The 120,534-nt window shown below is 43.6% G+C and overlaps 7 protein-coding genes across 13 annotated transcripts; 4 read left to right on the top strand and 3 right to left on the bottom strand.

The window, feature by feature from the left end:
* Positions 1–15,325: 15,325 nt before the first annotated feature.
* LOC139565658 (lumican-like) lies at positions 15,326–19,497 on the top strand. Of its 4 annotated transcripts, none has more exons than XM_071386138.1 (3): positions 15,326–15,800; positions 16,741–17,616; positions 17,900–19,497. In XM_071386138.1, the coding sequence occupies exons 2-3, from the start codon at positions 16,743–16,745 to the stop codon at positions 18,052–18,054; spliced, it is 1,029 nt and encodes a 342-aa protein (XP_071242239.1). In that variant the 5' UTR covers positions 15,326–15,800; positions 16,741–16,742; the 3' UTR covers positions 18,055–19,497. The 4 variants fall into 4 exon arrangements, with proteins under 4 accessions (XP_071242239.1, XP_071242238.1, XP_071242237.1 ...); XM_071386137.1 differs by having other exon boundaries at positions 16,736–17,616; XM_071386136.1 differs by having other exon boundaries at positions 15,329–15,856; positions 16,736–17,616.
* Positions 19,498–22,889: 3,392 nt separating this feature from the next.
* LOC139565659 (keratocan-like) lies at positions 22,890–30,026 on the top strand. Its single transcript, XM_071386141.1, has 3 exons — positions 22,890–23,137; positions 28,061–28,941; positions 29,109–30,026. The coding sequence occupies exons 2-3, from the start codon at positions 28,074–28,076 to the stop codon at positions 29,276–29,278; spliced, it is 1,038 nt and encodes a 345-aa protein (XP_071242242.1). The 5' UTR covers positions 22,890–23,137; positions 28,061–28,073; the 3' UTR covers positions 29,279–30,026.
* Positions 30,027–32,985: 2,959 nt separating this feature from the next.
* LOC139565669 (uncharacterized) lies at positions 32,986–59,290 on the top strand. Its single transcript, XM_071386161.1, has 10 exons — positions 32,986–33,232; positions 37,666–37,864; positions 52,473–52,638; positions 53,077–53,640; positions 54,080–54,232; positions 56,261–56,362; positions 57,115–57,273; positions 57,388–57,590; positions 57,731–57,826; positions 58,322–59,290. The coding sequence occupies exons 2-10, from the start codon at positions 37,673–37,675 to the stop codon at positions 58,490–58,492; spliced, it is 1,806 nt and encodes a 601-aa protein (XP_071242262.1). The 5' UTR covers positions 32,986–33,232; positions 37,666–37,672; the 3' UTR covers positions 58,493–59,290.
* Positions 58,823–62,417, bottom strand: LOC139565670 (myb/SANT-like DNA-binding domain-containing protein 4). Of its 2 annotated transcripts, XM_071386162.1 has the most exons (4): positions 62,075–62,417; positions 61,718–61,811; positions 61,492–61,579; positions 58,823–60,176 (listed from the first exon to the last, which is right to left on the bottom strand). In XM_071386162.1, the coding sequence occupies exons 1-4, from the start codon at positions 62,175–62,177 to the stop codon at positions 59,562–59,564; spliced, it is 900 nt and encodes a 299-aa protein (XP_071242263.1). In that variant the 5' UTR covers positions 62,178–62,417; the 3' UTR covers positions 58,823–59,561. The 2 variants fall into 2 exon arrangements, with proteins under 2 accessions (XP_071242263.1, XP_071242264.1); XM_071386163.1 differs by lacking the exon at positions 61,718–61,811 and having other exon boundaries at positions 62,075–62,245.
* A 3,935-nt stretch (positions 62,418–66,352) lies between these two features.
* LOC139565819 (protein mono-ADP-ribosyltransferase PARP12) lies at positions 66,353–86,098 on the top strand. Of its 2 annotated transcripts, none has more exons than XM_071386419.1 (9): positions 66,353–66,459; positions 77,300–77,409; positions 78,502–78,700; positions 79,697–79,841; positions 83,405–83,540; positions 83,816–83,936; positions 84,438–84,516; positions 84,664–84,869; positions 85,068–86,098. In XM_071386419.1, the coding sequence occupies exons 1-9, from the start codon at positions 66,438–66,440 to the stop codon at positions 85,121–85,123; spliced, it is 1,074 nt and encodes a 357-aa protein (XP_071242520.1). In that variant the 5' UTR covers positions 66,353–66,437; the 3' UTR covers positions 85,124–86,098. The 2 variants fall into 2 exon arrangements, with proteins under 2 accessions (XP_071242520.1, XP_071242519.1); XM_071386418.1 differs by having other exon boundaries at positions 78,502–78,712.
* Positions 86,099–92,961: 6,863 nt separating this feature from the next.
* LOC139566092 (SCY1-like protein 2) lies at positions 92,962–108,983 on the bottom strand. 2 transcript variants are annotated; one of them, XM_071387008.1, is made up of 19 exons: positions 108,832–108,983; positions 106,497–106,698; positions 106,124–106,281; positions 103,780–103,924; positions 102,882–103,031; positions 102,549–102,770; positions 102,113–102,229; positions 101,315–101,440; positions 100,893–101,069; positions 100,672–100,683; positions 100,372–100,494; positions 99,247–99,360; positions 98,888–99,020; positions 97,806–97,924; positions 97,523–97,623; positions 96,816–96,888; positions 96,567–96,656; positions 96,174–96,293; positions 92,962–95,964 (listed from the first exon to the last, which is right to left on the bottom strand). In XM_071387008.1, exons 2-19 carry the CDS (start codon positions 106,671–106,673, stop codon positions 95,350–95,352), a joined length of 2,772 nt encoding a protein of 923 aa, XP_071243109.1. In that variant the 5' UTR covers positions 106,674–106,698; positions 108,832–108,983; the 3' UTR covers positions 92,962–95,349. The 2 variants fall into 2 exon arrangements, with proteins under 2 accessions (XP_071243109.1, XP_071243110.1); XM_071387009.1 differs by lacking the exon at positions 100,672–100,683.
* A 176-nt stretch (positions 108,984–109,159) lies between these two features.
* Positions 109,160–115,186, bottom strand: LOC139566093 (DEP domain-containing protein 7-like). The gene is made up of 9 exons (XM_071387010.1): positions 115,043–115,186; positions 114,094–114,520; positions 113,833–113,981; positions 113,428–113,641; positions 112,477–112,715; positions 112,186–112,328; positions 111,868–111,993; positions 111,479–111,557; positions 109,160–111,179 (listed from the first exon to the last, which is right to left on the bottom strand). The coding sequence occupies exons 1-9, from the start codon at positions 115,173–115,175 to the stop codon at positions 110,980–110,982; spliced, it is 1,710 nt and encodes a 569-aa protein (XP_071243111.1). The 5' UTR covers positions 115,176–115,186; the 3' UTR covers positions 109,160–110,979.
* Positions 115,187–120,534: the final 5,348 nt, after the last annotated feature.

The following is a 120,534-nucleotide window of genomic DNA, read 5'->3' as shown; positions in this document are numbered from 1 at the left end:
TCATAACAAAGCACGACTTCCGACCACATCGATGTGCGTGCATCATTTTAGTGACATTGTCAGCCAACACGTCTATTTCTGAGCACCTCTAAGACAAATGATATGTACTAATGGTCTAGTTACTTCAGACAGAAAGTATGGAGGTTGGTCGGGGAGGAAGGGTGGACTTAAACCGCGACTGTCTAGCAAAAGGTTGCATGTTCAAGTCACATTGGGGACAACTGTAGCATTTTAGCAGGATTGGGTATGTTACTTTCTAAATGTAATCCGTTAGTTACTAATTACCGGTCCAAAATTGTGAACAGGAATGTAACTTTTGGTTTACCCAAACTCAGTCAAATAATTTGACTACTTTCAGTTTCTTTTGGATTACTTTCCCCTTAAGAAGCATTAGAAGAAGACAAAAAGGATCCATCAAATGCATTTGGTGTGTCATCCTAGTAGTCTCTGACTTTCAAAGTATCTGGAATCCTATTACTGATTAGAATATTTTTGCTGGTAACTTAACTGATTACAGTTTGTTTGTAATCAAATGGCATGTAACTGACTACATAATCAGTTACTCCCAAACGTTGCATTTTAGTTTAACCCTTCCCCTAACCCTTATTCTAACCTTAACCCAATTCATCTCACCTGGAATATATCAGATGAGGGAATGGTACAGTATTCTGGTGCACCTCTTGTCACAATGGGGCCTGTTATTTAGTGTGTAATATACAGTAATACTAAATGCTCTACAGAATGTTCTTCTTTAACAGAAGAAAAGGTAGGTGCCAAATAAGCCTATTCTACCAGAACACAAATTGCACTGTCCATCTAAAAACTGTCATTTCTAGAGAGATTTATGATTTTTATGACTTGCTGTATAATCAACCAAGGTCTTCAATTAAATAACTGTCCATAACATAAGGATTACCAGAGAGCTATTTGACTGGGCTGGAGCCCCAACCAGTAAGGTGATTGGTGGATGTTATAAGGAAGGTGAAGCATGTAGATCCATGACAGGAATGTATCAGTGTTGGAGCCTCTGGCAGTGGCACACACACATCTGTTAGTCACACCACAGCGTCATGGGTCTCCTGCCCCTCTCTGTCGCCCCCATGTGGTGGGTATTGGCTTCTCTCCATCGCTCTCTCTGTCGACCCCCTCTGCACACACACACATTGTGTGTGTGTGTGTGTGTGTGTGTGTGTGTGTGTGTGTGTGTGTGTGTGTGTGTGTGTGTGTGTGTGTGTGTGTGTGTGTGTGTGTGTGTGTGTGTGTGTGTGTGTGTGTGTGTGTGTGTGTGTGTGTGTGTGTGTGTGAGAGAGAGTGTGTGTGTGTGTGAGAGAGAAAGAGAGTGAGTGTGTGTGCATGTGTGTGTATACATAATGCACACACGGGTTGGCAGGTACATGCATGTGTGTGTTATGGCTCACATCATGTGCATATGTGTGTGTATGAGGGAGAGACAGGCAGGAGAAGGTGCATGCATGACAGTGTGAATGTCTCTATCCATGTGCCCATGTGTCAGAGTGAAACTACAGTATGTGTGAGTGAGACTACAGTATATGTGAGTGAAACTACAGTATGTGTGAGTGAGACTACACTAGGTGTGAGTGAGGCTACACTAGGTGTGAGTGAGACTACCGTATGTGTGAGTGAGACTACACTAGGTGTGAGTGAGACTACAGTATATGTGAGTGAGACTACCGTATGTGTGAGTGAGACTACACTAAGTGTGAGTGAGACTACAGTATATGTGAGTGAGACTACCGTATGTGTGAGTGAGACTACCGTATGTGTGAGTGAGACTACAGTATATGTGAGTGAGAATGTGCGTGTATGTGTGAATGTATGTGAGTGAGATATGCCTTTCTGCCCTTGAGCAAAGCAGTAACCAGCAACAATAACTCCCCCCCGGGAGGCAGCCCCCCTGCACCTCCCTGATTCAGAGGGGTTGGGTTAAATGACTCCTTCACCTCCCTGATTCAGAGGGGTTGGGTTAAATGACTCCTTCACCTCCCTGATTCAGAGGGGTTGGGTTAAATGACTCCTTCACCTCCCTGATTCAGAGGGGTTGGGTTAAATGACTCCTTCACCTCCCTGATTCAGAGGGGTTGGGTTAAATGACTCCTTCACCTCCCTGATTCAGAGGGGTTGGGTTAAATGCAGAAGACACATATTGGTTGAATGCGTTCAGTTGTATCCTTACTGACAATTTGAGCAACATTAACCTGATACCAGCACTCAATATTCATTAGCCTGTACAAACAGTATAGGTTTAAATGCATGTGTGCATGTACCGTAGCTCCTATTAGAGTAGGGATCAATCAAACCTTATCTTTGACTCTATGGTATAATATATATACTGTATATATATAGCATGGCTGTGTAAAATATATACAGTATATTCATGCTTAATACCCACCTGTACTGGGCCAATCAAACAAAAAAACATCACTGCAAATGGAGTGTAACATTATTGTCAAGCAAAAGAGCACAGATCTGTGCAAAAAATACCATAAAACAATCTCTGCATCATGATTATTTAAAGTAAGTCAACTGCATGTGATGCAATTGCGAGTGGCAGTATTTGGAACACACACTGAATAATGTGCCTTCCTGTCTATTTTAAATGTTATGTTATTTTGATCAGAACGGTGATCTTTTGCATGACAAACATGTTGCCTGGAATGAGCACAACATATATAGCCATCAAACAGGCAGTGTCCATACAGGGCTGAAATCGAATCATACTACACCGGCTCGGACGCTCGACAGATGTGGCAGGGCTTGCAAACTATCACGGATTACAAAAGGGAGACCCAGCTGTGAGATGCCCAGCGACGCGATCCTACCAGAAGAGCTAAATGTCTTCAATGCTCGCAAGCAACACTGAACCATGCATGAGAGCACCAGCTGTTCCGGAAGACTGTGTGATCTCGCTCTCCAGAGCCAATGTGAGTAAGACCTTTAAACAGGTTAACATTCACAAAGCCACAGGGCCAGACGGAATACCAGGATGCGTACTCAGAGCATGCTCTGACCAGCTTGCAAGTGTCTTCACTGACATTTTAATTTTTCAAGTACAGTGAAATGCTTTTCTTGCAAGCTCTAAACCCAACAATCCAGTAAAAAGAACAAAAAATAAGAAATCACCTATCCTTGACCCGGTCTGTAATACCAACTTGTTTCAAGCAGACTACCACAGACCACTATAGTCCCCGTACCCAAGAACGCCAAAGTAACCTGCCTAAATTGCTATCACCCCGTAGTACTCACATCTATAGCCATGAAATGCTTTGAAAGGCTGGTCATGGCTCACATCAACACCATCACCCCAGACACCCTGGACACACTCCAATTCGCACATAGCCCCAACAGATCCACAGATGACGGACTCTTTATTGCACTCCACACTGCCCTCACCCACCTGGACAAAAGGAATACCTATGTAAGAATTATGTTCATTGACTACAACTCAGCGTTCAACACCATAGTACCCTGCGAGCTCATCACCAAGCTCAGGACACTGGGGCTGAACACATTCCTCTACAACTGGATCCTGGACTTCAAATATGCCTACCGGTAGCCAGTGATATAGTGTTCCAAAAAATAGGTGGGTTAACTCTGATTGCCGGTAGTGGTGAAAAAAGTAACTCTCCCTATGCTTTCAATGTTTGTTTTTTAGGTGGGTAAACAGCATTTACTTGCGTTTCCCCTCCACTAGGCCTACACCCCTGCCGGTAGCCTACCCTCTCAGCCAAATCAATTTTAAACACATTAACACACGCAGAATAGGTAGTCTACATTCAAAATAATACATGAGTTCAATTAAAACATGTTTTACCCCCTAGTCCATATTTAACTAGTTAAATGCTTGGAGTTTTCACAGATCGTGTGACATAAAACACAACCTTTCTTTCTTTACATTAATGCCATTTATGACAGTGTTATTTGTCATTACTATCAGGAATCAAGGTAAAAACCCAAGTGCAGACTGTGTGAAGTAACAATGTTTATTGTAACCACCAGGGCAGGCAAACGACAGGTCAAGGCAGACAGAGGTCAACAATCCAGAGTAGAGGCAAAGGTACAGGACGGCAGGCAGGGTCAGGACAGACAAGGGTCAAAAACCAGGAGGACGAGAGAAAGAGAAGCTGGGAAAAGACAGGAGCTGACGACAGGAGCGGAGACAGGAGCGGACGACCAGTGGTAAGCTTGACAAATAAGACCAACTGGCAACAGACAAACAGAAAACACAGGTATAAGTACACAGGGGATAATGGGGAAGATGGGCGACACATGGAGGGAGGTGGAGACAACCACAAAGACAGGTGAAACAGATCAGGGCGTGACAATTACTAAGCATTTACCAATTGAATTAGAAAATGTAACTTAAACCCTGTATGAATCATGGATCTTGGAGATCTTGGAAAATGCACTGTAAGTCTAACTATGCCTACGTAACATTTAATGATGTTTCTCTGTGAAAACAGTTGTCATGGGCACACAAATCCACAATAATGTAGGACTATGCCATTGCAAAATGTAATGCTTCTAACCCAAAGAGTCAACTACAAGCCTACTGTCATTAACATATACTTGTTGGAGGGATTGGATGCGCATTGGTGTCTAGCTGTAGGATAGTTGTCTAGTGGTATTGTCAATCATCATCAGCTGATCCAGAAAAGAAAACAAATATTGATAGAAAGTAATAAAACTGTATAAATGGTCTGGTACTTCTGGCCCCGGACGGCACGGAGAAGACCAGTACCCACGCGCGCCTGAAAAACAAAACAATGAGCGCTCTAAACAACTGACTGACAAAAACAAACAATGATAAATCAACAGATAAAACTAATGCACTGGAATAAAGGCTATTTTTAATCAGGGACGCATGGCAGACAAATGGCAAAAATTAGGAAGTACAAAGGAAAATCTATGCATAAAGAGTACTGCCACATATAAATAAATGGTTTAAATGACAGAGAGGTAGGGTTGTTTGAGTTGAAGATTTTCATATTTACTGCTAAATTATTTAGAGAACCCCCCCAAAGTTCAAATGTTGTTGCATTTAGGGGAGCTAACATCTCATTCAGGGGAGCGGAGCCCCCCCTGGCCGCCCATAATTCACACGTTACTGGTACTCTCTGTATACAGCCATGTATTTTTACTGGTTGTTGTTATTCATTATTCACTGTATTTATTCCCTGTGTTACTATTTATATTTTATCTCATTTATCTTTATCTTTAACTCTGCATTTCATGTTAGTCGACACCTGAAGCTTGACAAATAAAATGTGATTTTGATTTGAAATCCAAGAAACCAAATGCTCTGTGCGTGTGTGTCTGTGTTTGTGCGGATACTCAAGTGTGTGTGTTGTATAAATGGGCTTAACCAGCTTAGTCCATCTTACATTAAGTGGATCTATTGGTTGCCCTTTTAATGCTTCGGTCAGCGCTGGTCAATGGTCCTGCTGCACATGTAGTACCTCATGCAGCGTGTGAGTGCCAGGATGAGGGGATGGGCTGATCTGGCCAGGGATGAGACAGTCTGTTAAAAGACAAATTAAACACAGAATGCGAACAAAAAGTGTGTGTGTGTGTGTGTGTGTGTGTGTGTGTGTGTGTGTGTGTGTGTGTGTGTGTGTGTGTGTGTGTGTGTGTGTGTGTGTGTGTGTGTGTGTGTGTGTGTGTGTGTGTGTGTGTGTGTGTGTGTGTGTGTGTGTGTGTGTGTATTTGTGTCATCCAATGATAGTATGGTTTAGCATGAGATCGTTATTATAATCATGACCTGGTTAACAAGCTGTTGGTTTCCCAGGAACGTACCAGTGTATTTCCTGTAGTGGACATATCATTTTGTGTGTGTGTCTGTGCGCGTGTGCGAGAGTGTGCGTGTGTGCTACATTCACATATGGAAGTGTTAAATATGGAACGTCTGGAGAATTTGAACATTCTAATAAACAGAACAGAATGGAAGTGTTACATATGGAACATCTGGAGAATTTGAGCATTCTAATAAACAGAACAGAATGGAAGTGTTACATATGGAACATCTGGAGAATTTGAACATTCTAATAAACAGAACAGAATGGAAGTGTTACATATGGAACGTCTGGAGAATTTGAACATTCTAATAAACAGAACAGAATGGAAGTGTTACATATGGAACATCTGGAGAATTTGAACATTCTAATAAACAGAACAGAATGGAAGTGTTACATATGGAACGTCTGGAGAATTTGAACATTCTAATAAACAGAACAGAATGGAAGTGTTACATATGGAACGTCTGGAGAATTTGAGCATTCTAATAAACAGAACAGAATGGAAGTGTTACATATGGAACATCTGGAGAATTTGAGCATTCTAATAAACAGAACAGAATGGAAGTGTTACATATGGAACATCTGGAGAATTTGAACATTCTAATAAACAGAACAGAATGGAAGTGTTACATATGGAACGTCTGGAGAATTTGAACATTCTAATAAACAGAACAGAATGGAAGTGTTACATATGGAACATCTGGAGAATTTGAACATTCTAATAAACAGAACAGAATGGAAGTGTTACATATGGAACGTCTGGAGAATTTGAACATTCTAATAAACAGAACAGAATGGAAGTGTTACATATGGAATGTCTGGAGAATTTGAGCATTCTAATAAACAGAACAGAATGGAAGTGTTACATATGGAATGTCTGGAGAATTTGAGCATTCTAATAAACAGAACAGAATGGAAGTGTTACATATGGAATGTCTGGAGAATTTGAGCATTCTAATAAACAGAACAGAATGGAAGTGTTACATATGGAATGTCTGGAGAATTTGAGCATTCTAATAAACAGAACAGAATGGAGTTTGTTATTTCTGGATTGGCTGTATAAAGTTGTGATGCATTTTTTAACTGAGCTGACATAATGTTCTGTATACATGTTTAAATGGTTAATTGAAACCATATGCTGTACCTAATGGCTAGACATCAATAAACCTACAGAAATAGAGGGATTTAGCTCAATAAGCTGGCTAAATAAGCTGGCTTAATACCAAATGGTATAAATACCTATTTCATTGTGTTGGAGCAGAGTCTTGCAGTTCATCTAAATGTATAGATGTAATTAAGAAGTTGCTGAGAAAGCAAAAAGATACTTCCAATTTTTCCATCAATGAAACAGCCATCGTTTGACTTGTTGACATATATTGTAATAGTTCATTGGGAAGAACTGTGGGTTACTGGTTTGGGAAGAAAATGGGAGTGAAACCGAGGTTGTATTCTGTACCGAAACAGCTTTTGATGACATAACGTTTCAGTGCCATCCGTTAGAGACTTAGAACTTGGCCAGTATTTACACCAGAAAAGGAAAGACAATGTTACTGAAATATAAATGGGGGGAAAAGTCCTTAGAGCCAAGACCCATCATTTTCAAACCATTGGCTCAGTTCTGAGACGTGGAGAGGATGTGAGAGCATCAGGGTTGACGTCATCAAAGCGAACAGAGGAAGCAAGGTGACTGGGAAGAATATCTGTTTTCCAAACTTATGAGGGTTTGAATAGGGGTGGGAGTCTTTCCAAAGGAACGTGCAGCAATAACAGGACTGAAACGTGAACACATCATCTTCAAGACATAAACACTCTGTACAGGGTGATGATGAGGTGGTAAACCAACCCACAAGGACAGGACAGGACAATGGAAAGCACTAAGAAACATCCCACTGGGCAAAAATGTTAATAAAATGTTGGTTCAACGTAATTTCATTGAAATGACCTGGAAACAACATTGATTCAACCAGTGGGACTGTTTTCTGGGGGATTCATAACAGTATATTTTCCACCTTTTGTCAATGTTTTGCCTTCGAGAGATGATTGAAACAATAAATTGTCTGTCACGATCGTTGTAGTGAGGAGACCAAAGCGTGATGTGAACACATACTTTTAATGAACGACGAATAAACACAAAGAACACTAAACAAACTAACAAAATGAACGTGACTGCTATAAACAAAGAGTGCATACATGCAACTTCACAAAGACAATAACCCACAAACCAAACTGGAAAATGGCAACCTAAATAGGATCCCCAATCAGAAACAACGATCAACAGCTGCCTCTGATTGGGAACCAATCTAGGCCACCATAGACCTACATACTGTATGTCTAGACTAGACACACACACCTAGATATACAAAAAACCCTAGACAAGACAAAAACACACATACCACCCTCGTCACACCCTGACCTAACCAAAATAATAAAGAAAACAAAGAATACTAAGGTCAGGACGTGACATTGTCTTGTACAATGCCAGAATGCCCCCTTTGAATGTTGTCAGCTAAGGGAACGTATTTGGATAAACGTAACACATTTAAACACTCAGCCCCAAAGTAGATCAGTATATCTAATGACAGTGTTTACTGATCGTTAACAGGTAATACATTCTTGACCCCTAATTAATCATGCTAATAGCGTAGTGAGAAAAAACAGCACCACCTCTTTAGGGGGTCTGTCTCCGGTTACTAAAATAGCAGTAGCAAGATGCAGAGAGGAGGTGGTAGAGGTGACTGTCTAATTAGGAGACCAGATCAACATGTAAAAGTCATGTGTAAAGGCCACCACTAGTGCAGGGTGGAGGACATGGATTCAGATGTCTGAACTGGTATTCATGTCTACTACAGAATGTGTCAGAGTTAGAATCAAAGCTGCCAAAATTGATGCTCATTCCAAAATAAACATTCTGCATCACTTAGACCTGCAACAGGCGTGCATTCAATGAGGAATTATCTCTTTCCATTGGTTTAATCCTAACCTTCCAGCTAACCGTGTAACTTTCCCTTGCTTCTAAGGTCAGCACACCACTAAATTCACTACAGTATCATCAAATCAAATGAAATTGCATTGATCACATACACATGGTTAGCAGATGTTAATGCGAGTGTAGCCTTAGTAATCTAACAAATTCACCACGACTACCTTATACAAACAAATGTAAAGGGATGATATGTACATATAAATATATGGATGAGCGATGGCCAAACGGCATAAGCAAGATGCAATAGATGGTATAAAATACAGTATATACAGTGGGGCAAAAAAGTATTTAGTCAGCCACCAATTGTGCAAGTTCTCCCACTTAAAAAGATGAGAGAGGCCTGTAATTTCCATCATAGGTACACTTCAACTATGACAGACAAAATGAGAAAAAAAAGTCCAGGAAATCACATTGTAGAATTTTTCATGAATTTATTTGCTAATTATGGTGGAAAATAAGTATTTGGTCACTTACAAACAAGCAAGATTTCTGGCTCTCACAGACTTGTAACTTCTTCTTTAAGAGGCTCCTCTGTCCTCCACTCGTTACCTGTATTAATGGCACCTGTTTGAACTTGTTATCAGTATAAAAGACACCTGTCCACAACCTCAAACAGTCACACTCCAAACTCCACTATGGCCAAGACCAAAGAGCTGTCAAAGGACACCAGAAACAAAATTGTAGACCTGCACCAGGCTGGGAAGACTGAATCTGCAATAGGTAAGCAGCTTGGTTTGAAGAAATCAAATGTGGGAGCAATTATTATGAAATGGAAGACATACAAGACCACTGATAATCTCCCTCGATCTGGGGCTCCACGCAAGATCTCACCCCGTGGGGTCAAAATTATCACAAGAACGGTGAGCAAAAATCCCAGAACCACACGGGGGGACCTAGTGAATGACCTGCAGAGAGCTGGGACCAAAGTAACAAAGCCTACCATCAGTAACACACTACGCCGCCAGGGACTCAAATCCTGCAGTGCCAGATGTGTCCCCCTGCTTAAGCCAGTACATGTCCAGGCCCGTCTGAAGTTTGCTAGAGAGCATTTGGATGATCCAGAAGAAGATTGGGAGAATGTCATATGGTCAGATGAAACCAAAATATAACTTTTTGGTAAAAACCCAACTCGTCGTGTTTAGAGGACAAAGAATGCTGAGATGCATCCAAAGAACACCATACCTACTGTGAAGCATGGGGGTGTAAACATCATGCTTTGGGGCTGTTTTTCTGCAAAGGGACCAGGACGACTGATACGTGTAAAGGAAAGAATGAATGGGGCCATGTATCGTGAGATTTTGAGTGAAAACCTCCTTCCATCAGCAAGGGCATTGAAGATGAAACGTGGATGGGTCTTTCACTATGACAATGATCCCAAACACACCGCCCGGGCAACAAAGGAGTGGCTTCATAAGAAGCATCTCAAGGTCCTGGAGTGGCCTAGCAAGTCTCCAGATCTCAACCCCATAGAAAATCTTTGGAGGGAGTTGAAAGTCCGTGTTGCCCAGCAACAGCCCCAAAACATCACTGCTCTAGAGGAGATCTGCATGGAGGAATGGGCCAAAATACCAGCAACAGTGTGTGAAAACCTTGTGAAGACTTACAGAAAATGTTTGACCTCTGTCATTGCCAACAAAGGGTAAATAACAAAGTATTGAGAAACTTTTGTTATTGACCAAATACTTATTTTCCACCATAATTAGCAAATAAATTCATGAAAAATCCTACAATGTGATTTCCTGGACTTTTTTTTCTCATTTTGTCTGTCATAGTTGAAGTGTACCTATGATGAAAATTACAGGCCTCTCTCATCTTTTTAAGTGGGAGAACTTGCACAATTGGTGGCTGACTAAATACTTTTTTGCCCCACTGTACATATGGGATGAGTAACGTAGGATATGTAAACATTATATAAAGTGGCATTATTTAAAGTGATTGTGATACTTTTATTAAATCCATTTATTGAAGTGGTCAGTGATTTGAGTCAGTATGTTGGCAGCAGCCTCTCTATGTTAGTGATGGCTGTTTAACAGTTTGATGGCCTTGAGATAGAAGATGATTTTCAATCTCTCGGTCCCAGCTTTGATGCACCTGTACTAACCTCGCCTTCTGGATGATAGCTGGGTGAACAGGCAGTGGCTTGGGTGGTTGTTGTCCTTCATGATATTTTTGGCCTTCCTGTGACATCGGGTGCTGTAGGTGTCCTGGAGGGCGGTGATGCGTTGTGCAGACCGCATTACCCTCTGGAGAGTCTTGCGGTTGAGGGCGGTGCAGTTGCCGTACCAGGCGGTGATACAGCCCGACAGGATGCTCTCGATTGGGCATCTGTAAAAGTTTGTGAGGAATTTAGATGACAAGCCAAATTTCTTCAGCCTCCTGAGGTTGAAGAAGAGCTATTGCGCCTTCTTCACCACGCTGTCTGTGTGGGTGGACCATTTCAGTTTGTCCGTGATGTGTACGCTGAGGAACTTAACTTTCCACCTTCTCCGCTACTGTCCCGTCGATGTGGATAGGGGGGTGCTCCCCCTGCTGTTTCCTGAAGTCCACGTTCATCTCCTTTGTTTTGTTGACGTTGAGTGAGAGGTTATTTTCCTGACACCACACTCCGAGCGCCCTCACCTTCTCCCTGTAGGCCGTCTCGTCATTGTTGGTAATCAAGCCTACTACTGTAGTGTCGTCCGCAAACTTGATGATTGAGTTTGAGGTGTGCATGACCACGCAGTCATGGGTGAATAGGGAGTACAGGAGAGGACTGAGAAAGCACCCTTGTAGGGCCCCAGTGTTGAGGATCAGCGGAGTGGAGATGTTGTTTCCTACCTTCACCAACTGGAGGAGGCCCGTCAAAGTCCAGGGCCCAGTTGCACAGGGCGGGGTCTAGACCCATGGTCTCAAGCTTAATGACGAGTTTGGAGGGTACTATGGTGTTGAATGCTGAGCTGTAGTCAATGAACAGCATTCTTACATAGGTATTCCTCTTGTCCAGATGGGATAGGGCAGTGTGCAGTGTGATGGCAATTGCATCATCTGTGGACCTATTGGGGCGGTAAGCAAATTGGAGTGGGTCTAGGGTGACAGGTAGGGTGGAGGTGATATGATCCTTGACTAGTCTCTCAAAGCACTTCATGATGACAGAAGTAAGTGCTACGGGGCGATAGTCATTTAGTTCAGTTACCTTAGCTTTCTTGGGAACAGAAACAATGGTGGCCATCTTGAAGCATGTGGGGACAGCAGACTGGGATAGGGATTGATTGAATATGTCTGTAAACACACCAGCCTGCTGGTCTGCGCATGCTTTGAGGACACGGCTAGGGATGCCGTCTGGGCCGGCAGCCTTGCGAGGGTTAACACGTTTAAATGTTTTACTCACGTCTGCCATGGAGAAGGAGAGCCCAGGGTCTATGGTAGTGGGCCGTGTCGGTGGCACTGTATTGTCCTCAAAGCGCGCCAAGAAGTTGTTTAATTTGTCTGGGAGCAAGACGTCAATGTCCGCAACGGGGCTGGTTTTCTTTTTGTGATCCGTGATTGTCTGTAGACCCTGCCACATACCTCTTGTGTTTGAATTGCGACTCCAATTTGCCTCTATACTGATGCTTTGCTTGTTTGATTGCCTTGCGGAGGGAATAACTACACTGTTTTGTATTCGGTCATGTTTCCACTTATAACCATGACCTAGGCCTTCAACTAGATGGATGGTGAGATGGAGGAGAAATCGAGGGACAGTTGCTTTAGTTTGGGACGACCATGTGGGACATGAAGAAGAAAATGATCTGAAGACAAGAAGGATGGAGGTGAACACAGAAGCAAGCAAGGACATGGCTTTTTAAAACGGTTGGATAGCAGTACATATGGTCAAAGCTCTCAAGGATGCTAGTCTTATCAGAAGTCTCTGGAAGCTACTGCAATTTGGCAAGTTGAGAATCTTGAGCAATTCGGTTAGGTGTGAGTAGGACGAATGTTCATTGTCAAATTAATCATAGGTTTTTGTAGCCACAAGCTTCCCAGTAGCCCACAGTTGTTTTGTTTCCAAGAAAACCAGGGTGTGAGTAAGAAGCATGTTCATTGTTAAATGAATCATGGGTTTTTGTAGCGATAGGCTACACAGCTGTAGTCCACAGTGGTTCCTTTGGAAACGGTCAAAGAAGAAGTACACACATGCTCCTCCTCAAATCATCTCTGCAGTCCAATGCTGGATGTCTTTTCAATCTAAGATGGCCGCCAGAAAGGCATGAGCTGTGTCAGAATACCTATACTAACCTCACTAACCGTACTATTTGTGACGTGAATTGAGTATATAGTATGCTTATTGGTCATAGTATGGATATAGTTAGTATGCCAAAAGTTCCCGGATATCGCCAAAATATGAAGTATACAGGCAGAGGACACTATTTCCGTACTTTACGGCCCATAATGCAAATATTCAGGAAATGGGCGCGGCTTCACATCGTTTTCAGATTTGAAGAAAATGACGGAAAATATGCAGCTGAAGTACAACGAGAGCGGATACAAATTCATTGCTTTAAACTAATTATGACAAATGTTAAGAAAAGTTTGAGCAATGAAATAAAGTAATGACTTTTCAAATAAGTTACCTTACACGTTATGTTGACTGACAATTTGTTAGCTACGCTATCCTTACGAACCACATAGCATATCATTACAGCAGTATGTACTGGTATGTCAAACTTGCCAGTATATTAACTATAGGCTATCTAACTACCCAGCGTTTGTTGACTTGATTATTCCAGTCAATCTTAGCTTAGCTAAATGGTATAGTCGTTGTGCGTTCTCAATGGACGTTCGGGTGCTTTCGTATATTCGGTCTGGCTATCTACTCCGATTTCAGAGCACTGTCGTCTGAGTGTACCAGAATGTAGAATAATGAATTTACGAGCACTCAACACCCCTTTGAAAATGGCCGGTGTCAGTAAGCGTTGGCAAAACACCCGTTGAAAATGACCGGTGTCAAGTCAACGTCGGCAAAAAAAGCGTAATTAAATTGTTGCCAGAGAGCGAAACGCTCTGAATTTACAAACGGACAATCTGACAACGCTCTGAATTTACAAGCGCACTCTGGCACTCGACATTGAATTTAAGAACACACCCGAAGTTGTAAAATGTCTAACTAGTCATTTGTTATGCTAACTAGCTAACAAGAGGTTTCATGGCAACAGCATCAACTTCCGGTAGACAGGCGAAGAGCTAGTACGCTCAACTGAAAGCATAGTGTTCGTTTATAGTATACTAAAATGAACTAATAGTATATAGTGTGTAGTATATACTCATGAAGTATGTAGTATACAGTATGTTAGTATGGGTATATCCGAACACAGCTATGGTTTCCACTAGTAACCACAGCCACAAAGTCAAAATTGGCTATATCGTAAAAATATTTGAAAACAAAAATTACTTATTTGGTCTTAATTTAAGGTTAGGGTTAGGCATAAGGTTATCAGTGTGGTTAAGGTTTGGTTTAAAATCACATTTTAAGAAGATGTTCTTTAGAAATGGGTGGGGTTTATGATTTTGTGGCTGTGGTAACTAGTGACGACTGAAAGACATGTGCATGGAGACAGACATGGGACTGTGACCAATTGAATCCAGACGACAGCCCTGCAGTGACACAAGAATTGAACATAAACAAAGAAAGGTGAAATTAGGAAACCATTACAATGTCAGTCTTCTTCAGCAATTTCAACAAAATCTTCTAGAAGAGCCATTGTCTTGAAACGTGTACTGTAGATGCAGTGCAGTCTGCAGATGGATAGTTTGATATGGAAGGAGATGAAGAGCACTTTGAAGTGTGTGAAGATAAATGGAGGGAGGAGGAGAAGGAGGGGTTCTGACAGCACTTGAGTGATTTACAGTGGGGATCAGAGGAGGTTGGCGGGAGGAGTTATAGGAGGACGGGCTCATTGTAATGGCTGGAATGGAATGAATTGAACAGAGTCAAACATGTGGTTTCTATATTTTTGATGTGTTTGATACGGGTTCAATGAGCCCGTCCTCCCATATCTCCTTCCACCAGCCTCCTCTGCTGGGGACATATGGAATTCATTGGACTCACGTCTGCCTCACCTTACTTTCCTCTATTATGGTAGCATGTGTTTACCATGAAGAGGCAAATTAGGTTAGGGATTAGGGGCTAGGCACTCTCCACGGGCTCGGAAGAAAGCGGATGTTTACGGTTTTCAGGAATACGGTATTTTCAACCTAACTTCCGTTTCCCCTGAAAAATGGATGTGGGGACTCAGGAGTCTTCTTACACCTGCTACGTTAGGTTAGGGGCTAGGGGTCAATTTGGGATAGGTTTTTTGTTGTTGTTGTTTTTTTCAGCATAGGCTGTTTTATAATCCTTTTCTGGTCCACTAAGACCTCGTCACTTTTTCCGAGACCCTATTTAAGGTTTCATGCTGCAGCATAATAATTGGCAGCTGGCTCTGGCTGCAGACAGATTTTTTCCACACACTTTCTTTACCATTCCAGGAACCTTTTGTTTTAACTTGTATCCACTTCGCTTTTTTGTTAGTAGGGGACAGGAAGAAAGGGAGGTGGTTGTTTGGTGGAGAGGGAGGAAAAATGACAGATATATATGATGCCATGTGTCCTTTGGGAGGCTTCGCATCCTCATTCACGCACGAGGCGGACCTCGTATCCCAGACTGCACTGGTGCACCTGTGACTGGTTAGGCAGAGCCCATAATTCTCAGATTCCATGCCTTAAAAACTCATGTTGATGCCATCGTCTTTGTATACTACAGTGTGACTTCAGTTTGGGCAGCTGCCTTCTGTCAATCTGGGACCACAGTCATCTGAAGAAGCAGAAGCTTTCCCACCCCTTTCCCTCGCTCTCTCTTTCTCTCACTCTCTTTATCTCCCCCTCCCTCTCCCTTTCTCCCTCGTTCTCCTCCCTCTCTCCAGAGACATCTGGCTTTTGAGCAACCACAGTCTTCTTACCTGCTGACCTTCCATCCCACACGCAGAGGGAGAGAGAGAGAGGAGAGAAAGGTAAGAGGAATGGACTCTTGTCATTTCCTGAAGGGTTCCTGCTCGGTTGTCCCTAGGTATTTGGTCTTTCCATGCTGGGATTAATAGCTATCCCAGACCCAGCTAAACTCTGGGGGAGGATTGTGTGTGGTACAGGGTTAACTAGTTGTCACTTGACAAGGGAAAGGAGTGGAGAGATTTTTGTCCTTCGAAGTTATCTGATGTTTTTCATGTTGCGTTGGACAATGTGTTGTTCTTATATTGCACCATGACATGAATGCATTTATAAAATGAATACACTGTATTGATGCACAGTATTGTTAGTCAACGTCTTGTTAGTCAAAGGCATTAATGTGTTTGCATTTGCAGTACGCTATTATCATGTGATTACTTTAAATCAACACATTGAGTTAAATCATCTTAAAAGTGTCAATATGTTATGATGATATTTATTGCCTTTATTTGTTGATATTATTTAGTGTGTGTTCACTGAAAAACCTGCATTGTTGATTCATAGATAGTTCTGAGTATTTACAGTAGGGATCTGCCTCTTTTTTTAAAGAGATTTGCAGTTCACTGGTATTACCAGATTGCTGCTTTAGGGTGATTCATGAATAGTTTTGGTCAATTGAGCTTTTTCAATAGATGTTTTTTCTCTCTCGGGGAACCCTAGTAGCCTGAGATGAATGTTTCTAACTTGGAATCTGTAACAAGTCCATTCTTAACCAGTTTATGTCGTCTATCATGCAATCGAAATGTCATGTATTTAACTGTTCAAATAGAGTTTGTTCTCTGTAGATTTTAAAATCAAAGTACCTCTCAGGATAATAGTAGGTAAGACTATGTATGAAATGTTCAAGATGTGGTAGACAAACTTTTGCTGACTTTCTCCCCGTTTCACTTTACGTTTTTTTCTTTGTCTCCCTTTCTCCCTCTGTCTGTTTTCCTCTCCCAAGTACAGTTATGTTTCCCCTCCGTGTCCCCATCTTTGCCGTGCTGGTCAGCCTGACCGTGGGTCAGTACGATGACTACGACTACCAGCCGGCTTCCCAGCACGGCCCGTCCAGCGCCAACTGTGCCCAGGAATGCGAGTGCCCCATCAACTTCCCCACTGCCATGTACTGTGACTCCCGCAACCTTAAGTTTGTGCCCATTGTGCCTTCAGGCATCAAGTACCTGTACCTGCAGAACAACCTGATCGAGGAGATCAAGGCTGGGGTCTTCGACAACGTCACGGCTGAACTCCGTTGGCTGGTCTTGGACCATAACCAGATCACCAATGACAAGGTCGCCAAGGGAACCATCGACAAGCTGACCGGACTTCATAAGATCTTGTTCAGCTTCAACAAACTGACGGAAGCTGTGATCCCTCCCTCCATGTCCTTGGACGAGCTGAAGATGATGAACAACCAGCTGTCCAAGTTCCCCGCAGGGAGTCTGGCCGGCATGCAGAACCTGACCTCGGTCCACCTCCAGAACAACGAGCTGACCTCTAAAGCTCTTAACGGGGTCTTCAAGGGCCTCAACAAGCTGGTGGCCATAGACTTGACCAACAACAAGCTGAAGAAGCTGCCCTCAGGCATGTCCAGTTCGCTGGAGGTCTTCTATGGCGATCACAATGACATCAGCAGCATCGCAGCCGGGGACCTCAAAGAGCTGCCCAAGCTGGCGTACCTGAGGTTGGCCTACAATCAGATGACGGATGCAGGGATTCCGGCGGGCGTGTTCAATGTGACGAGCCTGATCGAGCTGGATCTGTCCTACAACAAGCTGCAGTCCATCCCTGAGATCAACGAACAGCTGGAGCATCTCTATCTGCAGGTCAACGAAATCAACAGTGAGTGATTTTCTTTGTATTTCCTCTTTTCTCTCATTCTCTTTTCTCTGCTCTCTTTCTCTTCTCTCTATTTTCTCTATTCTCTTTTCTCTCTTTCAACATTCTATTTCCGTTCTCTTTCTCTATTTCGACATTGCAATTACAAATAAATCTAAATCAGTCATATCCATCCTCAAGTCTGCCTCCAGCAAGTGTCAGGCAATCGGTGTAGGATGTGTACATACAGTAGGAAATGTTGAATCATGTATGAGTCAGTTCACCAAACCCCTTCCCTCCCTTCCAGAGTTCAACCTGGAGAATATTTGCAAGTTCTCTGGCCCTCTGAACTACTCCAGACTGAAGCACCTGCGTCTGGATGGGAACAACATCACACATGCCGACCTACCCCATGACTCCTCCAACTGCCTGCGCCAGGCCTCCGACATCATCTTCGACTAAGGACCCTCCCCTCATCCGCAAGTCTCCCTCTGTGACCCTCCCCCGGCACCACGACCTACCCTAAACTAATCCTTCAAACCCCAATAGGCACAATGTGGTTATATTCCAATTTCTACAATAGCATACTACTCAGAGTATATGCCCAATATGTTTCTTTATTCTAAGTGGAATGCTAGTGTGGATAATGAACCCGAAGCGACAGTGTTTGCAACAACCCTAAATACGTATCCTTCCCCCTACCGGCGAAATCGAGGTCACCTCTGTCAACTCATCGGTAGTCCTTTCTGTAAACACAGACTATGAAATAACAAACCAACAAAGGTTAGAAACCCCGGAGAGACCTTTTATTTTGCAGTGCATCATGGTATTCTCATGACAACCATAGGGTATTTTGTCCGTAGCAAATGGCTGGCCCTGTACCAATAGTTTTACTCAAATTTGCGGCAAATCAAACAATCGGCCACAATATAATGTAATGGTGCCTCGTAAAAAGCACTTGCACTGTACTTGTCTGTACTTGTTTCAAACAACAGGTGCCTTTTATTGTGCAAAAGAGACAATATAGGAACATAGTGATTCCTGAATGAAGTGCTTTTAATGAAAAAGCAGCTCACACACTTCAAACATTCCAAAAGTAGTACTTGTTTTCAGACAAGTACATTGAGGAATATGGGAATAAATCTCACTTGCAAATAAATGCATTGCCCATTCCTCTATTGTATGTTTGTCATGATGTTTTTGAAAGGTTTCTTGTATTTAGTCAGTACACTCCCAGAATCATATTGCTGTGCAAAAGACCTGCAGGTAAGGAATAAAAGTATCTAAGAGAGCTGTGTTGTGTACTCTGGTGTAATGTCTACTGGGGAAATATTGAACAGTGGAACTCTTTTGGAACCAAATTAAAACTCATATGTCATGCCAAAAGCTGTGGCATATTACCCATCTTTCTGTATGAATGTTGGGGGGAAAGTTATTAATAATCCTTATCGACAAGATTAAAAGGCTTGACACTGAATAGCTCTGCTGAAGTAATTTACTGTTTTTTTAATGAGTTATTATGCAGTTAAATAAGAGTCAATCGCCCATTCATTGCAGATCACCGTTGTTATGCTGACATTTATAGAACATTTGCATTGCTTGCATGCATCTCATGGTAACTCTGTATGATAATAAAAGCTAGCATTTTAACTTTTTGTCCATTCATGGTTACCTTGTTTGCCATGTTTGATGCGTGCTTTTGCCTGCATAGCTTTATCAGAATAACAACAATTTGTTGTGACGCTAACTTTATCTTGCTCTGTTGTGGCAACGTTGGTGGAATGTCATGTGCTATTTGAGCAGAGTATATCCAGATTTATTTTCATTATGGCTTTTGACTCAGTAATCGCTGGTGAATTTACTGTGAGAACATAACATACATTTGAATAAACTACATTTCCAATACTCATGTGTGGTAAATGTTTGTTTTAAACCTATAATACTCAGTCGTAAATTCAGCAGAAGATTTTTTTTAATGACTACATTTCCTGAGGAAACAGACAGTAAATGTGTCTGCAGTATGACAACATACACAAAACACGTGACAAGAAGAAAGAGATCTATCTAGTCTCTTACCCCCCAGGCCCTACACGTGACACATGTATGTTGCTTCTTACTTTAAGCTTTCCTGAGTGGTTTGTGTTTTAGGGGTTAATGTGTTGTGTTTGGGCCTGCACCACAATGGTTGGCAACTCTCTTCCTGCAGGAAATGGGTTTTCTCCCAGTGTCATGCTGTGTCTCTGCACATGAATATCAAGTTGAACATTCTGATCTGTTCCATATTCTCCTTGGGTGGGTGGGTTTGGTGGATGGGTGGGAGGGAGGGAGGGAGGGAGGGTGGTTGGGTGTAGTGCCAGTGCAGGCATGTAGGTATGTAGATCCTATGGTCCTGGAGGGCTGCAGGGGTTGCAGGGTTTGACTGGAAACCAGAGCTGAAATGCTCAGTTGAGGTAGCTGTAACTATCCACACGGTTAGCTTTGATGTGATGATGTGTGGTAAACAGGTTTTTGGTGTTCCTTACATGGTGATTTGACAGAAGGATGCCTGCAACAGTAAGTAACGCCCAACAGGTCAAGCAGCCACTTGGGTGATGTTTGGCGGCCATTTTGTGCCAGAACACTCAGTGCTTTGAGAGTCATTTGTGCAGTGTGCACCACCTCCAACACAGGATCATAACTAAAGTATGGCCCAGTGGTGATTTTCCATCAGAATGACATAAACACATAAGCCAGTGCCTACGTGTTCCAACAGGTGTACACGTAGGCACTGGTTGTTTTTACAGATGGTTTTGCAGATGTTGACATCCTCTCTGAAGTGTCCAGGGTGGGTGGGACTGGGGGAGTCCATTTGGGATAGGGAGAGGGGATTTCAGGGAAGAGCTGATGAATGAGCAGAACCAGTGGACTAATGCGTTTCTCACATTGTACCAAGCTGTAATCCCATACACTCCTCATCTTTTTCAAAGACCAGACATGGCAAATTCCTGGCGCAGACAGTCCACAGAAAAAATATACCGTCCAGAGTGAGGAACGTTGGACTCATTTGGTGAACCAATTCTTCCAGTTCAAACGCTGAGGCTGAGAAATCACAAAAGTGCCGGTGTTGCGGGAGGGATACTTTTAAACATTTACTCCCTCACGTGGAAATATGCATCTGTTGGTTTTCTTGTGTGGTTTTATATGGAAGACATTTCTGTTTTAATGTGTAGTAGGAGTGAACTGCTAGCATGCTGCCTATGTAAAGTCGTATTTGGGATGGGATCTGTGCTGGGATCAGTGGTGTCGGCTAACTCGTGCATGCCTAATTAGAGCAGACACTTTCTACAGGCTCCAGGTCAGCTAATTAGCTTAACGTCTTTAGCGAGTATCACTGAACGGGTTGCCAGACGCTCCATTTTTCCAGCCTGTTACTCGTAATAAGATCCCGCTGTTATAGTCAATCACACCTTGCAATTCCTCCTCTTGCCCAAATAATATCATTGAGAGGGCTATATTATATTTGACACAGTGGTTTTCTTTCACTCTAGGCTGAGTGCTACTCTGCCGGTGCTTCTATATGTCTAGTCACTCTAGAATATTCCTGGATATTCTTTGACCTAAACAAGAGACCTACCTCAAATGACGTCCTACAGAAATTTGAACCAATTGAAGCATGGGCGGCAGGATTTATAAAACCCCTAAATTACCTAGATGACATGTATCATATTAGTCTTTACAATATTGCTCACGTCTTACTGTGTTCTTGCACAACCATTCTTACTGATCCCAAATCCAATATAATATTCTCCTCTTCCTCCTCACCATTCCTCCGTTGGAGAATAGCTTGGAGCTCTTGCTGCCGTGTCTAGACAATAAAGCCCTTCATAAAGTCATGGCCCGCACTTCCTCTTCCCTGCCTTTGGAAATGTTTCATGAAAGTTTAATCAGCTGCCTGGCCAGGACGTTCGGCTCAAAGGCCCATCCTAGGCACCTTCTCCAGCTGTTCTCACTCTGCTCTTTCTTTCCTCCTCTGGTAAATGTTTTTGTCTCCCCTCTCTCCCTCCCTCCTTTCTCTATTTTCTTTGTCTGAAAAGTCAATTCCTGGGATCATCAACTAGATTCAGCTATGGGACGATTTCTTTCTTGAGCGGATGGTCGAGGGGCTGGAATATAATTACAAATCATTTGTAGACTGCAAATTGATTGCAAGAAGCCCAAACAGATATAATATTTGACTAAAGCAAAATAATTTTAAATATTGCTTACATTTGTATACAATCTGTGTGTCTCTGTACTATGCATGAGAATACTTGGGAAGAGATTTCCTAAATTAAAATAACTGATTTCCTGGTGTTTTTATATTCTTATATCCAACAATGAAAATACATTTTGGTCAGAAAAGTTTTCTCCCTACTTCCTACTCTGTTTCCCATATCCCTCAATTCTCCATCTCCCCTTTTTGTTCTCCCTCTCTCTCTCCACAGAGAGCAGGATCCAGATGTTGGGTCCAGATGTCCCCGCTCTGCTCCTGTCCTCCCTGGGCCTGCCCTGTTTATCACAAACAGAGAGAGAGAGAGAGAGCGCGAGAGAGAGAGCGCGAGAGAGAGAGAGAGAGAGAGAGAGAGAGAGAGAGAGAGAGAGAGAGAGAGAGAGAGAGAGAGAGAGAGAGCGAGAGCGAGAGAGAGAGAGAGAGAGAACAGAATACATAAACAGAGGGCCTGAAGGGATGAAGAGGGAGAGTAGAGAGAGAGGTAGAGTGCTGCAGTGTTAACCCTGTCAATGTTCTTTGTGTGTGTGCATGCATGTTGCTCTGTTTGTGTCACTAAGTGCCTGTGAGTGTCAGCACTCAGTAGCATTACATTCTTGGTTATCAAGATGCCTGAACGATTCCTAAGCTCCACTCAGTCCTGGACTGACACTATGATAAACATAATCTATGAAGAGGTCATGTGCATTGCTATGGCGATGATGATGGGGTACAGGCCGACGTTCCAGCTAGGGCCGGGACAATACCAATATCACCATATTGTTTCCATGACAAAAATTAAAACTAAAACACAAAGCAAACTCTTTGGTCCTTTAAAAACCTGCTGTATGCTGGGCTGGTGAAAAGTAGCCAATGAACACTCCCGAAAAGACAATCCCCACAAACCCATACCTCCATCCTCACCCGTACACCCCACCCTCACACACACCCCCACCCTCACCCACCCACACACACACCCCCACCCTCACCCGTACCCCCCACCCACCCTCACACACACCCCCACCCTCAACCCTCAACCATACCCCCACTCTTACCCCACCAACCTCACACACACACCCTCTCTCTGCTCCACCAGTAGATGTCAAAGGTACAGCCTTGAGGAAATAATATTAAAAACAATACAGAATCTAATAGGGCTTTCTCTCTCTCTCCTCCTTGGTCGCAGGGAGCAACTGAGACTGTTAGAGCACTGTGGACCAGCACCAGAGAAGAGTACTGGAGGACCAGACGACCACTACTACCTCTGAGCCAAGCATCACCTGGCCATACACTACCAACAAACACCGTTTGGAGAAGCAGGTATTGTTTTTCCTGAAGAGAGGTGAAAGGCTAAAAGGGGTGTGGATGGGTCATCCTTTTCGGTTCTTTTCTTTTGGGGGGCATTATTTACATCTGGAGAGATTGATATGAGAAGTATTCTGGTCTTTACCTTTGATCTTGTGCTGCGTGCCAGTTTCTATTCCAAAAACGAACAATGCGTTCAAGAGATCTAGCTGTATTTTGTGCAGTTTGCTGCCGTCTTGCAGGGGGTGTGCCATTCAATTAGAATTAGAACAGGTTTTTGGCACAAGTGTACTCACAGATTGTTTCTTAGTTAAATGTCTCCCTTGAAAAGTATGTTTTGAAGTTTGTTAGTGGAAAGAAATAATGCAGTAACAGATTGATTATGATAGCAGTGGAAGAGTTTATAGAAACACATCCTTAAAAACGTAGGTGCTGGACTAAAGAATTCAACTTGAAAAGCACAGAGGCCTGCATAATGAATATGCTCCCAATTTACCACCTTTTACTGGCAACGGTTCAATCCAGCACTGAACTTTGTCAGGTCAAAAGCAGGTGGTAAATTGAGAGCATATTCTGTTCTTTTCAAGTGGAAGAGTTTATTCCATAATCAGTCTCTTGTAAATATCCATAGATACTATTGGAAAATCTGCAGAGATAAAAACTGCATCATGTTTGATATTCCAATGCCAGACATTGTTCTGCTTTCCAGAGCCGTGTAGTCTTATGTAGACACAGGGCTTGTTTAACACAGCTGTAACTGAGCTGAATGTCCTCTGATCAATGCTGGAGAGAAGTCCATTTCATTTCAGCGCAGTCATCAAGTAGAACTGAACCCAACTGAAGCCCGTTCAAACACAGTCCTTTAACTAATTAACATAGCTGGCTTTGACTGGAAACCTCTTCCAGGAAATTCACATTATCATACTCCTTCACATGTTTCCTTTCAGATTGTCAAACAGGAAAGTGGCCAACATTTGTTTTCAATCCTGTTTTGTTCCATTTTGCAACACAGTGAGAAGCCCTGAGTCACAAGTTAATACAGTGAGATTATGAAAACTTGGTTGTCGCTTTGCCATGAAATCAATAGTAATGTAGTTACACTAATGAAAATCCTAATTGGTGGATTCCCTTGTGGTGCTTATCTGCAGTCTAATCTTTCATTTGATTAGAGACATCTGATTTCCATCAAGACAAGGTAAAAACATGACTGAAGTATTGCCAAGTTACTGTAGTTGGTTTGCAGTGCAGAACACTTCATTAATTGTTATTGTGTGTCGATTTCATGCACATTTCTCATGACCAGTTGTATAATATAGTTACAACTGATGTGTAAGTGCCTATAAAGAGAAACAGATGATTTTTGTAATTAAATGTAACCCTTATTTAATAATGTAAGTTGACTGAGAACACATGCTCATGTACAGCAACGACCTGGGGAATTGTTACAGGGGAGAGGAGGGGGGATGAATGAGCCAATTGGAAGCTGGGGATGATGTGTAGGTGTGGAGCACTTGCTCTGGCAATGACCACACCTTTCTCCATCTTTATTGATATACCAGCTCTGCTAGACTGATACCACTATAGAGTGGTGGGCGCATGCCGAGGGTGTCTTTTCAACAGCAAGGTGTTTTGTGATGGAGATGGAGGTCAAACAAACTGTAGACCGTTATCTGAGAGCATGTCAGATGAGATGCTGTATATGCCGAACCAGAAACTCACATATTTTCGTTATAAGTGGACACGACGTAAACAATATGCATCACTGATTTGCAACTTCCAGGTTTTGAAAACAGCTAAGTCTTTTTAGGAGTTTTCTATTTTTGAGTGAGAGCAACATGGTGTCTGTTCCCATTGAGGTAAAAGAACCTGTGAGGCGATAGGCACCCTGATTGACGCACAGTCACTGTTCATTCGTTTACCTTGCGTTTTACGCTTTGACCTTTGAAGTGTAGTCAGTTTAAATGTGTTCGGGATTTAAGGTAGCTAAATTCTCTAATGGGTTAGAGTGTTTCCACCTCTCGCATTGTGTTGAGGAGTGACTGTATTGTGCGCTAGCAGCTTGCCAGACACGAGACGATCCCTATTGGTCTCTCGCGGCACATCTTGGATCAAGGCTAGCTCCAACCTGGACAAGCCAATCAGATGGGATTATCCCAAGGTATTAGGTGGGCCTATGGCAGCTTCAAAGGAAATGAGAATGAGCAAAACAAAATGACCTACCCACCCCAACTTAACTAGCTAGCCCAACCCCAATGCTAACTTGAGAACACTTTGCCAGCCCAGTCTACACCTTTTAAATCCCCTTATTTTCACTCTAACCCCACCCCATTAAGTCTCATGTCTGGACAGACCGATGTGTACTTAATTGTACTGGGTTTGATGTCTTTTAAGGTCAGAGTCTGATTGTGTCCGATTGTGCTAGAAGATTGTTGGGTGGGTCCGCATCAGAAAGGATTTAAACAAATCTGAATCATTAGCAAAAGCCAATTTGTTCCCACAGTGTATAATTTGTTTGCAGTTCTCTGAATTCCAATTCAGAGAACACCAAGAACACCAAAAGAACACCAAGGACTGAAAGACATTGTCAAAGCCATACGGTGTGAGTAGGATAATCCTATTGCCGTGAGTTGGCCCAAAAGAGGGCCATCAGCATATCCCTTATCATGCCAACACAAGGAGACACTGTGACCATATTTCTCCTGGGTTTTTATGGCCAAGTCACTATTATGAGGAACACATGGATTGCTATTGCACCATTCTGCACAGAAAAATAGATTAGACGTAGATTTGTTTGTTTCAAACAGAGTTGAGTTGTTCCATTCAGACATCGCTGCCTGATTAGCGCTAAGAACATTAGAGATCTCAGCAAGACATTTACCTGAAGGACATAAACAGAGAGATGGTGCCAACTGTGGGAGAACGGGGAGTGGACAGAAGGGTTAGGGTGGTGTCATAGTGAGTATAGGCCCGTATTAGCCTGATTTTGAAGTGGGCCAAGTCTCAAGGCCTCAGCTACCACACCGCCGCAGGCTTAACAGGGAAAAAGTCACCGCATGGATTATGACCTCTGATTACAGGCCTCTGATTGGCCGAGAGGAACTACAGTGTGACTGTCAATGAAGGGTTCCCACCAACTGAATGAAGACACCGATGGTACAAATACAGGGGAGGTGAGCGGTGTTTCTCTGAGTTTGGGACTGCAGTTGCTACCACATTTCTTGAGCAAGGCAGAAACAGGGCGCAAAGACAGACTTTGGAAAATCTCTTGAACTCAAAGGTATGTGTGGTTCTAGGGGACGATTAAATTGGGTTTCCAGTTTGAGGAAAAGTAGGTATAGATGGGACTTTGCTTGCAAACTAATGGTCACAAAGACAATGTGAGTTCAGTTTTGGGAGGTGACAGTTGAGGCACATTGAGTGGCTGGACCTTTATTTGGTGATTTTCTGCATTCATTTGTACTATCCTGTAGGCAATCTTGCACTGAAAAGCCAGAGCTTGTGAATGGCTTTGAGGCTTTGAACGAGTGAGGCTCTGGAGAGATTCCAGTTATGGTCTTTAAGGCAGTTTGTTTAACAGGAAAGTCACTTTTCCTGACCTTGGCCAAACTACATACAAGCAGCTATAATTATGGTCAGGTGGAAAGTTTAACCCAACAGTTGGTCTCTAAGGTTAGAGGCATGGACACATGGTGTTCCATAGATCTTTGGCCCCGTACAGTGAGATACGAGGTGCCAGGGGCCCCAGAACCAGGTGAGCGGGCCACGTCTTTGAAGTGGGCCCAGCCATGGCATAACCAGGCCTGTTGAAAATGAGTTCCAGACCAACGTGTGGAGCACACACCAAGAATTTAAACCAGCACCAGATGATAGTTGAGAGGAATCAAGCATTCTGGGACAGGATGGGTGGATGTCCTATTGCAGAGTTTAGAAGCCTCTGGTTTATTGTCTGCCTCTGTCAATCTCTTTGTCTCTGTCTCGCTATCATCCCCAGTTCCTCTTTTCTCCATGTTTGTTCTCTTCTATGTAGGTTAATTCCACTTTCTCTGTCATGATTGCGTGGAGAATGTAACTGCTTTAATACACATCTGTATACTGTATGTATAAATGCTGATATGGCATTACACGGCTAGGTGTGTTGGTGGGTATTTTAATTCATTACCAATGTCAGGTGTAACAGATTGTGCTTCATCCACAACAGAGTCAGATGGATTTGGTTTGCTCTGTGTTTTACTCCTAAAGGAGCACCCAACCTCAGGCCAACCTCAACTGCCTCCTGCATGTGCCGATTTTACAGATTAGCATCCAATCAGAAGTATTCGCGTAAGGCCATTAGTTGACCTGGCAGTGCATCCTGTCCTTAAGAAAGCTTATAATCTCCCATGGACCCAGTGGACAGCTGGCCTGACCACATGATGTGCCAACGCTCATTAACTTCATGTAAACTCGAATGCTAATGACCTTGCGTCAATGCAGGAGATTTGACGCAAGCTACGGCTAGTTTGGGCTAGTCATTGATGGAAGGCCTGGCAGTTTTTTCAATAAGGGACTAAATTAATGAGACACCTGGAATCATTGTTGTTTACATGTGAATGAACTTAAGGCAGCTTGATGAACACTTGCACACTTAATGCACCATGTCCAAATAAGCTTATCTGTACTTGAAAGCACTTCATCTAAAATAAGGTGAGAGGAAACGAGACTCGCCTATAAAAAAACAGGATAGGTCACAATGAAGTGCTAACACCTAGTTCTCAAGCCGGTCCATGTTGAGTTATCTTGGAACATACAGAGATCATCATCTGTGTATTTGGGTCGGTGTGTTTGTTCAACCATGTTCTTAATCTTGTCTTCAGGGTTTGTGTCTGTGCCTGTATCTGTGTCTGTGTTTTGCATAAGAGTCAGTCTCATCTCATGTGTTTTCTCTCTCCTCTACCCCAGGCTGAGTGTTAAGATGACGCTTCTCCTGGCCCTTTCCTCCGTCCTGCTTCTGGTCGGTCCCGCTCTGGCCCAGAGCCCGGACATGTCCTACGAAGACTATATGGCCCAGTTACAGGCCTGTCCCAAAGAGTGCCGCTGCCCGCCCAGCTTCCCCAACGCCGTCTACTGCGACAACAAGGCTCTGAAGCGCATCCCCACCATCCCCCCACACACCTGGTATCTGTACCTGCAGAACAACCTCATCGACGTACTGTCAACAGATGCTTTCCGCAACGCCACGCAGCTGCGCTGGATCAACCTCAACCGCAACCGCATCACCAGCGAGGGCATGGAGGAGGGTGCCCTGGCCGCCATACCCCGCCTGGTCCACCTCTACATGGATGACAACCTGTTGAGCTCCGTCCCAGCCAACCTGCCCTCCAGCCTGGAGCAGCTGCGCCTCTCCCGCAACCGCATCTCCAAGATCCCCGCCGGGGTGTTCTCAGGTCTGGATCGGCTGACACTGCTGGAACTGCAGGGGAACAAGCTCCAGGATGACGCAGTGACCGAGGTGAGCCTGAAGGGCCTGAGCAACCTGGTCCAGATCAACCTAGCCAAGAACCAGCTTACCACCATGCCCCTGGGCCTCCCCATCACCATCACCCAGCTCTTCCTGGACAACAACGCCATTGAGAAGATCCCAGCTGACTACTTCAAGGGTCTACCCAAGGTGGCCTTCCTCAGGCTCAACCGCAACAAGCTGGTAAACGGCGGGCTGCCCAAGAACGTGTTCAACATGTCCAGCATCCTGGACCTGCAGTTGTCCCATAACCAGCTAACTCAGGTTCCTATGATCCCCTCAGGCCTGGAACACCTCCACCTGGACCACAACCAGATTAAGAGTACGTTTCTGACACGGTTCTAGTTTCATTGATACATTGACTGACTGACTGGATGGTTAACTGATGATTGGTTTAAAATCCAGATAATTGTATTATTATAATCTGTGGAAAATGTCTTTGATGAGTTGTAGGACTGTTTTGCTAAGATGGTGTATTTGCAATTGCAGGTGTGAATGGATCTGATATCTGCCCTGTGTCGGCTGATGCTCTGGAGGGCTATGTCACTGAGACCGCTCCTAAACTCCGCTACCTCCGTCTCGATGGCAATGAGGTCAAGCCACCGATACCCAGAGACCTTATGGTGTGCTTCCGTCTCCTCAGGTCCATCGTCATATAAGAAATACACTTCCACCAGCCAATCGCATCTAGCTATAGTCTCCCGGATCCAAGGGCAGATGATTACTAACGAATGGAAGTGACTATGCTAATCTATATGGATTTTTGATCTGTGGACTACTCATTTGCATACTTATGTTGAGAACCACATATTAGACGCCAGGGTTGGGGTCAAACCAAACTCGGTCAATTTAAGAATTAATGCAATGAATTGGTCAATAGAAAATAATGGGCCATTTTCAGTTGTTGAATTGAGTCTCCTGAATTGGTAGAATGGGAATGGAATTGACCTCAACCTTGTTGGGTGAAGGTCACCTGACAATCTGTAGATAGTGTGATTGGACTGCACTACTGTCTTTTGACCACTAGTTGTGCCTTATGTTAGTCCTATAGTCACAAGTGCTTAATGCAACTGTCCGAGTGTGCTGTTTCAATACAGCACACATTGGCCTGAAAGTGGTAGAAAACCTTGAAATTGTGTTTTTCCAAAACTCTAAAAAATACAATAATTTACTATGACAATGTGATTGGGGCAAGATACGAGGAATATTGTTTATAAACAGTATGTATTTAAGGCATGTTGAATCTTCTGATGACTCATTGTCCCTATTCTATTTCTTTGAATGGAAGATCCTCTGTTGTGAATACCAAAATAATACTTTTTAAACACTTTATATTGCTCCTCTCTGACAGAATAACTTGAATTGATGATATCAGACTTGAAACCAAATTAAATGCAAATTATTTTATTTTCAAGTTCTCTGTGAATATGAATATGTTGAGCTAACTTTAGACACATACTATTCCACACAAACATGCAACTGTTTGCTCTTTCACATTTAGGTAATTTATTTAATTGTCTGTTTTTCACTGAATTCTTGATCACTGTCTCAAATGTGAAATTCCATTTTGTACTCAATGGGTCAATCTTTTTGCAGTCATCTTACATATTTCAGAAATGCCAAAGCAATTTTGGAATGCTTACATTTTGTTAAGAATATGTTAAGTTGTGAATTCCTTATACAGTCAATAATATAAATAAAATAAAAATCTGGAAAAACATTAAACGAAGGAAGAAATATGTTACATTAATCACCTTCACTTCTATAGACACACTCACAAACACACACACAGACAGACACACACAGACAGAGAGAGACTCAATCACACTAACAAACACACACAGACAGACAGACAGAGAGAGACTCAATCACACTAACAAACACACACACAGACAGATAGAGACTCAATCACACTAACAAACAGACACACAGACAGACAGAGAGAGACTCAATCACACTAACAAATACACACACAGACAGACAGAGAGAGACTCAATCACACTAACAAACACACAGACAGACAGAGAGAGACTCAATCACACTAACAAACACACACACAGACAGAGAGACTAAATCACACTAACAAACACACACACAGACAGAGAGACTAAATCACACTAACAAACACACACACAGACAGAGAGAGACTCAATCACACTCACACAGAGACCTAGAAACCACACATTCTTTGAGTGCATATTTGCGGTAGTCTCTATGACTTACTGCTTAATAGTTGGAGAGCTAAGATCTCCCAGAATGCACTCCCATATGCACCAAGGAAGCAGTGCCAGAGGAAGACCAGAGAAAACACAGAGTCTCAAGCCGCTGGCCTGGTAATGATATCATGAAGGTGTTGTCACTTTATGGTCTCTATCAGGACACATTTCCACCATTCTGCTATAGCCAATGTTTGGTGACCGATGGAATCGACAGTACAGTCATAATAATATTCCTGCAGGAATACCACAACAGTGGCGAACACAGTCAGTAATGCAACAACGTGCAAGAATTGACAGGGATTGTTATTGTGTGCCAGAAGCAAGCATTCCTCATGTCAGTTGTGATTAATCACTCTCGCTTCATATCGCCTTCTTCAGAACTTTCTCTCCCTCTCTAAATCTCTCTTTCCTTTTCATGGTTGATGTTTTTAATTGATTGTAGCTTTATATTTTAGCTGGTAACAGTCTCAGATTAAAATATGAATCAATTAACCACCATCATAAACCAATCCCTTCTCAGAATCATTCTGGGGTTAATAAAATCAGAACTCCACCTGACCATAGCTATACACTGAGTGTACAAAACATTACGAACAACTGCACTTCCCATGACATATACTGACCAGGTAAATCCAGGTGAAAGCTATGATCCCTTATTGATGTCACCTGTTAAATCCACTTCAATCAGTGTAGATGAAGGGGAGGAGACAGGCTAAAGAAGGATTTTTAAGCCTTGAGACAATTGAGACATGGATTCAGAGGGTAAATGGGCAAGACAAAATATTTAAGTGCCTTTAAACGGGGTATGGTAGTAGGTGCCAGGCACACCAGTTTGAGTATGTCAAGAACTGCAATACTGCTGGTCATTTTTATGCTCAACAGTTCCACATGTGTATCAAGAACGGTCCACAACCCCAAGGACATCCAGCCAACTTGACACAACTGTGGGAAACATTGAAGTCAACATGGACCAGAATCCCTGTGGAATACTTTCAACACCTTGTAGAGTCCATGCCCTGACAAATTGAGGCTGTTTTGAGGGCAACAGGGGGTGAACCTCAATATTAGGAAGGTGTTCCTAATGTTTTGTACACTTAGTGTATGTCACCATTCCTGGTAGCAGGTGTAGCACGATTCCCAACGATTCTAAACGATTCCAAACGATTCCCAGCATTCCAGCATAGTTCAATTTCTCTCACTCAGCAAAAGCTCCAGTTACTTGGGGAGAAAGAAAGAGATAGGTTTGGGAGTCGAGTGAAAATTGAGGCCAGAAAACCAGAAACGTACGATTAAACTGACACATGAAAGCTAGTAAGGTACTTCCAGTCTGTGTCTACTGCTCCGGCCTGGGTGGAAGTAGGAAAGCAGGTCCTAGGTCAGTTTGTATTTCCCTCCTATCGGTTTAACATTAGGAATTAGAATTGAGTGAGTTGACCCTGGATCTGAATTTAATCCCAACCTCTGCCTACATTGGGCCTTGACTGTGCTGTACAAAGACCTAACCACAGATACAGGATTTGATTTCCCAGTCCAAGTCTTGAACAATAGGAATTGAAGATAAAACTGACCTGTGGCTATGAGGAAATGTAGCTGAGCGATACCAGTGTATGGAGAGCTGAGGCCGTTCTCTTCCAGGCAGGGACTTCCTCTCAGCAGCGTGCTAACAGAGGCTCCTCACAGAGGCACCATTGTGTTCTGGGGCACCGTAGATTCCTCACCACACATGAAAGCCGCACATGCCAGAGTTTCACCTTATGAAAAGGAAGACAAACATTTCTGAGTCACACTGCAGGTCTGATTAAGCCACGCACCCCTCTAGAAAAATAAAGGCTACTCTTGTTAGGGATAAAGATATTTCGTCCATTTGGGTGCTTCTCTCTCTCTCTCTCTCTCGGTCCCTCTCTGTCTCTTTCTCTGTGTGTGTGTCTATCTGGTGTCTGTTGTTATAGCAGGTTCTCTAAATGTGTGTGTGTGTGTGTGTGTGTGTGTGTGTGTGTGTGTGTGTGTGTGTGTGTGTGTGTGTGTGTGTGTGTGTGTGTGTGTGTGTGTGTGTGTGTGTGTGTGTGTGTGAAAAGTGTTCATGGTACGGAGTGGGTGCACAGCCCAAGTCCGAGTGACCAAAAGCAGTCCGCTCCCCTCCGATCGTTCTCAGTGCCTACCTTCACACACACAAGGAAGGGCACACGGCTCTGGTCTGCCAGAGCACACACACCTACACACACCTACACATACACACCTATACACACCTACCACACACCCACACATACACACCTATACACACCCACCCTCTCTCTTCCCGGCACCCTGAGCAATCTCTCACCATTGGCCAGGTCCCCTAGCCCTCAGCATCTCCATCACGGCTGAAGGGACCATTCAAGAAAACAGGAGACAGAGGTAAGCCTTCTGGGTGCTATCTTCACTATGGGTTATGGGTTTTAGTATGCAGGATTTGCAAGGCACTCTAGCAAAATGAACCCCTCTAAAAAGTGCTGTTCACGGGGGTTTGTGCAGTGCATGGACACGTTGGCTTAATGCTGATAGAGGTTTTGATATTCGATTTTTTTATTGCTTTGTGATTTGTACATCTATTCTTGGTTTGGATGTCTAGTGTCTGATCATATCAAGTAATTCTATTTATTTATTGAGTGTTTCCCTATTTCTTGCTTAGTGCACAACTGGCTTGGTAATTGTGACCGTTCAGGTATGGGCGAGCAGGGGACTTCGAGGAGTAGAGAGGGCACTTTTGACACGTCCCCAATTGGGACCTTAACATTTGATCCGATGTCAAATTTCATACTGAACAGAGCAGTGGCTGACATACCTTTTAGGGATGAAGTTAAGCACGTTCTTGATTGGATCCTTTAATTGGATTGTTAGCGCGTTGTATCAAGTGTTTTGATCCCTTCTAATAACCATTGGGGTTAAAGGGAAATTGGCACCCTGGATTGGAATCAGCAGGTTGAAGAGATTGGAGATATTATATTTGGCAATTGGTCTATTCATATTTTGATCTAGTAACAGTGGGCCAATTTTGCCTGAATTTCAATTTACCGTGATTGATTGTACTTTTGGCTCTTCAGTTTTGCACAAATTAGTCTCACTGCTAATTTTGTGTATGTAAGTCTGTCAAAAATAAATCAGCTTTGCTTCCAGCTATTGGGAAGAATAAGAAAAACGGTCAAATCACTGAATATCAGGAATGCCCAATGCAGAGCCAAGCAAAACACAGAAGCAGTCTGTAGGCTACACACACTCACACACACACTGTGTGCTGTGATGGCGTGTATAAAAGCAAGACTCTGTCTTTAGTATAGTCCCTCTTTCACCGTTGCCATGCGTTGTCATGGTTTCATGACATTATGAAAACTGACAGATTCCAGACCTTTCTCTATGCACCAATAAAGAGTAGAAAGTGTGCTGATATAAATAGCAGAGGTATAAAACCACATTTAGATGGCTCTCTACCTCATATCAACAAATAATGGATTTATGACTAAAATAAGCTGTTTTCTTTTATTTTTATCAGCACTCATCCCAAAAATAGAGGCTCAATGTTCTTTCTGAAAGATAGGTGTGTTAGGTGTGTGTGTGTGTCTCTGTGAGGTTGGTCTTTGTGAGAGTCAGTGTTTAAGAGTGTGTGTGTGTCTGCAAGTGTGTGTGTGCGCATTGAATGAAGGTTTTCCTTGCAGTCGTAACTCACTGCCATCCTGTCCACAAACCTCGGTGGAATTTCGAGTGTGAGTGCTGAGACAGGCCGGGACGTGGACTCATAAAGAACCTCTGTGAAGGCCGAGGGGGCGAGTTAGCTCTTTCTCTCTCTCTCTCTCTCTCTCTCTCACAGTGATATTTTCCCTCACTCTCTCCAGCTAACCCTGAGGGCCAGTGTCTCATCCAGGTCTCTCGCACTCCTCTCTCTCTCTCCCCTCGCTCTCCGTTTCCCTGCCGGCCTAAAGGACTCTCTCTCTTCCCTCGCTCTCCGTTTCCCTGCCGGCCTAAAGGACTCTCTCTCTCCTCTCGTTTTCCAGGGCCTTTTTTGACCGGCCTGTTTCAGTTCAGCCCAAAGTCAGGCCCTGTGTTACTGTAGAGGCTGCACTCACAAGTTGCTGTCTGGTCCGTCTACACATTACAGAATGTAGCTGTCAATGATCTACTGAACATCATTTAGACTGGCCTTTTCTTTTTCTGGGCTCAGTATCAACTTCAGAGCCAACAGTCAGTCTGGAATTGACTATTTTATTTTAGTGTCCAGAGATAGACCTACAGATGGTCGTCTATAACCTACCGATGGTCGTGTCAGACATGATTACTGTTTGTTTGGAGTGTGTGGGGAATTAAGTATGAAGACTAGCATCAATGCTCTCTTCCAAGGAGGTGGTGTGTGAGAGAGAGAGAGAGAGAGAGAGAGAGAGAGAGAGAGAGAGAGAGAGAGAGAGAGAGAGAGAGAGAGAGAGAGAGAGAGAGAGAGAGAGAGAGAGAGAGAGAGAGAGAGAGAGAGAGAGAGAGAGAGAGAGAGAGAGAGAGAGACAGAGAGAGAGACAGAGAGAGAGACAGAGTGAGAGAGAGAGAGAGGTCTGACTCAGAGTTTTCTGCACAACAAGCGGAAAAGCACACATGATAAATGTTCACCAATTCAAGTGAACCATAACTTCTTATGATAACATAGTCAAAATGTTGTGACATTTTCTAGTAGAGAAAAAAACAGTGATTCAGCAGTAAGACAAAATGCCCCAAAAATGAACAGGGGGAAACAACCCATATTTCCCAGCACCTTGTAAACCAATGTGTTGGGAAGATTCAGCAAAAAAACATGTTCCCACGACACCACTGAATATAATTGCAGGTACAGCAGCATTAACCAGATCAACTCTGACCCTTCACCTTTGACACACCACAGGCAGCCAATGATTAAAACCAAGATGGCCACCACCTCTTACAACAGTGAGCTCCGGGCTTTAAGGAAGGAGGTTTCAGGGGAATTTGGGGAACTCATATTTGATCTATTTGGGCTGTCTGCACCTTGGTAATGAATATTGAGTTCCCTGACCTCAAAAGTGTGTTCTACCAACCAAACGTCCAAACCAGACCCACAGCACACCCCTCCGTTGGTAACGGAGTGATGCTGAGACTCTTTCAAATCTGTCATACAAAACCAATGACTGCAAAGTTAAACAAACCATATGCACAAGGACTGCTTTTAATGATTTCCACACAACAACAAAAAACCTTTACTCGAAGAACATTGCAGATGCAAAATTTGGTAACAATGACTGTTTGTGCTGTTGGTGCCGCCATTCTGTTACCAAAGTTCTTCAAGTAAATGTGTTTTCGTAAAAAATTCTCTGGAAATTGTTATAAGTCATCCAATGAGTTGTATGGTTTGTTTAACTTTACAATTACTGGTTTTTGTTTGACATACATTTTAGTCTCAGCATCACTCTGTTACCATGAAATTGCCCTGCAGGTACTGTAACATGGGCAAACTGATCTTTTTCCTTTGGATATGATTAGTTTCCATGGCTATTAGAGCTGTATCTAATGCAGAGATGTGACTTTCCAATGTGTGTGTTGGCGCTCTATGAAATTCAAAGGCTTGCATATACAGTATATGCATTGTAGGAATGCCATGACATGTAGTGAAGACATAGCAACGACATTTGTGACTTCCTTTGTTGTCTCTGAAGATTGAGGATGGATGATACAGCCTTTGCCATACATTCTACCGGTCAAAAGTTTTAGAACACCTACTCATTCAAAGGTTTTTCTTTATTTGAACTATTTTCTACATTGTAGAATAATAGCGAAGACACCAAAACTATGAAATAACACATATGGAATCATGTACTAACCAAAAAAGTGTTAAACAAATCCAAATATATTTTATTTTATCTTCAAATAGCCACCCTTTGCCTTGATGACAGCTTTGCACGCTCTTGGCATTCTCTCAACCAGCTTTACCTGGAATGCTTTTCCAGCAGTCTTGAAGGAGATCCCACATATGCTGAGCACTTGTTGGCTGCTTTTCCTTCACTCTGCGGTCCAACTCATCCCAAACCATCTCAATTGGGTTGAGGTTGGGGGATTGTGGAGGCCAGGTCATTTGATGCAGCACTCCATCACTCTCCTTCTTAGTCAAATAGCCCTTACACAGACTGGAGGTGTGTTTTGGATCATTGTCTTGTTGAAAAACAAATGATAGACCCACTAAGCCCAAACCAGATGGGATGGCGTATCGCTGCAGAAGGCTGTGGTAGCCATGCTGGTTAAGTGTGCCTTGAATTCTAAATAAATCACAGACAGTGTCACCAGCAAAGCACCTCCACAACATAACACCTCCTCCTCCATGCTTTACGGTGGGAAATACACATGCGGAGAGCATCCGTTCACCCACACCGCGTCTCACAAAGACACGGCGGTTGGAACCAAAAATCTCAAATTTGGACACCAGACCAAAGGACAAATTTCCACAGGTCTAATGTCCATTGCTCGTGTTTCTTGGCCCAAGCAAGAAAATAGTAAAAATGAAGATAAACCCTTAAATGAGTAGGTGTTCAAATTTTGGACTGGTAGTGTAAATGCTCACTACTTTCTTATGGTTGGTTCATAAGATTATGCTAATGTTTGAATCTAAGTCTCAGTAAAAAAAAAAAAATCCCTTTTCCTCAGTAAAATAAAATATACTGAAAGTTTAATCAATGTGTCTTCTTTGTGTACTATGAACGCTTCATCAAATGTTTCTTTATCAGTGTTCAGGTTTGGTTCAGGGTTCATGATCTCACTCTCTGTGTTCAGTGCTTGGTTGACATATCTCTCGCGTCCTGTGTTTCCAGGTGGACTATGAGGATGTTGGCGAGGCTCATATTGGGACTCTTCGTCCTCAAAGCAGTGGTGGCCAACCCCAGATTTGCCCGGCAGGTGGAATTAGACACGTACGACAGCGCCAACTATGATGTGGATCTAGACAACTTGAATTTGGAGAATCGGGATGTCTATGATTTTGAAGATGGAGTGACTATTGATGAACCTCAGGTAAGATACTGGGGGGAAATTGGAGGGATGAGTGACAGAGATGCTGAGATTTGACCTCTGACCCCGTTTGAACATTCTAAGAATGTATCCCTCTATCCACACGTCCTTGAAGCAATCACTAATCAGTGCGATAGGTAAAAGAAACTAGCAGATTACTTTTTGTCTTACATTGTACGTATCACATTAATGTTTTGCCTTGGTTGATATTGCCTGCACTTTGCGAGCTCCATTTCCCGACTCAGACGTCAATGTCAAAGTGCCATGTAAGTTGGTGGATAAAGCATTGACATTCTATCTTGTGGAAGATGGTGTGTTAATTCGTTGATGGGGACTTATTATGGCGCACACCCTACAGTATCCTGAGCCTCGATGATGGAATCTGCATTACTGAATCATTGGAAGAGTTCAATACCCAAGAACTTGGGACTATATGTTTCTATCTGCAAATTGTATCGTTTTGAGATCATTTCTATTTTCAAGTCCCAGATCTCAGAACTGTTTTGTGATGTCTTCCTCTTTCATGACTCAATAAGTATACAGTCACATACAATTATTTTTGATTGACAACCCAGCATTGTGTGATTGGATTGCATATAGAACTTTATAGCACCAAATGAACAGCTGTTTGAGCAGATAGAACTTTCAGAGTTTTGTATTATATTGTAAATTTACTTGTAAAAGACCACTTAAAGAGCAACTCTATGTGAATATAATTTTTTTGACCAAAATGTCAGATAGAACCTCACAAGTTTTCTTGCTTATTAGTTTGAATGCTCACGGCTGACTGTAGTTTTCAACGCTTGTCACTTTGGCCCAATTCCATGTATCCCTTTTCTCCCCCTTCTCTCGTTCACTCCCCCTCAAGGATTGATTGGCACTGATGGATTGTACTGTATGCATGGACTGAAACTAGGGAGTCTTGAACATTTTTGAGAGACACCTACTTAACTCTTCTATGAAGAGCAATGGTTGAAGGGAGAAGTTGAGTTTTGAGTTGGGTGAGATTAGAGGTTCCATGCTTCTCAACTCTGATATTTAGATTACATCTAGGGCTATTACAGCCGTGTAGCATTCAGAGTCAAATACTGCAGTTGCTGTGTCTGTAGACATGACTTGATGGGCTCAGTGAACATTTTTCCTCAGCTACAATGCCTTCAGACAGAGAATAATGCATACAATGACATTTTATTCATCTATGTCGAAAATCTTCTTTATCGTTAGTCAGAGTCAGGTACTCAATCTCCCTCTGAAAGCAGGTGTACCCCCCCCCCCCCCCCCCCCTTGGGATTAGATTGTACACTACAAACAATACTGTTGTCTTGCATTAGTGTGTTGGTTTATCAATGTGTATATGATATCATAACGTTTTTTTCTCTAATGAGAGTGATTCGAATTTGATGAGTTTTCCAGATTACGTGATCTCAGAGAATGTTCTAATGGCTCAGTTTGATGGAGGAAGGTGATGTTAATGCAGAGTGTGTGTGCATGTGGGCGTGTGTGCATGTGCATGTGGGCGTGTGTGCATTTATGCATGTGTGTTGCTTCGGATAATCACTTGTTAAATTACCAGATTTTTATTTCAAGCAATTACATCTAATTAAATCTAATTTACATTGGCCCAATTAAAACTCTTCTTCTCAATATAAACAGGACAGATGGAGTATAGTCCATAGGATCCAAAAGCCTTGCATACAATGCAATTGTCAGACTCAAGTACTCAATCTCACTCTGAAAGCAGGTGTATCTTTCCTCGCTTTGGGATTACTACTTGGTTGGTTCTGGGTTTATTACCAAGTTCATCATGATGCCCTTTTGCATGGTCAAACCCTTCATCCACAATAGGAGGCAGGCCCTATAGCCTGCCGTTACCACCTGGATATTTATGCCTATGTGTCTGTTAGATCAGTTATTTATCAATGTTACAAAACGATCTGATTTCCTGTCACTGCTGGTTTAAACTGGCCATTTTTCAGAATATTTCAAATTGCATGTGGGGAGAAGAAAAAAATGGATGAAAATATTGTGCTTGTGTGTTGGGGCTGGGGGGGGGTAGGGGGGGGGTTAGATTGAAATGTATGCATTGAGCAATACAGTTGTATCATATCTGGCAGTGATTGGGAGTGTCCCGACTTCCACCGAAGTTGTTTCCTCTCCTTGTTCGGGCGGTGTTTGGCGGTCGGCGTCAACGGTCTTCTAGCCGTCGTCGGTCCACTTTTCATTTTCCATTTGTTTTGTCTTGTTTTCTTACACACCTGGTTTCTATTTACATCATTAATTGTTGTGTATTTAACCCAATGTTCCCCCCATGTCCTTGTGTGGAATTGTTTGTTTGTGAGTGTTTGTACGCTATGTTACTGGTGCGCGTCGGGTTTTGTACCCATGTAGGTTCTTTTTGTATTGCCGTGGGTTTTGTAATTAAACTGCTCCGGCTATTACCTATCTCTGCTCTCCTGCGTCTGACTTCACTGCCACCAGTTCCGCAACCCTTAAAGAATTCCAAACCACCTATATGGAGTCAGCAGGAGCAGGTGCCCCTGGTATAGGGGTCGAGGAGCCCTCGTCTCATGCCTCTCGGGGAAAGCCCTGGAGTGTGCCAACGCCTTGTGGGTGGAAGGAGATGCTGTGCTGGACAACTTTGAGGAGTTCACCCGTCGTTTCCGGGCAGTCTTCGACCACCCGCCCGGGGGCAGAGCGGCGGGTGAACGTCTTTTCCACCTGCAGCAGGGGACGAGGAGCGCACAGGAGTTCGCTTTGGACTTTCGGACCCTGGCATCCGGAGCGGGATGGAACGATAGGGCCCTGATCGACCACTATCGCTGCAGTTTGCGCGAGGACGTCCGTCGAGAGTTGGCCTGCGGGGACACCACCCTTACCTTCGACCAGCTGGTGGATCTGTCCATTTGGCTGGATAACCTGCTGGCTACCCGCGGACGTCCAGATCGGGGTCTGTTGGTTCCGTCCCCCAGCACCACCGCTCCGATGCCCATGGAGCTGGGAGGTGCTACTCTCAGGGAGACCGGAGGAGGTTCCGTCTCGTGCACCATCTGTGGCCGCAGAGGTCACACTGCCGGTCGGTGCCGGGTTGGTTCCTCTGGGGGTCGAGGCAGCAGGCAAGGCACTCTGGCGTCACCTCAGGTGAGCTGGCACCATTCTCACCCAGAGCCCTCTGTTGCACACATGTTTTTGTTCGTCACTTTCCTGAGTTTTCCCCGCATTCCCAGCATAAGGCGCTTGTCGATTCAGGCGTGGCTGGGAATTTTATTGACAGATCATTTGTCCACAGTTTAGGGATCCCCATCGTTCCTGTGGCTACGCCCTTCCCAGTTCACGCCTTAGATAGTCAACCATTAGGGTCAGGGTTGATTAGCGAGGCCACCGCTCCTCTGGGCATGGTGACGCAGCGGGGTCACACGGAGAGAATCAGTCTCTTTCTCATTGACTATCCTGCGTTTCCCGTGGTGCTAGGCCTACCCTGGTTAGCTTGTCATGACCCCACTGTTTCATGGCTACAGAGGGCTCTCACGGGGTGGTCGCGAGAGTGCTCAGGGAGGTATTTAGGGGTTTCCGTAGGTGCTACAACGGTGGAAAGTCCAGACCAGGTCTCCACCGTGCACATTCCCCCCGAATATGCCGATTTGTCTCTCACCTTCTCCAAAAAGAAGGCGACTCAATTACCACCCCATCATCGGGGGGATTGTGCGATAAATCTCCTGGTAGACGCCGCACTTCCCAGGAGTCACGTGTATCCTCTGTCACAGGTGGAGACGGTGGCTATGGAAACATATGTCTCCGAATCCCTGCGTCAGGGGTACATTCGGTCCTCCACTTCCCCCGCCTCCTCGAGATTCTTTTTTGTGAAGAAGAAGGAGGGAGGTCTGCGCCCATGTATTGACTATCGAGGTCTTAATCAGATAACTGTGAGGTACAGTTACCCGCTACCTCTTATCGCCACGGCGATTGAGTCAATGCACGGGGCGCACTTCTTCACCAAACTTTATCTCAGGAGTGCTTACAACCTGGTGCGTATCTGGGAGGGAGACGAGTGGAAGACGGCATACAGTACGACCTCAGGGCATTATGAGTACCTCGTCATGCCGTACGGGTTGATGAATGCTCCATCAGTCTTCTAAGCCTTTGTAGACAAGATTTTCAGGGACCTGCACAGGCAGGGTGTAGTGGTGTATATTGATGACATTCTGATATACTCTGCTACACGTGCCGAGCATGTGTCCCTGGTGCGCAAGGTGCATGGTCGACTGTTGGAGCATGACCTGTACGCCAAGGCTGAGAAATGCCTGTTCTTTCAACAGTCCGTCTCCTTCCTAGGGTACCGCATTTCCACCTCAGGGGTGGAGATGGAGAGTGACCGCATCTCAGCAGTGCGTAATTGGCCGACTCCCACCACGTTAAAGGAGGTGCAGCGGTTTCTAGGGTTTGCCAATTACTACCGGAGGTTTATCCGGGGTTTTGGTCAGGTAGCGGCTCCCATTACCTCACTGCTGAAGGGGGGACCGGTACGTTTGCAGTGGTTGGCTGAGGCGGACTGGGCCTTTGGTCACCTGAGGGCTCTGTTTACCTCGGCTCCCATGCTGGCCCATCCGGATCCCTCTTTGGCATTCATAGTGGAGGTGGACGTGTCCGAGTCTGGGATAGGAGCCGTGCTCTCTCAGCGCTCAGGTACGCCACCGAAGCTCCACCCCTGTGCCTTCTTCTCGAGGAAGCTCAGCCCGGCGGAGCGAAACTATGACGTGGCGGACCGGGAGCTGTTGGCTGTCGTCAAGGCTTTGAAGGCGTGGAGACATTGGCTTGAGGGGGTTAAACAACCTTTTCTCATCTGGACTGACCACCGCAATCTGGAGTACATCCGGGGCGGCGAGGAGACTGAACCCTCGCCAGGCAAGGTGGGCCATGTTTTTCACCCGTTTTGTTTTCACCCTTTCTTACAGATCAGGTTCCCAGAACTGTAAGGCAGATGCACTGTCCCGGCTGTAGGACACAGAGGAGCGGCCCATGGATCCCACCCCCATACTCCCGGTCTCCTGCCTGGTGGCGCCGGTAGTGTGGGAGCTGGACGCGGACATTGAGCAGGCGTTGCGTGCAGAGCCCGCTCCCCTCCAGTGTCCCGCTGGGCGTCTGTATGTTCCGTCTGCTGTCCATGACCGGCTGATCTTTTGGGCCCACACCAAACACCCTCCTCTGGTCATCCAGGCATCGGTCAGACGGTGCGCTGTCTAAGTGGGAAGTACTGGTGGCCCACTTTGGCTAAGGACGTGAGGGTGTATGTTTCCTCCTGCTCGGTGTGCGCCCAGTATAAGCCTCCTAGGCACCTATAAGCCTCCTTACCTCCTAGGTAAATGAGAATTTGTTCTTAACTGACTTGCCTAGTAAAATAAATGTTAACTAAAAATAAAATAAATAAATACAGCTGCAGGGTTCAAGCCTTTCAACTCACATGCATACAATGTATTCATAAAGGGCTGGGGAAGGGATACAATTAGGATAGGAATGTAGCTAGATTAGACATGGAACTAGTATGGCAAGTATGGGTCAAAGTAAATGAGTGGCGTTGCTGTTTGTGAGAGGTCTTAGTACCTTCTACAGTAGCCTGTAGATACTGATGGCCTATGTGGCAAAGGATATTATAGCCCTTGTTGTTAAGTTCATTTCTAACCCATATTTGGCCCAGGTCTGACATCGGCATGCTAAAATGGGCCAAACTGCTCTGTGCTAGCCAGAACCAAAATGGTTTCAAGTGGGCCAGAGGGTTCTGTCGGACATTAAACAATCTGAACAATAAAAAGCACCCAAATAAGTCCAAAATGGAGGAAAGAGGAGAGTGAGCAGAGAGAGCGATGCCCATGCCAAAAGTAGCCTTCAACGGCCCAAGTTGGATGTGTTGCAACTAGCCTGCAATGCCGGTTTGGACAGAGAACACTAAAACAGCCCATTTCAGCAAATGTTCCAGTTTATTTTCTTTTGTAACAAAGACACGATGCCAAAACGATGTCAGGCTGGCATGAGGCTAAACAGCGGGATCAGATTTTCGACTAGTTCCCCTTGAGCCAAACATTTAAACTGAACCCGATGTGGTATGCCACCATCCAAGTCAGTCCCACAATCCAATGCACATTTGGCTATTATGACATGAGGGATCTGTGTACAAAACAATGTTGTAGTCTTTCATTAGTCTGCTGGTTTATCAATGTGCAATCTCAGAGATTGTTCTAATGGCTCAGTTTGATGGAGGAAGGTGATGTTAATGCATAGAGTGTGTGTGTGTGTGTGTGTGTGTGTGTGTGTGTGTGTGTGTGTGTGTGTGTGTGTGTGTGTGTGTGTGTGTGTGTGTGTGTGTGTGTGTGTGTGTGTGTGTGTGTGTGTGTGTGTGTGTGTGTGTGTGTGTGTGTGTGTGTGTGTGTGTGTGTGTGTGTGTGTGTTGTTTTGGATAATCACATCTGTTAAATTACCACATTTTATTTCAAGCAATTACAGCTAATTACATCTCATTTACATTGTCCCAATTCAAACTCTTCTTCTCAGTATAAACAGGACAGATGGAGTATAGTGCATGTAATCCAAAAGTCTTGGAATGATTCAGGGGAAAGAGAAACTGATACAGGAGAAAACAAACCCTTGACAATAGTGTAGATAGAAGACAGGAAAAACTCCAGCAGTTCCCTTCAGACCTTCTCTTCAGTGGTGTGAGCTGGGGAAAATATATTCTAGATCGCTCTCACATGATTAACATTTTCAGTGAGATTATAGAATATTTGTTAGTGTGTGGCAGCGCTTACCCTTGATACAGTAGGCTACTGAAGGGTGAGAGGGCAGATTTAGGAATAAGGATGTAGAGTGGGAAAGGGGATTATGCAGACTGGAAGGAGTCCTCCCTCACCAAGTCAGAGGAGACTCAATGATGATCTCTGCTTTGTCTTTCCAGCTCTCTATTGCCTTTCTTTATTCTGCAGCTCCTCTGACCCTAACCCTAAGAAGCGTCAAACTTTTCTCCTGTAAACTGTAATCCAAGGCCAGAGTTACTGATCTGGTGCATTTAAAGCTCTTTGCAGACACTCCTAGAACAGAAGCTGACTTGGTTTAGAGCACTGTAAAGTATGTGTCTGTTGTGAAAAGGTCACAGGTCACATTGCATCAGCAACATGCAAATAGAAGCTTGTAATGCTCTCTTTGGTCTATTTAAATGGTACCTCTAAGCAGCTTCAGAATAGCAGCTTTAGAGATGGTGCTAGGGGCCACTCCTGGAAAACAAGTGAAGTTATGTAGTAAAAATCCGTAGCTTTATTCTGTTTATACCTGATTGTCATTAGCCTCTAGTGGTGTCCTTAAAGATGTTAATACCAGACCTGGGTCAAATACAGCCAGGTATGGAAAAGACTTTCAAATACTTGAGCTGCACTTCATTTAGTTTTCCCGTTACAATAGAACCATTAGAATAATCCCAAAAGTTCAAATTTCAAGTTAAATCAAGCTCATCTCAAATTTTACTTTTTAAATATTTTAGCGAAGTCTGATCTATACTGCAATTCCATGTAAGATCCACAAAAGTTTTTTTTTTTTTAAATACAATCATTGCATATGCATTTTATTTATTATATCATAATACATGACAACTTTGCCATTGTTTCGGCTATTTCTCAAATTAAAGTCTGTGGTGTTGCTTTGAAAACAAACAGACGTGTACCTCTGATCGCTCAGGTGACATATGACCTTGTGATTGGCAGTTGCTGCATGTGGACAGGGATTAGTGTTTTTATCAACTTATAGGTCACGCATGCTGAACCCGGGTCATCTGGGTACCTGTTTATGGAATTAATAGGTTTAAATGAATGTCTAGAATATTCCACCCTGAAACCATATAATTGTATGAAATTGACTAGAATCATAAAGTTATAATTAATGATGTGTGTAGTTTTAGTCAGTAAAACAATATGTCTCTACAGTATCTTAAACACAGACTGTCTGTGCAAGATTCAGTGCCGACCTTGGCTAGGGGCCACTAAGAGATTTGGGAAAGGACAGGGAGTGATTCTCACGGTCCCTAATCTTTGTCGGCTGGGTAGCCAGACAGTATGTGCGTAGGATACCTACTGTTTGTGTGCAAAGGTATGTGCGTATGAATTCTGTTTGTGTGCAAATGTATGTGCGTATGAATTCTGTTTGTGTGCAAGAGTATGTGCGTAAGGAGCTAGTATAAAATGAATGGTTTTGTACAACTAACCAGGGCTCTCGTAAATAAACTTTCTGACTATCGTAGCTGGGCCTCCGTCTGTTTTCATTTCAACCAGTTTCTTATAAATTCTGGGTTACAGACTGAGTAGTTAATTGAAGTTCAGTTTATGAACATTGAGAACATAATTCTCGTAACCACCAGTCCCTATTAGCCCACTTAGCTAAAGCCTAAACGTGAGCCAAGTGTTTAAGTCCTTCGTCACATGTAACTAGGTCACCAAACTTTATAGCAGAAAGCCTTTCAATGGACAACATATTGTAAACAAGCGCTCTGAATTTTTTTTTGATCTTACATAGATATTGCATTTCTTACCATTAGAATGCATTAACTTGATGTCTTACCAAGGTAAATTATTTTAGTGCACTGGCAGGATTGAAACAAGTCTGAATTATCTTGTATTTCCTGGGGAAGCAAAATCAACAACAAAAAAGTAAATGCATTTTCTGGGTGAGTGAAAGAAACTCAAAACAAGTCATGTTTACTTCCTTATCTCAATACAACAGAAAAATCTACGTAAGATTGACATGTTTTGCAGTGTGGCTGCAATGTATCTTGTGTTATCATGAAGCCATCATTGAGAGAAGTTGGCTTTTGTAGAGAGGGGCAGTGGGCCCTGAGAAAGAGATGGAATGTATGCAACCAGATGTAAATGTGTGTACAGTCCCATATGCCTGCCATTGAACCCATACAGTGTGTTCGGAAAGTAATCAGACCCCTTGACTTTTTCCACATTTTGTTACGTTACGGCCTTATTCTAAAATGGATTAAATTGTTAACTTATTAATTTTGTAATTTTTTTAATCACATTTACATAAGTATTCAGACCCTTTACTCAATACTTTGTTGAAGCACCTTTGTCAGCGATTACAGCCTCGGGTCTTCGGTATGACGCTACAAGCTTGGCACACCTGTATTTGGGTAGTTTCTCCCATTCTTCTCTGAAGATCCTCTCAAGCTCTGTCAGGTTGGATGGGGAGCGACGCTGCACAGCTATTTTCAGGTCTCTCCAGAGATGTTCGATCGGGTTCAAGTCCGGGCTTTGGCTGGGCCACTCAAGGACATTCAGAGACTTGTTCCGAAGCCACTCCTGCATTGTCTTGGCTGTGTGCTTGGGGTTGTTGTCCTGTTGGAAGGTGAAACCATACGTCTGTCTGAGGTCCTGAGCGCTCTGGAGCAGGTTTTCATCAAGGATCTCTCTATACTTTGCTCCATTGATCTTACCCTCAATCCTGACTAGTCTTCCAGTCCCTGACGCTGAAAAACATCCCCACAGCATGATGCTGCCACCACCATGTTTCAACGTAGGGATGGTGCCAGGTTTCCTCCAGAAATTATGCTTGGCATTCAGGCCAAATAGTTCATTCTTGGTTTTATCAGACCAGAGAATCTTGTTTCTCATGGTCTGAGAGTCTTTAGGTGCCTTTTGACAAACTCCAAGTGGGCGGTCATATGCCTTTTACTGAGAAGTGGCTTCCGTCTGGCCACTCTACCATAAAGGCCTGATTGGTGGAGTGTTACAGAGATGCTTGTTCTCCCATCTCCACAGAGGAACTCTGGAGTTCTGTCAGAGTGACCATCGGATTCTTGGTCACCTACCTGACCAAGGCCCTTCTCCCCCGATTGCTCAGTGTGGCCAGCTCTAGGGAGAGTCTTGGTGGTTCCAAACTTCTCCCATTTAAGAATGATGAAGGCCACTGTGTTCTTGGGGACCTTCAATGCTGCAGACATTTTTTGGTACCCTTCCAAGATCTGTGCCTCAACACAATGCAGTCTCTGAGCTCTATGGACAATTCCTTCGACCTCATGGTTTGGTTTTTGCTATGACATGCACTGTCAACTGTGGGACCTTGTATAGACAGGTGTGTGCCTTTCCAAATCATGTCCAATCGATTGAATTGACCACAGGTGGACTCCAATCAAGTTGTAGAAACATCTCAAAGGATGATCAAAGGAAACAGGATGCACCTGATCTCAATTTCGAGTCTCATAGCAAAGGGTCTGAATAGTTATGTAAATAAGGTATTTTCTGTTTTATTTTTATTATACATTTGCTAAAAATTCCACACCAAAAAAAGCTTTTTCATTATGGGATATTGTGTATAGATTGATGAGAAACAAAATATTGAATACATTTTAGAATAAGGCTGTAACGTAACAAAATGTGAAACAACGGAAGGGGTACGAATACTTCCCGAATGCACCGTATTTGTTTAAATTTCTTGTTTATATGTCAAGAAGCACTTTCCAACATACCACTTGACCCCTATGTGCATGGAGTACCAATACACATATTCTAAAGTTATTCATTCCATTTGCCGGTTTTGGGTTCCATTGTATATCTTCTTGGTCCTAAACAAGCCTGATATTGTCTGACAACTAGAAGACTCCTAGACAAACCCATTTAGCCGCTTCCTGCACATTGTTTTAACTTACTGGTTTTATCTGTGAAAATAAACTACATTCAAATGGGTGATCATATGTGGTATACACTCTGACAATGACCTAACATATAAACCATTCTGTGAGGCTGGGACTTTGTGGTAAATGGGATTCCTTGGTTGGTTTCGTGACGTGTTTTAGGGTGTCACAGCTTGGTTTGGAAGAGTGATGGTATTATGCATAGATCTCTCTAAGGTTGTGAAGTTTCTAAAGAGATGCATTGGTGAGATAGACCAGAAAATAATGTTTGTGAGTGAGCAAGAGTGATCTGTATGCCTCAAATCAGCTCCTCTATTTCACATTATGGAACTTCAAAACTCTCTCTCTGCACATTTTGTATTCCCACGTTGTTTCCCAGAGTTGTTTTTTTTGGGGTAGCCAAGCTTTCGCCTCTCGTTTCCCCCGAGTTTTTATGTTTGCTTTTTGGGGGAGGAGGAGGGGCATCAGCAGCAAGCAAACTAACTCTGTGCAAGACTACTCAAAGGCCTACCTTGTTGTCTCATAAACTCTGCCACTGCCAAACTCTCAAGACGTGCATTTTCAATTTCATACTCGTTCTACGTGGCTACGTTTACAAACGTCCCCATTTTACTGTACATGCCTTTCCTTGCATCTAAATGTGTATCTACTTTTAAGAATTTCATTATACAACACTTTGTGGTGAGTTTCCTTTAGGTAAGTCTCAGGCTACCTCAGGTTAGGAATCTGCCTGACTTGGAGTGAAAGTCGATGGACAGCTTCTCTCAACATTGGTTGAGAGAAGTGGAGTGAAATATGCATTTTTGCAGCTACCATGTGTCTCTTGGTTCCACAAGGACCATTCCCTCTTTTGGAAGATAGAATCAGCCCATGGGTGTAAGAGTCAAATATTACCTTTTGCACATTGTGGGGTTTCAGCGCCCCTGTGTGGCTAATAATAGAACTGCATGGCATTACTCTAGTGGTTTGCTGAATAGCAAGGACAATGACGGCAGGTACCCTTTGAAGTGACTATCACATTCTTAACATTAGTTGAGAGTAGATATTTCTTTATTGTCTGATTTTCAGATATTTGCTTTACGTGCAAGAAAATGCACTGTGGTTGGGTGGCATAGGCCAGACATAACATCAAACAAACAAACAAGAATGACAGTTCTCGCCCCTCCCTTCCACATTACATAACATAGGAACATGTAGCTGTGTTGGAAGTTTTGCATTATGTTAATCTGTTTAGGAGGTGAGATGTATGGCTTAAAGCACAGTAGATAGATGCAGTTGCAGTTGATATCATAACTGGTATTAAAACAATGAGTGCGTCGTGCTTTGCTGTGAGGCACTATCAGAACATACTATGGGGGCCCTCTTACAGCCAAAGACCGCCTCTGGAAAGTGTGCCATTAGGATTTCAAAATGTCCTCTTGACATTGCATATTTCGGCCATCTGTTTGGTAGATTTGAATCAAAATGCTTCGACCTTCTGACACACACACGACCCTCATTGGGTTCTGAGGAGTGTGAGAACATGGAGAGGTGAAAGGTCAACAGGATAAGATGTGACTGAGTTTAGGAGATTTTCTTTAGATGTAGGCTTACATCTACTGTTTATTTGCTTTCTAAACAAACCAAACACCGGCTGTGGTCATCATTCCACATGAAACACACAAACTGCTCATAAATGGCATAATTCCTCTTTACAATTTGTCATAGTCAATTTCAACTGGGTCAGGTTTGACATGTTTCCAACATTTTCACACTGTAGCCATTCTAACTTCTCCATTTGCAACGGATTCTTTCATTTTTCGGTTTGTATGTACTGTCTGAATGTGACCCCTATGAGTATATTCTGTCACTTGAACCAGGAAGTGATTGTCACAGAGCATCCTACCAAGACATCACTGCCATAGGTAAGCCTACTGTGCAGGTTATACAGTCCCCAAGTTGAAGACCCACAACAGTCAGTTAAAGGGGAAGTTCGGAATTTTACAAGTTGTCGAATGGTTCGTCACACTGAAAAGGTCTTTTTTTTACAACCATGGATTACGGATTCCCCTGGTCCATAGACTAGTTTCAGGGTGAGGAGGTTTCTTACATTAAATTGTAAAATACTGAACTTACCTTTAATGAAAATTATGTTTCATTTTTAGAGGATGTTCCTATTGTATAGTGACGAAATGTTTGTTTGTGCCATAACTGTGATGTTTGAACTGATGCTCACTATCCTGTTAATTTTGACCAAACATTTTACAGTTATGTTTACAAACCAACAGACCATGGAGAATGTGGTAACAGTAAAAAATATGTAATAAAATATCTGTAAAACAGGGTGAGAATAGTCTTGTTTCCTTGGTTGGAAGGTGGAGTTTCCCCACTAAAACCCTTTCTGTTGTGCCTTTACCCAGATTGCACTTGTATTCTTCTCTCATCTCAGTTTGTGGTCCGAAATTGTACCCAGACATTTGTATCCACATTTTCCAATTCCTGGCTGGGATTTTTGGGGGGAGGGCAACCCTTGAGGGTCTTCCTAAAATCAATATTCATGTCCTCAATTTTTTTCAACATTCACCTGCAGATATGAAGCAAAACACCAAGTCTTCCACTACTTGGCCATTACCAGTGTTATGATCATTTAGGAGGTTTATCATGACTGAGTCATCTGCATACACAATGATGTGTCTCCGTTCCTGGTTGCTTCTCCAGTCATCTGTATATAAATGGTAGAGGTGAAACAGCATAGCCCTGAGGTGCCCCTGTTAAGCTACACCTGTGAATGACTGATACTATAACTGTCTCTGGATCTTCTATTCTCTCTGAATGGTAGAAGTCAGGATGTCTAGAAGTCCTCATATCCCTGGTCCTTTTCCTGGGCACTCTTTAGCTACTCGTGTTGTATCCAAATATTTCATTCTTGTTTGGTCGCTGTTAAGCTTTATTGCCTATTGAGCATGGTCATACATAACGTTGTCCTGTGACATAAATTGGGTACTGATGAGATGATTACTGGTATTGAACTCAAAATCAGTGCTTCACACTCTGCACGGCTGGACCCAAAAGACGTAGAGCTTCCGGTCCATGAGCGACAGTTGGCTTTTGAAGCCTCCGGTTACTCAGTAAGTGAGGCTACTGCTCTCTGGTGGTCTCTGGCGCTCTCTGGTGGTCTCTGGCGCTCTCTGGTGGTCTCTGGCGGTCTCTGGCTGTCTCTGGCGCTCTCTGGTGGTCTCTGGCGCTCTCTGGTGGTCTCTGGCGCTCTCTGGTGATCTCTGGCAGTCTCTGGTGGTCTCTGGCGCTCTCTGGTGGTCTCGGGCGCTTTCTGGTGGTCTCTGGTGGTCTCTGGTAATCTCTGGCGCTCTCTGGTGGTCTCTGGCGCTCTCTGGTGGTCTCTGGCGCTCTCTGGTAATCTCTGGTGGTCTCTGGCGCTTTCTGGCGCTCTCTAGTGGTCTCTGGTGGTCTCTGGCGCTCTCTGGTGGTCTCTGGCGCTCTCTGGTGGTCTCTGGTGGTCTCTGGCGCTCTCTGGTGGCGCACCTCCTACATTAGCATTGACTCCCTCTGTTGCTGTCTTTCCCACAGATAGAGATTGGCACACTGGCCCCTCTGGCGCTCTCTGGTGGTCTCTGGCGCTCTCTGGTGGTCTCTGGCGCTCTCTGGTGATCTCTGGCAGTTTCTGGTGGTCTCTGGCGCTCTCTGGTTGTCTCGGGCGCTTTCTGGTGGTCTCTGGTGGTCTCTGGTGGTCTCTGGTAATCTCTGGCGCTCTCTGGTGGTCTCTGGCGCTCTCTGGTAATCTCTGGTGGTCTCTGGCGCTTTCTGGCGCTCTCTAGTGGTCTCTGGTGGTCTCTGGCGCTCTCTGGTGGTCTCTGGCGCTCTCTGGTGGTCTCTGGTGGTCTCTGGCGCTCTCTGGTGGCGCACCTCCTACATTAGCATTGACTCCCTCTGTCGCTGTCTTTCCCACAGATAGAGATTGGCACACTGGCCCCACCAAATTATAACTACCCTGGCCCTGGGGGCCCTGCATCACTGGAGGAGGAAGAGGAGGAGGAGGAGTTGCCCCTAAGACCCCAGCTCATCCCCCAAGGCTCAGGGGGGTCTGGGGTACTCATGGGCCCCGACGCACAGGGAGGTCTGTATACACACATACACACACCCACAGCACATACACCGTGTCACCTCACACTATGAGCCCATACACACAGGGAGGTCTGTATACACACACCCACAGCACATACACCGTGTCACCTCACACTATGAGCCCATACACACAGGGAGTTGAAGGTATGTGTCCAGTACTGACAGTGATACATAACACACAACCTTTCCTCTTAACGCCTACCCATGCAAATCGACCCCTTTTTACAATCATCCTTCATCATTTCCAAATGCATGAGTTCCATTTAACTGTCTGACATTAGTTAAATGTGTGGTACTCAACCATAAATCTCATTAACTTTGTAATGTCACCTAATCATCATTGTAAACATGACTCACTAGCCCTAAACTGAATCATGGTCCACTGTACTCTAACCTGTCTCTTCTAACACCTAATCTTGTCTCTAACAAGAGGAGGAGCTGCGCCTGAGTCCCATTGACATTCTTCATATCTCCGGGGACTTTGGGGGTTCTACGGGTTCTGGAGGTTCCGGTGGCTCTGGGGTTTCCGGAAGTTCTGGGGGTTCCGGAGACCTTTTGGCTTCTGGTTCTGGGGACCTTTTGGCTTCTGGAGGCTCAGGGGGTTCCAGGGAAATTGGTTCAGCAGGTTCTGGGGATCTTGGTTCTGGGGGTTCCAGGGTCCTTGGTTCCGGAGACTCTGGGGGTTCCGGGGACCTTGGATCCGGAGGCTCTGTGGGTTCCGGAGACCTTGGATCCAGACACTCTGTGGGTTCCGGGGACCTTGGATCCGGAAGCTCTGTGGGGTCCGGGGACCTTGGTTCTAGAGGATCTGGGGGTTCTGGGGACCTTGGTTCTGGAGGCTCTGGGGGTTCCGGGGATCTTGGTTCCCTGGGCTCTGGAGGTTCTGTCACCCTCCTAGGCTCAGGGGGTTCCAGGGACATATTGGGTTCCAGTACTGGGGGTTCCGGAGGTTCTGGAGGTTCCGGGGACTCAGGAATAATAATTATATCTGGAGGTCAGTACCTATACTTATACAGACTACACTGTAGAAGTATACAGATAGTTGGTTGGGCCTATAGTGGGCTTGTGAACCTAGTACAGTTCCAAGCACTGATTGATACGTTAAGACTATATGGGATTTCATTGCATTTCTAAATTTGCCTTTTCATTTAACTGCTTTGTGCTGGTTAAATGTGGATTGATAATGCTTTCTTGTGATTTGCTACTTTTCGTCATTGTAAACCCTGTGTCATTGTAAACGTCACTCATTGTCCTACCATTGTCATTGCATTACTTACCATAAGTTTCTAATCATTGTCAACCTAACCCACTGTCAAACCATGTTTGAGAATGATTGATTGATTGTCTGATTGAATGATTGTTGATTGACAGTCCATCCCATCCCATGAGAAGCACTAACCTGTCTCCTAACCCCTCCCCTTGGCTCTAATAAGAGGAGGAGCTGCTCCTCATTCCTGACACTACCCCCCAGGAGGCATCGGGTGCTTCTGGGGAATCCGGGGCCTCTGGCACCTCAGGGGTCTCAGGGCCTGGGAGCTCCGACTCTGGTGGGTCAGAGGTCATATTAATCCCTGACCCTGAAGAAGGTCAGTACCACCAAATAAAGACAATAAGAAAGCAGATCTCTATGGTATCAACCCATTGTATCATATGTGTAAGGATAACAGGGGTAAAGGTCCCAAAAACTTTGAGCAGAAAGCATGCTCTGCTGCCATGTCCGTATTTGGACAGCTTTTCAAAGGATTTGTGGTTGACAAGTATGAATAATCTCACATTCCAGCTAAGAACACTGTTCCAATGGACCTACAGTTGAAGTCGGAAGTTTACATACACCTTAGCCAAATATATTTAAACTCAGTTTTTCACAACTCCTGACATTTAATCCTAGTAAAAATTCCCTGTCTTAGGTCAGTTAAGATCACCACTTTATTTTAAGATTGTGAAATTTCAGAATAATAGTAGAAATTTATTTATTTCAGCTTTTATTTCTTTCATCACATTCCCATTGGATCAGAAGTTTACATACACTCAATTAGTATTTGGTAGCATTGCCTTTAAATTGTTTAACTTTGGTCAAACATTTTGGGTAGCCTTCCACAAGCTTCTCACAATAAATTGGGTGAATTTTGGCCCATTCCTCCTGACAGACCTGGTGGAACTGAGTCAGGTTTGTAGGCCTCCTTGCTCGCACACGCTTATTCAGTTCGGCACACACATTTTCTATAGGATTGAGGTCAGGGCTTTGTGATGGCCACTCCAATACCTTGACTTTGTTGTCCTTAAGCCATTTTGCCACAACTTTGTAAGTATGCTTTGGGTCATTGTCCATTTGGAAGACCCATTTGCGACCAAGCTTTAACTTCCTGACTGATGTCTTGAGATGTTGCTTCAATATATCCACATAATTTTCCTTTCTCATGATGCCATCTATTTTGTGAAGTGCACCAGTCCCTCCTTCAGCAAAGCACCCTCACAACATTATGCTGCCACCCCCGTGCTTTACTGTTGGGATGATGTTCTTCGTCTTGCAAGCCTCCCTCTTTTTCCTCCAAACATAACGATGGTCATTATGGCCAAAGAGTTCTATTTTTGTTTCATCAGACCAGAGGACATTTCTCCAAAAAGTATGATCTTTGTCCCCATGTGCAGTTGCAAACTGTAGTCTGGCTTTTTTATGGCAGTTTTGGAGCAGTGGCTTCTTCCTTGCTGAGCGGCCTTTCAGGTTATGTCGATATAGGACTCGTTTTACTGTGGATATAGATACTTTTGTACCTGTTTCCTCCAGCATCCTCACAAGGTCCTTTGCTGTTGTTCTGGGATTGATTTGCACTTTTCGCACCAAAGTACGTTCATCTCTAGGAGACAGAAAGCGTCTCCTTCCTGAGCGGTATGACGGCTGCGTGGTCCCATGGTGTTTATACTTGCGTACTATTGTTTGTACAGATGAATGTGGTACCTTCAGGCATTTGGATATTGCTCCCAGATGAACCAGACTTGTGGAGGTCTACAATTTTTTTCTGAGGTCTTGGCAGATTTCTTTAGATTTCCCCATGATGTCAAGCAAAGAGGCACTGAGTTTGAAGGTAGGCCTTGAAATACATCCACAGGTACACATCCAATTGACTCAAATGATGTCAACTAGCCTATCAGAAGCTTCTAAAGCCATGACATAATTTTCTGGAATTTTCCAAGCCGTTTAAAGGCACAGTCAACTTAGTGAATGTAAACTTCTGACCCACTGGCATTGAGATACAGTGAAATAATCTGTCTGTAAACAATTGTTGGAAAAATGAATTGTGTCATGCACAAAGTAATGTCCTAACCGACTTGCCAAAACTATAGTTTGTTAACAAGACATTTGTGGAGTGGTTGAAAAACAAGTTTTTCAACATATATCAACATAACATCATTTGAATAACTCTCAAAATCCATTCCCAAGATTCCATTTAACTATTACCTAATTGAATCAGTTAAATGTGTCATAAACAACGACAACAACATAACTCCCTTGCTATTTGTGACTTCTCACCGTGGCAAACAGCACTTGTTGTCGTGTCACTGTCCATGCTGTTTCCAACCTGTCTCTTTAATAACTCATCTCTATCTCTAACAAGAGGAGGAACTGCTCCTGACTACTCCGGAAACCCCTCAGGAGTCTGGAGGTACAGTAGGCTCAGGGGGCTCTGGGTTGCCAGAGGTTGACTTGGACATTAAAGGTCAGTATCCAGCACAAACACTAACTATTCAATCAAAACCTGTAACCAGGCTTCTGGGGTTATAGGGTCTATTCTACTTCACTATACAGTATATGGGGTCTATCACATTCCCATATTGAAACCTATTTTCTCATATCTTTATACGAGTTGTCTCTTCCATTTCACCCCAGAAACCCTGGTTTTGATTGAATAGGGTTATTAAATCTTATATTTATGTGCATCCTGTTAAAACTGATCACAAACTGGGTTGAAGCCATATGTATCTGTAATGTCCGTTACACGACTTATGTCTTGTCCTTACCTGTCACAAACACTATCATGTGTCTGTCTGTATCATGTGTTTACTATCAAGTTGCTCTACGATATGAGTCTGTAACATATGTTATCGTCATCTTCTCCTAACGTCTGTGTTATAACCTGTCCCGAACACCGTTAACACAATATGTCTAACATTGGTAATGCACTACACCTCAACCATAGCACCTCAGCAACAACCCTCATAATGTGCACACCTTTGTCACATCAAAAGCTGCGTCCAATCCAGACTTGACAACATTTCTTGATGCAAGAGGTAAAACAAACAAATCATATCAACACTGAGTACACGTCTCCACCATTCTACAAACCCATTGTTACTGCATCGAAGGCTGGTGGCCTAAACTTCATCACACAACATCTCAGACCTAGCAACTGTTCTCTCAAATGTATTGCCTACCTCCATCTTACTTCCTTGTCCTGTCTGTCTGTCCCAGGTATGCCTACCTGCTTGCTGTGCACCTGTCTGGGTGGTTCTGTCTACTGTGATGATGTGAAGCTGACGAGCGTGCCGCCTCTCCCCAAAGAGACCACTCACTTCTACGCCCGCTACAACCACATCACCAAGATCAACAAGGGCGACTTTGCTCAGATGAGTAGGTGTCACATGTTAAAGGCACAGCCCGCTAGATTTCCTGCTGTTCAATGGCTGTTTCAATTAATGAAACCACGTGGAACAGTCTGAGTACTTTACCGTCTCTCTCTTGCAGACAAGCTGAAGAGGATCGACTTGACCGCCAACGAGATTGCATCCATCGCTGATGATGCGTTCTCCGGCCTGCCCGTGCTGGAGGAGCTGGTGCTCCGTGAGAACGGCGTGTCACAGCTGCCTGCCCTTCCGCCCGTGATGACCCTCATCGACGCCAGCCACAACAACATTGGCGCCACAGGCATCCACAAAGAGGCTTTCAAGGTATGTAGGTCTGACAAGGATTACAAACAATTGATTTCCTTTTGTGAGTGCTGGGATGAAACAAAAACAGGGATGTATTGAGAGACTGTCTGGCATAAATGACTCCACTCTAAATGTAAACAATGTTGTGTTTTGTTTAGGACATGACAGGTCTGCTGTACCTGTACCTAACAGACAACCACATCGACCACATCCCTGTGCCCCTACCGGACAGCCTGCGCTCTCTGCACCTACAGGTACCTGCACTTCTGCCTCTTTACTGTTCTCTTGTAGGTGATGTGGGAACTATAGGATTACCCCATACTGTACACTGGTGGTGACTTGAGGGATTTTTGCTCAACTGACCACCGTGTCCCCTCTTTCTGCAAGCGGTTTCAAAACATTCTGGACAATTCTCTGCCACCAATTCTCTGCCATTCAGTTATTAGGGCAAATTATTGTATATTTAAACTGTACTTTTCTCCAGCACTCTGGCAGACCTGTGCAGAATCTCAAGGCCCATGAATTAATTTTTATTTTACTAGGCAAGTCAGTCAATGACGGTCTAGGAACAGTGGGTTAACTGCTTTGTTCAGGGGCAGAACGACAGATTTTTACCTTGTCAGCTCAGGGATTCGATCTTTCATTTCGGTTACAAGTCCAACGCTCTATCCACTAGGTGGTGGTTAGAGCACCATAATGAATGTGTTGTTTCGCAGTGTTTTCTTAGACTTCAATGCCTTGTTTTCCAGCGCAACAACATTCAGATGATACACGAGGACACGTTCTGCAACCTGAAAGACTTCAACTACATCAGGAACGCACTGGAGGACATTCGCCTGGACGGCAACCCCATCAACCTCAGCAGGACCCCACAGGCCTATGTGTGTCTGCCCCGCGTCCCCATCGGAGCCCACATCTAACCACACACTGATCAATACACACACATCTTTACACAGCTCAACTCATTGTCAACGAGACATATGTACATACCATACACACTTACCTACTGGACAGATCCTAAAAGTTGTCCAGTCTCAGTTCAATTGCAATCTGCACATACAGTAAACACCGGAACACAGTATCTACCAATCTTGCCTAAAATTAAGTCTGATCAGTTGTTGATCGCATACATAACACACAGTGAGCGAGATGGTGTGTATCTCTCATTCCTACACACACACAAATACACACCAGATAATTTTGTCAAAAGCCAAACTGTTCAGCAACTTGAAGCAAACAAAAAGACAATGAAAATGTGACATTTTATTGATCCAACAAACATTGTTTAATGTCTGTTCACGACAACCAGTAATATTGTTTAAATATGTTTTTGTAAAGGGGAAAAAATTATATTACAGAAATCTAACACTATTTAAAAAAAACAATTATACTAACAAACGAATTGAAGCTTACTGGAACGCTAATTTGAATATCAATGCAATAAAAGCAATTAAACAAGCATTTGTAAAGTCTGTACTGTAATATAAAAATATATTCTGAAGTCACTTTTTTTTACATGAACTGCAATATTTGGCATATTACATTTCAAAGTTCTTGTTATGACCACAATAGCCTATATCAATAAAGATCAAGACTATTGTATGACTGGGGAGGGGTTTCTGTTGGGTGTGGATGGGGTTAACAAGAGGAAACAGCCTGCTATTGTGTGCTTTGTATGGAAATACCACAATTGAATAAAGTTGTTTTGATGACCTCAATGGCTTAACATTTTAATTGAAAATTGACCGGTAAGGTGTGTAACTGCAAACTGATTTTGAAATGAACTGATTGAGTACAACTGTTTAGGCAGTTAATGTTCAAATACTTCTAGCCCAGATAACAATAGGCATACAGGCATCTCTGAACAGTAATACAAAAAGGATTTGTAATTGAAAACTTTGTACATTCATAGAAAATAAAACCAATACAAATGATATCCAATTACTTTCCAATTGAATAGTCTAGTGTAAACAAAAATGTAATTGTTCTTCACATACGTTCAACCAACTTTTCAAACATCTTGAGGAATCTCTCGGTTCTTTCCAACGACCCAACGACCCTCTGTCCTCCTGTTTTACAGCTTTGTCCTTCCGCACCGTTCTCCTCCGCTGCTCTACCCTCCGCCAGTAGAACTCTGTCTCTGTCCACAGCCAGCCTATCCCTGGCCACCTGCGCTTTCTCCTTCTCTATCAGCCCCCTCTCCCTCTCCACCGCTGCCTTCTCCCTCTCCAGTTGGGCACGCTCCCGGTCCAGGTTGGCCATCTCTCGTTCCAGCCCTGCTTGCTCTCTCTCCAGTGCCATCCGCTCTCTCCCCATCACCTCTCGCTCGCCCTCCAATGCCGCCCGTTCGGTCTCCAGGGTCGCCCTCTCGGTGTCCATCTCATCCAGGTCGCAGTGCATCCCCATCACCCCTATTCCGCCTATCATGGATCTCTTCCTGGGCCGGGCGTCAGGGAGAAAATCACTGTCGCTAGTGCCCGGGGGGAGTGGGCCGATGATGGGGGCTGAGCCTGCCAGACGCCCCTCCATTGCGTCACTCATCAGATCGTACCAACGCCAACTGTGGGGGAACACCTGCACCCCTGGGGGAGGGTACTTCAGCTCCTGTCCCCAAAAGAAGGATAAACAGTATTAGTAGGTAGTCAGATATGAAGGATTTGTCTCTAGGGCAGGGTTATTTAGAACTTTACAAGGATGCCAATTAAAGGGTCAAATTCAGAGGTTTCCATCCTGAGGTACATACTCCTTCAAATTAGCAGATTCTGCCATTTCAGCCATACGTGTTGCTGACGTGTATAAAATCAAGCACACAGCCATGCAATCGCCATAGACAAACATTGGCAGTAGAATGGCCTTACTTAAGAGCTCAGTGATTTTCAACGTGGCACCGTCATAGGATGCCACCTTCCCAACAAGTCAGTTCGTCAACTTTCTGCCCTAGTCAAATGTAAGTGCTGCTACAGTGAAGTGGAAACATAGGAGCAACAACGGCTCAGCCGCGAAGTGGTAGGCCACACAAGCTCAGAACAGGACCGTCGAGTGCTGAAACACGTATGACGTAAAAATCGCCTATCCTCAGTTGTGACACTCACTACAGAGTTCCAAAATGCCTCTGGATGCAATGTCAGCACAAGAACTGTTTGTCGGGAGTTTCATGAAATGGGTTTCCATTGCAGAGCAGCCGCACACAAGCCTAAGGTCACCATGTGCAATGTCAAACGTCGGCTGTAGTTGTGTAAAGCTTGCAGCCATTGGACTCTGGAGCAGTGGAAATGCGTTCTCTGGAGAGATTAATCCCGCTTCACCATCTGGCAGGCAGACGGACAGAGAACGCATCCTGCCCCAATGCATAGTTCCAACTGTAAAGTTTGGTGGAGAAGGAATAATGGTCTGGGCTGTTTTTTATGGTTCGGGCTTGGCCTCTTAATTCCAGTGAAAGGAAATCTTAACACTACAGAATACAATAACATTCTAGATGATTCTGTGCTTCTAGGTTTGTGGCAACAGTTTAGGGAAGGCCCTTTCCTGTTTCAGCATGACAATGCCCCCATGCACAAAGCAAGGTCCATACAGAAATAGTTTGTTTAGATCGGTGTGGAAGAACTTGACTGGCCTGCACAGAGCCCTGACCTCAACCCCATCAAACACCTTTGGGATGAATTGGAATGCAGACTGCAAGCCAGGCCTAATCGGCCAACATCTGTGCCCACCATCACTAATGCTCGTGGCTGAATGGAAGCAAGTCCCCACAGAAATGTTCCAACATCTAGTGAAGAGCCTTCCCAGAAGAGTGGAGGCTGTTATAGCAGCAAAGGGGGACCAACTCCATATTAATGCCCATGATTTTGGAATGAGATGTTTGACAAGCAGGTGTCCACATACTTTTGGATATGTAGTGTATGTAGGATGCAATTGCTACCTTGTATCTCTTCTTCAGATTTTCCCATTTTTTCATTGCCTGACTGGCAGTCATCTTCCCCTGCAAGCCCATGTGTTTGAGGATGGCCCTGCAACAAAAAGGTACACAATGATAATTTCGATTTCAAAAACATACACATTGACTCGTCTCAATGACAGGTAAAATGAAAAAAACGTATCTAACAAAACGTGTACTGGGAGGATCTCGGGTAAGTATCTGAACTCACCTCCAGGCCAGTCGAGAGGCATTTCTCCTCCCCGTAAACATGTAGCGATTTGATACGCGCAATTTCACAAAGTCCATTGTTTCATATTCAGACACTGAAATAAATAAATATGTTTTAAATCACTACATATACAATGTAATTCAAATTAAATAACATTCACATTTTGACTAATAGGACAAATGTGGATCGCGCCGTCTGATGCCTACGCACGCATCTGTTCGAACAAGTATTCGAGACAAGGCGCCATGATGTCCCCTTTGTAGGTAGCGTTACCTAGCTTGCTTGCTAACTAGCTCGGAGTTCCTTACTTCATTTGTAGTCCGAAATAAACATATAAAGGATAAATTGACTACTTACATTTGTATGTGTATTCTGAATTCACTTTCTTTTTACTTTTCTTTTTTGCATTATTAGAGTATAGCGGTAGCGTGTGTTCGATGTTTTCCATTGTAGCATCCATGTTAGCTAGCACAGCGAAGGGACCACAACGGAGTGCACTTCGTCTCTTCCGCCCTTCGTCTCTTCTTCTTCGTGTTGGTTTCCGGCCGCAGACTAGTCGCTTATAGGCATGTTGCTTCCATCCACAGTTCAGACTGCGCACACGCACCACATACTACCATTCCTCACCTCACATTCGCAAGTGCCACTGCCTACAACAGAACGTTTTATTACTAAAGCTGTAAGATATCCAGCGGGTCACAGTCTAGCTAGCGGCTCAGGTACATATTTATGACGAATTTTGTGTTATACAAATATCAAATCAAACTGTATTTGTCACATGCGCCGAATACAACAAGTGTAGACCTTACCGTGAAATGCTTACTTACAAGCCCTTAACCAACAGTGCAGTTCAAGAAGAGTTAAGAAAATATTTACCAAATAAACTAAAGTAAAAAATAATAAAAAGTAACACAATAACATAACAATAACGAGTCTATATACAGGGGGTACCGAGTCAGTGTGCAGGGGTACAGGTTAGAGGTCATTTGTACATGGAGGTAGGGGTGAAGTGACTATGCATAGATAATAAACAGCTAGTAGCAGCAGTGTACAAAACAAATTGGGGGGGGGGGGGGGGGGGGTCAATGTAATAGTCCGGTGACCATTTGATTAATTGCTCAGCAGTCTTATGGCTTGGGGGTAGATGCTGTTAAAACTTTTCCACGGGACAGTTGAGCTAACGTAGGCTAATGCGATAAGCATGAGGTTGTAAGTAACAATAACATTTCCCAGGACATAGACATATCTGATATTGTCAGAAAGCTTAAATTCTTGTTAATCTAACTGCACTGCCCATTTTACAGTGGCTATTACTGTGAAAAAATACCGTGCACAATTTTGAACATAAAAAGTTATTAATAAACAAATTAGGCATATTTGGGCAGTCTTTATACAACATTTTGAACAGAAATGCAATGGTTCATTGGATCAGTCAAAGATTTTGCCCATACACTGCTGCCATCTAGTGGCCAAAATGTATATTCCACCTGGATATACATATTGCATTTCAGAGATGGTACAAAAACAAATTAAAATAACGTTTTTTTTCTTTGTATTATCTTTTACCAGATCTATTGTGTTATATTCTCCTACATTCCTTTCACATTTCCACAAACTTCAAAGTGTTTCCTTTCAAATGGTACCAAGAATATGCATATCCTTGCTTCAGGGCCTGAGCTACAGGCAGTTAGATTTGGGTATGTTATTTTAGGCTAAAATTTTGGGGAAAAGGGGCGGATCCTTTAAGCTTTCCTTAATAACTGAGCCTGCCGGAGCATGTGGCAGCATTATAATAGGATGACTTGGGAGAAGGATGATCTGCAACAGACAGCCCATCTCAGTATATTCCCATGTATCTCATCTGGTGGAGCATAACGCTTGCACCATAGTTGTGTGTTTGATTGACACGGGGTACCAGTACGAAAAAAATTATTAAAATGTATGCACTCACTCCTATAAATCGCTCTGGATAAGAGAGTCTGCTAAATAGTGAAAATGAGTATCAGAAGTAAAAATACAGTCAGTCTGGCCTGCTACTGTGCCTTTCTACACCTTATAAAACTGTCGAGAGTAGACTCAAAACTGATCTAGATGGAATGAAACATTCAAAATCACAGGGCTTTTGAGCCGTTATTCAAATGACATTTTCACTGCAGACTAGCGTATTTATTTATTTTTTTATTTAATTTCACCTTTATTTAACCAGGTAGGCTAGTTGAGAACAAGTTCTCATTTGCAACTGCGACCTGGCCAAGATAAAGCATAGCAGTGTGAACAGACAACACAGAGTTACACATGGAGTAAACAATAAACAAGTCAATAACATGGTAGAAAAAAAAAGAGAATCTATATACAATGTGTGCAAAAGGCATGAGGTAGGCAATAAATCGAATAATTACAATTTAGCAGATTAACACTGGAGTGATAAATCATCAGATGATCATGTGCAAGAAGAGATACTGGTGTGCAAAAGAGCAGAAAAGTAAATAAATAAAAGCAGTATGGGGGGTGAGGTAGGTAAATTGGGTGGGTAGTTTACAGATGGACTATGTACAGCTGCAGCGATCGGTTAGCTGCTCGGATAGCAGATTTTTAAAGTTGTTGAGGGAGATAAAAGTCTCCAACTTCAGAGATTTTTGCAATTCGTTCCAGTCGCAGGCAGCAGAGAACTGGAAGGAAAGGCGTCCAAATGAGGTTTTGGCTTTAGGGATGATCAGTGAGATACACCTGCTGGAGCGCGTGTTGCAGGTGGGTGTAGCCATCGTGACCAGTGAACTGAGATAAGGCGGCACTTTACCTAGCATAGCCTTGTAGATGACCTGGAGCCAGTGGGTCTGACGACGAACATGTAGCGAGGGCCAGCCGACTAGGGCATACAGGTCGCAGTGGTGGGTCGTATAAGGTGCTTTAGTAACAAAACGAATGGCACTGTGATAAACTGCATCCAGTTTGCTGAGTAGAGTATTGGAAGCTATTTTGTAGATGACATCGCCGAAGTCGAGGATCGGTAGGATAGTCAGTTTTACTAGGGTAAGTTTGGCGGCGTGAGTGAAGGAGGCTTTGTTGCGGAATAGAAAGCCGATTCTTGCTTTGATTTTGGATTGGAGATGTTTGATATGAGTCTGGAAGGAGAGTTTGCAGTCTAGCCAGACACCTAGGTACTTATAGAGTATAATGTTGTACTCGCTTGAAAACAATAATGCAATGATTCATTGCATTGAGGTGTTGTAGGCTGGTCTAGGTAGGATAATTGTATTGTCACTTAACAAGATCAATAGGGGAGCTTTTTAAGCCGTGCGTCTCAGGTCTTCACTGTTCTTTCATGCGCAATGATGCACCTGGCCTCTCAGCTCCGTATCAGCTACACCTATTTGTTCTCATGGATTTCCAATTGAAATTTAATGCAGCTTTTAATGCTTTTTATGTGTGGTATGATTGCTAGTTAGCCTATTGCAGATTTGGACAAACGATCCACCTACTACTATTGTCACTATGAATGGTGGATCGAGGGCATGATAGATAGACTGGTAGAATATATTGACCTGTGGTATAGTTAAGAAATAAGGCCTGAAGGGGTGTGGTAAATGGCCAATATACCAGGGCAAAGGGCTGTTCTTATGCACGACTGTTCTTGTGCACTATGCAATGCTGAGTGCCTCGAAACAGCCCTTAGTCGTGGTATATGGGCCATATACCACAAACCCCGGAGGTGCCTTATTGCTATTATAAACTGATTACCAACATAACTAGAAGAGTATAAAGTTATGTTTTGTCATACCTATGGTATATGGTCTGATATATAACTGATTTCAGCCAATCAGCATTCAGGGCTTGAACCACCCAGTTTATAATTAAGCAATAAGGCCCGAGGGGGTGTGGTACAGCCAATGGCTAAGGGCTGTTCTTATGCACAATCTAACACGGAGTGCCTGGATACAGCCCTTAGCCGTGGTATATTGGCCATATACCACAAACCCCCAAGGTGCCTTATTGCTATTATAAACTGTTTTTAACATCATTAGAAGAGTAAAAAGTAATGTTCTGTCATACTGTACCTGTGGTACATTGTCATATACCATAGCTTTCAGCCAATCAGCATTCAGCGCTCGAACCACCCACCCAGTTCATAATTAAGCAATAATGCATGAGGGGGTGTGGTATATGGCCAATATACCACGGCTAAGGGCTGTTCTAAGGCACGACGCAAGCGGAGTACCTGGACACAGCCCTTAGCCGTGGTATATTGGCCATATACCACAAACCCCCAAGGTGCCTTATTGCTATTATAAACTGGTTACCAACCTAATTAGTACAGGGAAAACAAATGTTTTGTCATACCCATGGTATACGGTCTGATATGTCAGCCAATCAGCAGTCAAACCACCCAGTTTATAATTAAACTTAGTGCAAGGAAAAGGCAGTGCATAAGGGAAGTACCAAACACCTTGATTATAGGGGAGGCGTATGCAAGCAGATGGGGACATTTGAATAGGATGGAAGAATTATATCGTAAAAAAATGCAAGAGAGTCAATGTAAACCTAGGAAAAAAAATACACTACAATTTTTTTAAAAACATACAACCCTCCCCAAACCAAAATAAAAAAGTTTGACAACCCCTGCTCCGTAAATTTCGATCTGTCCCTAATGTAAAATGATTGAGCAAGCTTCACTGGTTAGCGGGCTATTCAATGGAAAACGAAAGCTATTACTATTCTCCCCATGGCGTCCAGCAACGTAAATGGTAAGACGCATTACATATGAACTGATTAGATTATTTCCTTACAATGTTTTATTTTATTATATCCGCTTCCCTTGTAATATTTATGTTTCATATCAAGCGGTATAATGCGTGAATTGTTGTTGTTTCGTGTCGGACAGACGGCTTTGATTCAATAGGTCCTAGCCAACTTGACAACACGTTAAAGTTAACTTATGTGTTTTATATAAAATTCACATTTCTATGTTTACTTTGTTCTCAGGTATAGTCGTTATGGTAAAGTTACTATAATAGTAGGATTTTGTTTCTAGGAAATTATAACATGCTTTCACTTTCATTTCTTTAATTCATAACAATGTCCTATAATGCTCAGGATAGACAGACTGGTAGACTAAAAACAAGGAAGCCATGCCTATACGCAGCTTCACTACATTACCAAAAGTATGTGGACATCTGCTCGTTGTACATCTCATTCCAAATCATGGGCATTAATATGGAGTTGGTCCCCCCTTTGCTGCTATAACAGCCTCAACTCTTCTGGGAAGGCTTTCCACTAGATGTTGAAACATTGTTGCGGGGACTTGCTTCCATTCAGCCACAAGAGCATTAGTAAGGTCGGGCAACTGATGTTGGGCGATTAGGCCTGGCTCGCAGTCGGCGTTCCAATTCATCCCAAAGGTGTTTGATGGGATTGAGGTCAGGGCTTTGTGCAGGCCAGTTAAGTTCTTCCACACCGATCTCAACAAACCATTTGTGTGTGGACCTCACTTTGTGTATGGGGGCATTATCATGCTGAAACAGGAAAGGGTCTTCCCCGTTGCCACAAAATTGGATGCACAGAATTGTCAAGAATGTCATTGTATGCTGTAGTGTTAAGATTTTCCTTCACTGGAACTAAGGGGTCTAACCCAAACCATGAAAAACAGCCCCAGACCATTATTCCTCCTCCACCAAACTTTACAGTTGGCACTATGCATTGGGGTAGGTAGCGTTCTCCTGGGATCCGCCAAACCCAGTTGGACTGCCAGATGGTGAAGCGTGATTCATCACTCCAGAGAACGCATTTTCACTGCTCCAGAGTCCAATGGCGGCGAGCTTTACACCACTGTCGTTGCACATGGTGATCTTAGGCTTGTGTGCGGCTGCTCGGCCACGGTAACCCATTTAATGAAGCTCCTGATGAACAGTTCTTGTGCTGATGTTGCTTCCGGAGGCAGTTTGGAACTCGGTAGTGAGTGCTGCAACCGAGGACAGACAATATTTACATACTTATGCACTCGGCGGTCCCGTTCTGTTGTTGCTCCTAGATGTTTCCACTTCACAATAGCAGCACTTACAGTTGACCGGGGCAGCTCTAGCAGGGAAGAAATTTGACGAACTGACTTGTTGGAATGGTGGCATCCTATGACGGTGCCACGTTGAAAGTCACAGGTCTTCAGTAAGGCCATTCTACTACCAATGCTTGTCTATGGAGATTGCATGGCAGTGTGCTTGATGTCATACACCTGTCAGCAATGGATGTGGCTGAAATAGCCGAATCCACTCATTTGAAAGGGTGTCCACATACTTTTGTATGTATAGTGTAAATCAAAATCCTTCTTGCCAATTTAACCAGGTCCATATTGCTGTTATCAATTGTGGGAAACACATTTAACACTGCATTCAGTCTAAACCGCATAATTAGCAGGAGGACAGCATTACACACTGTAAAACCGGATAAGTTCTGGCTTCTCAAACATTGAGGGGGAAAAAATGAAGTTAAGAAACTTAAATAGCTGAAGTGAGCAGTACTATCTTCATATGAGTAAAACAAATGCAGTGTCTTTTGAGTAAGGTATACTTAAATGTAAGCCTCCAGTGTGCCTTGCCTTTGAATTGTAGAGTTACCTCCCATGACTGTATTTGTTAATGAGAGACATAGTTGTTGAATTTGTTCATTTTCAGTCCTGTGGCCTTCAACAAGTGAGTTCCTAGGCGAAGATCATTATAATTGAGCCATGACATACAGTATACCTTAACATAAGGCCTTAAACCGTGGCCTGAAACTCATGGTTTACAGGCCACTACAGGCCTGTAAGTAGGGTTGCAAAATGTATTGTTTAAAGTAATTATCAAAACCAGAGAAAGTTTCAAACAAAACTATGCTCATCCATATCAAATGCTTTTAAAAATATTTATAAGGACGCTATAGTCTATGACATCTAAGACCAAACAAATATTACAAATGTGTCTCCCTCATGAATCCCATGTCCAGTCATACTTTGGGTCTCAGTGTTTGTCCCTAAACATCATTTAGTCTCAGCTGCAGCATTCAAATTGTGGTCATCATGTGTCTGTGAATCACAACATTAAAAACGGAGTGATCACAGCATTTCCACAAATTAAGCCATACACAACATTATGGTTTACACTAGGTCTACTGTGTGGGAATGGTGAAAGAATCTTAGCCCAGCTGTAGGTCCATTTGAGTGTGTGGTCACTTAGGGCGGCACATCAACCAGTTCTGGGACCATTGGAGACTTGGGCTGCTTGCTCTCAAAGTGCTATAAAAGGTAATGTACAAATTGTAGGACATAACATTTTGTGGCTTAGATGGAATTCAAAGTTGAAAAATGATAAACTGAGCAATGCGATGCAACAAACTACTACACATGACAGACTGTACCACACAGGCCAGGGCCCGGTTAGAACCTTCGTGGGAGCATCGTTAAATCTCCGAGCTGTTTCCCAAAACCATTTTTACTGAAGTTGCACTTGAAAACGCTTGTTACTTACCAAATTCCTCAGACCACTCGTAACACAGCTTAGTGCGTCATTAGAGGTGTTTCTCCCTACCGCATCACTTCACACAGATCTATGCTTAACATAGAATCAAGATACTTCTGTCTATGACTTCCGATAACTTCAGAACTAAGTTGAATACAAATGCAGAGTTGCCAATGTCTTTGCAATTGTTACAAACAAGCGAAGGATACAAATATGCTTCACATGAAAACTGAGATGACTACATTAAAAGATAAATAGTCTAGTGTAGTGATGTTTAGTTTGCGAATTATATTTTTTATTTTGAACGACTCTTTACTGACTCGAGAGTCATGATATGTTTTCTGAGTGAGTCGTCTGTTTGACCTGCTATTGCTGGCCTCAATGAGTTCTACAGCAGGAGTAATTGCAGATCGCTATTAGGGGCGTTTTCTGATGTCAAGTTACACCCATTGATGCTCGCCATTGGTCCGTGGCCGTTTCTTTCACATCGGGGACAGATGTTGACAACTGTTGCATTGTAGCTAATCCTAACCCAAACTCTTTTCCTAACCTTAACCTCATTCACCTAACCTGACACATTAATTATCCTAACTTGCTTTGTAAACAAATCATCTGTGTCGAGAAACAATCAAATTTGTCACGTGCCAAATACAACAGGTGTAGGTAGACCTTACCGTGAAATGCGTACTTCCAAGCCCTTAACCAACAATGCAGTTCAAGAAATAGAGTTAAGAAAATATTTACTTAAATAAGTAACACAATAAAATGACATAACAATAACGAGACTATATATAGGGAGTATCGGTACAAAGTCATTGCGCTGGGGTACAGGTTAGTCGAGGTAATTTGTACATGTAGGAAGGGGTAAAGTGACTATGCATAGATAATAAACAGCGAGCAGCAGCAGTGTAAAAACAAGAGGGCGCGGGGTAGGTAACACCAATGAGCATTACCTGATATCAAGGAACGACCACATCAAGAAAAGCCCTGAATTGCATCTGCAATTACACCATATTGGGGTCAGCGGCTCCAGAGACGTGCTCTGACCACAAACTGTCTGTCATATGCTATTGTCACGAACCGGCTCGAAGTTCGTAACAAAAAGGGAGACAACGTGGAGATAAGGAATAACAAAATATATTTATTAACTGAAGTAAACTAAATACAATTAACAATGGTGTGTGTAGTCAGTAATCAGTAGTGTAAGTGAGTGGTTGCGTGCATAAATGTGATAATGAGGGTTGTTGAAAGGTGCCAAAGCAAACAAACGGCCACAAAAATGCCACAACCAAAATCTATAAGTGTGTCTGCATGGAGAGAGTCTCCTCAATGAATGGGGAAAGATGTGTATTTATCCCGGGACACACCCGTGCACAGGTGTCCCATGTCGCTGACGACCCTCCCAGCTCCGCCCACCGACATCCTAATAAGGAAAACAAGAGCAAAGAGAAAGAATATGGCAGACCAGTCACAAACAAAATACTGTCACAAACAAAATACTGCCCTGGATCCTAGTAAATGACCTAGCCTGCATCCCAAATTCACCCAGCCTGCGTCCCAAATTCATAAGGGGGTACGTGTTCACACTTCCACTTGCCCCAGCCAACCTCGTCTTCCCCAGACCTCAGCAACCTTTGCACACAGGAAGTAACCTTTAAGAGGAAAGACAAAAACTAGACCAGAAGGGAACAGACAGGAGCGACAGAACAGGACAATACCAAACAAAATAAACAACAGTCAGTCACATAGACATTCAGGAACAGGGCGCACGAGAGAGCGCGTCAGCAACAAGCTCCAACAAAAAGAACGTCTCAGGGTCCTTCTCATTACATTTTGGCAACATACGTAAGTTTCCAACATTTTCAAATGTGTCCGGTAGAGATCGACCGATTAATCAATACACAAGTATATATTTTTAAACCTGCATATTTAGTTAATATTGCCTGCTAACATGAATTTCTTTTAACTAGGGAAATTGTGTCACTTCTCTTGCGTTCCGTGCAAGCAGTCTGGGTATGTGCAGCAGTTTGGGCCACCTGGCTCATTGCAAACTATGTGAAGACCATTTATTCCTAACAAAAACCGTAATTAATTTGCCAGAATTGTACATAATTATGACATAACATTGAAGGTTGTGCAATGTAATGTCTGGGTATGTGCAGCAGTTTGGGCCACCTGGCTCATTGCAAACTATGTGAAGACCATTTATTCCTAACAAAAACCGTAATTAATTTGCCAGAATTGTACATAATTATGACATAACATTGAAGGTTGTGCAATGTAACAGCAATATTTAGACTTAGGGATGCCACCCATTAGATTTCACTGAAAGAATAAACGTTTTGTTTTCGAAATGATAGTTTCCGGATTTGACCATATTAATGACCTAAAGCTCGTATTTCTGTGTGTTATTATGTTATAATTAAGTCTATGATTTGATATTTGATAGAGCAGTCTGACTGAGCGGTGGTAGGCAGCAGCAGGCTCGCAAGCATTCATTCAAACAGCACTTTCGTGCGTTTGCTAGAAGCTCTTCGCTGTGCTTCAAGCATTGAGCTGTTCATGATTTCAAGCCTATCAACTTCTGAGATTAGGCTGGTGTAACCGATGTGAAATGGCTAGCTAGTTAGCGGGGTTCGTGCTAATAGCGTTTCAATCGGTGACGTCACTCACTCTGAGACCTTGAAGTAGTTGTTCCCCTTGCAGAGGGGCTTTTGTGGAGTGATGGGTAACGATGCTTCAAGGGTGGCTGTTGTCGATGTGTTCCTGGTTCGAGGAGAGGGACGGAAGCTATACTGTTAAGAACATAAGAACATCCAATAGTCAAAGGTATATGAAATACAAATGTTATAGAGAGAAATAGTCCTATAATTCCTATAATAACTACAACCTAAAACTTCTTACCTGGGAATATTGAAGGCTCATGTTAAAAGGAACCACCAGCTTTCATATGTTCTCATCTTCTGAGCAAGGAACTTAAACTTTTGCTTTTTTACATGGCACATATTGCACTTTTACTTTCTTCTCCAACACTTTGTTTTTAAATTATTTAAACCAAATTGAACATGTTTCATTATTTATTTGAGGCTAAATTGATTTGATTGATGTATTATATTAAGTTAAAATAAAAGTGTTCATTCAGTATTGTTGTAATTGTCATTATTACAAATATATATTTTTTAAATCTGCCGATTAATCGGTATCGGCTTTTTTTGGTCCTACAGTAATCGGTATCGGCGTTGAAAAATCATAATCGGTCGACCTCTAGTGTCCAGGGCACGACCGAAAGAGGAGCGACCCCTAGGTAAATCTGGGTCACCTTCCCGGAGCAAACTCTCTCGCCAGTTTGTACAACGCGATTCAAACCAGAGCATACCGGACCTATTTTCTGTCCATATCCCCAGATTCCTACCGCAAGCTCTGAACCTTTTCACCTGGATCAACGCAGCTAGCTAGCTGCAATCCGAGTGACTACTCCTGGCTAACGTCTGTCCCGAAGCAAGCACCAATTAGCCTGGAGCTAGGCCCATCTCCCAGCTAGCTGAAGAGGCCCATCAGCCACTCCTGGGCTACAATACCCGGACCTCTTCTACTGCCGGTACGGGGCACGGAACCCCGCCGATCCTTCACGACTGGACTACCGACATAATCTACTCGAGGGAGTACTCAACTGGCGCCTACGTCGTGACGTCTCCTAAATGCCCATCTGCTAGCCGCGGCCCGCTAGCTGTCTAGAACATATTGGACTGTTAGCTGAATAGATCCATCGGCCAATTTCTTGGGCCACTACACCTATTTTGCCAATTGGACTTGGACTCCTCTGCTACTCGGAACCCTACTAATCCATCACGACTGGTCTATCGACATCACCACACGCAGAGGCTAAAACAGACTTTCCTCCGTCGAGACGTCCCTCTAAGGCCCTTCTGCTAGCTTGGTAGCCCCGGCCTGCTAGCTATCTGAATCGCTGTGTCTCTAGCCAGCCCAACCACTCACTGGACCCATATGATCACTCGGCTACGCATGCCTCTCCCTAATATCAATATGCCTTGTCCATTACTGTCCTGGTTAGTGATTATTGTCTTATTTCACTGTAGAGCCTCTAGCCCTGTTCAATATGCCTCAGCCAACCCTTTAGTTCCACGTCCCACACATGCGGTGACATCACCTGGTTTAAACGTCTCTAGAGACAATATTTCTCTCATCATTACTCAATGCCTAGGTTTACCTCCAATGTACTCACATCCTACCATACCTTTGTCTGTACATTATGCCTTGAATCTATTCTATCGCTCCCAGAAACCTGCTCCTTTTACTCTCTTTCCGAACGTACTAGACGACCAGTTCTGATAGCCTTTAGCCGTACCCTTATCCTACTCCTCCTCTGTTCCTCTGGTGATGTAGAGGTTAATCCAGGCTCTGCAGTGCCTAGCTCCACTCCTACTCCCCAGGTGCTCTCATTTGTTGACTTCTGTAACCGTAAAAGCCTTAGTTTCATGCATGTTAACATTAGAAGCCTCCTCCCTAAGTTTGTTTTAGTCACTGCTTTAGCAGAAAAGAAAGGACATATTATAACACATAATCAAATTTAAAAGGGGTAAGGCTATACACAGATACAACTTTACTTAACTGAATGATAATGCAGCATAGAAAAATATGAACGACAATAGCAGGATAAAGCTGCAGTCTTTACTGCTACATAACACAGATCCGATATGCACACATAGACTGAAGTATAATGTGGCCCGAGAGTACACGTGACCACCGCACGTTAAGAAAACTGTCACTAAACCAAGTTAATGGCGGACAGAGCGAGAGCGCTCATTAACCAACTTAACCATGATATACATGGTCATTAAGATGCTGCAATAGTGAGCAGGCTGTACAGTATAACAAGAACTCTGTATAGAATGGAACTACCATCTTACAAGTAAGGCATAATCATGACACAAATACACAGTGTATGACACAGGGGAGAGGTAGCTAGTTAGCCTGGCTAACTGGCTAGTAAGTTAGTAATGATGATGTACATAATTATATTACAAAGTCCCCCCCTCCCCTCCGACTGCATGTAATATACAAAGCATTAGGAACACCTTCCTAATATTGAGTTGGATACTTTTTAGCCCTCAGAACAGCCTCAATTCATCGGGGCATGGACTCTACAAGGTGTCGAAAGCGTTCCACAGGGATACTGGCCCATGTTGACTCCAATGCTTCCCACAGTGGGTCAAGCTGACTGGATGTCCTTTGGGTGGTGGACCATTTTGAAACTGTTGAGCATGAAAAACTCAGCACCTTTGCAGTTCTTGACACACTCAAACCGGTGCGCCTGGCACCTACTACCATACCCCGTTCAAAGGAACTTAAGTCTTTTGTCTTGTCCATTCAACCTCAGAATGGCACACATACATAATCCATGTCTCAATCGTCTCAAGGCTGCAAAAATCCTTCTTTAACCTGTCTCCTCCCTTTCGTGTACGCTGGTTGAAGTGGATTTAAAGATGCACTATGCAGAAATAGCTCTGCCTTTTCCTGTTTGCCAAAATTTGAATAGTTCTCCTAATTTCAGTTTATGTGGCTAAACAAGCAAGTATAGTCTAGAAAGTCATTGTACCATCTAAACCGCCATAAAATACACTGCTCAAAAAAATAAAGGGAACACTAAAATAACACATCCTAGATCTGAATGAATGAAATATTCTTATTAAATACTTTTTTCTTTACATAGTTGAATGTGCTGACAACAAAATCACACAAAAATTATCAATGGAAATCAAATTTATCAACCCATGGAGGTCTGGATTTGGAGTCACACTCAAAAATTAAAGTGGAAAACCACACTACAGGCTGATCCAACTTTGATGTAATGTCCTTAAAACAAGTCAAAATTAGGCTCAGTAGTGTGTGTGGCCTCCACGTGCCTGTATGACCTCCCTACAACGCCTGGGCATGCTCCTGATGAGGTGGCGGATGGTCTCCTGAGGGATCTCCTCCCAGACCTGGACTAAAGCATCCGCCAACTCCTGGACAGTCTGTGGTGCAACGTGGCGTTGGTGGATGGAGCGAGACATGATGTCCCAGATGTGCTCAATTGGATTCAGGTCTGGGGAATGGGCGGGCCAGTCCATAGCATCAATGCCTTCCTCTTGCAGGAACTGCTGACACACTCCAGCCACATGAGGTCTAGCATTGTCTTGCATTAGGAGGAACCCAGGGCCAACCGCACCAGCATATGGTCTCACAAGGGGTCTGAGGATCTCATCTCGGTACCTAATGGCAGTCAGGCTACCTCTGGCGAGCACATGGAGGGCTGTGCAGCCCCCCAAAGAAATGCCACCCCACACCATGACTGACCCACCGCCAAACCGGTCATGCTGGAGGATGTTGCAGGCAGCAGAACGTTCTCCACGGCGTCTCCAGACTCTGTCACGTCTGTCACATGTGCTCAGTGTGAACCTGCTTTCATCTGTGAAGAGCACAGGGCGCCAGTGGCGAATTTGCCAATCTTGGTGTTCTCTGGCAAATGCCAAACGTCCTGCACGGTGTTGGGCTGTAAGCACAACCCCCACCTGTGGATGTCGGGCCCTCATACCACCCTCATGGAGTCTGTTTCTGACCGTTTGAGCAGAGTGGCCTGCTGGAGGTCATTTTGCAGGGCTCTGGCAGTGCTCCTCCTGCTCCTCCTTGCACAAAGGCGGAGGTAGCGGTCCTGCTGCTGGGTTGTTGCCCTCCTACGGCCTCCTCCACGTCTCCTGATGTACTGGCCTGTCACCTGGTAGCGCCTCCATGCTCTGGACACTACGCTGACAGACACAGCAAACCTTCTTGCCACAGCTCGCATTGATGTGCCATCCTGGATGAGCTGCACTACCTGAGCCACTTGTGTGGGTTGTAGACTCCGTCTCATGCTACCCCTAGCGTGAAAGCACCGCCAGCATTCAAAAGTGACCAAAACATCAGCCAGGAAGCATAGGAACTGAGAAGTGGTCTGTGGTCACCACCTGCAGAACCACTCCTTTATTGGGGGTGTCTTGCTAATTGCCTATAATTTCCACCTGTTGTCTATTCCATTTGCACAACAGCATGTGAAATTTATTGTCAATCAGTGTTGCTTCCTAAGTGGACAGTTTGATTTCACAGAAGTGTGATTGACTTGGAGTTACATTGTGTTGTTTAAGTATTCCCTTTATTTTTTTGAGCAGTGTATATTTTCCATAACCAAAATATTCAATTTTCAGCTGTTTGAAATTGGTGTACAAAACCGAAATTAAAAGACGCAAAAACAAAACTTAAGAACGGGAACGGAAAGCATAGAAATAGTGCACATAGAACAGATCTACCGCTTCTTAGACTTGCTTTCGGTGCGAAGGACAGAACAATGACACACATTTCTATGTGAATTCGGTCAGGTCCCTGAAAAAGTTACATATTGTGCTTTAACAGATGACATCAATAAGGCATCATAGCTTTCACCTGGATTCACCTGGTCAGTTTATTTAATGGAAAAGGCAGGTATTCCTAGTGTTTTGTACACTCAGTGTACATCACATTGAAAATACTCACTCATATTATTCACCTAATTTCCACAAGGGGCCTGCATTTTACATGTAGCTCCTATTTTTGTGGTTTACTTTTAACAATGGAAAATGATTTATTTGTATGTTGTGCCTTTCTGATTGTATATTTTTTGTTAAATATAAAACAACACTGCCATAAACAAAGTAATGCATATAAAATAACAAAACAGGCACCAATTAACGAAGAATAAAATATTAAATGTATTGTGTAAGTGAACTGCTACTGTTTTTTACGTAGCATTTATTTACGTTACAAAATACATAAAATATTTCCCAGTCGTTACATTTTTCCCCACAATGCAATGTAATATACGGTAATCTACTGTATTCAGCTTATATAGTTTGTTACTGTTGATTATACAGTTATTTACTGTGACAATTACAGGATTTTTTTACAGTGTACAAAACACAATTTGATATCACACTGGTCCAATATCACACTGTAATCACAGATTCTCTTCTATTTCCTATTGTTCTATTCTATTCTATTGTATTTCTATTCTATTTTCCCTGTCCAGACCCTAGTCAAGGGAACAGCTACCAGGAGAACTACAGCTGCTCTGAGAGTAACTCTGAGAGCAGTGCTACAGAAGAGGAATCAGACAGTGATGCAGCAGGACCCCGGCAGGTCAGAACTAAGTCTGTAAAAAATATCAAGCAAATAGCCTGTACAAATGAACTGTTCAACTTTACAAATGGAACCCCATATAATTCCTTCTAAAAAGAAAAGTGTGAACAATATATCTATGTAATATGGTAATTTAGCGAATGGTTTTATCCAAACACTTATAGTTAACAGATATAGTGCCTTTTTCAGACCCCTTGACCTTTTCCACATTTTGTTACGTTATAGCCTTATTCTAACATTTATAAAATAGTTTTTTCCCCTCATCAATCTACACACAATACCCCATAATGACAAAGCAAAAACAGGTTTTTAGACATTTTTGCAAATGTATAAAAAAAATTATAACTGAAATATCACATTTACATAAGTATTCAGACCCTTTACTCAGTACTTTGTTGAAGCACCTTTGGCAGCGATTACAGCATTGAGTCTTCTTGGGTATGACGCTACAAGCTTGGCACACTTGTATTTGGGGAGTTTCTCCCATTCTTCTCTGCAGATCCTCTCAAGCTCTGTCAGGTTGGATGGGGAGCGTCGCTGCACAGCTATTTTCAGGTCTCTCCAGAGATGTTTGATCGGGTTCAAGTCCGGGCTCTGGCTGGGCCACTCAAGGACATTCAGAGACTTGTCCCGAAGCCACTGCTGCGTTGTCTTGGCTGTGTGCTTAGGGTCGTTTTCCTGTTGGAAGGTGAACCTTCGCCCCAGTTTGAGGTCCTGAGCACTCTGGAGCAGGTTTTCATCAAGGATCTCTCTGTACTTTTCTCCGTTCATCTTTGCCTCGATCCTGACTAGTCTCCCAGTCCCTGCTGCTGAAAAACATTCCAACAACACGATGCTGCCACCACCATGCTTCACCGTAGGGATGGTGCCAGGTTTCCTCCAGACGTGATGCTTGGAATTCAGGCCAAAGAGTTCAATCTTGGTTTCATCAGACCAGAGAATCTTGTTTCAGGTTTGGTGTGTAGATTGCTGAGGAAACATTTTATTTATTACATTTTAGAATAAGGCTGTAACGTAACAAAATGTGGAAAAAGTCAAAAGTCATGCTGTCATATCTATTTCAGTTTGGTTGATTATATTATATTTGATCAGGATCAGGAAGAGCCTTGCCGGTACTACAACAGTGGTCACTGCCGGGATGGGAAAAGGTGCCACTACCGACACGTCTGCAAATACGCACTGAGAGGCAACTGTCGCTATGGAGCCAGGTGTCGCCTCAAGCACCCCAGCTCCTCCTCTGACAGTGATGGAGGAGGTGGAAGGAGGGACAGGAGGAGGTCTTTATCTGGAGGTAGAGGAGGAGGTGGGAGAGAAAGGACGAGGTCTTCATCTGGAGGTAGAGGAGGAGGTGGAAGGAGGGACAGGAGGAGGACTTTATCTGGAGGGAGAGGAGGTGGGAGAGAAAGGAGGAGGTCTTCATCTGGAGGGAGAGGAGGAGGTGGAAGGAAGGACAGGAAGAGGTCTTTATCTGTAGGTAGAGGAGGAGGTGGGAGGAGGGACAGGAGGAGGTCTTCAACTGGAGGTAGAGGAGGAGGTGGGAGGAGGGACAGGAGGAGGTCTTTATCTGGAGGGAGAGGAGGAGGTGGAAGGAGGGACAGGAGGAGGTCTTTATCTGGAGGGAGAGGAGGAGGTGGAAGGAGGGACAGGAGGAGGTCTTTATCTGGAGGGAGAGGAGGAGGTGGGAGGAGGAACAGGAGGAGGTCTTTATCTGAAGGTAGAGGAGGTGGTGGAAGGAGGGACAGGAGGAGGTCTTTATCTGGAGGGAGAAGAGGTGGTGGAAGGAGGGACAGGAGGAGGTCTTTATCTGGAGGGAGAGGAGGAGGTGGAAGGAGGGACAGGAGGAGGTCTTTATCTGGAGGGAGAGGAGGAGGTGGAAGGAGGGACAGGAGGAGGTCTTTATCTGGAGGGAGAGGAGGAGGTGGAAGGAGGGACTGGAGGAGGTCTTTATCTGGAGGGAGAGGCGGAAGTGGGAGAGAAAGGAGGAGGTCTTCATCTGGAGTGAGAAGAGGAGACCGGGCCATGGAAAGGTCTTCATCTAGAGGTGAGACGTGTACTAGGCTGTAATAGGGTCAGAGAGGAAGGGAGGGAGTCGACAAGTTTGCTTACATTCAATCCATAAACCTTGAAACGTTTAGAAATGTTAATTGACCAAGACTGAAAATGGACAATGGCCTAATCAAGTTAATATGTTTGTGTTTGTGACCATGAACAGAGATGTGTATGGATGCAACGAATGAGTGTCTTGTGAGTGTAATTTACCTGTATCCATTTTGTTCCCCACTGTCAGAGGCTCAGCGTGACTTTAGCGGGCCATACAAATGGCAGTTGGAAGATGGACATGGCTGGAAGGACATAGCCAACGATCACATTTTGGAGGGACAGTACTCCCAACCCAACATTAAGGGCATCAATATCTACAACACCCCCTACGGGTAAGGAGAGGGAGTACACCTGAAGGTGTTAGTTTAGTTCAGAGCCAGATAGACCTACAAACATTGTATATACAATATATTTACAGTACCAGTCAAAAGTTTGGACACACCTATTCATTCAAGGGTTTTTCTTTATTTTTACAATTTTCTATGTTGTAGAATAATAGTGAAGACACCAAACTATGAAATAACACAGATATAATCATGTAGTAACCAAAGAAGTGTTAAACGAATCAAAATATATATTTTTTTTTGAGAGTCTTCAAAGTAGCCACCCTTTGCCTTGCTAAACTCTTAGCATTCTCTCAACCTGCTTCACCTGGAATGCTTTTCCAAACGTCTTAAAGGAGTTCCCACATATGCTGAGCACTTGTTGGCTGGTTTTCCTTCACTCTGCAGTCCAACTCATCCCAAACCATCTCAATTGGGTTGAGGTTGGGGGATTGTGGAGGCCAAGTCATCTGATGCAGCACTCCATCACTCTCTCCGTCTTGGTCAAATAGCCCTTACATAGCCTGTAGGTGTGTTGGGTCATTGCCCTGTTGAAAAACAAATGATTGTCCCACTAAGTGCTAACCAGATGGGATGGCGTATCGCTGCAGAATGCTGTGGTAGCCATTCTGGTTGTGTGCCTTGAGTTCTAAATAAATCACAGACAGTGTCACCAGCAAAGCACCCCCACACCATCACACTACCTCCTCCATGCTTCACGGTGGGAACCACACATGCGGAGATAGTCCGTTCACCTACTCTACGTCTCACAAAGACACTGCGGTTGGAACCAAAAATCAACAGATTTCCACTGGTATAATATCCATTGCTCGTGTTTCTTGGCCCAAGCAAGTCTCTTCTTCTTACTGGTGTCCTTTAGTAGTGGTTTCTTTGCAGCAATTCAACCATGAAGGCCTGATCCACGCAGTCTCCTCTGAACAGTTGATGTTGTGTCTGTTACTTGTACCTTGTGAAGCATTTATTTGGGCTGCAATTTCGGATGCTGGTAACTAATGAACTTATTCTTTAACTCTTCCTTTCCTATGTCGGTCCTCAAGAGAGCCAGTTTCATCATAGCGCTTGATGGTTTTTTCGACTGCACTTGAAGAAACTTTCAAAGTTCTTGAAATGCTCCGGATTGATGGATTGTCGTTTCTCTTTGCTTATTTGAGCTGTTCTTGCCATAATATGGACTTGGTATTTTACCAAATATGGCTATCTTCTGTATACCACCCCTACCTTGTCACAACACAAGTGATTGGCCCAAATGCATAAAGAAGGAAAGTAATTCCACAAATGTACTTTTAACAAGTCACACCTGTTAATTTAAATGCATTCCAGGTGACTGCGTACCTCACTAAGCTGTTTGTGAGAATGCCAAGAGTGTGCAAAGCTGTCATCAAGGCAAAGGGTGGCTACTTTGAATCTGTTTAACACTTCTTTGTTACTACATGATTCCATATGGGTTATTTCTTGTTTTGATGTCACTTCACTATTATTTTACAATGTAGAAAATAGGAAAAATAAAGAAAAACCCTTGAATGAGTAGATGTGTCCAAACTTGACTTGACTGGTATTGTATATATACAGTGGCAAGAAAAAGTATGTGAACCCTTTGGAATTACCTGGATTTCTGCATAAGTTGTCATACAATTTGATCTGACCTTCATCTAAGTCACAACAATAGACACACACAGTGTGCTTAAACTAATAACACACAAATTATTGTAATTTTCTTGTCTATATTGAATACATAATTTAAACATTCACAGTGTAGGTTGTAAAAAGTATATGAACCCCTAGTCTAATGACTTCTTCAAATGCTAATTGGAGTCAGCGGTCAGCTAACCTGGAGTTCAATCAATGAGACGAGATTGGAGATGTTGGCAAGAGTTGCCCTGCCCTATATAAAACACTCACAAAATTTGAGTTTGCAATTCACAAGAAGCATTGCCTGATATGAGCCATGCCTCGAACAAAAGAGATCTCAGAAGACCTGAGATTAAGAATTGTTGACTTGCATAAAGCTGGAAAGGGTTCTAAAATTATCTCTAAAAGCCTTGATGTTCATCAGTCCATGGTAAGACAAATTGTCTATAAATGGAGAAAGTTCAGTACTGTTGCTACTCTCCCTAGGACTGTCCGTCCTGCAAAGATGACTACAAGAGTGCTCAATGAGGTTAAGAAGAATCCTAGAGTGTCAGCTAAAGACTTACAGAAATCTCTGGAACATGCTAGCATCTCTGTTGATGAGTCTACTATACGTAAAACACTAAACAAGAATGGTGTTCATGGGAGAGCACCACGGAAAAAGCCACTGCTGTCCAAAAATAACATTGCTGGACGTCTGAAGTTCGCAACCTGGATGTTCCACAGTGCTACTGGCAAAATATTCTGTGGACAGATTAAACTAAAGTTGAGTTGTTTGGAAGGAACACACAACACTATGTGTGGAGAAAAAAAGGCACAGCACACCAACATGAAAACCTCATCCCAACTGTAAAGTATGGTGGAGGGAGCATCATGGTTTGGGGCTGCTTTGCTACCTCAGGGCCTGGACAGCTTGCTATTATCGAGAGAAATGAATTCCCAAGTTTATCAATACTTTTTGTAGGAGAATGTAAGGCTGTCTGCCAATTGAAGGTCAACAGAAGTTGGGTGATGCAACAGTACAACAACCTAAAACACAAAAGTAAATCAACAACAGAATGGCTTCAACAAAAGAAAATACGCCTTCTGGAGTGACCCAGTCAGAGTCCTGACCTCAACCCGATTGAGATGCTGTGGCATGACCTCAAGAGAGCGTTTCCCACCAGACATCACAAGAATATTGCTGAACTGAAACTGTCACGGTTCTCTAAAGTAGAACCCAGAAGCAGACCAGGACAAGGAGAGTAAGACGAAGGTGAGTATTTATTTACAAGTTTAAATGTAGTGATAGAAAAATCCAAGTAGCGGAGCGGGCAGCGGAGGTGAGTTGATGGAATTGAGTAAGCAGATCCAAGGAAGTAACTGAAGTCACCGACGACCAGGTAGGGATGGGATGAGTGTTCCGGGTGAATGATGTTCATGGCTAACGATCCGGCAGGGAATGGATGTCAGGTCAGCGCTTATGAAGTGGAGGGGTGATGATCAGGACCAGGTGTGCAGATAGCTGATGGGATACAGGTGCGGGTACTCAGAGATCCTCCAACTAGCTACGTCGCCCGGCAACCAGACAGGGTGCGTTCCAGGACACCGGAAAAAACACTCCAGGACAGAACACAGGCAAAAACAGACTCAGGAAGCGGGATTCGTGACAGAAACAGTTTTGTAAAGAGGAATGGTCCAAAATTCCTCCTGATTGTTGTGCAGGTCTGATCCGCAACTACCTTGGTTGAGGTTATTGCTTCCAAAGGAGGGTCAACCAGTTATTAAATCCAAGGGTTCACATACTTTTTCTTGACACTGTGTATATATATGGGTTTGGTTGACTGATCTAAAGTCTATCAAGGACTTTGAAATAATTATTTTGGTAATTGAGACTCCCCCCCTCCCTCTGTCTTGTCTCTTTCTATTCTCTCTCTCTGTAGCGAAGTGAGTATTGATTTCAAGGCGATGAGAGTCCGCGGTAAGAAGAATCTGAGGGTGAGGCGTTTGGATGGTCAGCAGACAGAGTGGATCTGGTTCTACTCAACTAGCAAATGCTGGGCCAAGTATGGAGAAAAGGTACAGCAAAACACCAGGCAACAACCCCAAGTGTACCGTTGTCTTTAGAAGCTGAACTTAGGAACATACCAGGGTTGAGGTCAATTCCATTTCAATTCAGTCAATTCAGGAAGTAAACTGAACCATGGAAACCTCTTCTGGAACTCTGGAATCCTCTACTCTAGTCTTAATTCAGCTTAGAAACATCATATCATATGACATGTACTGCTATTGAGTGAAGAAAACGTGTCACAGAAACCATTGTTGAGTGACGGGAAGAGTGTTTTTTCTCTCAGGATTCCAAGGGAAACCCAGGCCCCATCCAGAGTTCTGAGATCGAGCAGAAATTCCAACGCAACCGTACCGGTTCTCTTACGTTCAACATCGGCTCCGATATCTTCGAGATCCAATTCAGACGTGAGTCAGACTGAAAGAAACCTTAGACAAACACTTATATTGACATTAAAACTTGAATGTCAAATCAATCAAATCACATTTTATGTGTCACATGCGCCAAATACAACTGGTAAAGACTTTACCGTGAAATACTTACTTACTTTCCCAACAATGCAGAGTTAAAAAGTAAGAAACATTTTCTAAAGAAAAAAAGGAAATATTAACACAATAAAATAACAATAATGTGGCTATACAGTATATATATATATATATTTCTAAATACACATTTTTACACCGCCTGTTATAGAGCTCCTGGATGTACTGGGCCGTACGCGCTACCCTCTGTAGTGCCTTGTGTTCGATGCCAAGCAGTTGCCAGTCTGTGACTCACTCATGTCTGTGACTCACTCAAAACAGAAAGACTCAACGTAACTGAGAAAGTGAAAATATGTGGGGGGGGGAATTCTGCGTTGCTTATTAGTTTCTCTGTTCATGATGTGTGTGTGTGTGTGTGTGTGTCAGAAATGAGACAGGTGAGCGGCAAGAGGAAGAGGAAAGTTGTCCGTCGTCCAAAGTACCAACCACCTCAAAGCGGAAGTCTGTAAGTTCAAACACAATGGAACGGATTGCCCCTTTAGGAGAAGACATTGACTGTGCCATAGACAAAACCCGCATTATTTGAATGTGCTGATTTGAATGTATTGATATTTTACTTGAGATAAACGAAACGGTCTCTCTGATTGAACAGAATTGGTCGAGTGACGTCTGCTTTCCAGAGAGTGAAGATGTCCCCAGCGGGCCAGAGTGAATCTCCAGAGTGGCAGTTTGGGGGGAAAAGTGGGCGCTGGCACACCTTCAAAGACAGTGCTGACATTGAAGACCAGTACCAGCAGGACTTCAATGGATCCATGTCCTTCACTGCCAACGGACAGGCCTACAAGCTGGACTTTTCAGGTAGGAGGCCTCAAGACGTGTGTAGCCTTGCAGATGATGTGTAACTCATGTTAGAGGAGACACGACTTCAGTGGGATCTCTTTTGAAGGTCATCATTCTCATAGTAGGTCTTAATCAATTAGATTTTCTAGAAAAGGAATGACAATATGTATTTCGGCCTTGTCTGAAGCATTCTCTAAATGTCTCTGTCTTTTGCAGCCATGAAGCAAACCAACCAGTCTACAAGGATGACGCGCAACATCAGGCGTGTCTAGAGAGCATGAGGAACAACTCAACACTCCAACATCATCATTGCTGTTTATTTTAGGGGATGTAGAATTGTTGGGTTACTATTGTTTACATGCAAGAACCTGCCATTAGCTCACGAACGAGAAATACATGCCTATTGCAGAAAAGGACTACAGATAATGGATATAATCCTGTATACACTGTGTATGAAACAACATGCACAATAACAAACTGTTTACCTTTTTCAGTTATTTTTTTTGTGCCCTGCAAAAGCAAAGTGCAGTATCTGCAAATTTGGTAAAAAAACATTTGATCTGTTGTAATGGCCTGGTGTAATATGTGATAAGGCATTTCGTTTCCTGACAAGAACAACCCAGTCAATCAGAATATATCATGAAGTACCAGAAATTGCTGTATGTCTGGATGGAAAAATACTTTGAAGTCAGATTTTGCTGTTCATTATTTTAAGCAGATATTGCACTTTGCCTTTGTAGAGTATACATATATGAGGAATGCTGTAGCAGACTGCCATGATCAAGTAACTGGGACATTTAGTTAGATAACATTTGTGTGCATGATGTTGAAATGTAGGTCATACCTTTTATCTCAGGTGTTGTTCGAAAAGACGGGAATATTCAAAGCCCTCATTAAATAAGCCTTAATATTTTTATTTAATCATTTATTTGAATCAAGGGTCATAGCCAATGATGTATATACACATCATTGGTAATCTAGCTTGTGTTCATTTCTAACGTGGCTGCAGAATAAACAGCCCACTGAGTGCCTTATACTTTACCCCTAGATGAGCTAGATGAGTTATATTTTTATTCAGAAGAAGAACTGTGAGCAAACAAATCGTGTTACGAACAGTTGAACAGTTTGATGTTCAAATGTTCTTAAAAATGAGCTGACGCTTGTCCTGGGTACCTTAATATGATTGAAAGCTTAAACTGCCGTATTGTTACTGTACACAATGAATAAAGACAAAAACAGTGTATGTTTCCATGTAATAAGGTTTTGATTAAAAGCTGAATAAAATCTGAAATGTTTGAATGCTTTTATTATGTGTTCTGGTAGTTTGCATGATTGTTCTTGGTTCTAATAAGTCTACGTTTGTTCATCTTTATTTATCTTTCTCCAATCTGAAAGGGTATGTTTTTTTGTTGTTTTTTTCCCCATTTTCTCCCCAATTTTCGTGGTATCCAATCGCTAGTAATTACTATCTTGTCTCATCGCTACAACTCCCGTACGGGCTCGGGAGAGACGAAGGTCGAAAGCCATGCGTCCTCCGAAGCACAACCCAACCAAGCCGCACTGCTTCTTAACACAGCGCGCCTCCAACCCGGAAGCCAGCCGCACCAATGTGTCGGAGGAAACACCGTGTACCTGGCCCCCTTGGTTAGCGCGCACTGCGCCCGGCCGAGTCGCTGGAGCGCGATGAGACAAGGATATCCCTACCGGCCAAACCCTCCCTAACCCAGACGACGCTATGCCAATTGTGCGTCGCCCCACGGACCTCCCGGTCGCGGCCGGCTGCGACAGAGCCTGGGCGCGAACCCAGAGACTCTGGTGGCGCAGCTAGCACTGCGATGCAGTGCCCTAGACCACTGCGCCACCCGGGAGGCCCTGAAAGGGTATGTTTTAAGCGAAACAGAGCCGCGAAAAAATATGTAACCCCTTATTTTGGTCACTACAACGTTTCCATATATAATTCCATACATTTTTTTGACTGGTACCAGGGGGCCTTCAGACAAGTCTTGTGAGGCCTGTGGGTGTCCTCAAGAAAACTGACATGTACATGTTCCTGAGAGTCTCACCTTTACACAGAGTAGTGTTTAGCCCAAACTGTTCACCCCCTAAAGACAGAAGTTGGCAGATCGGCTGTACCAACTTCAGATGAGTCTCAAGACAGAGAACGCCATCGTGAGAGTCTAATCTTTCCATACAAACACCGCTCTGTCACCTTTCACCGCAATGCGGTGGATTGAGATGCGTCGAATGCAAAAAAACAGATACATCTAACTTAAACTGACAGATTTTTATGGGATTTTTTTTTAAATTATGCTGATTAGATTTCTGTGGGGGCATGGATATTGACTCTAGGGGTTTAACAGAATCTGATTTTTTTAAAAGTGTGATTTTCACTGGACTGTTACTCTAAGTGAAAGCAATACAAAATAAAGTCATGACTGATGTGTAAAGACGAATGAAAGTTCCACTCTATATTTTCAACTAAAAGTAAGACGTTTTTTTATATACAACCATTTGACTATTATATTTATATTTAAATAACTAGCCTTTCAACTTTTCTAGACATGATTTAATACCCATTTAATCTTTTGGGAGTTTTTTTTTGTACTAAAGCAAGCAAGTCGGCTCGTCATTGACTAGATTATTTTTCACTTTATTTGTTATAATGATTACGTTTTATATCTGTTATTTACAGTGTCATTGCGTGGGTTTGGCAATAGTTATCTGGTAAGTTTACGAGCATTACAGGTCAACATTTCTCAGTTGCATTATTGTTTGCATAGGCTATTGTCAATAACACACCAACAAAACACTTTATAGTCAAATGCCTAATGCTGATGTCACAGCTGACTACTTGAGCAATAAATCGTCCATCGCAGAAAATCAAGTACTTAACAATGAATAAGAGCCCATAGACCTGCCGGTATATCATTCTGTAGATGTACATTATTTATAGGAAATAGTTTCATACTTGTTTATTACCGGTCTAATCCTTATTGAAGGAATATGAGGAGGAGGAGGAAGAGAACTATGAGCAGAGCACTTGAATAGTGTTCATTCCTTGTCCCCTTTCCTTGATAGATAATATTGGTTCAAGGAGGTGAACAGGAGAGGAAGCATTTTAAGAGAATTAAGACTCAAACCTAGGATATGATTATGTATTTGTTATATGTTAAACAATAGTTCAGTAACCTAAGTTCTGACATATGTTTCTGAACAAACAGGTGGATTGTGTGTGTAGCCTTTCTGCTCTGTGTATTCTAGGCAGGTCTATATAGATTTTGATCAGATTGAGGCTCAAAATGCTGCCATGGGTGTACGGCGACTCACGTTCCTACCTCAGGGTCAAAGTGAAGACATCGGGTGGTATTTCAAAGACAATCTGATATGGCGTGAATACGGTTCTTTGGTGAGTGAATCTGAATGTTCCCAAATGGTCCTATAATACAACGTTTTAAATTGGAATTAAATCAAACTGAAATTCTCCCTGCATATTTCATTTCTCTCTCTCTCTTTCTGCCCCCCCCCCCTCTCCCGACCCCAGGGTCCAGGTCAGGGCTCGTCCTCAGTCAGTAGTGGTGATGTGGAACGACAGTACATCCTCAGACCTCAGGGGACCTTCCACTTCACTGTGGGGAGCACCAGCTACACGTTAGACTTCACAGGTAGACTCCACACAGGGCCGTATTCATTAGGTCACGCTGTAGGAAATTACCTTTAAATGTCAACTGCGCTACAAGACAGGTCTTCTGCACTATGGATTGAATTGATCAGTTCCTTCATCACTTTTTGGACAAAATGATATGTACCTATTGACTCTTGAAGAATATAACTTATAAATGCCTTATGAGCTTAGTTCAACTGTCATACCCCATCAGAACCCAAAATACAAGCTTGTTTCACTCCAGTGTTTGTAAATTTAAACTAACATTTAATAGCCTCAAAACATGGTTAAAACTATACTTTTGATATCATGGATGGTCAGTCCTTGCAATCATAGCTCTATGAATTTGAGATTGGTTACATTTCTCCAGCTTCCTCCCTTACCTTTTTACCAAAACAGGGGCATGAAGAACGGTTTGTTATTGTTTCAACTGCTGATTGCCGCTTTAAGCTTCTTTTTTGTTGTTGTAGAGCAATTGACAATACTTTGCATATCCTGCCAGACAGCATTTCCCGTACAATACAAAGGTTTTTCTTAGCATATGTATGTCTTCTTCAGCTATGACACAGACCAATTCAGCCACCCGGGTACAGAGAACAGTCTGGCGGCGTCCAAAGTTCAACTCCATCGTCTCAGGGAATGGCAGGTATGAGGTTTCATCCACAACCTTATTCCATTTAGACCCCTGGCCTCTTCCCCTAGAATAGGGCCTATGGTGAACAGCAGGTATTTTGGCCCCTAGCCTCTTCCCCTAGGACCTACGATGAACAGCAGGTATTTTGGCCCCTAGCCTCTTCCCCTAGGACCTACGATGAACAGCAGGTATTTTGGCCCCTAGCCTCTTCCCCTAGGACCTACGATGAACAGCAGGTATTTTGGCCCCTAGCCTCTTCCCCTAGGGCCTACGATGAACAGCAGGTATTTTGGCCCCTAGCCTCTTCCCTTAGGGCCTACGATGAACAGCAGGTATTTTGGCCCCTAGGATAGGGCCTACGATGAACAGCAGGTATTTTGGCCCCTAGCCTCTTCCCCTAGGACCTACGATGAACAGCAGGTATTTTGGCCCCTAGCCTCTTCCCCTAGGATAGGGCCTACGATGAACAGCAGGTATTTTGGCCCCTAGCCTCTTCCCCTAGGACCTATGGTGAACAGCATTTATTATGCTGCCTCATCTATATACACCGTTAGGGGCCTGCCTCATTAATTTAACCTGTGTGATGGTTGTGTTGCCAAAGTTATTTGAATGAGTAAGTTCCAGGTCAACTTCATTGCATTCGTTGTATTGCATCATCGACTACCACTCAGGCAGCTGTATTATATGATGTGTTTAGCTGATTATTTAAACCCATCCAGGCGTTGTGAGATCTGGCCGCCGTCTGCAATGTAGTCAGCCTGGAATGCAGACTTTCTGTATACAAACTGGCCTATAGGAATCTTGTAGGTGTTATTCAATAGAAATATTCATCAAATCTATACAGAAAAAGTTACAAACACCAAAACAAAATAACCACAACATAATAATAGCATTAAATATACATTATTTCTAACAAAAAATTCCAGCTTCTCTCTAGTGTGATTGGTTTCCCCTTTGACCTCAACTCAGTGTCAAGATAACTTTACATACTTTCCTGACATATGCAAGTGTGATCATCTATAGTTTCATACCTAGGTTCTTGTCACAGCAACACTGAAGTGTAAATTCACTATTTTTTTGCAGCTTATCCATTGCCCAATCAGCCCCCACCGTAATTGCCTCACCACCGCCCTCTGCTGGCTACACCTGGGAATTCATGGGCGAGGAGGGAGTGTGGATAGAATACCAGACTCCAGTGAGTGTGAAACCTTGAAACCTTGCAAATAGCACACTACATGACAGATTGTATATTGTATATGCCCTCATTAAGGTGAGAAAGGGGGAGGGAGACAGTCATGGTATAGCAGCAAATAATATGTGGCTTTTTCCAGAGTTGCTCACTGGAGTGCTGGGATTGAGAGACGCTACCAGAAGAACCCTAAGGGACAGATACGCTTCAAAGCTGGGAGATATTCCTACACCCTCGACTTCTCAGGTCAGACTGACTTAAATACTGGTTTACCATAACGTGACCTGTCTAGGAACACTCCTGGAGTTTTCTGTGTCTCTTCCAGGCATGTGTCAGACCAACGTTGGCATCGGGACCAAAAGAATTGTGAGGAGAACTCAATGTGAAGCTCAACAAACAAGCAGGTATGCACAATACAGGCTGGGAACCTAGAGCAAGGAGTTTTACTGACCAAAGTCTTGTCCCTATAGGTTAGGGCCAATAGTTTTTCCTGGTCTGGCCATGTAGTCAGGAAGAAGTCGTGGTCATTAGTCAAGGCCTTTCTGACCTGCTAGAGAGAACCCATGTGTAACAACTGTACAATGTGACAAATAATGAAAACTCAATGTCTAATTCCCGTCCTCCTCTCACAGTGGAGGTATGGGTTTACAGTCCCGTTGGCAATTTCAAGACGTGGACGGAAGCTCCATAAGAGTAGTCTTCATATTACTACATTAAAAACACATGACCAAGCAGCGTGTGTGTTGACTTAATCCTGTAGAGAAGTGGCACCTGCAGTGTATCCAGCCAGGACATTGAAGCCCAGTACCAGCAGAACCCAAATGGAACTATGAACTTCACTACCAGGAGATGCAGCTATCAACTGAACTTCTCAGGTAAATACACTGCTCAAAAAAATAAAGGGAACACTTAAACAACACAATGTAACTCCAAGTCAATCACACTTCTGTGAAATCAAACTGTCCACTTAGGAAGCAACACTGATTGACAATAAATTTCACATGCTGTTGTGCAAATGGAATAGACAAAAGGTGGAAATTATAGGCAATTAGCAAGAAACCCCCAATAAAGGAGTGATTCTGCAGGTGGTGACCACAGACCACTTCTCAGTTCCTATGCTTCCTGGCTGATGTTTTGGTGCTCTCACTCTAGTGGTAGCATGAGACGGAGTCTACAACCCACACAAGTGGCTCAGGTAGTGCAGCTCATCCAGGATGCACATTTGTGGCCTGCTGGAGGTCATTTTGCAGGGCTCTGGCAGTGCTCCTTCTTGCACAAAGGCGGAGGTAGCGGTCCTGCTGCTGGGTTGTTGCCCTCCTACGGCCTCCTCCACGTCTCCTGATGTACTGGCCTGTCTCCTGGTAGCGCCTCTATGCTCTGTACACTACGCTGACAGACACAGCAAACCTTCTTGTCACAGCTCGCATTGATGTGCCATCCTGGATGAGCTGCACTACCTGAGCCACTTGTGTGGGTTGTAGACTCCGTCTCATGCTACCACTAGAGTGAGAGCACCGCCAGCATTCAAAAGTGACCAAAACATCAGCCAGGAAGCATAGGAAAGCAGGGGTGTCAAACTCCTTCCCTGGAGGGCCTGGTGTCTGCTGGTTTTCCCTTGTAATGAAGACCTAGACAAGCAGGTGAGGGGAGTTCCTTACTAAACAATGACCTTCATTCATCAGTCAAGTATAATGGAGGAGTTAAAACCCGCCGGCGCTCAGCCCTCCGTGGAATGAGTTTGACAAGTGCCTAACGGGTAAAGGATAGTGGTTGGTTGAACGTTGAGGAATAGTTTAATTGATTTGATGAATCCAAACTCCAAACCAAGCGTTTACTGTGTTGGAGAACATTATTGTCATGACCTAACAGTTGTTTGACTTGTCTTTCGCAGCCCTGATCCAAAGAAACCTGTCCACTCAGACCACCCGATCTGTTCGACGCCTGAACTAATCACTGCCCACGACACTGTCCTCTGTCAGGGGCGAAGTGCAATACCCTGGCAGTGGAGGCTGGTGGGAGGAGCTATAGGAGGACGGGCTCATTGTAATGGCTGGAATGGAATAAATGGAACGGTATCAAACACAAACACATGGAAACGTTTCACTCTGTTTCTTTTATTCCATTCCAGCCATTACAATGAGCCCGTCCTCCTATAGCTTCTCGCACCAGCCTCCACTGTACCCTGGGTGCATCTCAATTGTCTAAAGTGGCTTCCTCTCAACTCCATTTCTTCATGTGCACAGTGAAGACGAAGTCACTGTCCGGCACTGAGACAGAACCCCTTCCATTCCACTTCCTCCTAAAAATGAAACTTGTTTACATATGTATTCATGGGTTTCCTGTTATTTTCTCAACATTGTGCATAGACTTAAAAACCAATACTATTATTAGAAAAGTAGCTTCTGACAATCTGCACAATACTTTAAAAATGTGATCTGTAAAAAGAACCCTCTCACTGCCAATAGTACAAAAGGAACAAGCCTTTTGAGCATGTTCTAGCATGTACATTTGCATTGTCTTTAGTTTGAATAAAGATTATTTTTTATCTACTGTTGAGGCCATCTTATTCCAGAACTCAAAGTTACTTTTCAAATCTCTGGCTCAGACTCAAATACGAGACATCATAGAGAATATTAGATTGTGTATTTTCATATATATGTACAGATTTTCATTGAACCACCTCAGACAACACCACACAATACATAGTTCATAGAGGCCACACGACACATATGACAGCAGTAGTATACAAAGGATCAGAACTCTTGTAGAAGAATAGGCTTTTGTTTTTTGTCCTCGCGTCCAAACGCACGAATCACAACGACAGGAAATGCAATCCAGTTCTCGCCCTCAAAAAGGCTTCCGTCGTCATAGTTACAATCACATGAACATTGATGTCCATCTTTCACGAAAGGTAGCTGCAGAGAGGTCTTTGCCCAATCAGGACAGACCTCCATCACTTGTGTCCAATAGAGAGGTTTACAACCCAGAAGGCCCACCTTTTTGTTATACACTAGCCCATGACATTATCATTGTGCCAGCTCAGTGACAGCATTTTAATCCAACAAAGATCTGTGAATATAAATTAGCATGTGTTCAGTTAACTAACAAAACCTACATCCCCCAGTCTGCAAACAGCATTCAGTGAGGATTCACACAAGGGGGTTGGTCTCAAAAGTCTACAATGGCGTCCTTTTCTCATCTCCTTCTTTCACCTGCACTAGTCTGCAACAGGTGGATAGGTGAGATGACACTCCTGTTCCATTTGGCCCATAGGGCTTTCACCTATCCTGGGATTTCAGATCAGTGCAGATGAAGGGAAGAAGATACGCAAAGAGGACGAGGAAAGGAGACTACTTTTGACTATTGAGATGCAGCCCCAGACTTAGTTCCACCGCCAAGGATTATTACTGCACACAGCGCTCCTCTAAGGCCTCTCATTCATCATCACAAGAGCACAACAATCCAAGGGCCCCTTTAAGAGCTCTCCCATTTTAAATAGATTTATTTATCAACAATTTAGGACAGGTCCCCTTTAATGAAAAAGTGCTCAACTAATATATATATATAAAAACTGCATTTGATAGTACATTTGATATGTCCAACGATTAACTTAAAATGCATGGACTGCTTGCTTTGTTGAAAGCAGCCTGGTTTGATGCATGGAATAAAATAATGAATTACTAAATTCACTACAATTCAACAGGATCACAATCGTTTGTGGTGTCCCATCTTGGTCAGGTCAGTAACATGATGAAGGGAACACATTGATGAAGTCAGAGGGGGTATTACAAAACAGGAACACACAGGGCTAAAGTTACCAGACACCGGGCAAACTAACTAAATGAATTATGATTGTGCTGACATTTCAATATGCACCCATTTGTGTATCCTACTTCACATTCATTCACAATTCCCAGTATATATCGACCAATCACTCACTCACAGCAAACCATTCAGTACATATGCAGGTGAGTTACTTCAATTAAGAAGGTAGCTGTATGTAACGTCACCCTCACAGCACGCACAGGATTCTGTGTGGATAACAATCCCTAACCAGACTAATTGCCTAAACACAATCAACCCCTCCCTTTTCAAACTTGGTTGAATTGGATTTCGTCTCAGAAAATACCCTTTCTTTAGGTCAGATGTAGAAACTGCAGAAGTGCTAGTAACATTTCACCGCACCCACAACCACATCTGCTAAACTGTGTACGCAACCAATAAACTTCGATTAGATTTTCACTTCCATCCCGTTTCATTTGGATTAATTTATACTGTAAGAATCTTGACACATCACTGTTGAATCCTTATCCATCATCTCATTCTAGGCAGAGAACAGAAAGCATAGGTACTAAAAATCCCCAAATGGACTGGGGTGTTACTGCGGAGATCGTTTCCATGGAGACTTGGCCTTTCCGCCCGTGCGGTTTAGCCGGCGATTCTACAGCTCTTCTGGATTGTCGTCCTCAAAGCAACAGGACCCCACTAAAAAGAACCACGCTGATATGATAAAGCAGGCTGCTGAGGTGGGCAGCATGAATAACATGTGTTGGCGCTGGGCTAAAAAGGAATGGACTGAGAAAGACTGGTCTCCATGCCACTGCTCATCCTAGCACATAGAACAGGGATTATGGAGAAGATATGCATTCTAGATTAAACCTTTCACCCCAAAGTGTCTCAGGAAAGAAACGATATGAAACCCCCACAAACATTACTGAGAGCAGAACACAACGTGAGAGTCTTTTTCTCTCTCTCTCTAGTCAAGAAGGTTTGGAATCAGCGTGCAGATTGAAAAGCTGAGTCTTCAGTGTTCAGTCCGATGGGAGCTTAGAAGAACCACACTGCAACCCAAACCACAGAAGATTAAAATACAAATAGCAACAAATATCAAGTGGATTCATCATCATTTTCACAGTCGGTCCAAAAAGTGGATTTTTCATTCTTCTTGTTTGCAGTTCAAAAGTCCAACTCCCCTTTCATCAGTCTGTCGTCATTAAAGAGGGGAAAGTTGTTTTCAGCCAAATAGGTCTTTCAGGTCGTTGTTGACGGACGAACTGTGTCTGAGCCCACCACCCGCGTTCATTCCGGGAGCGGCCGTGGGCTGAGAGAAGTTCTGCGGGCTGAAGAAAGGGTTGGCCTGCATCCCGAACCCGCTGGTCACCCCTCCCATGGCTAATGGCGCGCCCTGCATCGGGGCAGTCTGACTGGGCTGGGCTGAACCAAACTGATTAAGCCAGGGGGTGGCGGTGGTCTCAGGGGTGGGCTTGGGAGGAGCCATTTGGTTGAGGCTGACTTTGGGCTTGTTGGAAGTGAATAAGGAGTCCAAGGCAGACATGTCAGGGGTGTTGGTACTCCCTTGGTTGTGGGTCAGGGCACCAAAGTTAGGGGTGCTGGTGGTGGTGGCCATCCCTCCGTAGAGGCCGGGGCCGGGGGGCCGCATGCCCAGACCCCCTGTCTGGAAGCCCATGGTTGGGTTGTAGCCGTTGCTGACCAGAGAGCCCATGGGGGTGGTGGAGGGGTAGGCTGACATGGTGCTGCCCTGGATGAGGCCTGGTCTGGGGGGAGAGGTGAGGGACAGGCTGCCCAGGGATGTCATATTGTTCAGCAGGCAGCTGGTCAGGTCCTTGGCCTGCCAAACACATCAGGTCATCATCTCAATGACAAATAGGTGGCATGTTTGAAGTGGAAACTATCACTCTAAAACATCAAACTAATAAATTATACAGATATATTGTGATTGTTCTATATGAGGACATCAAAACGTGTAACCATGGATGGCTACCAAGTAAGGAACTATACATTTTCACATGAGTATGTGTGCGTGTGTATGTCTACTACCTGGGTAGAAGGAGTAGCTGGTTTGATACTCTGGGGGGCTAGTGCTGGCTGGTTTCTTAGTTTGGCTGCCTGTTCCTGCTCCTTGGCTAACCGCTGTTTCTCCTCCAGAGTCAAAGACATCTATAGAGAGAGAGGAGAAGGACAGAGCGAGAGACAGGGGGGGGAAGGGAGAAAGAACAGAAAACGTTAATAATAATCCCTTATCCCTGAAATATACACTAGCAGCTATACAAGGTTAGGCTAGATAAGATGGGTTTGGTAACATTCAATCACAAAAAGAGAGTCAAACAGAACATGCACCACCCAAGCTAATTTAACAGGAACGTTAACAGACTTCCACTGCAATACGTTTGCTCCGGTCTGTGCCTACTGAATAAGATGCAGAGTACGTACTCTGTTGAGTTGGGGAGCTGATGCCGAGTTTCCGTTCGCTTTCCCATTAACCCCTGCACTCCCAGAACTCCCTCCGAAGACATCATCAATCTGGAAAAAGACAACGGTTTCAATAAGCCATAACATACATTTGGCCTTATAAGAGTATGAAATCACATACATAAAGCCTTCATTAAATCAATCCTTCATGCATTTGCCTCATCCGGGCAAATCGCCTTTCCCCTCTTTGTCAAGGAAATGACCGCTCACCTGGTTGCCAGGGCTGGGGGTGCGCTTCGTCTCTTCCAATTGGTTGGTCTGACTGGTATTAATATTCATACTCCTGAGGACAGACAGAATAGCTCAAACTATTTCATTCAGGGGAATTTGGCTCGCACAAACATAAAACATTACTCAACCCTCATCTTTCTAATCAGATTCTGAACATTAACTTGCATCACATCTTTCCTGAGTCATTGTTGACTAATAAAAGGAGAAGTAAGAAGATAGTAAATACAGAAAGAACAGAATAGTCTAAAACATTATAAAGTGTGTAGAGCCCTGTGAGTGTGCATAGAGAATAAAATACAAATGTCTGACCATCTCTATGCACACTCACAGGGCTCTACACACTAGGCACACAGACACTCCAACACACATACACAAACCTATACATATCTATCTCTATCAATCCAGTATCCCTGCACATTGGAAATATGGTACTGGAACTGACCCTGTATATAGTATGCGTACTTACTTTATCGTGTTGTTCTTATATCTCATGTGTTTTTGTTCTACCTTGTTATTTTTAGTAAAACATTGTTATTGATTCATCATCATTGATTTTTAGTAAAACATTGTTATTGATTACTGCATTGTTGGGGTTAGAGCTGCAAGAAAGACATTTCACTGTACTGGTGCACCTAACATTACAACGTCAGAGGAAGACAGGAGGGAGAGAATGATTTGACTGATACCTCTGTTGTTCCTGCATGCTGTGTAGCTGCTCCAGTTTGGTCTTGTGTTCTGCCTCCATACGAGTCAGCATGTCTTTGATCACAGCCATGAAGGAGTTAAACTGAAACACACAGAGAGAGGGTGGGGGTACAACCTCTGTGTGTGTGTGTGTGTGTGTGTGTGTGTGTGTGTGTGTGTGTGTGTGTGTGTGTGTGTGTGTGTGTGTGTGTGTGTGTGTGTGTGTGTGTGTGTGTGTGTGTGTGTGTGTGTGTGTGTGTGTGTGTGTGTGTGTGCTCTACCTACCTGGTTGAGGTTGAGGTTGTTGTCTATACTGAGCGAGACTAGGTGAGGCAGACTCTTGGCAGCTAGGTGCTCTTTGGGGATGCCCAGTTTCTTATGGGAGAAGGTACACTTGTAGATCCCTATGGGAGGAAACAACCATTCCACAATAAATCAGAACCACAACAATCAACAGACAACGAAGCAATACTGTTAAAGCGATAGATCATGTTTTTAAGTGTTAGCCCATTTCAATTTGTCATTTCATCCTAGGTAAGTTGTCGACTCATTTTATTCTAGGAGAATTGACTCATTTTATTCTAGGATAATTGACTCATTTCATCCCAGGAGAATTGACTCATTTTATCCTAGGTGAGTTGACTCATTTTATCCTAGGTGAGTTGACTCATTTTATCCTAGGTGAGTTGACTCATTTTATCCTAGGTGAGTTGACTCATTTTATCCTAGGTGAGTTGACTCATTTTATCCTAGGTGAGTTGACTCATTTTATCCTAGGTGAGTTGACTCATTTTATCCTAGGTGAGTTGATTCATTTTATCCTAGGTGAGTTGATTCATTTTATCCTAGGTGAGTTGATTCATTTCATCCTAGGTGAGTTGATTCATTTCATCCTAGGTGAGTTGATTCATTTCATCCTAGGTGAGTTGATTCATTTCATCCTAGGTGAGTTGATTCATTTTATCCTAGGTGAGTTGATTCATTTCATCCTAGGTGAGTTGATTCATTTCATCCTAGGTGAGTTGATTCATTTCATCCTAGGTGAGTTGATTCATTTTATCCTAGGTGAGTTGATTCATTTCATCCTAGGTGAGTTGATTCATTTCATCCTAGGTGAGTTGATTCATTTCATCCTAGGTGAGTTGATTCATTTCATCCTAGGTGAGTTGATTCATTTCATCCTAGGTGAGTTGATTCATTTCATCCTAGGTGAGTTGATTCATTTTATCCTAGGGGATTCTAAAATAAGATAAAGAATTCTAACAGTACTGATCATTTTCTGTTGAGATTTTCTTTGTTTGAAAAAAAAGCCAAACTATCCCTAGGACTATCATCTAGATTCTAAGACGTTCTAGATGTTCCGTTACCTAGAACCCCCATGAGTACGGCTGGTTCTCTGGAGGGGATCTGTTGCAGGAAGGGAAGGATCTCGTCAATGACGTACCATTTGTCCAGGTACTCCAGAATCTTCCCCAGGCACACCAGGGAGTTCACCCTCACCTACACACACAGGTCAAACATACACACAATCAGAATATTTCTGTCACCTGTCAATCAAAAACGAGACAGAGAGACAGAGAGAGACAGAGAGAGACAGAGAGAGACAGAGAGAGACAGAGAGAGAGAGACAGAGAGACAGAGACAGAGAGACAGAGACAGAGAGACAGAGAGACCGACAGAGAGAGAGACCGACAGAGAGAGAGTCAAATGAAAGCGAGAGACTGACTGCAAGTGAGGAGGTCTGTAGACAGGCAGACTTGATGCGGGGGATGAGTGCGTTCTTCATGGAGGGATACTCGATCAGGTTGGCGAAGGTAGGGATTATGTTCAAACACAGCTCCTGGGGGGGGGGGGGCACACAAATATATGGCACAGCATTGCTGATAACTTAACGGCAGAGGTTTCCATAGAATCACATATAGCCTAGAACTCTCGAATGGACATTGGGATCATAGCAACTGCAAAATATTGTTTGTCTCGGTCAGGCGTAATATAGATTCTCTATGGAGGTTCCCATGTGAGCTTTACAGAGTTGGTTGAATGTGCTGCTAACCGCTGGTCCAGGGTCAGGTTTTTCTTATCCTCTCAATGGGTCAGGTTTTTCTTATCCTCTCAATGGGTCAGGTTTTTCTTATCCTCTCAATGGGTCAGGTTTTTCTTATCCTCTCAATGGGTCAGGTTTTTCTTATCCTCTCAATGGGTCAGGTTTTTCTTATCCTCTCAATGGGTCAGGTTTTTCTTATCCTCTCAATGGGTCAGGTTTTTCTTATCCTCTCAATGGGTCAGGTTTTTCTTATCCTCTCAATGGGTCAGGTTTTTCTTATCCTCTCAATGGGTCAGGTTTTTCTTATCCTCTCAATGGGTCAGGTTTTTCTTATCCTCTCAATGGGTCAGGTATTTCTTATCCTCTCAATGGGTCAGGTTTTTCTTATCCTCTCAATGGGTCAGGTTTTTCTTATCCTCTCAATGGGTCAGGTTTTTCTTATCCTCTCAATGGGTCAGGCAACTTGTACCACAATCAGTGTTTAGAGGTTAACGCTGCAGTTATCCTCCTACACTTTACTTCCTTCACTACATCACTCATTTGGATAGGTAAATAGAGATGTCTGTCTTTTACAATGTACAGTACCTGGCCAACAAATTACGCATTAAATCAAGGCAGTGTATTTTTAATGGGCAGAAAATGTATGGCAACGGACGACAGCATGCTAATTTACACTTACCTTGAATCACACTCAAACTAAACCTAACTTTAACCTCAATCCTAAACCTCATTTCATTAGTATTGCACTTCTCTTTCTGCCGGGGGAATAAACCCTTTGTAAAGTCATGATGTGCTTGTCCCTGGTACCTGTATCTGGATGGAGGGGGCCTCCAGGGCTCTGTAGACCATGGGCAGAACGCTGTTCTTAATGTCCTCCGGTGGGGTCTTGGTCAGCAGCAGGTCCATCTTTTGCAGGAAGATCAGCAGGATCTGAGAGACACAGAGGGTTAAACGCGGTTCATCCAGGCTTAATGATGGGAGAGTGACAGATAAAAAGAGAGAGATGGGTAACTACCAGTGAAATTAAACTAGGAATAAAGTGAGCTCTTTTTTTAAGCATTAGAGTGTCATACACACACACAACTACGCTTAGCAAAGACCACTCACCATATTGCTTGCCTGAAGGCATGAAAAGGAGAAGAGAGAGAAACAGTATGATACATACAGCCCTGTCACCAGATAAAGCGTACAGCATCCTCTAGTCTGTTATCTAACCATGCCATCCCTGTAACACACATCAAGAAAACATAGAAGGTAGGCCTGAAAACTGGGTATGGGGATACACTGTATATGTGTGTCCTTTGCATCCTCTGTGTGTGTGTGTGTACCTGGACAGGCTCCTGCTGCTTGAACACAGGGGTGAGGTCCGGCAGGATGAGTCTGACGTACTCGTCCTTGGTACACTCCTCTGCGATCAGCAGCACATTGGGCAGGACGAACGGCACCATGTCTGGGTTCACAAACTCTGAGGTGAGGGCTGGGAGGATACGATACACCACCACTCTCTGGGGTGTAGAGGAAGAGACAGGACGCAAAGGGGTAAGGAATAGTGGCTTTAATCAGAATCATTTTTATTAAGTCACCTTTGAGCACATATTTGCAAAATGGCCAATCCCAATTTGACTGGATTATTGAAGACCACGTTCCAAACTACCGGTCCACTGAGGATGAAGCATTCTACTGTAGGAATGTACAGCTAGGACACTAAAATGACCTGTAAGAGCAACACACACACACAGTCAACACTAACCTTGGGTAGCTTGGGCAAGACCTTGGGCAGGTTTTTGTAGAACTGGGACTTCTGCAGGTTGTCCCTCTGGAAGAGGGAGTCAAAGTAGGCCAGCGTCACCGCCCCAACGTCATCAAAGAAGGGGATCTGAAGTATCCAGAGGCAGAGAAGGGATTATTCAACTGAACTGGGTGGTATGTCATAAAGCAGGATCAATGACTTCATCTTGCTTAAATTCTCTGAAATAACTTTTTAGGAATACGATCTTGAAACGGGCATTCAACCGACGACACATATTCAACCGACGACACATATTCAACCGACGACACATATTCAACCGACGACACATATTCAACCGACGACACATATTCAACCGACGACACATATTCAACCGACGACACATATTCAACCGACGACACATATTAAACCGACGACACATATTCAACCGACGACACATATTCAACCGACGACACATATTCAACCGACGACACATATTCAACCGACGACACATATTCAACCGACGACACATATTCAACCTACGACACATATTCAACCAACGACACATATTCAACCAACGACACATATTCAACCAACGACACATATTCAACCGACGACACATATTCAACCAACGACACATATTCAACCGACGACACATATTCAAGTTTAGCTTTATTAATGAATCAGAAAATCTAAAAGGCATTTCTAAATATTTATCAGTTAGCTAACTTGGTGAGCATGTTTTAATATGTAAAACGTATTGTGTATCCTGTTGTATTAGTGACATAAGGTCATAGTTGGTGACACGGGGGGTGATCTGACCTTGGTCATCTGGTCAGCATCAGGCCGGACGTTGGGCGTGACACTCAGCAGCATCTTGACGTGCTCCCTCACCTCCTCAGGAATCTTATTCAACATGGTGGGGCTCAGTCTGCTGAGCTATGGACAGACGGGGGGGGGGGAGAGAGAGAGAGATCTACTAATTCAAAAAGTATGGAATCAATGAAGCATTACAAATATTGCAGTGCACTTTGGCATTAATATCCCTCTGTCCTTTTCTCCCCAAAATGCTAAATAAGACGTGATGCATTCTAACTAAGGTCTGCTGCCTGAATGAGGTCCTTGGGTGCTGTCGCTCCAGAGAACTCTAACTTTATGAAGAGGGCCAGCACTCACAACTTTGATGTATATTTTCTACTAGCAATCACGTGGACATGTTCTGGCCATCAAGCCTTCATCTCACTCCCCGCCCCCTCACCTGGTCCAGCTGTCGGCTGAAGCTCTTGAAGATGTCGTGCTTGTTGACCTGGAACACGGGCTTGCCCTCGTTGAAGACGGCGTGCATCACCACGCCCAGCGAGTACATGTCTGAGGCGGCGTCGCAGCTCACCGACAGGATGTACTCGGGGGCCAGATACTCTGGGTTGGGCAGGCAGAGCGGCGGCAGGTTGGGCTCCCACTCCTTACAGGAATACTTGAGCTGGGGGAAGGAGGGAGGGAGGTGGAGACAGGTATGTAAGGATATATACAGATACACACAGAGGAAGAGATACATACAGGTGCACACAGGCAGATGCGCTGAGCGTCTCACCTCGGCATCGGAGGGGTTGGTGGAGGAGATGCTGAAGTCAAAGCCCATGATCTTCCAGGCTCCGCTCTTGTTGAGGATGACGTTCTCCAGACACAGGTTCCCATGGACCATCTTCACCCCGCTGTGTAGGAATGACAAGCCCTCCGAGATCTGAGGGAGGGACATGTGAAGGAGGGGGAGAGAGGGAGGGAGAAGAGAGAGATGAGAGTAGTCACAGGGAGAGGATATAACAAAATAGAAAGAGAGTGAAAAAGAGAAAGGAAAAGAAAGAGGCATGAAGCAGATAAAGATAGGAGAGGTAAGACACTGAGCAGAGAAGCAGAAAGACAATCTGTGATATTAACTAAAGACTTTTCACAGCATTCCTCCTTAAAGGGGCAATCTGCAGTTCAAACAATAACAAAGGCAACTCCGCCAATGTTTTGGTAAAAAGCCGAAGTGTGGGGCTGGAAAATGTTTATCACTCCCAAATTCCTAGACAGAGCTATGGATGCAACTGACCATCCATTACATCAACATCATAGTTTTAACCATGTTTTAAGGCTAGTGTTGGTTTACAATAAACAAATTAGTAAAACAAGCTTTGGGTTCTGATGGGGTACGACAGTTGAACTAAGCTCATGAGGCATTTATAAGTTATATTCTTCAAGAATCAATGGGTAGATATAATCGATTTATAAGAAGAAAAAAAATGTATGTAGCAATCGCAGATTGCCCCTTTAAATAGCTGTGTGACTTGGCAGGGGAGTGCAATCTAATCAATTATCCCCAAAAATATGCCTGGGACACAATTTAATAAAGAGAAAGAGAGGTGTGGTTAGGTCAATTGGGTTTGAAACATACATCTGCCAAGCAATATACATAGCAACAAGACATGTGTGTGTGTATTGGGTCTCACCTGCAACAGGCCATACTTGGTCTCCACGTCGTACAGCTTGTAGTCCTTGATGTCTGTGGGCACGGGGCTGGGCAGGTTGTCCCACTGACCCAGCACATTGGACAGACTGGCAAACACGGGCTCTGTACAGAACGCCAGGCAGTCCCTGAAGGAGGGAGGGAGAGAGGAAACAGTGTCAATTATTACAAACAAACAACGATGAAGAAAGAAGGAGTGTGTTAAAAATGACCGAGAAAAGAGAAGAGTAAGATAAAGAACAAAAGAAACGGGGGATGATGGTGAACTAGAGGAAGGATGGAGTAATAAAAAAGTAGAGAAAGAGGTAGTGTGAGAGAGAGAGAGGTAGTGTGTGTGTGAGAGAGAAGGAAAGAAATGTAGTGTGTGAGAGAGAGAGGTAGTGTGTGTGTGTGTGTGTGTGAGAGAGAGAGGTAGTGTGAGAGAGAGAGAGCGAGTGAGAGAGGTAGTGTGAGAGATACCAATTAGGATCTGGCTAAAAATACATGAATCAGTTATAGAACCCTTTATGGTTGTGAGGTCTGCGGTCCGCTCTCAAACCAAGAATTCACAAAATGGGACAAACACCAAATTTAGACTCTGCATGCAGAATTCTGCAAAAATATCCTCTGTGTACAATGTAAAACACCAAATAATGCATGCAGAGCAGAATTGGGCAGATACCCTCTACTTATCAAAATCCAGAAAAGAGCCATTCAATTCTACAACCACCTAAAAAGAAGCGATTCCTAAACCTTCCATGAAAAAGACATCATCTACAGAGAGATGAACCTGGAGAAGAGTCCCCTAAACAAGCTGGTCCTGGGGCTCTGCTTATAAACACAAACAGACCCCATAGAGCCCCAGGACAGCAACACAATTAGACCCAACCAAATCATGAGAAAACAACAAGAGAATTACTTGACACATTGGAAAGAATTAACAAAAGAACAGAGCAAACTAGAATGCTATTTAACCCTAAACAGATAGTACCCAGTGGCAGAATACCTGACCACTGTGACTGACCCAAACTTAAGGAAAGCTTTGACTATGTACAGACTCAGTGAGCATAGCCTTGCTATTGAGAAAGGCCGCCGTAGGCAGACATGGCTCTCAAGAGAAGACAGGCTATGTGCTCACTGCCCACAAAATGAGGTGGAAACTGAGCTGCACTTCCTAACCTCCTGCCCAATGTATGACCATATTAGAGACACATATTTCCCTCAGATTACACAGATCCACAAAGAATTCGAAAACAAATCCAATTTTGATAAACTCCCATATCTACTGGGTGAAATTCCACAGTGTGCCATCACAGCAGCAAGATGTGTGACCTGTTGCCACAAGAAAAGGGCAACCAGTGAAGAACAAACACCATTGTAAATACAACCCATATTTATGGTTATTTATTTTCCCTTGTGTACTTTAACCATTTGTACATTGTTACAACACTGTATATATATAATATGACATTTGTAATGTCTTTATTGTTTTGAAACTTCTGTATGTGTAATGTTTACTGTTAATTTTTATTGTTTATTTCACTTTTGTATATTATTACCTCACTTGCTTTGGCAATGTTAACACATGTTTCCCATGCCAATAAAGCCCCTTGAATTGAATTGAATTGAATTGAGAGAGAGAGAGAGAGAGAGAGAGGAGAGAGAGAGAATGAAATAGAGAGAAGGAAATAGAGAGAGAGAGAATGACCGAGTGAGTACCTCTTGTTCCACTTCCTCTGGCAGGTGTATGTATTATTCAGTGCCAAGTCTGTAGAGCTAGGCCCAAAACCTTTCATCATATCTTGCTGCATGTGTGTCTGCGTCATCTGTTGTGTGTATGTATCCATTTTTTGCATGGGTGTGTATGATTGACTTCCTTGTGTGTATGCATGACAAACTAGAAAAAAGTGGCAATATTACCGTTTGTCCCTCTTGAGACACCGTAGCAGCTAGTACACATCCTTAAAATAGTCTGAATTAATCTAAGGTAACTCAAGAGGTCTGTAATTATAATTAAAACATTTTGCAGAGGAGGTCTTAGTCTCACAATTTTACATCTAACCAAGATGTTTGGTGCAGTATTTCTGAAGTGAAAGAATTTGCATGAAAATTATTAGTCTGTCGTTGAATGACTACAAACACTTAATTGAAGAATCCCTACTGTTGACCAATCACAGACGAAGGGGCGTAAACTTCAAACTAGGAGAAGCCTCAAGAAAAAAATGGTGTGCTCGATCAGCCCCAAAAAATCCTGCAGAACACCAAAACAAACAAAAATATCATAAAATGTAGTCAGAATATACGCGCAAACTGTTTGGACTGGGAAGCAGACGGTAAGCTTAACCCACCTCGACTCTTCCAGTGGGTGCTGGACAGTGAGCAGACGAGGGTGACGCAGTCTGGTGAGCTGCTGCACACCTCTCTTCAGAGACTCAATGATCTGGTCCTTGTCAAACTTCTGATACTTATCCACCATCTTCTTATCAAACACAAACACAGCCACCTCCTGGAAGAACAAACAATAAGACAGGAATTACCATCTGCATCAGGACAAACACTGACAGTTTGTGTCAGTTGGAGATGGTAAAATGAGTCCCATCTATCCTTTGAACAAATTGTGGAAAACAAATGTGTAAGTTCTCAGGCTGCCCAAGGACTGGGTTGGGAGACATTGTTCTAGTTAAGTATAGAACAGTCCATGAAGCCCCCAGGCAGCCTCACCTGTTTGGTTGACTTCTTGGTTCCGTTGTAGATCCTCCAGCACATGCCGGGCCCGCCGCTGGCGATGTGGCGGCCCACTTCAAATTCACGCGTCACCGGGTTTCCCATGACGGCGCTGGTCATGTCGGCCGTCACCTTGGTGACAGTGCTCTTGAGCTTGTTCAGCATGGACTCCATGGTGACTCAGCCTGACGTTTGACCCCTGGGGGGGAAGAGAGACAAAGAGGTCACAGAGGGTACAACTATATGGTATTCTGAAAAAAAGGCTGAAAACACACACACCCCTTTCGTATGGAGAAAAAACCTAGTCTATTAGCAACACACACTGACAGCTTGCCACCGAGAGCAAAATCACAAAATGTTGCACATTAAAGTGTCCTGTGCTGGCTGTAGACAGAGCTATCGATGTCTCTAATGTGTACCACACACACACACACACACACACACACACACACACACACACAGTACTACAGAGTACACACAGTGGGCAAGTGTGATTACACAAACCCCAACAAATCTCCTAAATCAGTAACTTAGAAGTGAGAGAAACAGATCCGAACAGGAGTCAATATCTCTGTATTATTAGTATGCATTGTCTGCAGTCGCGTCTGACAAATCCCGACAAGCGCTGTCCAAACTCCGGCACGACAACAATAGAATCAAAGTGAATGAACACATTCAGACATAATATCCTATTAGCATATCAAGCAGTGGGCCCTACGTCTCAAATGGCACCCTATTCCCCATTTAGTGCACTAAAACCTGGACAAAAGTAGTGCACTATATAGGGAATAGGGTGCCATTTGGGACACATCCTGGAGATGTGGGTTCACACGCCAAACAGACTAGTGAGGAAGCCATTGACCCCATGTTTAATTATAAACCTTATTGAGTCACTGTCTGAAGCCTCTATCTGTCTGAGTCGGTCTCTTGCAGGCAGGGTATAACGTCATTGCTCTCCTCTACATCTGGGCTTGGTGCTGATGTCATTGCCAACAGCCATAATTGAGTCAGTGGACACTGCTGGACGTGGACAGAACCAAGGGCTTTAATCTTGAGCAGGGAGGAAACCAACCGGTCCATAAAACCCATTACTTAATCAACTTCTTCCCCACTGTGTGTGTGACTAACTTTCTGTCTCTCATTACTGCCTAATCCATCATGTCCAAAAAACTGTGGAACACACACTAGAAAAAAAGCAATGATTCACACATCGGTTGCCATAACAATGAACTGAAAATTCTGTCCCAAACTAAATGTGTGGGCTACGCCACTGCTTATAACTAACTAGAAGTTAAATATAACTACAAGAAATGTAAGATGTATGAAATAAATGATATCCAGCTCAGGGCTCTCCTGCTATGCATTTTGTTTTCTAACTTGCTATCTAAGTGGCTAGATGTCAAGATCAAGCTTCTTGGTTACAGCAGAGACATCCTGAATCAAGATTGATGTTGCCTAAAAAGTATCAAAGTCTACGTCTGTCTGCTGTGAAAAGATTTACACAATATTATTCCTGAATGCAGTCGTGTCATTTCAATAAAGAGTATTTCCATTTCCAGAATCTCGCCTTGCTATTGAGATCCTCACATTGATGACAGATATTGAAATAGAGCTGAATGAATGTATGAATTAGACCAAAATATGTCTGCCAGCTTGGAGACCTAACTACTGTATATCCTAAGCTAAATGCAATGCAATGTTGGAATATGATATATCCAAAGTACCTCTCTCTCTCTGGATATTGTATAAGTTAGGCTACATTTAACACTCCACTTCAATGTGGACCTTGTGATCATAAACGTGAAATCAATTTAGCTACTTGTTACAATTGGTTGAATTTATTTCCCACTGGAAATGTGAATGTGCCAATCACAGAGACTTTCCCCTCGTCACCTCACCGTCTGTGTAGCTAACTAAGTAGCCAGATCACGTGACTCAGGTAGGGTAGCTGAACAAACACAAGCAGCTAGTTAACGTTAGCTGGCTTCTATGATAGGCTATCCATACCAGTGAGTCTGCCGACGGCCAGTTCAGCAATTGCGGAAGGAACGCGATTGTGTGACAGGGTTAGAGCTTACTACAACATGTATCTAGTTACGATTATCTTCCAGCTAGCTAACGTATTGGCGAAACCAATACCTGTCCTGTTTAACCGGTTTTTGTTAATATGGCTACCCAGTTAGCTAGCCGTATAACCTGGCATGGATAGCTAGTTAGCTATCGCATAGCAGTAGGCTAGGTAGGAAACTAGTTAAAGGGAGACGTCACTTTTGACGTTTGTTGAAATGCCGTGTTGCGTTTCTGGGTCTGAATCAAACTATATCAAGCTTACCTGTGTCACGAAGGGAATGTCAGTGGTTTTATGATTCCAAGTACTGTTTAAATTGGAAAACAGCTGTCAGTGATGGCTGTGGTACACAACCTCCATCTCTTCCAGTCCAAATTTCTGGTTGACTTCTTTGCTAAGCTAGCTTGCCACTTACTGTAAACGTCACTTCCGGCTACTCTATCAGATAAGTGCCCTTTCTGTTCATTTAGGAGCACTGCTCATGATTATACCAGACAAGTGATTACACCCTTCTGTATAGTGTTTGAATATTGTATATTTCATGCATATCTATATGTCCAATGGTTGCTCAAATGAGAACTGGAACTTTCAATGATGTTTAATGAAAGTCTTATTGTACTGTATTTAATAGTTTTTCAACAAAGTGCATTTCAAAACAATTCAACGTATTAACTATAAAACCTGAATCGGCAACTTTACAGATCGTGTGTACTATTCTGTTGACTAAGATATGTAAAGCTAAAAACTAGGCAGCAACATACAGCAGCAGTACAGAAAATGCTCTAGAATTTAAAACGTTATAACAATGATGCAACAACTTAATTAACAATGTAATACTCACAAAAAGTAACCTGGGGTGTATTCACTAGGAACCACACAGAGGAAAACGGAAACAAACAGGGACCCATTTGAATTTGTCCAATAGAAACTAATTTTCACACCCCTGGATTGTATGATTTACACTCATTTCAATAAGTTAATTCACTCAGACTTCAAGTTAGGCTAAAAACATGGCACTTATTTGAGACAAAGCATTCATTTGTAAGACCACCAACAAACTACAAAAGTAAAAACTTTTGGCTGCATTTTAAACATTCCACCTTATGATTAAACTTGCAAACCCATGCAATCAAAGCCTATTACAATCCAATAGAATAGTTAGTGTCAACTATGTGATTAACAGATATGAAATAGGTTCTTGACAGCAGTGGGAAACAGTTCCACAAATAACTAAATGAATACCATTTTAAATAATTCCGTTTGTCCCCAACAGAAAATGTACAGATATAAAAGTAGTGTTACATTTACCAGCGTTATTCCCTTACCAGTTATAAGATGCAGTCAACGAAATCCAAAACAATACGTCATTTGTTAAGACTGTCAACACAATAGGTGTGTTAAATTTCATTTAAGGTATAGAAATAAAGTGTAATGCTTATTCGTCTAAAGAGATTCCTGTTCAAGCTCAATATCCAGCCTAAACTTCTATTTACAGTACCTAAATATAAATCTACCTGAGAAAACTAGATACTTGATACCAAAACCAGCCCTGAATAAATTCAGTTAGATCCTATGCCTGTTAGTTTTAGATAAATGTTTCACCAACATTACACATTCCCCTCTGTGTCGATTTCAACAAAATCAAAGGTTTTCCTGACAGGCATCAGCTACGGAAAGCAGAGAATGCTCTCATTCACCAGAACTAAACCCTCGAGGCACCTGGGTAAGTGCATATCTCCTTGTTAGAACAAAACAATTGCTACTATCATACCACTAACATACTATGGCCTACAAACTAGTGCAAATGAATTCTTGAAGCCGGAGTCATAAGAACACTTGAAAAGCAAAGCCTCGTAAGAGTAACATCACTAAAAGATAACACTAACTAGGCCTACATCAAATCAAAATAGTAATTTGATCCCATGTAAAGCGCAAACAGTCCTGATAAATCACCTGGCAAAAACTTACTGTATATCCTGTCTTGGGACAAAACTATTGCCAGCACTGTGGAAAATGTTGGCATAACGAAGAACAAACGCGCTTGTTAAGGCAACAAGGATCCCTACTGCCCAATTCCAAAATCAACCCCTAAGCCCACCCCCTATGTAGTATGCCCTTGTGTAGACCAGGGGCACGTTCAGCAGGATTGAACATTCAGATATAAATACGCTATGTAGATCAAACATGCCTCTGACATGTAGAATAAGGAATCACATAGGCTCACTTCAATCTGTAATGTTCAAGAACATTTAGCAACTGAACATAGCCCTGGAATGACCTTACCCTCTGATTGGTAAGTGGAACACTTATACCTGGAATTGCTTGTAACTAATCCAATCCACAAATGCATGGCGGGGGTAAGGTTTGATTTTGGATTGGGTCTACCACCACTCATTACATTCCCTTTCCCCCCTAGAAAGTGGAGGAGAAGTGCTGGAGGAAGACTATGGGATGGTGCTTCTGGAACTCCTTGACCAGCCTCCTCCTCTCCTTGACAGACAGGGCCTTGCTCAGGCTGATGTCCCTGATCAGCTGCTTCAGGCTCTCCAGGGTGGCCACCTCGCACTGATCCTTATACTGCTGCAGCGACACCTGCTGGCAGAACGTAAACACTGCAACACAGGATGAGGAGAAGGGAGTCAATACAGGGGTGTATTTATTAGGGAACGCATCACGGAAAACAGAAATTAGCTTCTCATTGGTAGTTTGTCAGTTCTCTTTCATTTCGTGCCTAGTGAACACGACACTGATGGTGGTTTATGTCATTACTGAAGATTAGGGACGACTCACTATTTTATGTAGTACTGTTATGATAATAGCATAAGCACAAAAGGGCATATACTGTAGATCACTAAGTCCTAAAATGATGTATCAAGTGGGGCTGAATGTACTCAAGTTGGATTGAACTCACTCGCAATGTTGTTCGGATCTCTTCCTTGCTGCAGGATTTGCAGCGTTCTCCTCACAGCATCAATCAGCGATGTGGGGGTCTATTTCCATTATGGATAGAGAAGGGTTGATTAAAGGTTACTTTATTCACATAAACAAATCATATACATGCATCAGGCAATGTTGTAGTACAGATTACACTCTTGAGAATAGGGTGCAGTATTAAGTCTTCAGATGCCCGACTTTAAAAAGGCACGGTGTCCAAATCCTGATTTTAAAGCCTCCCTCTGTAGCTACTATTTCCGTTCAACAATGCAGCCCTAAACTTGTTTATTTTGGGATTGGAGTACTGCGGGCGAGGGTCTGTCAGAAGAGGGCCAGGGAAGAGGATCAGGGATTTCAGGTGCCTACCTTAAAGAGCTGAGTGTGGTTGTCCATCAGAAACAGCAGCAGCCTCTCGCTCTGGGTACGAGATAGCTCTTTATTCTGCACGATGGCCTTCAGAAATGTCCTGCTGATCAGGGCCCTGTTGTCTGTCTGGACATATTGAGTGGTCCGTCACACAGTGGACCACCAGTGTTACCACTTTGGCTGAAGCAAAAACCTACACCCACAGCCGCCATCGCAGGGTATGATTGGCCCACCACTGATGTATATAGTATTTATCATTGGGCCCTGACCCATTATTTGAGAAACAATGGTTTTCAAATGGTGTGTGTGTGGGATTACCTGTTTGTGCAGACGGCATGCATCCGGATGGGCTGCTGCGGCCATGAAGGCCAGGAGCCTCCTCAGCTCATCTCTCCCAGCAGGCTCCAGCAGATGCAGACACAGCTGATAGGCCCTAACAGCATCATCCACCTTCCCACAGTCTGAGAACACACACACAGTAAGAGGAAAAATAGGGAGAGAGTGGGTGGGAGTATACTTCAAAGAGACATGTACAGACACAGGACTCTAACATGATGAAAACACTATCACACAACAGCCCACCATAATTCCTCAACCAGCCAATCTTACCCAGCAGGTCCAGTATGGCCGTGTGGATGTCCAGGTAGCGTCCGGTGAGCAGCGGGGACCTCTCCTGGCCTCCGTAGTGCTTGGCCATGGTGTCAAACAGCAGTTTCTTCTGGCCGCTCAGCCTCTCTGCCCCCTCTGTGGTACTGCCCTGCTGGAGGAGGTGCTCCCCCGCCAACACGATCAGCTGGTCAGGGAAGAGCTCCAGGCAGTCAGCGGCTGCCACCAGCCATGCGTCCAGCCTACAGTGTCACAGGGAGAGGAAGCAAACTTCAGGGCCTTCTTTTAATGTCAAAAGAGCTTAAATATAATTTAATGGTAGGTTGTTAATGTTTTGACCAGCGGTTGGAACCAAAATAAATATTCCCATCTTTTTTCGATCTGTTCCAGTTTTCCGACCAGAAAAAGTTCGGAACCGGTTAAGATTGTTCCTTTTCATTCAGTGAAATCAACAGTTTTTTTTTTACAAAATAGCTCATTCATTTACTCAACACATTAGCATTGCTAGAGAAGCTTGCTATGGCAGCGTAAGCTAGTTCTTTACATGTTGATTGGTCAGATATTTCAGTCGCATCTCACGCCTGCACTATTACCGGTGGGGGGAGAAAGAGAGAGACAAGCTTGGCTTGAAGCGCTGAACATCATGACATGAACTGGAATGTGTTTAGGCTATTACTAGCATTATAACTTTATACCAAATTATATACTAGATATTAAGAATATTTTTGGAACAAAAATAACATCATTAACCCATTCTAAAGATTTGAAAATAATGTTTCTGTTCCGGAACACGAGATCACTTTCATTCCAAGTTCAGTTTCCATTCCTCAAATGACTTTTTCAGTGTTCTGTTCCATAAACCGGTTCCAATCCCTGGTTTTGACCAACAAAATAATGCTTACAATTCCTAGTATCTTTTCCATTAAATCATATGGCGGCTGGTTAGGTACTAACTCAGGAAGGTTGAGGGTCTGGGGCAGCTCACGGTCCAGGCAGGTGTTGGAGATGACCAGGTCCTGGTGGTGGCTCTGCAGCAGCTGCAGGGCGGCAGCCTGGGGGCGGGGCTGGGCCCCCCGGGTCGGACTCGCCAGGATGCAGTCCAGCACGGGTAGCTCCACCGTCTGCAGCAGCTGAAGCAACGTCTGCTGCTTCCACACCTCCTCCACCACTGAGGACAGAGGAGAAGGGAGAGAGGGGGGTAGAATGACAAGCAAGAGTGGGAAAGAAACAAGTGAGGACGAGACAGAAAGGGAGGGATACAGAATGGAAAAGAAACAGGAAAAAAGAAAATAACATTAACTTTTCCAATATAGTAATTTCCAACATGGCCAGGTGGACAGCCAGGCTTTGTCATCTCACCTGTCTTTGAAAGGAAGATGGTGGTGGGGGCTTTGGTAATGGCTTTAGGGAGGGAGGGCTGCAGGTTGATGATCTTCAGCAGTCTCTCCACCCTCCGGTCTGAGGGGCCCAGCGCCAGGGGGTTGGAGATGGTCCTCAGCTCACTCAGTCTGCAGAGAGAGAGCAGTGATGATGTAGTGCGGTATAGTAAAAGTGTGTGTGTGAGAGAGAAACCAAAAGAATAAGAATGTATGTGTATGCATGTTTGTGACTCAGACAAACCTAGAGCCTTTCTTCCTCTTCCTCACTAAGTCCTCGGGGGCCATGTTCTCTGTGTCCCCATCCTTCCCAGCCTTCCTGGCTGAGCCGGGCAGCGAGCCGCAGTCCTGGAAACGGTAGAGGCTGCAGCTCGTGTCCTCGAAAGTGGCCTCCTTGTCCCGGCGGAACAGCTTGGTGCCCACCGCCTCAAACACCTTGGCCTCCATGAGCGTCTGACAGAGCCTGGCGGCCTTGAGGCGTGACACCTCGCTGGCACAGAAGAAGACGTTCTGCATCAAGTAGCTGAGCACAGCGTCTACTGCGTCCGAGCCTGTGAAGCAGTCAGGGTGCACACACAGGTGGCGCCGCCGTCGTCGCACCTCCACCTGTGTATGCAGCGCCTGGATGATGTTGTGCCACAGCTGTGTAGCGTGGAAGGGCCCAGAGAATCCTATGTGATGACACATTCAGGTAGTAGACTCAGTCATATTTCATCAACAGTATGGCGGCTGCATGCAAAATAAAAACACCACGACAGAGTTCAAATCTGCCAAGACAGCCACTGTTAGCACAGTGGCTCTTGTCAGTTCAGGTTTTTTTGTTGGGGGTTGTTGTTTTTGTGGGATGTCGTCACATTGCTGAATCTAGTTAGTTAACTACCCTTCACTTCAATATTAATAACACGCCTCTAGTATGGTCGTTTAACTTAAGTTTACTCACAGTTGTGTAAAAGATAAGGGTTGTGGCCATAAGCCATAAAAACATGACATGTAGCTAGCTAAGTTAGAATGTAATGTGTTTATAATGGCTTGGTTTGCAGCTTAACTAACGACGTTAACTAGCTAGGCTAGCTAGGCTAGCAAGATGAGCTAACACAGCTTTGTATACGCTGGCTGTATTTTTGGATATGAAAACAAAAAGTTGAAAGCATGTTACGGTTTAAAACCTAAGGATGTTCATGTCAATTTCTCACCTGGTTGAACATTTTCACGAAGGCTCCGTGTTTGACTGTTCAATCGTCTAAACCTCGGAGTTAAATCAGCCGCCATGGTGAAAAAGGATGTGACGTTGCTTCTTCTTTGTTGAGGTTTAACGGCGGTTGGCATCCAATAAATGTTGCATTACCGCCACCAACTAGACTAGGGTATAAATCCCTTATACTTTGAGTGAAAAATACATTTAAAAAAATACCCTGCCATCTAACCCTTGTTAGGATTTATATTTATGCATTATGGCCCGCTACCATGTTGTTTGAAGATTAATATTGTTTTGTTACACACACACACACACAAACAATGCAGATGTGTGTATGTGTGTAAAGATTGAGCAACATGGAGTGCCTTGATGCAAAAGCTGTGGTCAATCTGGAGAGGGGAGGGGTGCATATCTCCAGGCCAACCAGGGAGGGTAGGACACTGGACAATACCATATAAGGAACTGTTTGAGTGTAGCGGCACAAGACGGATCTAATCTACCCAACGACCAGATGCGGACATCTGAGAGACTGGGACCAGAGACTGGGACCAGTCTGAGTGCCGGCGATAGGCTGAGCAAAGTTTAAACCACGCTCAGCCTCTACTGTGATAGGCCAACAGACGGGTTGGAACTATGTCATCAAGGTATAAGAACAGCTGTATACGTACTTCCTGCCTGTTCTCTGTTTTACCAGGCGCGGTGATACAGCGAACCCGTATATACGAAAATTGCATTTGCCATTTATTGTTTGCGTTAATTAAACATAATTAAAGAAAGTTAGCAGACCTTGCTTTTTATTTATCCTGATACCGGATTCGATTAACGCAGCGCTCACACCCTACACATTAAAAACCCACCACCCTATTCAAACCTATCTGGTCCTACCTCAGGCCAATGGCCTGGGAGGTTTGGACACCACCACTCAACACACCCTAACTCTGACGTCAAATCTCGTACACCTAAATACTTCTCTGCAGCTGCCACCACAACTTCTATTTTCTGTGACTTAAGTTCCATCTCTGCGGTCCATTGATGATCGCTAAAAAGACAGTCTTACTGAAGCATATATCACTCAATGACCTATCCCTCTGTGATGGCACAGATCTACTACTCACAAATCCTCTCAGGATCCCTCCCCCTTGACCCATCTTCCTCAACACTACTCTAACCCTGGTAACCTCAACCTGCCTCTCATCAGACACTTCTGATCCCCAGCCCCATAGGCACCCATACAATTAACACATACCACTTCTTTCCCCAATACAACACATTCCTTTGTTTTATGTCCTTCTGCATACTTCTCACACCTAGGAACCTCACACATACACACTGGTGCCAGATGCCCATAAGCTTGACACATGTAACAACGTAATGGATTGCACAAAGTCTCGCACGGGATAACTGAAATTTCCTAACGTCACTTTGTCGGGCAAATACTTAACATCAAAACTCAAAAGAACAGACCATGACTCTTCTATTTTTACATTCACACCACAATGTTTGCGTCGCACCAAACGACAAGCATCACAAACACTGGGAATCTTTCCCTTCAGCTGGTCCACTTTCACATTTACCGCTACCCCAGTAGTCACTCTTTTCAATTGTGCCCTTTTCTTGAGAGCGAAACAAGTCACAGCTCTAGTCCCAATTAGTGTGGAGTGAAGCGCCCGCTCCCTCTGACCGGCAGAAACACAAACAATTATCACAAGACCACTTCGGGTTACCTTCACCGATTCCACTGCACCCAACTTTGTTTTCACCCACTCTGAAACCACATATGGATCAGCAAAAAGGCAGGGTCCACTTTGTCAAAAAATGTCACTCCTACCGTCAGACTAATCTTTATCCTGACCATCGGTGCAAGCTTTGAGAACTTCACTGCACATGCCACCTCCGATAATTATTCCTTATTCACTTCCATTTCAGACCCATATTGATCAGGCCACACCTCGCCACAACCACCAAACGTACTTCAAAGGTTGTTAAAGAACGGTGCCCACCATTTTGGGAAAACGTGTCATACAGTACAAACCATCACGCAACGTAGCAACTGTTGAGGCAAACTGAACACACCCCAGGTCATTAGACAACACAAAATGCAGCCATGTCTTTTCACCTGGCCCGGTCCCCTCTCTGAAAGGTACGTATTAGGGATTTTGATAAGGCATTTCACTCAGTCACTCACTGATCTCTACACCTGGATGGTATACGTAGACAGTGTGATACTATACATCATCTTCTCCTGGCATTGTGGATACCAAGGTAAGTTTGATAACTTGGGCATGTAATGGTGCAGCCTTAGCCTGGTCTATTATATTTTAATATTATAATCTAAAATGCTATACAGTGTGATTAGGAAAAAGTGCACAAGTTCATTGCCATGCATAGTTATCTACCATTTTACTTCTTCATTGGGGTTTATTGGCAGTTGGCATCCAACGTTATGGTGGATTACCGACACCTACTGTACTGGAGTGTGGGCCAGAGACCGGGAGAAACTAAATCCTACCTGGCAGCCTCAAATATTTGAGTTTATATATAATAACGTTCTACTCAAAATACTCTTTAAAAACTAATTTCCTGTATCCCCTTCTCCCTCATACTAGAGCTCAGCCTCTCTCTTTCCCTTTGATATTGCCCACTGTGTAGCAATACATGCTGGCAATAATCATTGGCAATAATCACTGGCAATAATCACATAATAATAAATCCTGGAAATAATCACACTTTCCTGTTGGATGCTTTCCCATCACATTTAAGGTATTTTTCAACTGGCTGTGTCCCACCCTTAATCTTGTAAAAATAGCCTCCTCTCTTTGATCCTTTCCTGCCGGCCTCCCCGACTTTCCTCTGTACTTTAAATAATTGCCTGCCCTTAGTATCTCTATTCCACTGCTCCTGCCATCTCTGCACCATCACTGTCCATATCAGGCTTTTTGCCTCTGCCTTGCTCATTGAAACTACAACAACATCCCCACTACTAAGTGCTTGTTTAGCCAACTGCCTCGTTGTCCTCCACGCCCACATGGGCTTGGACCCAAGTAAATCATATCTGTATACTAATTTGTCTAATCCTGCAATGGGTTTGTAGCACCTCATACAGCAGGTCTTGTCTTATACATGACCTAAAGGACTCGAGACTCATCAACACTGCACATGAATCAAAGCAAATAACTACTCTGTCTGGCTTGACTTCTTCCACCCACTGCAAGACCAACAGTATGGCCATCAGCTCCGCCGTATATACAGCCAGATGATCTGTACTACATTTCCTGACTGCCACCCCACATTCCTGCACTACAAATGCTGACCCAGTACGTCCTGTCCTTGGATCTTTTGAACCATCTGTGTAAATGGCTACAAAATCCTGATACACAGTATCCAGACTTTTCTTAAACATCATGTCTTTCTGTAGTCTCTCCAACACTTTTAGATCAACTACTGGAGGTGGGAGGAGCCATGGTGAATTTACAGGAATAGCTACCGTTGGACTAAACTCCCTTCCATACAGTCCCATCTCCTTCACCTGGGTATTACCCACCCACCCACCCAAAGCTTGTGTTCAGTCTTCACTCATGTTCCCAGCATGTTCCCAATTCATTGCCAGCTACTGTCTCCTAATCTGCAATGGCATATTCCCCCCAGCTCCACCTGTAGTTCAGACACTGGGGAGGTCCGAAACACCCCACTACATATTCAGAGTCCTTGCCCCTGTACGATATAGCCTTTCCAATGAGGTCCGGCCTGCTGAACCATACGCTACACTGCCATAGTCTATTACAGATCGGATCAATGCAACATGCATGGTCCTCAATGAGGAACGCCCCCCACTACTTCCCCGTCAGACAGCGTATCCCATTTAGCACCTTCTTACACATTTCCACCATTCTCTCAACGTGTTCTGCCCAGGTCAGTCAAAGTATACCCGAAGGATCCTGAAGGCCCCCACTCTCTCCAAGTTTCTCCCATATAACCTCAAGCATACCTCATCTCCCACCTTCCTCCTGGTAAAGAACAGTGAGTTCTCTACAGAGAACCTGAATCCCCACATTAATGCCATCGCTCTACCTCATCAATTGCTTCCTGTACCTTTCTGACTATGTATGGCACATTTCTTCCATAAGGCCCCATCATCTGCAAATAACGACCTCCCAATATCTGTCCTTACCTGAGAGTGAACATAATTGATCATGATTGAGACCAACAGAGGACTAATCACGCTCCCCTGTGGTGTACCGTTATCCACCAGGTAGCTGCCTGATAGACTTCCCCACCCTCACCTGGACAAACCATCCAAACAGGAAATATTTTATCCAGTTGTACGTTCTTCCTCCTACCCCCATAATATCAAGCTTGATTAACAACCCCTCCTTCCAAATCATATCATACGCCTTCTCCACATCAAACAAAGACAGCTACAACTGTCTCCTTGTTCACCTGAGCCTTCCTGACCTCTGCTTCTAAGAGGAGCACTGGGTCCATAGTTCCCCTACCCTTCCTGAACCCACTCTGATGTGGCGATACTAGCCCCCTGCTCTCCAGGATGAAAGTTAGCCTCTTCGTAATCATATGTTCCATAATCTTACATACGTGTGATGTTAAAGCTATTGGCCGATAGCTTGTTGACCTCATTGTGTCGTTCCCTGGCTTGTTTACACTACTGCCTCCTTCCAGCTGCCTGGTAGTTTCCCCTCCTCCCACACTCAGTTGTACAACACCGACACCTTATCCTGTGCCTCATCACAAAGATGGGCCAACATAGCATGGCACACCTCATCTTTCCCAGGTGAAGTTAACCCAGCCTTTTCTACTGCCCTTTTCACCTCTGCCATGGTAAATGGTGCATTCAACGCATCATTTACATCCTCCCTCCTATCCAGCACTCCAGGATGCTCCTCTCTCATTCTCTCCCTCTCTCTCCCACTCCTCTGACAAATTTGCAGAGCTATGCACTTGGACAAATACTTTGGCCATCATCTCTGCCTTCTCCTCATCTGTTACTGCCACATCCTTCCCACTCGTCAACACTAGAAAACTCCCACTCACTCATCCTCTTAATCATCTCCCACACTTCTTCCACAGGTGTCACCCGTCCAATGGTGTCACAGAACCGAAGCCAATATGACCTCTTTACCTGACGGATAGTTCTCCAAACCAGGGCCTGCTTATACTGAATCAGATGTTGGAAGTTATGAGTCCTTTTCAGTACTCTAAATGCCTTGTTCCAACTCCTCACCATTGCCCCACACTCCTCCGCCACCATGGGACTGCTTTCCTCCTCCTCCCTGAACTCTTAGGTATAGCCTCAGTAGCTGCCCCCACTAACACTTCTCGCCCAGTTATTCATACTATCCACTTCCTCTCATATCCACCTGAGCCATCACCTGTTCACTCAGCTCCTGAAACTGAGCCCACTTTGCCCTTCCAAACACCCACCTGCCTACTCCATCCACTGACACCTCCTCCTCCCTCTGGCCTACTGTGCATACT

This window comes from Salvelinus alpinus, chromosome 37, assembly GCF_045679555.1.
Source record: "Salvelinus alpinus chromosome 37, SLU_Salpinus.1, whole genome shotgun sequence".
Taxonomy (NCBI): Eukaryota; Metazoa; Chordata; class Actinopteri; order Salmoniformes; family Salmonidae; genus Salvelinus; species Salvelinus alpinus.
The sequence above is the reverse complement of the archived record's forward strand: the minus strand, read 5'-3'. Positions and strand labels throughout refer to the sequence as shown.

Excerpts from the sequence above, each read along its gene's own strand:
- LOC139565658 (XM_071386136.1), top strand. The coding sequence starts at position 15,810 with ATGGACTCTTGTCATTTCCTGAAGGGTTCCTGCTCGGTTGTCCCTAG. Across the intron at positions 15,857-16,735 it reads TCCTGCTCGGTTGTCCCTAG|TACAGTTATGTTTCCCCTCC; the intron begins GTATTTGGTCTT and ends TCCTCTCCCAAG. Across the intron at positions 17,617-17,899 it reads GCAGGTCAACGAAATCAACA|AGTTCAACCTGGAGAATATT; the intron begins GTGAGTGATTTT and ends CCTCCCTTCCAG.
- LOC139565659 (XM_071386141.1), top strand. The coding sequence starts at position 28,074 with ATGACGCTTCTCCTGGCCCTTTCCTCCGTCCTGCTTCTGGTCGGTCCC. Across the intron at positions 28,942-29,108 it reads GGACCACAACCAGATTAAGA|GTGTGAATGGATCTGATATC; the intron begins GTACGTTTCTGA and ends TTGCAATTGCAG.
- LOC139565669 (XM_071386161.1), top strand. The coding sequence starts at position 37,673 with ATGAGGATGTTGGCGAGGCTCATATTGGGACTCTTCGTCCTCAAAGCA. Across the intron at positions 54,233-56,260 it reads AATCCCTGACCCTGAAGAAG|AGGAGGAACTGCTCCTGACT; the intron begins GTCAGTACCACC and ends ATCTCTAACAAG. Across the intron at positions 57,827-58,321 it reads TGCGCTCTCTGCACCTACAG|CGCAACAACATTCAGATGAT; the intron begins GTACCTGCACTT and ends CTTGTTTTCCAG.
- LOC139565670 (XM_071386162.1), bottom strand. The coding sequence starts at position 62,177 with ATGGATGCTACAATGGAAAACATCGAACACACGCTACCGCTATACTCT. Across the intron at positions 61,580-61,717 it reads GCCTCTCGACTGGCCTGGAG|GGCCATCCTCAAACACATGG; the intron begins GTGAGTTCAGAT and ends TTTTTGTTGCAG. Across the intron at positions 60,177-61,491 it reads ATCTGAAGAAGAGATACAAG|GAGCTGAAGTACCCTCCCCC; the intron begins GTAGCAATTGCA and ends TTTTGGGGACAG.
- LOC139565819 (XM_071386418.1), top strand. The coding sequence starts at position 66,438 with ATGGCGTCCAGCAACGTAAATG. Across the intron at positions 83,541-83,815 it reads GGGCCAAGTATGGAGAAAAG|GATTCCAAGGGAAACCCAGG; the intron begins GTACAGCAAAAC and ends TTTTTCTCTCAG. Across the intron at positions 84,870-85,067 it reads CTACAAGCTGGACTTTTCAG|CCATGAAGCAAACCAACCAG; the intron begins GTAGGAGGCCTC and ends TGTCTTTTGCAG.
- LOC139566092 (XM_071387008.1), bottom strand. The coding sequence starts at position 106,673 with ATGGAGTCCATGCTGAACAAGCTCAAGAGCACTGTCACCAAGGTGACG. Across the intron at positions 102,771-102,881 it reads CCAACCCCTCCGATGCCGAG|CTCAAGTATTCCTGTAAGGA; the intron begins GTGAGACGCTCA and ends TCCTTCCCCCAG. Across the intron at positions 99,021-99,246 it reads TACAGACCTCCTCACTTGCA|GTGAGGGTGAACTCCCTGGT; the intron begins GTCAGTCTCTCG and ends CTGTGTGTGTAG.
- LOC139566093 (XM_071387010.1), bottom strand. The coding sequence starts at position 115,175 with ATGCCAACCGCCGTTAAACCTCAACAAAGAAGAAGCAACGTCACATCC. Across the intron at positions 114,521-115,042 it reads TCGTGAAAATGTTCAACCAG|GATTCTCTGGGCCCTTCCAC; the intron begins GTGAGAAATTGA and ends GTCATCACATAG. Across the intron at positions 112,716-113,427 it reads CAGACCCTCAACCTTCCTGA|GCTGGACGCATGGCTGGTGG; the intron begins GTTAGTACCTAA and ends GTGACACTGTAG.